Source organism: Balaenoptera musculus, chromosome 11 (assembly GCF_009873245.2).
Source record: "Balaenoptera musculus isolate JJ_BM4_2016_0621 chromosome 11, mBalMus1.pri.v3, whole genome shotgun sequence".
Lineage (NCBI taxonomy): Eukaryota > Metazoa > Chordata > Mammalia > Artiodactyla > Balaenopteridae > Balaenoptera > Balaenoptera musculus.
Genome location: NC_045795.1, coordinates 22,184,411 through 22,328,589, shown reverse-complemented (window position 1 = coordinate 22,328,589; position 144,179 = coordinate 22,184,411). Strand labels below are relative to the sequence as shown.

Here is a 144,179-nt window from a genome sequence, read left to right as displayed (position 1 = left end):
TTTAAACATTCATGGATAAATAGATCCCTATGTTGTTAAATAGTGATGGAAAAATCACTGGAAGTAGGTCAAAAATTGGATTAAAAAAAGTCATGGTATCCGCGAGTTAAAAGTAATGAAATATCATGAGAATCACATGGAAAAGATTAGAGATCTAGGATAGAATTACAGCGCTTAAATATACACCTGTGGAATCTTGAAACTACGAATTTATAGTCTCGCTATCTCATTACCTCATTGATTGCCTTTTGATATTTAGAACCTGCCTAGTTATTAGCCGACAATATGGATGAATGATTAACAGTATCTTGAAATATAGATACTAAAATTTCCTTTGTCATAGGGCTTGGAGATAGGTACTAAATGATTTAATGGGTGTAAATGCTTACTGTAGTATTTGGCACACAGGGCTCATTAAGGATGAGTTGAAATTATTATTTTATTATTGTATTGCACACATCTGACCTAGAGGTAGTGTGTAATCAAAGGGCCACATTCATACCTTTAGCCTTGAGTAGCTTTGTGTGATACCTCACAGGATGGCTTTGAGGATTTAATGAAATAGAGAATGTGAAAACTGTGCTTTGCAACCCTACCAATGTAATCTGTCCTTAAACCAATAATTAACTGGCAGAGTAACTAGGAATTTTGTCACTGGGGCACACTACCTTAAATTCCCATCTGAATATTCCTCACCTTACAAAAGATTACAGATTTCATGAAGCACGCTTTACCACTAAAGGAAAAGTATAAACAGATGGCCAACAGGCACATGAAAAGATGTTAAACATTGCTAATTATTAGAGAAATGCAAATCAAAACTACAATGAAGAATCACCTCACACCAGTCAGAATGGCCATCATTAAAAAGTCTACAAGTAATAAATGCTGGAGAGGGTGTCGACAAAAAGGAACCCTCCTACACTGTTAGTGGGAATGTAAATTGGTGTAGCCACTATGGAGAACAGTATGGAAGTTCCCTAAAAAACTAAAAGTAGAGTTACCATATAATCCTGCAATCCCACTCCTGGGCATATATCTGGAGAAAGCTCTAATTCAAAAAGACACTTGCACCCCAATGTTCATAGAAGCACTATTTACACTAGCCAAGACATGAAAGCAACCTAAATGTCTATCTACAGATGAATGGATAAAGAAAACATGAGATATATATATATATATATATATATATATATATATATATATATATATATATATATATATACACACACACACACACAATGGAATATTACTCAGGAATAAAAAAGAATGAAATAATGCCATTTGCAGCAACATGGATGGACCTAGAGATTATCACATTAAGTGAAGTAAGTCAGACAGGGTAAGACAAATACCATATGATATCACTTATATGTGGAATCTAAAAAATGATACAAATGAACTTATTTAAAAAATAGAAGTAGATTCACAGACATGGAAAACAAACTTATGGTTACCAAAGGGGTGAGTGGGGTGAAGAGGGGGAGAGATAAATTAGGAGTTTGTGATTAACATATACACAGGGCTACATATAAAATAAGTAAACAACAAGGACCTACTGTATAGCACAGAAAACTAAACTCAGTAGCTTGTGATAACCTATAATAGAAAAGAATCTGAAAAAGAATATTATATAGATATATAGATATAAAACTGAATCACTTTCTGTATACTTGAAACTAATACAACATTGTAAATTCTACTTCAATTTAAAATAAAGAAAAAAATTTAAGCATAAACAAAAAAAATCTCATTACATTATTAATTTTCTCAAAATATTGCTTTACTCAACTAGCTGATTTTATTGTTACAATATGCCTCTCAGCTGAAAAAAAATTTTTTAGAGTAATATAGCCCCAGTATGTAAAATGATTTGTGGCTATGAATAAGTCTCTGGTCCTGAATTGGAATAAAGACTTTCCTCCTGACACCAGTTCCCTGGACATAAAGGTTGTATTTGTAGTTACATACAATTAAGTAAATCATTGATAACTATCCAGAGTCTTCTATAAAAAGAGGATAAGCTCACTTGATAAAGAAAAATTCGTACAAGATAGATAATTAAAATTTAAAATGAAAAATCAAATGCCCAGTTTGAATGAAATAGTTATGTGAGAAAATTTACATCCAAAAACAAATTTTGAATATAGGAAAATATATATGTCATAGCTTAAGTCTCTCAGTTTATACTTCGGGAAACTGACATGAAAGTGTTTCAATTTCTTGCTCATTTCTAAACTACTAAAATGGGTTTGACTAAAAACAGCCTGATTTGACCCCATGAGAATGATGTAAGTATTCAACTATAATAATATATTGATACTTGGATCTAGACAAGGCTATCTTAATGATTCTTATAGTGCAGGGTTTTCTCCACCTCCTTCTTATGCTATGGTTCCTCAACACTTTTAGACTTCTTAACATTTCAATAATGCTTTGCAGAAGTGTTTTTGAAAACCAACCATCTAATTCCTAGGCCCCGTGCCACATCTTCTCTAACAGACACCCAAAGATAGGAACCAATAAACTTCATTTTAACAGACTTTTCAGCTGATATTTATGCAACCTGAATTATGAAAAGCATTACTTTGGAATATCCAAAACAGTCACTTCTTGGCATTCAATCCTCACCATAGCCCAAGGACATAGTTATTGTCATCTTTATTATACAGAGCAGGAAATTCAGTTTCAGTTTCAGAAAGGTTAGGTTACTTGTTAATTTGTAGTGTCATGAAAAGAAATTAAGTCACCTGGTGTCACATTTTTTAATTATCACCCCCCCTCCCAGTTACTGTACCCAATCTTCTATGACTGGATGCTTAACTGTGCACAATGCATACTTGTGTTTTGTCATTTCTCAAAACTATTTCTACCTTTCCTGCCACTTCTCTGATAAAGGTGAAAATTGAAGATAATGGATCTAAATAACAAGAGCCATCCCGAAGAGTTTATTCTACTAGGCTTTACTGACCGTCCTTGGCTAGAGCTTCCTCTATGCATTGTTCTGCTTTTAACACACCCCATGGCCATGGTGGGAAACATAGCCATCATTCTGGTGTCCAAGTTAGACCCCGATCTGCACAGCCCCATGTATTTCTTCCTCACCAACCTCTCCTTTTTGGACATGTGCTACACCACAAGCATTGCTCCTCAGATGCTGTTTAACCTGGGAACTTCTGAGAAGACAATCAGCCATACGGGGTGTGCCGTTCAGCTTTATTTCTTCCACATAATGGGGGGGCACAGAATGTCTGCTTTTGACCATTATGTCTTTTGATCACTATGCGGCCATCTGCAAGCCTCTACACTACACCCTCATCATGAATCAGCGTGTCTGCATCTTATTGGTGGCCACTGTGTGGCTGAGTGGAATGACCTATGCTGTCTCAGAGGCCACTAGTACATTACAGTTACCACTGTGTGGTCACAATACACTGGATCATTTATTGTGTGAAATTCCTGTTCTGATAAAGACTGCCTGTGGTGAAAAGGGTGCTAATGAGCTCACACTCTCTGTGGTATGCATTTTTTTTGTTAGTTGTGCCACTATGCTTAATTCTTGCTTCCTCTGCTTCTATTGGACACACTGCATTTAAGATTAAATCTTCTGAAGGACGAAAAAAAGCCTTTGGGACATATTCCTCCCATCTCATTGTAGTTTTCTTATTTTATGGCCCAGGCATTAATATGTACCTTCAGCCCTGCTCCTCTATCTCAAGGGACCAGCCCAAGCTCACAGCTCTCTTCTATGGAGTGGTGACTCCTACACTCAACCCTTTCATCTACAGTCTGAGAAGTAAGGATGTAAAGGGGGCACTGGGCAACCTGGTGAGGAGCATTTTCACTTCCAAGGGATAGTTGGCAGACATCAAATGAAATTATTTAACAATTAGAGTAGTTATATAGGGGTTTCTCTAACAACTCATTCTTATCTCATACTTCCTCAGATCATGTTAGATGTTCTTCTTGCAAAATGTGTCATGTTTCTCATATTCCTTCTAATGGTGTTAGGCAAGGGTAATACTTGGCCAATACGCACCAGTAAGGGCATCCTGTTTGTAGTAAATCTATTAAAAATAGTTCTATTTTGGTTGGTACATAGTGAAACACTGTGTTAAACAGTAAAAAAGAAAAAGAAAAAAGTACTATAAATTAGAAACTAATTAATTCAAGCTGTCATCATAAAATAGCATGGCAACCATTCATCAGTGGACTTCCTATGACAGTGTCATGGGGAGAAACATTTCATCACTCTGCGAGGTTGACCATGTCTAAGTTGGCAGCACAGTGCCACTGTGCGTTCAGTGTGAGGCACTCTACACCTTAGACCAACCATGAATCTCATAACTTTATCAACCTCAATTTATCTAGACGCTACTGCTTCTTTAAAAACATATTGTTGGGGCTTCCCTGGTGGCGCAGTGGTTAAGAATCTGCCTGCCAATGCAGGGGACACGGGTATGAGCCCTGGTCCGGGAAGAGCCCACATGCCGCGGAGCAACTAAGCCTGTGTGCCACAACTACTGAAGCTCGTGTGCCTAGAGCCCGTGCTCCACAACAAAAGAAGCCACCGCAATGAGAAGCCCGCGCACCGCAACGAAGAGTAGCCTCCACTCGCCGCAACTAGAGAAAGCCTGCGTGCAGCAACAAAGACCCAATGCAGCCAAAAATAAATAAATAATAAATAAATAAATAAAAAGAAAAAAAAACATACTGTTACACTTAGTGTTTTGTATTTTTAACTAAAGAATGTATCATTAAATATTCAAATAAATAAAATATATGGACAAAGTGTGTGGATAAGTTCTTAATGTTTCTTTTAAATATCATCAGCATGAGCCTTCTGAATCAATGAGAGAACAAGGTAGTGATATTAATAATGAACCACAACATGAAAACATTTTTGTGCATAATGGGAACAGCCAGGAATGTCTTTTGAAACTGTGCAAGAATCAATATAAGAAAAAACAATTCGTATTTCTAGAATGGAAAGCAGCTTGACTACTTCAGCAATATGAGTATATTTTTGATGCTTAGAATTTGTATCATTAAAAGTTGAGAATTCTAAACTTAGCTCTAGGATTCACATCCAGCTAAAAACTTTTTCATAAAATAAGTTACATTTTTGAAAGCATATTAAATGATTTTATAGTTACTTAATGTTGAATTAATATGGTGAGAAATCAGCATAACATTGTGTAGTGAAAAATTAACAGGTAAGAAAAACAAGAGTCACTTGGGCTTTCCTGGCATATCTTCTGGTACAATCAATATCTAAGTAAATTATTGGATGGAAAAATCACATGTTATCCTAGACAAGAAGCAACTGTAATTCAGACCTACTTTTTGAAATAGAACATATCATCTGGTGCTTGGTCCAGTTCTTGAGACAAATGGACTTTGGTATATTTATTTTGGAAAAAAAATTCTAAATAACTTTAAAATTTGGCTGATTGGTGGCTGATTGCCATAAAATGTTTAAAGTTTCACACATACACACACACACACATACACACCCATCACACAAAACAATGAAAATAAAAATTCTGTCATGTTAAATAATATCTCTGACCATTTTTACTAGTTAAGATATCCTTTGTCTAACTTAGTCTTACTTAGAGAAAATGGTAATTTTTAGTTTGGAGGGCAAAACCCAACAAGATTTGTGTTGTAAGCTTAGGTATAGAGACTATTTAGAGCTGTTCAGACAGCTTTCTTAAATTATCTACTTACTACCTTTTAGGACTGTTAAGACAATTCATTTCAGAATTGTGAGTGTGTCCAGGCAGAATGCAATAGTAATAAAATGTACCTTTAATACTGGGCTTCTGCCCTCTTAAGTTTTTAACTGCACAACTCATGACAAGTGCTCTTATCACAAAAAAAAGCAAGGAACATCATCTTTTGGAGATGATGGATATTTTAATATTGTTTGTGGTGATAGCATCATGGGTATAGACATGTGTTCAAACTCATCAAAATGTATGCATTAAATATATGCAACCTTTTGTATATTAAGTATATACCTCAATAAAGTTTTTAAAAACAATGTAAATCTGGACTAGAGGAAGAACACTAAATTCCAAAAAAAGAGGAAGAATTAAAGATTCTTTTCCAGGAACAAGTGGAAAGATTTTGAATATTTAGTAGGAATATATAGGAATATATCACTGACTGAGAGAACATCATAATCAAGTAAATGTTTAAGGACCCACAACTATTGAAAAGCTGCCATCAGTTAGTAAATGTGTTAGATACTTTGTATTAAAATTTTTATCTAATCATCAATAACCCTTCAAGGTAGGTATTTTGCACAGCTGATAGATATTGAAATTGTGCTCATTAACTCTTGAGTTTCAATAGTTTACATCAGAATTGGAATTTGAAAGCCTTTCAATTACCAAACATCCATTCTTTTTTCCACAATATAACAGTGTATTGCAAAGATGACAGACATTTAAGATTATGCATCGACATGAGGAATAGTTCAATTCTTCTCAAGCTGAAGATTTCATGGGGCGGTATGTATGTAAGATTGAAAGGGGGATATACATTGAACCAGAACCGGGGACCAGAAATGAAGGTAATTTTAAAGAATGTGTGTATCTATATGTGAACTAATGTTACAGGATTTTAATTCTTCTAGTTATACAAGACCTCTATTTAATAAGACTACATTTAATTAAGTGAACAATGGCTTAGAATAGGAAACACTGGAAACATGACTGGTTATGGTTACTGCAACAATCTATGCAACAGATGACAAGTTCCTTGACTAGGATAAGTTTGTTAAAATCTAAAAGAAGAAAAAAAGTGTGAAACGTTGATGTAGGAGGCTGACTTGGAAATTTATTGAATGTGGCTCATCTGGGAAAGACATAAGCAAAAGGTAACGGTGATGTTTTAAGTCTAGAGCACTGAGCAGGAGGTGTTGATCTGCTCAAGAAGTTAATATCAAAAAAGTAAAAACAGAACTTTAAAAGGACACTAGAAAAACTAAAGTCAAATTCCAAAATGTAAAAAAAGATTTTATCAATTATCTACAAGAAAAAAATGGCCTTCAATTGCTAAAAGAAAGAATAAACAGGTTTTTTGAAAGAGACCTTGACTAAAAGGATAAAATTTTTAATTTTGTAAGATTTCCTTTTTTGGATAAATTAATCTAATCCACCCTACTAAACATGATATTATGATATCTTAGGATAACAGGTTTAAGCATTGAATATATTAGTATATTATATGATAAATATTTTAACAAGAATTGGTACTGGGAAACTGAAGGTTGGACAACGGATTCTGCAGTCACAAACTCTTAAAGTTTGTAACTCTCTTCAAAGAGGGCTCTCCACAGTGAAACAGTATTACTAATGAAAAACACCTATGAGTCTCAGATTTACGGTTCTTTTTGTATATGTAATGTGTTGTCTGTATTGGAATAGTGAGGAGAGGGGAAGGCCAAGTGGGCAGTGGGAGGAGGGAGTATAAATGCTTTGGCAGGTAAGCATCTTTAAAAATTGTTTTCTGAAATTACTTGCTATTATCCCAACATCCCCCCATTGAACAAACAGTAGAGTTAAATGAACCATGGAGACCTCAGTTCCTTCTACTCTCAGGGGATTCATTATCTCAGATTGCAAATTCTTAAATGCTACAAATGATCTAGGCAAATTTCTCTGAATTCCATAGGAAATTATATGTCCTAAGTGACCCTTGGTAGAAAGGAAACAACTGAAATGTCACATTAACAGGGCTATTAATATTAATTTTAACTGCTGGTCAAAGTACATCAATATATCTGTTAATATCAAGTTTTGTGTTATTTGTTTACAAATTAGTAAATATGTTAATGTTAATTAATTTCTATCTAATACATTTCATTTGCACAATTATTCATATGAACATCATATATTACAATAAGGATGATAATTAAAAATCAGTGATGGACCTAAACAAAATACTAGCAAACTGAACCCAGCAATACATTAAAAGGATTATACACCATGATCAAGTGGGATTTATTCCAGGGATGGAAGGACTCTTCAATATCCACAAATCAATCAGTATGATACATCATATTAACATATTGAAAAATAAAAACCATATGATCATCTCAATAATGCAGAAACAGCTTTTGACAAAATTTAACACCCATTTATGATAAAAACTCTCCAGAAAGTGGGCATAGAGGGAACATATCCCAATGTAATAAGACCATATATGACAAACCTACAGCTATTCATCAGTGAAAAGCTGAAACCATTTCCACTAAGATCAGGAACAAGACAAGGTTGTCGACTCTCACCACTATTATTCAACATGGTTTTGGAAGTGTTAGCCACAGCAATCAGGGAAGAAAAAGAGATGAAAGGAATCCAAATCAGAAAAGAAGAAGTACAACTGTCACTGTTTGCAGATGACATGATACTATACATAGAGAATCCTAAAGATGCTACCAGAAAACTGCTAGAGCTAATCAATGAATTTGGTAAAGTTGCAGGATACAAAATTAATGCACAGAAATCTCTTGCATTCCTATACACTAATGATGAAAAATCTGAAAGAGAAATTAAGGAAACACTCCCATTTACCACTAAAACAAAAAGAATAAAATACCTAGGAATAAACCTACCCAAGGAGACAAAAGAACTGTATGCAGAAAACTATAAGACACTGATGAAAGAAATTAAAGATACAAACAGATGGAGAGATCTACCATGTTCTTGGATTGGAAGAATCAACATTGTGAAAATGACTATACTACCCAAAGCAATCTACAGATTCAATGCAATCCCTATCAAACTACCAATGGCATTTTTCACAGAACTAGAACAAAAAATTTCACAATTTGTATGGAAACACAAAAGACCCCGAATAGCCAAAGCAATCTTGAGAAAGAAAAACGGAGCTGGGGGCTTCCCTGGTGGCGCAGTGGTTGAGAATCTGCCTGCCAATGCAAGGGACACGGGTTCGAGCCCTGGTCTGGGAAGATCCCACATGCCGCGGAGCAACTAGGCCCGTGAGCCACAATTACTGAGCCTGTGCGTCTGAAGCCTGTGCTCCGCAACAAGAGAGGCCCATGCACCGCGATGAAGAGTGGCCCCCACTTGCCACAACTAGAGAAAGCCCTCGCACAGAAACGAAGACCCAACACAGCCATAAATTAAAAAATAAAAGTGTAAAAAAAAAAAAGAAAAACGGAGCTGGAGGAATCAGGCTCCCGGACTTCAGACTATACTACAAAGCTACAGTAATCAAGACAGTGTAGCATGTATGTGGAACCTAGAAAAATGGTATAGATGAACCGGTTTGCAGGGCAGAAGTTGAGACACAGATGTAGAGAACAAATGTATGGACACCAAGGGGGGCAAACCACGGTGGGGTGGGGATGGTAGTGTGCTGAATTGGGCGATTGGGATTGACATGTATACACTGATGTGTATAAAACTGATGACTAATAAGAACCTGCACTATAAAACAAACAAACAAACAAAAAACACTAATACTAAACTTTCTTTGGGTTATTTGTATGGAAATATGTTAATATAAATGTTTCAGACATTACATGAAATTTCTAAAATTCTTATATGTTCTGGTATAATGTTATAAGTCATAATTCTAGGTATTACTTTAAAATGTATACCTCAGAAATAACTAAATTTCCTTGTCAATTGCATTATTATGAACTTTCATCAAATCTTTAACCGTGGTCATTTTTAAGTCTTTTGTCATTTACAGACAGTTCTGGGTGTACTCTGATGCTTTTGCAAAAATGTTCCTATAAAAGGGTTTCATCTTCAAGGAATTCATGGAAAAGACTCTGACAAGTACAGGTTTCTGGTAACTGACTATACTGCTGAACTGAATGAATAAGCATTTTCAGAACTCTAATGGAAAACTGATGAATTCATAAAAGTGCTAACAAAAGATCAAGATGAAAAAAAATTAATTACATGGGACTGAGTGAACTGATGAGGATGATTATAATTTTTGTGACTTTCTGTTTGAATAAAAAAAAATCCCACAAGGACTCAGAGGCAAAAAATATATTTTTTGAAAATTGAAAAATCAATTTTCACTGCAAAGTAAAGGAGCTGTTACAGTGGAGGATTACTGGACTGAATGTCAATATTATGACATAGTATGAGTGTGTTTCGTGTTTGGTAATTGCAATCATTGTTGCTTTTGTTGTGGTCATCCATTTACAAAGCTTGGTGTCGGTTTATTTAGCTCTCGTAAAAATAAAATACAGTGTGTGTGTGTGTGTGTGTGTGTGTGTGTGTGTGAAATAAATAAATAAATAAATAAATAAATAAATAAATAAATAAAGACAGGGTGGGGGATGGAGGAAGGAAAGAAGGGAAGAGACTGTGAGAAGAAAGAGAGCCTGTGCCCAGATGTTTCCATTCCTCCTTACTCTGTCAAGAGAATGCAGTTTTCCACAAATTAAGCCACAAATGTCACATTACTCTTTCTTCAATAAACCGAATTTCAGGGCCTCAAAAAAAAAAAAAAAAGCTTTTGCCAGCTCAATAGTACCTCTCTCAGTCTGAAGCTTAATGGTGGATTTGCCCATTACAATAAGAGTTAGGTAATAACACTGTCTGACCTTGGAGTGACTCATGCCCTTCTCTGCTGACTGGCTCCAGCAGAAAGGGTGATACAAAATAAATGGATGGGTTAGTACATCGTAATAAGATGGGCATCACCAACTCTAGGGCTTCTGAATCTTACTAATTTTAAACATATACTCTGTTCTAATGGCAAGTGCCGCGAGTAGATTGGGATATAATAAAAAATTGATTACTAAAAAAAAAAAAAAAGGTGTTTTAAAAAATGAGTGGTAACAATTAATTCTTTGCTAGTAATTAGTCAAAACAAAGTGAAAAACAAACATTCTAATATATACATAACCAGTTTCAGAAATAATTATTTTAATATTAGAAAGTATGTGATTACAGTCTTCAACAAAGATAAGTCCCTACTTTGTGTCAACTACTAAAATAGATACTGGAGATACTGAAAGTATCATTAGATGGCTCAATAAACAATTTTTCTAACTAGTTGGAAGAAATTTTTTAAATTCCATGTTACAGAGTAGGTTATCAGTATGTAATTGCTGATCTACAATTAAATGTATAGCATCAATGGTTGAAAAATCAGGAAATTATAATCTGAGAATCTCCTTTACTCATGTGTAAGAGGCAAAGCTGCCTCTAAGGTGAAAACATTTTATCAGCTTAAATTCATTTCTCATAGCAAGATTTATTCTGATGTCATTTTTAAAAGACGATATATAATGGAATCATCTATAGGACTTGTTTAAACCACAGAGCTATACCACCTCCCAAAGCAATCAATTATATTTGCCAAAAGGCTAATGTTCAGCCGAGATTGAAAACAAGTGCCCTATAAAATTAGAAAATCTAGGAATAGGATGTTCAGAAATTGAGTCAGTCCATCACTTCATTTACTCTTTATTGCCAGGGCTAACATTTTGTAGTGTAGTGCCAAAATTGCAGACGAAAAGAAAGAAACAGATATAGTAACTTTGACGGAAGTAAAAATGTTGGAAATAAAAAAGACATTCCAAGTATGGGCCTTGAAATGCCCACTGAAATTTTGCAATGGAAAAACTCACTAGCAAATAATTGCATGTCCAAATAAATTGTCTTTTATATGTGAAAGAAGCAGAGAGAAGCTTTTCTGATATGGAATATCTCAGTTAGTAGACGATTCATGTAATTTCTTAAATTTTTCAGAATTAATGCAGCCAAGGAAAAGATCAATCAAAATGTAAAATAACCCAGAACCAACAGACTAAAGAATGTATTATTTGTTACCAGTGTGTGCAATATATTGTTGATTAGTACTCAGAATCCACTTTAGCACCCCTCTGGTTTGGTTTCTTGTACTATAAGGGCTAGAAAGTGAAAACAATTAGATGTATTTGTGTAAGAATCTGAAGGGGGAGGCAGGTAGAGACCATTCTCTGCAGTGTTTTCTTCTGGAAAGTGAAGGTGTAAAGATGCCAGTATTTCATCTCCAGCTTGATGGTTGTCAAGATGCTGACTTGGTGGTAGTGTCAGCCAGACTCTCTGCTTCAGTGTGTTTAATTAATCTAATAAAGATTAGCTACAAAAAAAAAGCTTGAGCTAACAGGATGTTTAATAATGAAGTAATGAACACTTTCCTCCTGAATTCAGGAACAAGATAAATATAAATTCAATTTAAAATTGTAGTAGAGACCTTAACAAGATTTAATAAGTGAAGTCAAAAGGTGGCTAGATACAAGATGAAAATTAAAAATTCAGTTACATTTCTATATAAGCAATAAACAATAGAAAATTGAAATTTAAAAATAAAACCAGTTAAAATAGCATTTTTAAATAGGCATAAATCTAAACAAATGATGTGCAAAAGCCCGCTTTGAAAACTATTAAACAACACTAAGAGAAATCAAAGAAGGCCTAAACAAATATGGAGCTAGACCATGTTCATGGATTGGAAGACATAATATTGTTATAATGTCAGTTTTCCCCAAACTGATCTCCAGATTCAAAACATCTCCAACTAAGTAGGCAGAATAATGGCTCCCCAAAAGATGTCCTCATCCTATCCCTCTGAACCTGTGAATATATTATGTGATGTGGTAAGAGAGAATTAAAGTTGCAGATGGAATTAACGCTGCTAATCAGAAACCTTAAAAGAGGGAGATTATTCTGAATTATCTGGATGGTCCCAATGTAATCACAAGCGTCCTTAAATGAAGGAAAATGGAGGCAGAAGAGTCAATGTCAGAGTGCTCAATGGAGAAAGACTAGACTGGCCATTCCTAGCTTGAAGATGGAAGGAGGCAATGAGCCAATGAATACGGCAGACCCTAGAAACTGGAAAAGGCAAGAAAATGAATTCTCCCTAGAGCCTCCAGAAAAGAATGCAACCCTACTAAAATCTTGCATTTATCTCAGAGACACCCATTTTGGACTTCCGATCTCCAAAAATGTAAGATAATAAATCTGTGTTATTTAAAGCCACTAAGTTTTTGGTAATTTGTAACAGCAGCAATAGGAAACTAATATACCAACCAAATTTTTTAAGAAATTGACCAGCTGATTGCAAAACTGACACGGAAATGCAAACACCTACAATATCCCCAAACCATCTTAAAAGAGAAGAACAAAGTTGAAGGAACTACATCACCTAATTCCTAGATTTACTATAAATCTACAGCAATCAGGACATTGCAGTATTGGCCTAAGCACAGACAAAGATGTCAATAGAGAGCCCAGAAATAGACGTATAAGGTCAACTGATTTTTGACAAAGGTGCCAAAACTTAATAAGGAAAAGATAAAACAAATGGTGCTGAAATTGCTGGATATCCTATGGAAAATATTGAAGTTCAACTTCTACCTCACACCATACATAAAAATTAACTTGAAATGAATCACAGACCTAAACATCAAAGCTAAAATTATAAAGCTTCTAGAAAAAATGTAGAACACTATCTTCATAACCTTAGAGTAGGTAAAGACTAATCACAAAACAAAAATTCATGTATTGAACTTTTTTAAATTAAAACTTTGTCTCTTCAAAAGACGCCACTAAGGAATTTAAAAGGCAGCCATAGTCTTAGGTTACTGCATGTTCAGGATGGTCTGTGTCTGAAATAGAAAAGTAGTTAAAATTCCCATAAATGAAGAAAAAATGACTGTCGGGACTTTTTGTCTACTCTTTTTGGGGAAAGAATGAAAACATTTTCAGTAGCCTGAAAAATAGCTATATCTTGTTAGGCAGAAGCATAAAGTTGTTACGCTAGCTCGTAAATCTTCATATACGTGTACAAGGGTATGTATGGATGCTAAGTAACTAAAGATGAGCTGGATATTAAACTCGATACACAGCTGGATTATGCTACATATTAAACTTTCTATTCTGAACCTACTTTTCTATATCTTGCTCTGCAGTTCTGGATTTGGTAATCTAAAACTACACTTCTTCATTGCAAGATGGCTTCTAGTTAGTTACATTCTATCAGAGAGCCATAAAAAGGTATTAAAATGCAGGACACGGCAAGAAGGAACTTCCTCATTACTCTTTTGTTTTTGTTCTTATATTACCCCAGTAACAGAACTTAACCCAGAAGCAACAATTGGTTCCAGTTTCCAACTATTTTAGTGATTCTAAAGCCAGTGTCCTTGTACCTCTTCAGAGTTACCAGAATCAACAAGGCAGCACCAAATCCTCAGTGCTCCAGAGGCATCAGCCACAGCCAAGTGGAGACCTCCGTTTGGTAGTCTGAGTCTCAGCTCTGCAAGTCCCTCCGCAAGCATTTGGATTCTCTTCCCTTTGTATTCCTAGCCCTAGGGTGGAAGCTAGTTCCTGAAGTTACTATGTCAGCCATTTCAGTGTTTCTTTTCCTTTTTTTTTTTAATAAATTTATTTATTTTTGGCTGCGTTGGGTCTTCGTTGCTGCGCGCAGGCTTTCTCTAGTTGCGGCGAGCAAGGGCTACTCTTCATTGCAGTGCGCAGGCTCCTCATCGCAGTGGCTTCTCTTGTTGCGGAGCAAGGGCTCTAGGCGCGCAGGCTTCAGTAGTTGTGGCACGTGGGCTTAGCTGCCCCGTGTCATGTGGGATATTCGCGGACCAGGGCTTGAACCCGCATCCCATGCATTGGCAGCCGGATTCTTAACCACTGTGCCACCAGGGAAGCTCCTCTTTTTCTTTTTAAGTCTTCCAAAATCTGTTTAACATATTTTTTTTTATTAAACTCTCTTCATTTAAATAATATATTTCTTACATGACTGGAATCAGACTGAAACTGTACTTTCAAGAAACCCTTTAAATATATTTTTTAAATTAATAGAATTATAAGGATCAATTGACAAATATACCATCATGGTATATAATTTCAATTCACTTCTCTTAGTTATTATAGATTAGACAAACCCGGTGAACAAAGATACAGAATATCAGAACAGCAATTAACAAGCTTGATATAAGGGTCATATATACATTCTTCTCAAGTACACGTAGTACATTTTAAATTTTTTATCATGTTCTACATGTTACAATGTATTTAAATAATTTTTTAAAACTGTATCCTCTGAGGAATTTTCCTGGAGTTCCAGTGGTTAGGACTTGGTGCTTTCACTGCTGTGGCCCTGGTTCAATCCCTGGTCAGGGAACTAAGATCTTGCAAGCCGTGCAGTGCGGCCAAAAAAGAAAAGTGTCCTCTGACCAAATTAAGCTAATTTTTAAAGATAATAAAGATAAAGTTTCACATATTTTGGGATTAAAACTCATGGCTGAAAGAATAAATTATAGTGGAAATTTTAAAAGCTTGGGACCATAAGAGTGACATCATTAAAATAGCAAAATACAATAGTCCACCCTTATCCATGAGGGTTACATTCCAAGACTCCCGGTGGATGCCTGAAACTGCAAATATTGTAGTACCAAATCCTGTATATATTATGTTTTTTCCTATACATACATACCTACAATAAAGCTTAATTTATAAATTAGGCATGATAAGAGATTGACAACAATCACTAATAATAATATAGAACAATTAAGTCAAGAACCTTCACCTTTTCACTTAAAGGAAGGACTTTACGGCTTCTTTTCTGGTATATTCTAATTGCCAGCATCACTACTCTTGTGCTTTGGAGCCGTTATTAACTAAAATAAGAACTACTTGAACACAAGCTCTGAGATACCACAACAGTTGATGTGATAACTGAGATGGCTACTAAGTGACTAACAGGTAGGTAGCATATACAGAGTGGATAAGCTGGACAAAGGGATAATTCATGTCCCAGGTGGGACAGAGCAGGACAGTGCAAGATTTCATCACACTACTCAAAATGGCACATAACTTTAAACTTATGAATTATTTCTGGAATTTTCCGTTTAATAGTTTTAGACCATTGTTGATTGCAGGTTACAGAAACCACAGAAAGCAAAACTGTGGGTAAGGGGAGACTACTGTAGGAGTTTTCTACCATCTTCCCCCCAAAGAACACTGACCTTGACAATCACCAACAGACAACAGTGCCTTTGTGAAACTCTGGGAGTCCATTGGAAAAGTACCAGCACATCGTTGGAGCAGAAACAAATCCAAGATTGGACACATTGGTGAGGGTAAGAAGAACAGTTTTACTTTACTACCTGCCACCTCTCCTCCAAGGTGTCACAGCTCAGTGCCAAGGGACACTTCCTTAGCCTGTGATTTCTCCTTCGTGAGAAAGTGAGAGCATCTGAGTGAGCACCCAGCTTCCCTAGCTGTGTAGGACACTGTCAAAGAAACCGACTTCTTTCTCACCCCATCCAGTATATGGAGTATGTGCTGCAAGACTCGGGAGGAATGGAGACCGTGGGGAAGGAAGGGCCTGAGAAAACAGCAGCCAGGACTCTTGGAGGGCAACAAAAGGATGCGGTTCCTACTAAATGCTTTGCAGACTCCACCAGGAAAAAAAGAGAGAGGACAAAAATAAATAAAATTATAAATGAGGGCTTCCCTGGTGGCGCAGTGGTTGAGAGTCCGCCTGCCAATGCAGGGGACACGGGTTCGAGCCGTGGTCTGGTAGGATCCTACATGCCGCGGAGCAGCTGGGCCCGTGAGCCACAATTACTGAGCCTGCGCGTCTGGAGCCTGTGCTCCGCAACAAGAGAGGCCGCGATAGTGAGAGGCCCGCGCACGGCGATGAAGAGTGGCCCCCGCTTGCCACAACTAGAGAAAGCCCTTGCACAGAAACGAAGACCCAACACGGCCATTAAAAAAAAAAAAATTATAAATGAAAAAGATATTACAACTGACACCACACAAAATACAAAAGATCATAAAAGACTATTATGAACAATTATACACCAATAAATTGGACAACTTAGAAGAAATGGTTAATTCCTAAAACCATACAACCTACCAAGATTGAATCATGAAGAAATAGAAAATCTAAACAGATCAATTACTAGTAAAGAGATTGAATCAGTAATCAAAACCTCCCAACAAAGAAAATTCTAGGACCAGATGGCCTCATTGGTGATTTCTCCCAACCATTTAAAGTAGAATTAATACCAGTTCTTCTCAAACTCTTCCAAAAAAACTGCAGAGGAAAAAAAACTCCCAACTCATTTGATGAGGACAGCATTACCCTGATACCAAAGCCAGATAAGGACACTACAAGAAAAGAAAACTACAGGCCAATATCCTTGATGAATATAGGTGAAAATTTCTCAAAAAAATACTATCAAACCAAATTCAGCAGGACATTAATAGGATCATACAACATGATCAAGTGGAATTTATCCCTAAGGTATAGGAATGGTTCAATATTCCTGAATGAATAAATGTGATATATCACATTAATAAAGTAAAAGAAAAAAGCATATGATCATCTCAATAGATGCAGAATAAACATTTGACAAGATTCAACATACATTCATGGTAAAAACTCTAAGCAAAAATTGGTACAGAAGGAACATACCGCAACATAAGAAAGGCCATATATGACAAGCCCACAGCAAATATCATACTCAACGGTGAAGGTTGAAAGCTTTTCCTCTAAGATCAGGAGCAAGACAAGGATGGCCACTCTTGTCACTTCTATTCAATATAGTAGTGGAAGTCCTAGCCAGAGTAATTAGGAAAGGAAAAGAAATGAAAGGCATCTAAATCAGAAAGGGAGAAGTAAAATTGTCTCTGCAGATGACATGATCTTCTATATAGAAAATCCTAAAGACCTAATCAAAAAACTGTTAGAACAGACAAATTCTGCAAAGTTGCACATAGAAAAAATACGTGCTATTTAGACATTCACATATGTATGTGAGTGTGTTAACGTATAAATTATATCCTAATGTAAGTATGTGATGAACACAAAATTCAATATCACGATTCCCCTGGGGGTCAGGCAGGAAGACGGGACAGTGTAAAGGCATACAGGTAGCTCTAAGCTATTAGTAAGTTTCCAGTTCTTGAACAGAGTGGCAGGCTGGAAGGTGTTCATGGTATTATTTTTAATTCATTGAAAACGGAACAATGATGATATGGCTCATGAACCTAGAATGATAATTGTTCCATAATTTTTTTAATCAAATAGTTTCTTTCCTGAGGATACAACATCTAGAAATTGCCTGTATTTCTCCAACTTGATTAATATGTTACCTGTTGAATAAACCAAATTCCAATTAAACGTGTTGATTTTTATAGATATAGTTTACATTATATTTATAATATTTAATAGTAAATTTAATATATACATAAAAAATTAATATCTCTGAAATTAATTTCCATGGAAGAAATCTAAATAGAAAATAGAACCTAATGTCTTAAGGGAACTTTTCATAAAGTTGTTGTTTGGATAAGCCTCTGACTGTAGTCAAAGATTTGTTAATCACCTCTGTGGGGCACCAGTCCCCAAGGTCTAAACCACATCAACATAGTAGCCTTTAAAGTTGTACATAAATACTTCCCTGTTACATCATTATGGTTCCTGTAGTACACACAGACCAACAGAGCACTCCGTTTAACTAGGCAGAAATCTATCTACAAATGTGTTTAACAAGAATATACACTAAAAGACTACAAATGTAAAGCAATTATACTCCAATAAAGATGTCAAAAAAATAAAAAAGACTACAAATATCTATCAAAAATACATTTAACAAAACCTAACTTTCAACTCTTCCACCAGTCCCACATCTAGTTTTTCTCCAACATCCACATTAGATAGAGACTTCTATTAAATCTCAGTTCAGCTGTTGCATTTAAATATGAATGTGATTGTGATGTTAGTATAAGAAACCGGTGGCTATTCCAATATTTCATACTCAGTAACTTGCCAAACAATTTTTCTGAATTATCAGTGAAATGAAGGATCATCATAATGGGCACATGGGTACTTCTGGACTACATAAGAGCATGACAGCTATGAATTCTTCCCTCAGGAAAGCATAAATACATTCTAATATTTTTGTCTTCTGGTAAGTATGCCCTGCTATCTCCAACAGAAGACATGGAGTAGAAAACAGATCCTAGATAGCTTAGATGTTAGACATCAGTCTAATATGAAAACAAAAATGTGAAAGGTATGTGAGATATAAATAAATACCAATATACTAATGCCCTCCCAGGAATGAAGACTATATTAAATTTCAACAAGAGCAGTTAGTGGATATTTTAAGTTACTAAATGCTCTCTATATGCCAAGCATCTTACTAAACATTTTATGTTTAATATATCATTTAATCCTCCTCACAAACCATTCTACAAGGCAGCTGCTACTAGAGTAACTATTTTATGGATGAGGAAACTCAGGCTTAAAGAAGGTAATTAGCTTGCTTCAGTTCACACAGTGAGAAAGTAGCTGAGGTCTGTTCTAATAATATCACTGATGGTCCGACTCTAGAGTCTGGGGTCTTAACTATTTTTATATTGTATTTTTCTGCTTTGGCTTTGTACAGCTACAGCAATATACTTCTCACTTCACAATTAATGAGATCCATTTAATATCTTTTCATTTTTTACAAAATTTTAGACAACTATGAAATGTTATGTTTCTGGTTTTCTCTCCATATCATTCTGTACACTCAAGTTATGGTTCATTTGTCTTTAACTTCACTGAAGAAAGTAAAATGTAAAATTATTCTAAATTATTAGAAACTGAAGTCCATACTACGAAAAATGAAAAAGTGAGTTTTAAGTAAAAAATAACATGCCTCTTTTTTTTTTTTTAATGGCGCCAGCTTCAAATGGATTCTTTAATTAATTTATTTACTTTTGGCTGCGCTGCGCGCGGGCTTTCTCTAGTTACCGCGAGCGGGGGCTACTCATTGGGGTGGCTTCTCTTGCTGTGGAGCACAGGCTCTAGGCGTGCAGGCTTCAGTAGTTGTGGCAAACGGGCTCAGTAGTTGTGGCACACAGGCTCTAGATCGCAGGCTCAGTAGTTGTGGCGCACGGGCTTAGTTGCTCCGCGGCATGTGAGATCTCCCCGGACCAGGGATCAAACACGTGCCCCCTGCATTGGTAGGTGGATTCCTAACCACTGCGCCACCAAGGAGGTCCACATGCCTCTTTTTTTAACATCTATTTCTTCAGCTTATGTTCTAAGTCTCTTTTTTATATCATATTGACTTTTAAATTTAAAATAATATCTAAAATTTGAGACTTAAAGGCTTAAATTAACATGGAAAATGTTAAAAAGCATAAAATGAAAAGTCCTATATTTGGGTTCACTAGATTAAATTATGCATAAAGTATAATTCCTGGCTTGACAGCACTTCTAACAAGGGGCCTTAAATAATCCAAAGCTTAAACTGAGCCAGTAATATTTTTCACCTGCTAAATCTAGCTAACACATATTTTGGGAAATGTATGTAGATCATAGATGTTCGCCGTTCTCTTCAATAGTGTAGCACATCTGGAGTACTGTGTTCACTTCTAAACTCCCTAATCTGAGGCATTTGATAAACCACGGTGCATCCAATGGATAGCAACCAGAAAAGCATAGTAATTAAAGACCATACAGTGATCTATGCAATTAGCCTGGGAAAATAAATCTAAATGTATATTTAACAATAGATTATAATATTAAAAGAGGCTTAAAAGACAAAAATTTTTAATGAGTCAAATTAATATTGTCTAGAGATGAATATTTGAGTAATTAAACTATTAAAATACAAGGAGGTGATTACTATAAACATCAGGACAGTGGATACTTTGGAGGACAGAGAAGGGTTATGATTGGGATGAGGCACAAAGAGAAGTTCCTCGGGTGGCTGGCAGCATTCTACTTCTTGACCTGGGTGTCAGTTACAAGAATATTCACCTTAGCTCATCAAGCTTTTATTTTTCTTTCTGTATCCATGTTTTATTTTATAATAAAACTGTTTTTTATAAAGCCATGTCAAATTGACTTATTCTGTATTTATTTCCAGAATAAAGAAAAACAGCCAGGGCTGCCCTCGTGGCTCAGTGGTTAAGAATCTGCCTGCCAATGCAAGGGACACGGGTTCGAGCCCTGGCCTGGTAAGATCCCACATGCCGCGGAGCAACTAAGCCTGTGCGCCACAACTACTGAGCCTGTGCTCTAGAGCCCGCGAGCCACAACTACCGAGCCCATTTGTCACAACTACTGAAGCCTGCACGCCTAGAGCCCAGGCTCTACAACAAAAGAAGCCACCGCAATGAGAAGCCTGCACACCGCAGGGAAGAGTAGCCCCCCAATCGCCGCAACTAGAGAAAGCCCACGCACAGCAATGAAGACCCAACGCAGCCAAAAATAAAATAAATGAAATAAATTAATTTTTAAAAAAAAGAGCCAATGCCTGGATGTTACAAAGAGGCATGTTTGAGCTCAACATAAGAAGTAAGTAAGAGACATTGATTAAAGGAAAGAGGCTGCTTCATGTGCAACTGACTTTCCTGTTACTGAATTTATGAAAATAGGAGTTGTGTAAATATTCTGTGGAAAGATTTCCTATGCAGGGCAGAAGCCTGGATTCATGGCTTCCAAGGTTCATATCAACTCTAAAATTCTATGGCCTTTTGATTCCCAACACTATCCCAACCTGAAGAGGTCAAAAAAAGCCAAGTGCATTTTGTAATCAAGGCATTTTGGAAGCTCAAGTCCTCTCCTCCTCTGAGGCTTATCGGTTCAATCTGTACGTTGAGTTTGAAAGTAATTTTGTGTATATAAGTATGCTTGTGCACTTAAAAAATCATGCCAAAAAAATGTTTAAGCATTCCAGTTTACCTCTAGACCATCACAGTGAATCACCAGTGAGAAAAATGAAGGGAATAAGGGATAGATAGAGTAATAATGATTTGTGGATAGGTGAATATAGTTTTTCATTTTTAGAATTAAATATAAACCGAGCACAGTTCCAAGTGTTTTCACAAATATTAACCCTCACAACCTCCCTTCACTGAATACATAGAGAACCTAGTATACAGACAGGTTAAATAAACTGCACAGGAACACATTGCTTCCAAGTGGTGAAGCTGGGATTTGATCCCAAGCACTCTGAGTCAGGAACCTGTGCTCTTAAGCACTATGCTTAACTTAGCTGACATCTACTCCATAAAAACTAGACACTCATTAATTAAATTAAATTTCCATTTTGTATTGAGAAAAACTACATCCTTATCTCATACTGCTTAGATACTACTTGGTAATAACAGTTCTTTCTTCATGATTATAACAGTATAATGTTCTAACTAAAATGCTTATTACAATGATATACTGTAGGTAATTTATCTTTACCTTATTTTACTACAACTGCAACAAATAGGTTATTATTCCTTGGCCCCAAAGACACTATAAATGTAAAGTACCCTAGGTCTGAAGTTCACAGTCAGTTACAAAATTCATAAACTAACTCAGTAAACATTCCATCTGTTTAATATGATACAGTATTCAGAAATAGTAAGACTGATGTAATTTTATCCCTTATCTGTATTCTTTTAGAGTTGAAATTAGGTGATAGTTTTACCTATAGAGTTCCAAAGCAACCAGAGGATAAACTCATGTAATTAGTAAACTCCATGGGGAAAAACAATTCATTGATTGTTTAATAAACTGCTTTTTGTTTGAATTAACTGCCTTGTTAATTTTGCTGAATGGCCAAGTGAATAGGAGCTAAAACAGATTGTTGCTATGTATATGTGGTGACCAAGTTTCTGGAATTAGTTCAATTTTTAACTCTGCATCAAATCAATAAGGCTACTTAGATGGTGTAATAGGATTCATAAAAGGTATTCAAAGAAATATACAGCCTCTGTACATGTAAATAAAGGTTGATAATAAGGAGGATTTTTTTCCTGGCATCAAAAACACATGCACAAAAAAAGGGCAGTATAGGAGAGAACATCAAAACTGATACAAGAAGGGGGGGGTGAGGGTGGGGTGGGATGAACTGGGAGATTGGGATTGACATGTATACACTAATATGTATAAAATAGATAACTAATAAGAACCTGCGGTATAAAAATAAAAAAATAAAATTCAAAAAAATAAAAAATAAAAATGATACAGGAACAACAGTGTCTGTAATGTTGAAGAGGAGGAAAAAGAGGAGGAGCCTGGTTGTGATGATGATTATGATTACAAAGGTTGAGATGTAGACATTTGGAAGTGAATATGGAAAGTGGCTGTTAGCAAATGGTGGAGCTTACCCCAGGAAAGTGTCATTTAACTTTTACCTCAAGCTCAACAGCTTTGTAAGAAAAATATTTGTGTGAGCAAGTGATGCTTATGTCATAGTTTCAAGGAGGAACAACTCCTCAAAATATAACCCACTCTTAAAGTTATATAATTAACTTTATGGATTTATTACTTAATCAAAATACATAAAACCATGAGTGACACAGAATATTAAGCCCTTTCAATGATTTACAATTCAGTGTGATTGGGTCTGACGTATTAACTTTTTTTTTTTTTTTTTAGATCTTTATTGGAGTATAATTGCTTTACAATGTTGTGTTAGTTTCTGCTATACAACAAAGCGAATCAAATATATGTATATTATCTTTAGAACCATTCTGGGGAATTCTTTGGCGGTCCAGTGGTGAGGATTCCCGGCTTTCACTGCTGGGGGCCCGGGCTCGATCCCTGGTTGGGGAACTAAGATTCTGCAAGCCTCATGGCGTGGCCAAAAAAAAAAAAAAACCACTCTGGATATGATTAAATATGTAGAGATTTTGGGAAATGAACACAAGAGATATGTTAAGAGGTGTTCCAAAATGGGAGAAAGCATGCAAATAAGTGAGCTTTGGATATTCATGACAAACTTTGCAGATTTTTAGTTCTACCTAAGGCTGACACTATTTTTTGTTTTTATGGTATTGTCTCCTAGCCTTTCATAAGGAACAATGGAAACCAGCAATGGAAGTTCCAGAACAGACTTCATCCTTCTGGGCTTTTCTGATCAGCCCCAACTAGAACACATCATCTCTGTGGTTGTCTTCATCTTCTATATTGTAACTCTGGTAGGAAACACAACTATCATTCTTGTATCTTACCTAGACATCCAGCTCCATACTCCCATGTATTTCTTCTTATCCAATTTGTCTTTTTTGGACCTCTGTTATACAACTAGCATTATCCCCCAGATGCTGGTAAATCTATGGGGTCCAAAAATGTCCATTACACATGGAGGGTGTGTGCTCCAATTCTTTGCCCTTGACTTGGGAGACACAGAATGTCTTCTCTTGGCTGTGATGGCTTGTGACCGCTATGCTGCTGTCTGTCAACCTCTTCACTACACAGTAATAATGCACCCTCAGCTTTGCCAGAAGATGGTGTTGACTGCCTGGTTAGGTGGTCTTGGCAGTGCCTTAATTGTTTGCTCTTTGACTTTGAAGTTGCCAAGATGTGGGCACAGGGAGGTGGATAATTTTTTCTGTGAGATGCCAGAGTTGATCGAGATGGCTTGTGTCTATTCAAAAGTAATTGAGATTGTTATCTTTGCTCTTGGAGTGGTATATTTCTTCTAGTACCTCTATCACTAATTCTGATCTCATATGGAGTTATCACTCAAGCTGTCACGAGGATCAAGTCAGCAGCAAGGTGGTGAAAGATCCTTAATACATGTGGTTCCTGTCTCACAGTAGTAACTCTGTTTTATGGAACAATCATTTATACGTACATGAAGCCGCAGACTAGCTCCCCGCAAGATGAGGGGAAGTTCCTTACTCTCTTTTACACAATTGTCACACCCAGCCTTAACCCTCTGATCTACACTTTAAGAAAGAAAGATGTGAAGAGTGCAATAAAGAGAATACTGTGGATAGAAAAAGGGCCAGCAAAGTCACGAATTAGATGGAAAAATCAGAATGTAGAGAGCTAAAGAAATAATATTGACCTTTTCCAACAGAAGATGAATCAATTCGTTTATTAGAAGAGCATTTCTTGGGTGTTTACCATGTACCAAGAATTGTACTAGGTACTGACCTTGTAAATAAATAGGAAGAAGAGAGAAATGATAAGGAGACAGAGATACAAATATATAAATAAAATGTAATTCATGCATTTAAAAAGCTTCAAGACTAATCAGGGACTATAGATAAATAAACATATAATTATGAAATGTTGTAAGTACAGTAATGTACAAAGAACTGAGGAAAGATTTCTCATAAGCATCTATTCTAATGTAAGATTGTACTGAACTTCTTTTCTCCCCCAACATACCACTTTTATTAGAAATAACACTCTCTTTCATTCACCTGTTACTGCCAGAGGAGCCTCTGGTGGAGACTAACAGCCCACCAATACCCATTCCACCTTCTGCCTCAAGTTTTAACTGAGCGTAGGGCTACCATGCTACAAATTACATTTCCTAGCCTGGCCTCCATCAACACAATTCCAGGGAAGTGATGTGTGCAACTTCTGGGTCATCTCAAATATGAAGCCACTTGCTCTCACCTTCCACCCTCTCCTTCCTCTTGGCTGGAATGTGAACGTGAAGGGTACCTACTCTGACAAAAACCCTAAGAGGGAATGGAACAGTAAGATGGGAACAGAACAACCCCATCAGCAGAGCAAAGCCTCTAGATTATTACGGGAGAAAAATGTTTCATATATTATTTAATATTAATTAAGCCACTGTATTTTGGGATCTGTTATAAGAGCTTAGCTTTTACCCTGATATGGCCTATTAAGGAGTTTAGGCTTTTCCCTGTAGGGCAGTGTGGTCCCTGGACCAGCAGCATCAGCATCACCTGGCCATTTACTACAAAAGCAAATTCTTGGGCCCCACCTCAGATCTACTGAATCAACAATGAGTTTGGACCGAGCGAACCATGTTTTTCAATAAGGCTAAAGTTTGAGAATCACTGTTGAAGAGAATAGGGAGACACTGAATGTCTCTAAACAGAAAATTAATGTGGTTTTATAGATTTTAATTTCCTTCCTGATAGATATGTGAAAGAAGGTGGATAAGGATTTCTCAAAGCTTTTAGAGAAGTACTTTCCAAATGTCTTAAGTGTCAGACTCCAGGTCATGACCAGTCCAACTTTTTTTTTCCCGCCAATCTGGAGAAAGGAGAAAAATAAGAAGTTTCGACTAAGGTTAAATGAAGTCAATATAAAAGGTTATTCCTTATTTAATACTATCTTCTTGCACTTTGGCTTTATAATGTTCTTTCTTTTGTTGAATTATGGTGGTAGTAGATGGTGATTTATTGGAAAGGGGCTTGATGCTCTTACTTGACAAAATAAAAATTTAGTAATCTCATGTTTGCTCCCTTTTTTTCACTTTATTTTACTGGTAAATACACTCAAAATCTGGGGATCTCTATGCTGGAGAATAAAATAAACTTCTCTACAAGTTGGTCATTTCAGAGATTGAAAATCTTCTCTGCAAGTGAAAGATTCCTCACATCTACAGTGCCATTGCTATGTCATTTCAAAGGCAAAGTAAGCCACTATCTGCCTGAAGTATCAAAATTTGGGCTAAACTGATGTTAGGCTATTTCTCATCTGTTCTTTCAGTTCTATTAAACAAAGGCAGACCTTTGTTAACAGAAAAAAAATTCCTTTGTGAGAGAGAATAATATTAGCTATTTGACATTTGTCAGAAAAAGCAGATACTTCTTAAAGAGGACACTAATTATTATCACTAGTCTATAAAAATATAGATTTTCTTTGGAGTTGAGGATTCAAGAGATTTTATAATTTTTTTTAAGATACAGTAGTATAAACAAAGGAAATACTGTCAAAGAATAACATAACTTTAACCTATTTTTATCTAAGATTTTAGGTGCCCATTTACAGTATCCACATGAAAATGATGGGTTTTAAGTTCTTGTGCGCCAACTGATATATCAAAAGAAAAGTTTCCATCCTTGCTATCATTGTATCCTGCTGGTAAGAAATGTTTCATGAACTCTGAGTACAAATATGGCCCATTGCTTTTCTTTATTGTCATTATTTTCCAATTTATTCATTAGCCCTCAACTGCAATATTAACAGAACGTCTCTCCATTTTGAGCTCCCTTTCCCCCAGAATGATCTCCAAATTTGAACAAAAATGAGTTTATATCAGTTCGCACACCCAACCAGGAAAGGACCCCTAAGTCCACTACTGCCATTTCGGCTTAGTGCCACAAGGTGGTGCTATTGAAAAAAATGGTCCTTCAAGGCATAAGCACTGACATGGTAACGAGAACTAAATACTTCAGATCTCCGCAGAGGTCACAATGGTCCTTACAGGGAAGTAGATTCCCTTCCCCGCTTTTTCATAACAATTGTGTCCCAATGAGCCCTGCCTTCCATCTCCCTGAGTGGTAGATCTTCATTTTCAGGTCTTCCAGTTTGAAATTCATCCATCTTCATCACAGAGCTTGCAGCCCAATAACTGGCCAAATTTGTTTGGGTGTGAGGTCCTTGAGACCCTGATCACTGTGCCCTCTTCTTCCTTGGGGATCCCCATCTCCGTAGTGTCAGACAATTTTTCCTTCATCAATCAATCCTCCAACCCACACCCCTCTCCCCAGACCCCAGACACACACACACATTTTATAATTCATTACACTCTTTCCCAGAAGATGGCGCTCTCCATCCACACCCTCTCCATACCCCCAGCATCTCTAACTCAAATTTGCTGCAAGAATGTGGTACAACAGGCCTTAGGATAAATTCTGCAACATCACACAGTGAGAACCAAAGAACAAGATTTATTGGGGAAACACAGAAACCAAGAGTCAGGCACGAGAGGCAAGGTGCCTCCGTCCTCTCATAATCCCATGGAGAGGTGAACTAGGGCCAAGGCCAAGCTGTTTGACATGCAGTGGGTCAGTGCTCTAGTCCTGACCCAACTGCCATACCTTCTCAAAAAGTAAACTTGAATGCTACTTCTTAGTGAGACATCAAGACTACTTGGTTGCCAATCTGGGTTTAGATGCCAGCTGTTTGAAGAGAGCCAGCTACCTGGCACCTGGAGACCATGGATACTGTGGAAAGTTGTAGCGCCTCCTGTTAGGGAGTGTAAGGCACTGGTCCTACGGTAAACTGAGTTTAGGTGCAGCCCCTCCTTCCAGGAGGAGGAGGAAACCCCAGTTCCAGCTAGCTCCTTTCCTAGGCAACCTAGAGTGAGATCCCAGGATCACTTTTGAATAATTCTGCTCATTGCCACACAGAAGATTAAGAAAAATACTGCACATAGTGTTCAGTATGCTCTGTAATTAAAGTGCTCAGTAAATATTAACTATTGTAATTAGTCCTATTTGACTATTGTTCCTTTTATATAACTCCCTTAGGAACCTCATATGGGAAGAGTATCAGAAGTAATTGACAAGGATGAACTTAGCCTTTTCTGAATCTGTTAGCAAAAAGGAAAAAAATCTAAAAGTAGCTCAACCCTCACACTCAACTCTCTATGTGTAAGTTGGACTTAAACTACACATTAAACCAGATGGACTTAACATTTACAGAACCTTTCATCCGAGAGCAGCAGAACACACATTCTTCTCAAACACACATGAATATTCTCAAGGATAGATCATAAGAATTAATATTGTTAAAATATCTATACTACCCAAGGTAATCTACAGATTCAATGCAATCCCTATCAAAATTCTAATGGTATTTTTCACAGAAATAGAACAAACAATCCTAACACTTGTGTGGAACCACAAAAGAACCTAAATATCCAAAGCAATCTTGGAAGAAGAAACTTCCAAGAAGCAGCACACTTCCTGATTTCAAACTATATTACAAAGCCATAATAATCAAAACTGTATGGTACTGGAATAAAAACAGACACATAGATCAATGGAACAAAACAGAGAGCGTAGACATAAACTCATACATATACGGGTAATTAATTTACAATCAAGGAGCCAAAAACATACAATGGCGAAAGGACAGTCTCTTCAATAAATGGTGCTGGGAAAACTGGGTAGCCACCTGCAAAAGAATGAAACTAGACCTCTATCTTACACCTCTCACAATAATTAACTGAAAAAGGATTAAAGACTCAAATGTTATGACCTGACCATAAAACTCTTAGAAGAAAACAAAGGGGGAAATAAATGATTTTTTGGGTATGACCCCAAACGCACAGTAAAAAAAAAAAATCAACAAAATGAAAAGACAACCTATGAAATATGAGAAAATACTTGCAAAACACATATCTGCTAAGAGGTTAACATCTGAAGTATATAAGGAACTCATACACTCAACAGCAAAAAAAAAAAAATCCAATTTAAAAATGGGCTGAGGACCTGAATAGACATTTTTCCAAAGAATATATACAAATGGCCAACATGTACATGAAAAGATGCTCAACATCACTAGTCATCAGGGAAATGCAAATTAAAACCACAATGAAATATCACCTCATACCTGTTAGAATGGCTATTATCAAAAATACAACAAATAACAAGTGTTAATGACAATATATAGAAAAGGAAACCCTGTGCATTGCTAGTAGGAATGTAAACTGGTATAAACCATTATGAAAAAAAGTATGGACATTCCTCAAAAAATTAAAAATAGAAGTACCATATGATCCAGCAATCCCACTTCTGGGTATATATCCAAAGGAATGAAAACAGAATCTCAAAGAAATATCTGCACCCCCATTTTCATTGCAGTATTATTCATAATAGCCATAATATGGAAACAACCTAAGTGCCAATCAGCAGATGAGTAGATAAAGAAGATGTGGTATATATGATGTGATATATATATATATATATGGTATATATGATGTTTTATATATATATATATATATACATATAAAATGGAATATTACTCAGCCATGAGAAAGAAGGACATCCTGCCATTTGTGACAACATGGATGGACCTTGAGTGAAATATGCCAGAGAAAAACAAGTACTGTATGATATCACTTATATGTGGAATTAAAAAGAAAAAAACAAGGTAGAAAAATGGTTGACAGGGGCTGGGATTGGAGAAATAGGGAGAGGTTTATAAAAGGTTACAAGGGGAATTCCCTGGCAGTCCACTGGTTATGACTCTGCACTCTCACTGCCATGGACCCGGGTTCCATCCCTGGTTGGGGAACTAAGATCCCACAAGCCATAAGGTCTGAGGATCTAATGTAAAACATGGTGACTGTAGTTGATAACACTGTATTTTATAACTGAAACTTGTTAAGACAGTGAAACTTAAATGTTCTCACCTCTCCCCCAAAAAAAGAATAAATATGTGAGGTGATGGTATATTAGTTAACTAGATGGGCAGGGGAGAGGGTGATATCCTTTCACAATGCATACACATATCAAATCACCACAGTGTACACTTTAAATATCCTACAATTTTATATCTCAATAAAAACTGAAATTTACAAAAGAAAGGCAAAACAGGGTAAGGGGAAACAATGATGGAAAGTGCTATTTAGAAAGGATGGTCAGGAAGGTCTCTCTGAGTAGGTGATATGTGAGCAGAGACCTGAATGAAGTAAGGGAGTCAGTCTTGTGAAAATTATGGGGAAGAGAATTCCCAGGAAATCGCAAAGGATATGTTTGACGTGTTTGCCTAACAGCAAGAAAGTCAGTGTGGAGCAAGTGGCAGAATTGTAGGAGATTCTTTCTATGGGAACAGCAGGGGGAAAAGCTAACCATGAGAGGCATTATATTTCACATACTATAATTCTTATTCTGAAAGTGATCATTCAGAATGTAGGATGTTCTATAAAACAAATTGCCTGGACTCTTTAAACAATCAATGCCATGAAAGAAAAAGGTGAGTGATTTGTTCTGGTTCCACAATATACAACAGAAATATCATGTAAGCAACAAATTCAAGTCACATATGTATTTTAAGTTTTCCTGTAGTCACATTTTTAAAACTTAAAATGAACAGCTGAAATTAATTTTAATCATTTGTATTTAATTCATATATCTAAAATACTGTCATTTCAACATGTGATCAATATAAAAACTGAGGTATCTTACATTTTTTCTGTACTAAATCAAAACTGGTGTGCATTTTAACTGAAAGCACATCTCAATCACCCTAACCACATTCAGCTCAGTAGCTACATGTGACTAGAGGCTACCGTATTAGAAAGCATAGTTCTAAATTAAAGTAAACTAAAGAAACATAACTATTACAATGTGTGTACCTTAACTGGATTCTGACTGATGGGGGAAAAAAACAGCTATAAAAGACTTTCAAGGATAATGGGGAAATTTGAATGTGGGCTGGATGTTAGATGTATTATTGAATCAATAATTTTCTTGGGTATGAGAATGGTATTGTGACTGTGAAAAAGAATGCCATTATTCTCAGGAAAGCATGCTGAAGTATTTAGGGATAAATATCATGATATCTTCAACGTATTTTCAAATGGTTCAGAGAGAGACGAAGTAAATATAGCAAAATGTTTTATAGAAGTGGGAAGTGAGTGATGGGAAGCCACTGGAGAATTTTAAGTGACATCACCTGATTTGCATTTTCAAATAATCTGGTTGGCTGCTCTGCAGAGTCCGTCTGGCGTCTATCCTGAAGGGAGACCAGTGGCATGACCTAAATGGAGATGGTGAGAAATGTATCCAGGATATATTTTAAATATAGCATTGACAGGACTTGCTGACGTTCTTGAGATTAAAAAAAGGAAGAAGACTTTCAGGCAAGAGAGTGGTATAAACACAGGTATTTATTTTTCCCATTCCATGATTTGCCTTGAAATGCCCCCAATGAATAGAGAAATAGCATGTGTGTGGTTTATGTAAACATATTGTTGACATAGAGTTGATAGCAGAGCATCACTGAGTTTAACAGGATTGGAGTGAAGGTCAGGAGAAGATACTGGCAATTAAGACCCCTTGCCTAAAGAATAGAACATGATACTCAGCCAGAACTTAGAATAAGGGAACCTAAAGGAGTCAGCAAAGGCAAGAGGAAAGGAACAGTTGGAGACACTGAAAGGCAACCCAGAAAAAAGCATAGCATGGAAACCAAGAATTCATTCCATTCAAAAGTTATCTATTGTGCCCCCCACTGCCACATTTACCAGGCAAGGTTCTAGTGGCCTAGAATATCTCAATAAACAAGGGCCCAAGTTCCTTGTCCTCATGGAGTTTATATTCAAGCAGAGGGACAAGATAATACACATAATAAATAAACATTATAAATAAAATATATATTAGAAGTTATTAAGAGGTATGGAAAAAAGTAGGGTAAGGTAAGAGCAATTGAGAATACCAGGAGGCAGGATACAATGTTAAATAGGGTTAAGTTCCCCAAAAAAGTAAGGGCTCCTTGGTGTCAAAGTAAGGGCAGGGAGGTAGATGTGGATGTGGCTGAGAAAAGAACATTGGACTTAATTTTTCACTTTCACACTCAAGGAGTTTCTCTTCAGTATGTGTTCTTCTTTTATGCCCATTGAGATCTGTGTTCACTCTGAAAGCTTTCTCTTACTTTTCACATTTACATGGTTTCTCTCCTATGTGGACTCTTTTGTGTACGTTAAGTGCTGAGTTCTGATGAAAGGTCTTCCCACACTCATTACATCCAAAAGGTTTCTCCTCAGTATGAACTCTTCTGTGGTGCCTAAGGTCCAAGCTATAACTGAAGGCCTTTCCACAGTCTTGACACTCATAAGGCTTCTCCCCATTGTGGATTCTTTTGTGTTCAGTAAGATCTGACGTCCCACAAAAGGTCTTCCCTCACTGGTTACAACCACTCGGTTTCTCCCCATTGTTAATTATTTTATGTTTGATAAGGTCAGATCTGCAACCGAAAGCCTTCCCACACTTGGCATACTGATAGGGTTTTTCTCCAGTGCAGATTCTTTTGTGTTTAGTAAGGTCTGAAGTCCCACTGAAGGCCTTCCACATTCTGCACACTCATAGGGCTTCTCTCCAGTGTGGATCCTCTGACGCAGCGCCTAAACTGGAAAGGCTTGCCACAGTCATTCATAAGGCTTCTCCCCGTTGTGGATTTTCTGGTGCATGGTAAGGCAGCTCCTGGTCTTAAAGGTTTTCCCACAGTCACTGCATTCATAGGATTTCCCCTCATTGTGAATCCCTTTATGCTGAGAGCAGGCTGACCTGCTACTAAAGGTCTTCCAACATTCTTTACATTCAAAGGGTTTCTCCCCATTATGGATTCAGCAGCATTCAGTTAGGGTCGATCTCTTCCTAAAGGATTTCCCACAGTCCCCACATTCATAGGGTTTTCCTCCAGTGTGAATTCTCTTGTGTTTACTAAGAGCTGAGCTCCCACTGAAGGCTTTGTGACACTGGTTGCACATACACAGTTTCTCCCCACTGTGGTTTCTTTTGTGTAGGGTTAGGGCAGAGCTCCGGCTGAAGGCCTTCCCCCATACTTTCACATCTGTAAGGTTTCTCCCCAGTGTGGATTCTTTTATGTAGAGTGAGGGCTGAAATCACCCTGAAAGCTTTTCCACATTCATCATATTCACAAGGCTTCTCTTCTCTTCTTATGTTATTTTCTCATGGAGAAAATGACTGCCGATAGATGTTTTTACAACCTGTGCTATATTCAAAGAAACAGTGCCCATTCAAAATTCTCTCATACCTGGTATACTCCAAGCTTATGTGCAAGCCTTCCTCTAAATCCTTATCTTTTGTTCTGAAATGAGGATTTTCTTAGCTTTGTCTTTTACCTTCCTAGAATTTCTATTCTTATCTTTCAATGCTTCTGTGGATTTTCCACACTGATTCTTCTATTTGTCAAGATGACCCAATGTGACTGCTCATTTTCAAAACATAGTTTTTCAGTTGATTCCCTACCTCCAGTCTTGGTCTTAACACTGGACACTAAAGAGAGAGAGAGGGAGAAAAGAAGAAAGGAAGGAAGGGAGGGAGGGAGAAAAAAGAAGAAAATGTCACTTGTTTATTGCACTCATGTGGGGGGGAAAAAATGGATGGTAATTATATGGAAGAAGAAGAATGGGCTATAGTGAGATATTTTCTAAGCCTAAACATTGTTTAAACATTATGGGCAAGACACAAGACAAAATTAAGAAATACTGGGATAGTGCTATCCAAGAAAGACAAAGGAAAAGGAAAAGGAAAATGAGTTGAAGTAGAAAATAAAAGGAAATAAAATATGTGGTAAAATAAAATGGAAAATCTAAGCACGTAAACATATGGATTTATAACCTCAGAGTGCCCTCCAAACTGAACAAAATGGAACTAAAAGATAGGTTATATCTGCAGTGATCCCACCAAAGAGGCTCAAGAACAAGATGCAACTCAAAGAATCTGTTTAGCCCTGGCCTAATGTCACACACCTCACTTTGAATACATTCTCTTCTGACTGCTAGATTATTTTCAGTATGTTCTTTCAAAATATAACTCTAAACTCCTCTTCTATATATATAAATCACTAAACACCCCTCCCGTAGAAAACCTCCCCTGATTAACTTTGATCCAACCCTTGTCAAACAAGGACTGAGTTGTCTTTGAGTTCTCTTAAAAATTACTGTTCACTGTATACTAATATGTGAGTTGTTACATATGCTATTTTGTTAAATCTTAGCTAATCAGGTCACATATTTATTTTGTCTCCCTAACAAGAATGCAAAGGCTCTTCTGGCATAGATTCTACCTATTCTAGGAATAATCTCTTCATCAAAATCCAAAATAAAGTTTACAGTAAGTCCCCTACATACAAACCTTCAAGTTGCGAACTTTCAAAGATGCGAACGTGCCCAGAGAAAGGACAAAGAGAGTCAAGAGGAAGAAGAAGTAACTGAAAAACCGAAGAGATTCATGAAGCAGGAAATGGCAAGGGAATTTTCTTTATTTGAGAAGGCACTGTTAGTTTTGAGGCACAAGACCCGAACGTAAAACGGTACATGAAGGTTGCAGCAGCCGTTCAGAATGCAATCCAGTGCTACTGTGTCATCTATGATGAGAAAAAAGGAGCTACTACCCAGACATCACTGGATCGTTTTTTCTCAAGAGGGTAGATAGAATTGAATCCAGCAAGGAACCAGAACCTGTGCCATCAACATCAGGCATTAGTGAAATCGCAGCTTGCCCTCCATCTCCTATTGTTGATGATCCTTCAGCTCTCCCATCTCCCATCTCCTCTCCCTCCTCCAGTCAGTAACTCTTCTTGCCTGTTCACTAGATGGCAGCCCCTGTATGCCAGCTGTTGGACTGTACTACTGTACTTTTCAAGGTACTATACTGTAATATTAAAAATGTTTTCTTTATTTTTTGTTTGTTTTTTATGTATTATTTGTGTGAAAAGTATTATAAACATATTACAGTACAGTACTATGTAGCCGATTGTGTTAGTTGGGTACCTAGGCTAGCTTTGTTGAACTTAAGAACAAATTGGACTTATGAACGCACTCTCAGAATAGTACTCGTTCATATGTAGAGGACTTACTGTATCCTCAATATAAACACAGTATAGTTGAACAACAAGGGGGTTAGGGATGCTGACCCTTTGCCCAGTCAAAATCCGCATGTAGGGACTTCCCTGGTGGTCCAGTGGTTAAGACTCCGAGCTCTCAATGCAGGGGGCACAGGTTCGATACCTGGTTGGGGAACTAAGATCCCACATGCTGCACAGCGTGGCCAAAACAAACAAACAAACAAAAAAAACTACAGTGAGGTACCACCTCACACCAGTCAGAATGGCCATCATTAAACAGTCTACAAATAACTAATGCTGGAGAGGCTGTGGAGAAAAGGGAATCTTCCTACACTGTTGGTGGAAAGCAGTATGGAGCTTCCTGAGAAAACTAAAAAAAAACCTGAATTACCATGTGATCCAACAATTACACTCCTGGGCATATATCTGGACAAAACTATAATCAAAAAGATACATGCATCCCATGTTCATAGCAGCACTATTCACAATAGCCAAGACATGGAAACAACCTAAATGGCCATCAACAGATGAATGGCTAAAGAAGATGTGGTACATATAAACAGCGGAAAACTACTCAGCCATAAAAAAAAAAAAAAAACTCCACACGTAACTTTACAGTCCGCCCTCCATATTCGCAGTTCTACATCCTCCTGCAGATCATGTACTATGTACCAATTGAAAAAAATCTGCATGTAAGTGGAACCACACATTTCAAACCTGTGTTGTTCAATGGTCAAGTGTATATTATTGCAATGATGCTATCTATAGACTGTAGACAAGCGGCGACACCTAAAATAAGAGACTGGTATACACATGGGTTTTTTCAGTGATCATACAACAGATATTTATTAAACATGAATCATATGTCACTGTGTTCTAGGGATAACTACAGTCCCTCGTTTCAAAAAGCTCACAGTCTAGCACAATGCTTCTCAAACCCTTTTCTCTTCTGTACCCTATACATTTACTCAAACATAAAGCCAAATATTTTATTCCCATTTTACCTCTGACCCTACTCTCACAACACCCTGTACCTGCTTCTATCATGGTATTCATCACACTGGAATGTTATCACAGATGTCCTAGTCTGTTTCCCCAACCAGACTGAAGTACCTTGAGCGCAGGAGCCAAACGTCCTTCAACTTTATATCTCTACTGCCCAGAATAATTATCTGGCACTTAAAATATATTCAACAAATGTTGTATGAATGAATGCATGAATTAAATGAATGAATAAATAAATGAACGAATTGTTTAGCATCTGCTCCAGATGTACAAGGGGCTGACAAGGAAAGCTGGCCTTATAATACTGAGGGCTGGCCTCTCCTCCCATAGATATATGAGGTATAATACAGACCAATGTTCACTTAGGTCTATTTTTTTTAATATTCATATGTATAACAACTAAAAATCAGTTCTTGGTACCATCATTTCAAAGATATGCTCTGGAACTCACCTCATAAGCAGGATGACTGCTAGCTCCCCACCTCTCTTTTGCAGGACCCAAGAAAAAGGAATGACGTTTTCAGGCTGGATGACTATGGGCCAATGTTGAATAACTGGTGAATCGAAAGCTGATGCCAAAATCTTCTCACATGCCAAGCTCTGCCCTTCCTGGGCACTGGATGGAACCTAGATGTAGGAATGTCATCAAAGGGAAAAGAAAAAGGGATTATTTACATGTTAAAATTAAAATCCTAGGAAAGATATGAAAGAAAAATCTCTCTGGACTACAGAGAAAGGGAAAATCCAATTCTCATTCCATTTTAGAAAAAGACAGAGGATACGCACAGTCTTTCCTACAAAAGCATGCAACTTTAAAGACTTATCAATACAGTCAATAACAAAGAGGTTAAGGAAGAAACTCAATTGAGGCACTTAGCCACTATTTTCTTTAGCCCTTAAGAAAACCACATCATTCATTGTTTCTCTTCCCTGGCCAGTAGAAACACTGCCTCCTCTTACGCATTCTTCTCCATCCAGATCTCGCTCTTCATCTCCCATCACTACTATGACCTTCTCTCTGCTAGGTGAATCATGTACCCACATCCTGTTCCGTCTCTCTCCAGGTAGGACTTCCAGGGCTTGCTGCCCAGGACAGGTCTCCTCAAGGAGGCCAAATCCCTGTGAACACTCATCAGAAGTAACTGCCTTCTCCCAGTGACTGACATTTTGAGCCAAGGGACAGGAGGTGCTCTGCATTTTTTTGTCCATTGGCAGTATGGCTTTAGATACCAGTGAAGTTCAGTGGCTCCACTCTGCATTTTAGGTTACTGGCCTGAAAGAAAAGGGCAGGAAAAAAAGAGAGAGGGAGGGAGGGAAAGTCATGAATGGGAGTAGTATCACATCAACAAAAATCACAAAAGAACCAAGCAGCCGGACGGGGAAAGAAACTGGCAAAGAGGAAGGAAGTTAAAGCTCTGATGAGAGTTTCAGAATTCGTGAGGAAAGACTAAGAGCACCATATCGTTTGGGTTTCCTCTCCTCACCTTACCACCTATGCGACTGTGGGTAAGCTTTTAGCATATCTAGGCGTCAAGTTGCCTATCTAAAAATTGGGGTAGTGATAGTACCTACCTCATTGGGTTGAGAATTAAACGAATGAATATCAATATGTATACTACACTTAGGACAAGGCCTGACCCAGAATAAGCGCTATATTCACCAGTTTGCCAAATAAAAAAACTTTAATTGTAATATTAAAGGATGGTCTGAAGAAGGAGGAGAAGGAGAGAAAAACAGACTAGAAGAGGTAAAGATAAAATATGCTTCAGCAGGCGGGCCCGCCTACATCCCAACCCATCCCATCCCACCTCCGACCGCAGGCCCCGCCCTTCCCCAGAAGGCCAGCGAGGGGCTCCCGCCAGAACCCCAGCGAGGGGCTCCCGCCAGAACCCCGGACAGGGCCTCACAGACCTGCCCCGCGACCTCACCTTCTCCGCCGACCTTGCGGGTCCTGCCTTCCACGCGGTGGGGCCGAAGGAGCGCAAAGGCCTCCTCAGGTGAGGTCCAAAAAACCCCACCCGCACCTCAGAGACGAGGTGCTTAACTCCGAAGTGCAGACAGAACCTTTCCATTCCACGGTCTCCATGGTAACGCGCGGCTCGCCCTTCTAGGACCCCCGGAGGACTCTTCTCTTTGGTCCAGCACTACAAACCCTGAGAAGCTGGACGGTTCCGGTCCCTGCTTGCTAGTTTGGACCTGTTGCCACATGGAGAACACATGAGCTTGAATATGAAATTGATCTTCAGCGTGTGAAGAGGGAAAACAACGAAAGAAAATGGAAGCACGAGTTAATCAGAATTACGTGAACGTAAGCCTCCACCACGCAGAGACCTTTAACTGTTTTGTTCATTCCTGTATCCCTAGCTCTTATAACAGTTGCTGAAGAAATTCTTGTTAAATGAATGAATTGAAACGATTCTGAAAAAATATTGCTGCATCATTGACTAATATCAGTATTTGCCTCTGATCAGTAGCTTTATTTAAAGAGAACTATGTGTCACATACATTTAAATATCTTATAATTTGGGGATTATGAAAACCCACAAGCATGCATTATAAGTAATGTATGCTGTATTTTCCAAAATATTATATTTCTAAAGTATTATATTTTTCTGTAATATATTTTCAGTATGTTATATTTCAGTATAACGATTAGCAGTAAAAACTTGAAGAGAAGTAATTAAGTAAGTTAATTACTTAAGTAATTAAGTTAAGCACAAAAGATATATTTAAAAATTTGAGGAAGTGGCAAATACTTTTTAGATTATTCTTTCTTACACTAGAATATGAACTGGCTAGCATAAAATTATGGGACATAATCTTTTTAGAAGGGAAAACTCCAAGAAAATTATTTCAAAAAGACAGCCAATATAAACAAAATGAAATCCATAAACTCAAAGACAAAAAACAAATACTTGCTAAAGTTCTGAGTTGAACTGAAAAAATAATCAGAATAATGAACAAGACTGTTGGAAGGAAAATGAAAAATACCTGTGACAGATAAGATGAATGAGCTAAGGATAAGAGCTAAGGACTTTTCATTAAGGATATATCTCAAAACCATGAAGTTGAGTATGTACAAAGTACATAATAACCTCTATGAAGCATTCTTGCCAAAAATATTGAACCTAAATCAAATCAAGCCTTTCAAACTTAAATATGTACAGAGTGAAACTATTTGTATAAAATTAGGGAAACGTAAATTATACTATAAAATGTTTATGGCTACCCACATATGTACTAAAAATATATAAACATGCATCGGAATAATAACATCAATATCAAGATAGTAGTTAACCTGAGAAGGAAGAGGAGAGGAATTGGAGAGGAGTAGACAAGGGGATATAATTATATCTGTAATATTTATATCTTAAGATAGATGTTAAGTGTTTCTTATATTATTGTTTTGTATGCCTGAAATGTTCGCTATTTTTTTTTAAAAAGCCCCTGGAAATGAATTTGGTAATTTCAACAGACAGCAGAGGGGCCATAGAATTACTTAACACCAATCAGGCTTCTGTTTCTCCATCAAGGATCATGACCTTCAAATTGGGAATGGTAGGACAAACATTAATATGAGGAAATTAAATTTCAGGTCATACAAGGAGATAGTAAAAGAGTAACTACTTGCCTTAAATGAGTGCAAGTCTTCGTACCCAGATAAAATTGCTTGAAGGATCCTGAATTTCAGGCGGATTAGCCACAGGGCCCCTGGAGGCCATTTTTAAGGAGTGAGACTCATGCCTAAGACTGGCAAATATCCAAATTTTCAAAAACTAAAAAAAGATGAACTGTGGAATTAGGCTGAAAAGCTTGACATGGATCCCTGGCAAAATTCCAGCATTAATTATTTTAGGAGATTATTTAGGAGATTTTATGAGATTGGGGTTAACCAAGAATAATGTAAATAAATTATATCTCAATTGGACTAGATTATTAAAGTCATATACTAAGGATCTGCTGTGGAAGTAAAGTATCTTCATATCAGCAAAGGTTATAGCAAAGTCTCTCATAAATATACCCTGTGAGTATATGTGTACTGGACGTTAGTACTGTTAAGTAGATTGATATCAGGAAGAAAGACTGTACCTACTCAGCCTGAAGAGTGGGTGACCATGCATAGCATCTTTCCTGCAGCCTCTTGCTCAGTGCCTTTGTGTGGTATTCACTGAACTCAGTTTCAGAATTAGGGACTTAGGGATCAGTCTAATCAAAACCCAATTTCCTTTAGAGGAGAAGGATACATTTGTATTAAATTGGAGGATTGAAGGAATTTTTTTAATATAATGATCATTATTTAGCAATTATTATGAGCCAGGCACTTTCATATACCGTATATTGTATTTTCACTCTCACAATGAGCTGAGATTAAAGGATTTATTGTTACTGTTTTACAGATGCAGCAATTGAGATGCAAAGGAATTAAATGACTTGACCAAAATATCAAGCTAGTGAGTGGCAGAGCCAGGAATCAGGTCTTCAGAACATAAGACTGATGAACTTTCCATAATAGCATTTTATAACTAATGTGCCAAGTACTTTCTAACCTCTTTTGTTTTTGAATAAATAAAAGCCCTGATCGGGCTGGAGAGACTGCTTTTTATCAAAATAGCCCAAGTATGAGATCCAAGACTCTGGAGTCATTAGTTTCTCTTCTAATTTTATCCTCCTTTGTAGTTTTAGACAAAATTTTAATCTCTTGGGCCTCAGGTTTCTCAAGTGTGAAATGAATGAATTGTACTTGGTCATCACTGCGGTATCTTTCAGTCTTGCAATTCTGTTATTCTAATGATGAAATTTGATGCCAGGTGATGTGTGTTAAATGATTTCTGTATATTGTCTCATTTAATCCTCATAATGACTCCGAAAATTAGGTATTTACCCTGGACCTATTTTACAGTTGGGGAAACTGGGGCATGATGTATACCTTGCTTTGGTTCTCATGCACACAGGTACCAAGTGGTTTAGCCTGGATTCAATCCCATAATTAATTTTATTTCATTTTGATAAGCTTTAAAAGAAGTTATGACCATTCACAAAGCTATGCAATCACTCTTCCCTCTGAAAGGAACCAAGACTCCTTGGAGAAATGGCTGATTCCAGGTCTGGAGCAGGAAATATACAAAATGAGCCTGAAATATCTTGTACTGCCAGAAGGCAAAAAAACCATCAAAGACTCTTAGAGTTAGATGAAAAGGACACAGGAAACAAAATAAAGGGACTCCCACTGGCCAAAGATGGAATCATTTGAATATCAAGAAGAAAAAGAAAAAAAAAATGCAATTGATTAAGATTCCTTGAATGTTTTTAAAAATTCCATGAGTTAATGATGCTCAAAAAGAGAAAACAACAAAAAATATTAGTTACCAATTGCTGCATAACAAATTACCCCCAAATTTAGAATCAAATATTGAATATTTACTCTCTCACACAGTCTCTACAGGTCAGGAATCTGAGAGCAGTTTAGGGGTTGGTTCTAGTTCTGTCTTAAGGTTGCAGCCAAGATGTTGACCCAGGATGCAGTCAACTGAAGGCTTGACAGGGAGCTGACGGATCCACTTCTAGACTCACTCACATGGCTGTTGGCAGGAGGCTTTAGTTCCTCACCACCTGGTCTCTCTTTTCAGTCTGGCAGCTGGCTTCCCCTAGAGCGAGTGATCTGAGAGAAAGGGAAAAAAAGAGAGACCAAGATAGAAACCACAGTTTTTCTTTTTTTTAAATTGGGGTACAGCTGCTTTACAATGTTGTGTTAATTTCTGCTGTACAGCAAAGCGAATCAGCTGTGTATATACATATATCCCCTCTTTTTTGGATTTCCTTCCCATTTAGGTCACCACAGAGCATTGAGTAGAGTTCCCTGTCCTGTACAGTAGGTTGTCATTAGTTATCTATTTTATACATAGTGTCAATAGTGTAGATATGTCAATCCCAATCTCCCAATTCATCCCACCCCTCCTTTCCCCCCTTGATGTCCATACGTCTGTGTCTCTATTTCTGCTTTGCACATAGGTTCATCTGTACCATTTTTCTAGATTCCACATATACGCATTAATATACAATATCTGTTTTTCTGACTTACTTCACTCTGTATGACAGTCTCTAGGTCTATCCATGTCTCTGCAAATGGCAAAATTTCGTTCTTTTTTATGGCTGAGTAATATTCCATTGTATATATGTACCACATCTTCTTTATCCATTCTTCTGTTGATGGACATTTCGGTTGCTTCCATGTCCTGGCTATTGTAAACAGTGCTGCAATGAACACTGGGGTGCCACAGTTTCTTTTATTACCTAATATTAGAAGTAACATAACATCATTTCTGCCATACTCAGTCACACAAACCAACGCTGGTAAAATGTAGGAAGGAGCTACACAAGAGTGTGAATACTCTAAGGCAGTGCTCATTGATGGCCATTTTGAAGAATGGCTAACGTATCAGTGGCCATGGCACCTAGGGCACAACTTTTTACCCTGAAAATTAGCAATTAAATAGAAAAGTAAACATTTATTCTGTCTTTCCTGTTTGAACTGACATTTCAGGATAACCAAATAACCCTGAATTGATAGGTTAATGAGATAAAATTCTTGTTTAAAAAGGAATTCCAACTCATAAATGTGAAAAAAATATTGAATTAGAAAATCCCAGTTCTGCAATAAAATGGTTGATTCAGGCAAAGATCATCAGTGGATGAAACCATCCGATGAAAGGTTGATGAGGAGCTTTACATGGAGGGATCCAACTAGCAAGTGCTGATTCATTGATCAATCTTAGTATCACAAAGAGTGAAATAATCAGACATTATATGCCTCCTGATATAAAGCAAAAAGAAGTACGTAGCACCACGTAAAATGCTTACCATAAAGGTAAACCAAACTCTAAACCGTTAGAGCTAACATCTAGTTAACAAATACAAGTCTAGAGAAACAAATTAAATGAGGATGCAAACAGACAAAGCCAGCATGTGGAACATTCAGGACAAATGACCCAATTTACTCAATGCGGGGAAAAGTGAAAGATGGAGGAACTATTCTAGATCTAAATTAAAAGAGGATTAAGAGAAATAACCAAATAAAGTATGTAGACTTTAGATCTTGATTCAAAAAACCAGCGTATTTTATATATTTGGGAGATTTTAATATGGACTCAGTATTAGATGGTACCCAGGAATTATTTTAATTTTGTTAGGTGGGGTTAATGACATTGTGGTTCTGTTTTAAGAGATGCATTCTGAAGAACATGAAATAACACGTTTGGAGTCTGCGAAGGCTTTTTAGGGAAATTCCTCGACCAGCGAGTTGAGGTTTCCTAGAAAGTCACCGGAAATGATTATTGAAGGACTAGGAAGTGGAGCTGGAATAGATTTCTCTACTTTCTCATTTTTAGAGGAGAATGTCGGCAGGAGGGTCTGTGTCTTCAGCCAGCGTGGGACGGGACTTTAGCCGAGGGGCTCCCAAGCTGCCATTGGGGTCTCCGAACCCGCCGAGGGGCGGCTGGGAGGATCCTGGCACCACCACCTGGTTCACTTAAATACACCCCCTCCCTGGGGCCCGGGACGACTGGCGGGGGACGGGGCGGGGCTTTGTAGCCTGGTCCGCCGGGAGCTGGGGTCCGCCGCGGGTTCCTGCCCCACACGGGCGTTTTCCTCCTGCATTCCTAACTCCCTCCCGTTCTTCTTGCTCTCAGCAGCCTCTTACCCTTTTTTTTTTTTTTTTCCTTTTTTTTTCCTCCCCAGCATCCATTCGTACATTCATTCATTAAGCCAATTTCTAGCTGAGCGCCTACTGGTGCAGGCACTGTTTTAGAAGTTGGGAATACAGCAGTGAGCAAAATAGACAAAAATCCCTGCCCTCAAAAGCCTGGGAGCCTACATTTTAGTGAAGGGGAAATCTACGATAAACAATAGAAAGAATATAAGTAACTTATGCACCATGTTGGAAAGTGATAAAGTGCTATATAGGAAGGTAAGTCATGTCAGGATTGGAAGGAGGGGGTAGGCTGTAATTTTAAATAGGGGACCTAGAGTAGGTTTCCTTGGGAGGATTACGTACAAGCAAACAGTTGAAGGAAGCAAAATTATTCATCGTGAGGGTAGCTTGAGGTGGAGGGGACAGCCAGTACAAAGGCCCTAAAATGGAAATGTGCCTAAAGAGGAAGAGAAAGGTCTGTGTGACTGAAGAGGGTTGAATGATGGGGAGAATAGTAGGAGAGGTAATAGCACACCCTGTAGTCTTGTATGCCATTGTAAGGACTTCAGCTTTTATTTTGAATGAACAAGAGAGATGTAATGGGCACATTCTTTAGGGCCTTTTATGCTACTCTTTATTTTGAGTAAGATGGACCCATTGAGGGGTTTTAAGCAGAGAGATGAAATAATCCAACTTAAGTTTTAAGTGGCCTACTCTGTTGTATTGAGAAGAGGCAGGCGGAAGTCAAGGATAGAAGCAGGAGACCAGCTGGACGGCTAACGTAATTCTGTAGGGCAATGCAGACAATGGTGGCTTGGGACAAGATAGTGGCAGTGGAGGTTGTATTCTGGATACATTATCATTTTCAGTTTGTCTTCCCCTGCTCCCTCATCTCCCATAGATACCTCAGATTCTCAGTGATTCCTTCTTTTTGCTTTGGTCACATTCCTCTCTTTTCTCCTCCCTTCATCGAATATGCAGGAAAACAAGGTATGGGATCACCACTAGCTTAGTACTGCTGATGAACCCCAAATCCAGGGCAGTATTTGACACATCAAGCCAAAAAGCAGCTGCCCTGTGGGTCAGGAGAGGCCCTTTGGCTGGCACCACCAAGGCTTAAATCCCTGAAAGGAGGCTGGTATCCACTGGAGCCACTTCAAAACTGGTTGTCCAGGCAAAGCCATGATTGACTTTGGGAGCTGGATCCAACCAGCAGAGAAGAAACCGGGACAGTGTTAGAAGACTGGAAAAGAAAGCTGGGTAAAAAGATGCAGCAGGTAAAAAGAGGAGTGTCTGCAGTGTATCACAAGGAGGATGAAGTAAGTCCAAGAAAGGAGGAAAGCAGTGGGAGTGTGGTGGGCCTGGATTGACCTTGTGGAAGTTTTCTCCTTCAAAATACTTTTTTTCCTGGATGGACTGGTGATCATTTTACGTTATAGAACAATTGGATGCCATTTCTGTTTTTCATAAGGTATATCAGGGACTGAGTCCCTGATTTTCTCACCCCTCTTGGTAGTTCTGGGAGTTGATTTCCATGAACAGAACTTCATAGTTGGTTGCAGCTTCCCATACATTTTCCATCCCTCCATAACCTCTCCAAATGTATTCTTTTCCTTGCAATAGGTGGTGGTATCAGATGAGACTCCAGGACCATCAAACCAGCTTTGTATCCGTGATACCAGGCTCCTGCAGGAAAGAGGTAATGCACACAGGGTATTGTGGCAGGAGTTATGGCAGCTGAAAATGGGGCAGGGACACAGACTAGGTGGGAGATGCTTCCTGGGGCCTGGAAATATGCTCATTGTTGAGTATTTATAGGAAATCTGTTATTTCTATACTAGGCTTGGCTCGGTATTGAGAGGAACTAAATTATTAGGTTTCTGCCCTCATCTTAAACCAAATTTGGAAAAAATAAAGATTCATAAAAAAAGATTCTTCAAAGCAATTTATGAAAGATATTGAATGTATTCATTCACTTATTATATGTACAACTTTATGTATGATAAGTAGCTTACATATGTGTACATGAATATTTGCACATATAAAACTTGTGGTATAATACAGTAACTCCTCCCAACCACAATTTTACCAACATGTAAAATTTGAGTGTAGGTAATTTTATTTCTGTACATGTGTTAACCCTGAGATTTTTAAATTATAGTATAGGTATACCTGAGAAATAGAAGATAAAGCCATGGCAAAAGAAAGAGCAAAGGTATTGTCATGAAGCTTTGAGAAGAATAAAGGAAGATGGGGAAATGTGGGGCTGGGCTTTAAAAATGCTCTTTGGTGGCATATATGAAGAGAAAAGTGGGTAAGATTTGTATAGAAGTGGCTGATGGTATTTAACAATTCTGGAGTCATAAAATCAGACCCTGAAAGGCACAGACTTTTAGAGGACTAGGCCCCTCGGCACCCCAAAACTAGGCTTTTAGTATATATTACCTACAAAGAAAAAAAACGTAAAATGAATTTCTAAGCATATTATTGGAACTTCCAGAAGAGAAATCTTGAAATTTCCACTGTATAAGTAATCATAAATGAAAATTAATAATATAGAACATATTTATCACAAATTTAGGAGAGGTAGAAAATAATGAATATTGCTTAACTTGGTTGTTCATTTTATTTCATTTTTTTAAATATATATAATTTTATGGTTCACATCTGACCTGAGTATCCAAATACTCTTTTTCTCAAAAGATCTTGAATTCTCTTCCTATAGGTGATTTTCAGGGCCATAAAGTTTACAATTACTTAACATAAAATGTAAATGAGTTAATCTCACCCTGGATAATATCTATACACTGCTTTAACAAATAGTTTTGTTAGGGGCTGAATGTTTGTGTCCCCTCAAAATTCGTATGTTGAAGCCCTAACCCACACCCCGCAGTGTGATGATATTTAGAGGTGAGGCCTTTGGGAAATAATCATGTTTAGATGATGTCATAAGGGTGGGGCTCCAGTGATGAGATTAGTGTCCTTAGAAAAGGAAGAGACTGGAGCTTTCACTCTCTTCCACATGTGAACTCCCGCCAGGGAATTCCCCCAAGTTCATTTTTAACTTGAGGGCAGAAACTGACCTTTCAAATTCTGAGGCTAAAAAATAAAGTTTAAGAATCACTACAAAAAAAAAAGAATCACTACAGTGGGGGGAATTCCCTGGCGGTCCAGTGGTTAGGACCATTGCTGCTGTGGCCAGGATTTGCTTGGGGAACTAAGATCCCACAAGCCTCCGCGAGGCTAGGAAAAAAAAAATCACTGCAGTGGTTACCAGGGGCTTGGGAGAGGGAAAAATAAGGCGTTGTTGTTTAATGGGTATAGAGTTTCAGTTTTGCAAGATGAAAAAGTTCTGGAGATCTATTATGCAACATTGCGAATATTTTTAACACTATTGAATGGTACACTTAAAAATGGTTAAAATGGTAAATTTCATATTATATGTTTTTTACCACAATTAAAAACAGTTTTTAATGTAATGAGCACTTAGGGGAAAAAAAGCCATGACAAGGTAACAAAACTTTCCTAATTTATGAAGAAGATATGGTAAAAATCCAACTGGGACGTATATGGAGAGTTTGGGTTAAATAGGGTATGCTTTGTCAAAAATTTAAGACTTGTACATTTTACTGTATGTAAATTTTACTTCAAAAGCAAGAATGTAAACAAATATTGAACTCTAGTTAATAATACGTATCATAAAGTGTTAGGGGTGAAGTATGCTGATGTCTTCAACTTACTTTGAAATGCAACAAAATATAAAATGAATTTATGGACAGAGACAGGGATAGTTAGATGGACAGATACATGATAAAGCAAATATTGCAAAATGTTAATTGTAGAATGTAAGTGGTGAATATATGGATGTTTCCTATACAGTTCTTTCAACTTTTCTGTATATTTGAAAATGTTCATTATAAAATGTTGATTGAAAAAAAACCCAATTTGGAGGTTTAAGTTTATTGATGTTATAAGGAAAAGAACTGTTATGGAACATTTCAGAGCAAAACATGTATCTGCTGTGAGCTCTGTGCCTTCCAGGTGGTTTGGGAACTTTTTGAGACAAAGAGTTATAAAGTAACAGGCTTTCAGAGGAGATAGTTGGAAAACTGTATGGAACCCACAATGATTGAACACAGGCCTGTTCTTGATCAAAAGCTAAGGGTGGCCTAGACCAAAGAAAAGTCTTCTTGGCCTATTTCTGTGGAAAGAAGCCAGTTTACTCCTAAATTGAGGTTTTGGTAAAATTGAAATGATAGTTTTAGGGTCCTGAGGCCAAGGGGTTATCCTAGAGACTTACCAGTAGATGACTTCAGACCAGAAAGGAATGGTCTTGGACTTGGGAATATGTTGATTACTATCAAGAAAGATAAACCACCATAAACACTGAAGCTACAGAAAGGCTGAGCTGGATTGCAAGGAATAAAACAGGGCCCCATTAATCAGTAATGTGAAACTGTACTTCTTGCCCAATCCATATGAATTATACCTAGTCATGTGTACACTCTGAGAAAGTTTCTTTTGCATTTTAAAAGCTGTGTGTGCTATACTATACTGGGAGAGCAGTTGGGGGGAAGCAGAATCACTTAATACTAGGGAATTAACAGGAAAGAGACTCAGAATCAAAGGGGGAAAGTGATTTTCTCTAAGAAGAACAAGGGAAAAATGTTTTCTAGTAAACTAACTTGAGTTTGACCAGCCATTAAGTTACCTAAAGAAAAAAGCTTTGGACCTATCCCTGGATATTTCTGATCCATACCTCTCCTTCATTCCTTTCCCTCCACCTCCACCCCAAGTCTTTTTGGGCAAGATGACTTCATCGTTCAAACACAGGAAGCCAGGTTATCGTATAAGCTGGGAGTCGGTGATCTGGGCCTTTTGGGGAGGGTGTAAGGTATTCTAGGATGAAGAGAGACCAGAGAAAAAGGTGTAGTAGGTGAGAGAGAAGAAGAACGCACTTACAGTTGGCTTGGCTGCTGGCCAGAGCCTGATACCCCAAACTGGAAACTGAGACTAGGGGAATGATGGAGAAGGAGGATACTGTAATGCAGTAGACTTAATCCCTAGGTTAGAGCTTCAGAAGCTTCTACATTTGGGGAGGAGAGGATGAAAGCGGAAGGTTTCAACACTGTGCTGAATTGACTCTTGGCTTATTTCTCTTCTCTCAGCTCTGCCATCTCCTCATTGTCCTGCCTTTGCCGAAGATGGACGCCAAGGAAACCTGCCAGGAGCAAAAATCACACTGATGAGCCAACTCCAAGTGAGCTAAGGCCCCTTCCTTCCCTCCTGGAAATATATCACTGCCTCCTAAATGTGGCCTTATTTTCACTGCCTTCCCTGTCTATGCACCTCCCAAGTCCAGGTGCTCCCTCTCATAAGGGATACTTTGTTGGGTGACAAACCATTTGTGGGTTGTTTCCTCTTTCGTTATTTTTTGCTACGGAAAGCTGATGCTACCTTTCACCTCATCCCCAAATATACACGAAACAGTAACAGCCTTTAGCTTCCATAAACCTCCCTACAAATTCCTTTCTTCTGCCTCTGTTTCCTGAGGGAACTTTGGAGTTTTCTCCAGGACAGCAGGGACATATTGTTTCAGGAGGCAGTGACATTTGAGGATGTAGCTGTGAACTTCAGTAATGAGGAGTGGCAGTGTCTGACCCATGCTCAAAGGGACCTCTATAAAGACGTGATGTTGGAAAATTATGGGAACGTGGTATCACTTGGTAAGGACTTTCCCTGCACTTGGCTTAGTACTTTCTCCCTTCCTTTTTCTTTTAATTGCTTTATTTATTGATGTGTATGGGGTCTCATATTGAAAATCAGAGCTCTCATTCCATATCATCAATATCTTCCCCCAAATTAGTTTTGAGTTGCCCCGGTTACATAGCAAGATAATTTTCTGGCTAACCTAGTTGTTGTTTTCTGATTCTTTGCAATGAAACTCTCCCTGGGTAAAAAGGAGACACTTAACCTCTGTTCTCCCTGGATTCTTGCCTCTTCAAGCCTCTCATTTTCCATTAAATGCTCTGTATTCAGCTCCTAGTCATGAACTCCTTCCTAGCGGCTGAAAACAGATTAACCTCCCTCTACAGACTCCCATCCTCCTAAAGAGAACAGGGAAAATACAACCAACTGACTATTTCCCAGAATCTCCTTCTTTGCCCTTCTGAGTATTGACTTTTCTGAGAAATTTCCTAGACCTGTTCATTTACATGTTACCAGACCCCTGAATAAACCCTTTTCTCTACCCAAATGAACATTTCTTTCCTGTTTCCATATGCAAACAGAGGGGTCAAGGTAAGCGTTAGGACAGTTCTCTGTTGCTCTACACACTGTCTTCTTCCTTCTCAACAACCAGGATTTCCATTTCCTAAACCTCCTTTGATCTCCCATCTGGAGCAAGAGGCAGAGCTCTGTGCTCAGGATCGACAGGCCAGGGAGTTCCTGAGCTGCTTCTACCCAGGTGAGTGCCAGAGAAGCTGTCAGTCCCCTTCTGTGTTCCATGTGACAAAATGGTTATAGAATGTTCTTAGTGGTGGGTCATCCATCCTGAAGGGCCCAGAAGGATATCTATTTAGGAAATCTTAAGGCAGAGGAAACAAACTGTTTGGATAATTATTCTGTCATTATCTAATTGGCTGTTTTCAACCTATCTAATATAGGCTTTTTGCAATTTAGTCCTCCAAAAAGGCTCAGACAATTCATCTCCTCTCTGTGTATCATTTACTCCAGTGCTCAGAGAGCATTGCCTTTCTGCCTCCAGTTGTTTTTTTTTTTTTTTAGGACCTTCCCCCATTTGGAGACCTGAGCCTTTGACCCTTGCCTTTTCTATTCTCTCTTACTGTGAAGTTAGTTAGTTTCTCTCATGGCTTCAGCTCTTAGCTCTGATGCAGATGCCTGCCACATTGATAATGCTAACCTTTACCTCTTTCCTGGGCAGCAGTCTCATGTTTCTAACTCCTGGTTTTTATTTGAATATCCCATTGTCATCTGGAAAGCAACCTATCTAAAGTCAAATTCATCTCTCCCTCCAAGGCTGTCTCTTCATTAAGCTCTCCCTATTTCTATATCTGGTTCTACCTCTTTCTTACCTTGTCTTTCCATTTCCTGAACCTCTTATCTAGTCAGTCATGAAATATTACCAGCTCTTCATTCAAACTATTTTCTGTATTTGTCATTCAAAAAAAAACTTGTCCTTTGTTTATAGGCCAACTCCAGCTGCTGTATCCACAATGCCTACTCTTCCTTCCTCCCTTCTTTCCATCTAAAAAACATTTCTTGAGCAACTATCATATGCCAGGTACTATACAAGGTTCTAGAGATATGCAGTCAGGTAAGATATGGGCGAGCCCTGAGTTACGGAAGCTTATTTTCTAGTGGGGAAGGCAGGTAAGTAAATAAGTAATTATATAGTACAGTATGGTGGGAGTTCTTGGGATATGTAGATAGGGATATGTACCTGGTATATACAAACATAGAGGAGAAGCATCTAAATCTGACCTGGGGGACTAAAAGACTGCAGAAGGAATGACAACTGAATTAAGTTATGTAGGATAAGTGAGGTCATTTAGCTGAAGGAAGAGCAGAGGGGAATAACAAGTAGGAAAGTACTGAGGAGTAAAAGAATGTGAACTGTGAATAGTTCAGTGTGACCAGAGCCAAGGACATGGAGTAGCCAGTGGGGACAGTACAGGAGCAGTAGTCAGGGACAAGATCATGATTGAATGAGTTTTTGATAAACTACAGACCTTTAACTTTATTCTTATAATAACAGCTAAGATTGATTAGGTACTTATTTTGGTGTTGGAAGTGCTTTGCATACATTGACTCATTTAATTATTGTGGATAGTCTAGATCCCATTTTATAGATAAAGCAACTGAGAGAGGTTACAACATCCTCCCAAATTTGCACAGGTATTAGGTGTCAGAACTAAGATTTGAACCCAGACAGTGAGCTGGGGCTCTTGACTGTACACTTTACTTCCTTTCTGTCTGGTTAACTATGGAGTGCCATTGAAGTGTTTAAAGCTAAAGAGTGATGTGATTAGATTTGATTTTTAGAAGGAATAATCTGGAAGCAGTGTAGAGGATGGATTAGAGGGGAGACAGACTAAAGGACGTTTGAGGGTTATTAAAGTTAGCTGGTGAGAATGCACTGGCAGTAGAAGTGAAGAAGATGGGATAGAGTTAAGAGATAATAAGAGATTGATTTGGACTCTGGTTACCAACTGTAAAAAGTAACTCCAGCTAGCTTAACCAAAAGAAAAATAATTTATTATTCAGGGTGTGTCATGGAACTTAAGGGCAGGTATACATGAGGCTCAAGAAGGGATTGGAATGCCATCAGGCCACACTCTCCAGCTGTCTTCTCTGCTACTCTGTGGGTCTGCTTCATTCTCCTTTCTTGGCAGATGGATCTTCTCTGCTTCTCAGTCCCGATGGCAGAGCATTCCCTCCCCTACACGACATACCATCCCACCACCACTGGTTCTCAAATTTAAGTGCTAAAGCTCTAGCTATCTTCAGAGCCTGGCCTTATCTGCTTTCACATCATGATTCCAAAGTTCATGAAGAGAGAATCTGGCCTGGTTTGGATCAGGTCTTGCCCAGATCTAATCTGCCCTACCCAGATGGGTGGAGTTACACCACAGAAATAAGGCTCTTCAGGGCCCACTCTCAGGAGCAAAGCAGACCGATCCCTAAAAAGGGGGCTGCACTGGCACTTCAGCACCCGCTTTGCAGCTCACTTCACAGGTAACATTTATACAATGTTAGTGAGTATATATGAGAAGTTGAGGATGATTTCCGGTTTCCTGTCTTAGGTGACTATGTGTATGAAGTTGTCATTCACTAAACTAGGAGATTCTAGAACATGAGTAGATTTGGAAGGATTTTTGTAAAGTTTACTCAGTTTTAAATATCTTAGTACTTTTCAGTAGTTCATCCTATTTTGACCTTTGCCATAACGTTAGCAATTTTTCAAGCATGGGAAAGTCAGTTACTCTTCCAACAGCTTAACCATTGCTTCACCTCTTCCAGCCCACTTATTTCCTTTCCTCTGAACATCTGACATTTTAATTTTCTTGTTTAAGTATCAGCTGCCAAGACACGGCCGGAGAATGAGAAGGCAAGTTCAGAACAGGAGGTTTTTGAAAATGGAGAAGTCTGCTGGGTGAAATTTAAAAGTCTCCTAAAAGTTGTTTCCCAGGATCCAGAAGTTGGAGAAGTTTGTGTACAAGATGTCAAATTAGAGAATCAATGGGAAATGCCTATGAGGAAGAAACTGAGAGAAGAGAAAGAACGCTGTGAGAAAGTGACCTTCAAGAAAGGAAAGAACCAGAAGGTACTTAGAATAAACTCAAAATGTATTCCGTATAGAGTTCTTACAGAAAAGAAACTCCATGAATGTGCCAGGTGTGGCAAAAACTTCAGCTGGCATTCTGACCTAATTCTCCATGAGCGAATTCACTCTTGTGAGAAACCCTATGTGTGTAATGAGTGTGGGAAAGCATTCAAGACCAAAAATCAGCTTTCTATGCACCAGATAATCCACACAGGGGAGAAACCCTTTAACTGTAGCCAGTGTGGGAAGGCCTTCAACAGTAGATCAGCTCTTTGCCGACATAAAAAAACGCACAGTGGGGAGAAGCCTTACCAGTGCAGCGACTGTGGGAAGGCCTTCAAGACCAGGAACCGTCTTAGGATGCATCAGATCATCCACACTGGGGAGAAGCCTTATGAGTGCAGTGGCTGTGGGAAGGCCTTTCAGTTTAAGCATTCCCTTATCATCCATGGCAGAAGCCACACTGGGGAGAAACCCTATGAGTGTGAGGAGTGCGGGAAGGCCTTCAGCGGGAGTTCAGACCTCATCAAACACACAAGAATCCACACTGGGGAGCGACCTTATGAGTGCAGTGAGTGTGGGAGGGCCTTCAGCCAGAGCTCAGACCTAAGCAAACACACAAGAATCCACACTCAGGAGAAACACTGTGGGTGCCCTCAGTGTGGAAAAGCCTTCAGCAGCAAGGCAGAGCTCACCAAGCACAGAAGAATCCACACTGAAGAGAAGCCTTACAAGTGTAAGGAGTGTGGGAAAGCCTTTCGTCATAACTGTAAACGCAGGACTCATGAACGAGAACACACAGGGGAGAAGCCCTATCGATGTGGGGATTGTGGGAAAACTTTCCAGGATCGACACTGCCTTACCATCCATCAAAGAATCCACACTGGAGAGAAACCTTATAAATGTTCAGAGTGTGGTAGAGCTTTCAGTGGGAAATCAAACTTGACCAATCATCAAAGAATCCACACCGGAGAGAAGCCTTACAGATGTGAGGTGTGTGGAAAGGCCTTTCATCATAGTTCAGTCCTGAGGCAGCACAAAAGAATCCACACTGGTGAGAAGCCATTTACCTGCAGTGAATGTGGCACATCTTTCCGTCAGAGCTCAGCTCTGATTGGACACAAGCGAGTTCATACTGGGGAGAAACCTTATGAATGTGAGGAGTGTGGAAAAGCTTTCAGAGTGAGCTCAAATCTTACTGGACATAAGAAAAGAAAACATAGAGTGTGGGGAACCCACAAACTTGATGAGAATGGGAAATCCCTCTCTCCAGTAACCAGTTCTCAGACCTTTTCATTCATCAATATTTTGACCACCAACATTTGAGGGTAGTGATTCTGGTGTTTACACTTTCTCATTTCTCCTTCTACTTCTTATACTGGTCCCTCTTGTCTCCTGTATTGGTTCTTCCTGGTTCCCTGACCCCCTAATTGTGAGACCCCACCAAGCCTTTGTCCTTGACCTTCCTATTCAGTGTCTCTTCAGTGAGCACATTCACTTCCAAGGCTTTGTCTATCAATAATAGTACTGTAATATTAGATACTAGTGCTTGACACATGCCAGGCACTATTCTTTACAATTTTTAATCATTTAATCCATACAACATCCCTATGGGATGAGGAAATTGAGGCATAAAAAGATGAAGAAACCTGATGTAGATCACTTAACTAGTAAATTCTGAACAAATGCCCACTGAATGCTTAGACTTACCTGAGCAATTTCCATAATCCTGCACCACATCTCTTGGATATGAAGCTATACCTCAGTTCAGCACAGAACATTTTTTTAATTGATAAACATTGATCATCTTTAGCAAGTTTTGCTTTAACTTAAAGCCTGAATGGTACTTCTGCTTAAAGGATCAGAATTGCTGAGATTCAGTGGGGGAAGGGAGGCAGGACAAGGGCAGATTTTAAAATTACAGATAAGTAGAAGTCAGGTATACACTGCTCAAGCAGCAGTGTACGTATGGAAAAAGCATGAAGCCTGACCCACTTTGTTATAAATACACTAAAAGTTCTTCAAGATGTTGATTTCTTAAATATTTGCTATATCTGTTTGCATGACATATGAAATGCTGTTTCAAATAGATTAGTAAATTTATATCTATCTTTTCAAGTCTTTCAGTATCTAACATCTATCCTTTCTCTTGCGAATGTTATAGGTCCTTACTGCAGACAGAATTAAATACCCACATGCAATAAGGCTGTTAAAATAGAAATTGAAAATCCTAGAAGAGGATGCAAATGTGTGTCAACTTAATTAACATAATGACCATAATTGAGAATTAAATTTACTTCTAAGTTCCCTGACTGGTAAAGAGATGAGCAATGGGTTCCCCAGCATTTGTCAAAAGTGTTTTACAAGCTAATGTTTTTTAAAAATAAGTTTGAGAAATGCTGGCTGGGTGGAGGTTTTTATTCCCTTAAAGACTTCTCAGTGTTTATACTATGCTAATGTCCTTTCTGAATCTTAAACAAAGGAACTGTAAGAAGCATTGCTTTCCCAAAGTGATGGACGAAGGAATTCTGTTTGGAGGAGCACCTTCATGGACTCTTGTTTCACAGAAAACATCTTGGGAAATGGTTACACATTATCTAATATGGACAAGGAGTCCAAGATACACAATTTTCTAGTAACAAATTCCAAAGGGAATTACATGGCTTATGATACAAAAGACAGATTAAACATTGTTTCTTAAGTTCAGTTTCTACAGGAAATTAGAGCATGTTCTTTATATGGCCATTTCTTATATAGTTTGTTGAAGAAAACCAAGATGAAAACATTTAGGATATAACTCTAAAATTGTTTCTGTGGAGGATGACACGCTGTATATGTGGCTTTTGGATGATATAACGTGACTTAAGGACAGAGTTTAGGCTATGTCTGGAGAATTGGCAGTGCTTTTCCAATCTCTTTTGACTGCAAGGACCCCTTATTTGATGATCAATAAATTTTACCAACACTCTCTCCCTCGTGCATACACACACTACAAGTAGTTGTACTTTAATGCTTGATGGCAAAATGTTGTCATGTTCTCCTAGAAAATCTGAGGTTTTGTTAATTACAACAGCATGTATATGCTTTTGGAAAATGTATACACATGTTCAGGATGGTTTTTTTACCCACAGGCCATGAGGTTCATTTGGATTTTGGACTCAAAGTCCTTAGCCCATCATGAGAACCCTCCAGTGTATCCTTTCAAGTCACTTCTTCAGTCAGTCTTTTAACAGAATCTGGCAAGGTTTCAATTCCAGTTTAAATTCTGGACAGTCCTGGAGTGTTGATGTTTTGTGTTATTGATCAGAGTCATGTTCTTCAGACACCAGTTAACTGGAGGGGGTGGCAGGCCTGACATCCCACTGTGAAAGTTGAGAAGCCTCTGTACTGAGCCCAAATAGAACACTTTTAGACTTCATCCTCACCAGTCCATCTTCAGCATGACCATTGTCTCCCTAAAATATTCCTATGATCTTGACACCTGCTTTTTTTTAAAGTTTTATTTATTTTTATTGAAGTATAGTTGATTTACAATATTTTGGTTGTTTTAGGTGTACAGCTGCTTTTAAAACTCCCAACTGACTCTCAGTCCTGCAGTAAGAAATCCCAAATTACTATCTTGAACTCCAGGAATCTTTTGATACTTCCTGGACACTTAAAATGAACATTATGAAAAAAAACACTGAAGGAGTTTCAGATATTTTACCTGTGGAAAAAGTCATTTAGAAGGGATCCTAAGGTGGAATAGACTCTGCTATACAGTTGTATGTTTGGTAGACAGGCATAATGTAGAAGGAATTCAAAGATCAGATGCATAGTTGAATAATCAAACATGTTAGTGTTTCTTGAAACCCTAAGATTCTTGTAGTTCTAATTGTGAAGTTACCAAAACAAGAGTTGTTGATTTAGTTATTTCTTAGAAAAATCACCAGATAAAACTCACTTTTTTAAACCTAATTAATTCTAAATGCGAAGACAGAAAAATTTCACCATGAACATTGATACCATGAGATTGTTTTCACTTTACCTGTACAGAAGAGGTAAAGAATGCCCATTTCACTCAGTTTTTAAAAGGGTGATAAAATACAGATTTCAGAATTAGAACCACAAATGTACAGAAATGTCTTTCTTAGCTCCTACCCATGGACTGTAGTTTTATGCCCTGGGATAATTGCAGAGTAAGATTAACCCATTGCTCACAAGGTAGTCCTTCAAAAATTTCAAGACAAAAGCTTCTCTTTCCACCAGGTAAAATATCTGAAATTTCTTCATTGCCTTTTCACAATGTTCATTTTAAATGTTCAGGAAATATAAGATTCCTGGAGTTCAATTTGGGGTTTCTTCCTATGGGATTGAGAGTTACTTGAGAGTTTTTAAAGCTGGTGTGAGGATCATAGCAATAGGAAGACAATGATCATATTGAAGATGGGTTGGTGAGAGTGGAGTCTAGACATCTTGGCCTTTGTTCCATTGGTCCGTTGTCTAGCCCTACACCAATGCAAAACTGCTTAATTACTATAGCTTTAAAGTATCTTGACATCTGGTAGGGTAAGTCCTACTGCTTTGTTATTATTTTTCAAGACTGACTTGGCTATTTTTGTCTAAGACTATACTTCTTCATGGATTGGAAGACTCAGTGTTATAAAGATGTCAGTTCTCCCCAAAATTGATCTATACATTCATTGCAACCTAAGTAAAAATCCCAAGGGTGCATTTTTATGGTAATTGACAAATTGATTCTAAAATTTATGTTGAAATGCAATATAATTCTTGGCCAAGGCGGGAAGAATGGGGGAAAGGGATAGTTAGGGAGTTTGGGATTGACATGTACACACTGCTATATTTAAAATGGATAATCAACAAGGACCTACTATGTAGCACAGGGAACTCTGCTCAATATTATGTAACAACCTAAATGGAAAAATGTATAACTGAATCACTTTGCTGTGCACCAGAAACCATCACAAGATTGTTCATCAACTATGCTCCAATATAAAATAAAAAGTTTAATTAAAAAAATATATATATGTAATTCTTGGCCAAGAATAGCCAAGACTATAAAAGGTAAAATTTTGTCTTTTACAAGTAAGTTTTGGAAAATATTTGTATGCCCTCAGCTCAAGAAAAGATTTCTCAAACAAGACACCTCAAAATTAACCTCAAAAAAGGTTAATTTTAAGGAAAGTAATTAATTTAATTTTCTGATAAATTCAACTAGATTAAAATGAAGAATTATTTTTTCAAAATCACCATAAGGAAAGTGAAAATACAATTTTTTCATGAAATGAAAAAAGATACTTGGAACAAATATACTTGGCAAATTATTATCTAAAATATTTTATGTTGAATCCCATGAATGGCCAAAGAGGTTGAATAGTGGCAATTTAACATGTTTCAATTTAATATAAACACTCCTATGAGTCAATAAGCAAAAGACAACCCAAAAATAGGCAAAAAGCATGAAGTATTTCACAGAAAACTGAAAAACAATGATGACCAAACACAGAAGAAGTGTCCAATCTCAGTAATTAAGGAGTTTTGACCATAATGATATGCTGTGAGATACCTACTAGGTTGACAAATTCTCTTAAATCGGGAACTTCCTTCAAAGTCCTCACGTAGAGGACTTTTTTTTTTTTGGTAGAGACTCAACCATATTTGGGCAATAACTTATCTATTACATGAACCCTACTACGCTTTAAGTTCCATGAAGGCAAGGAACTTGGAGCTGGCAGGAGGGAGAGAGGGAGATCGGGCGGAAACAATTTCCAAGCTAAGTCCTGGAGGATGAGAAAGGCACGAGGATCTGCTCAGAGCAAAGAGAGCGCCCACCCCAAGTCACAGAGGTGTTGGATGCAGCTGAACTGGAAAGCGCCCAGAGGGGCGAAGGCACCTAGCGCTGGTGCGATGTGTCCGGCAGTTGCGGGACGAGGCGCTGGCGCTTTCCAGAGCCTCTTCTCAGCTCTGAATAACTAGGGTTCCAAACACAAAGTGCGCTGCAGAGAGGCTGGAGGGAGAACAGTATTTTGAACATAAATTATTCCTTCGGAGGCACTGGCAGGATATGTATTGAATTACAAGGGCTTTCCCAAGAATCTGACATCTATTCATTTGTTTGTAATAAAGACTGTATGCATAAAAGCACTTTTTGGTCGTGTTACTTGATTGCTGCATCCGCAGGGCCTAGAATTGTGCCTAGAATATACTGGCCGCTCAAATAGATTATTTGAGCGGTTATTTTCGGTTGAGCATTGTTCTAGGGCAGTTATCTATGGCCCCTGGGTAAACAGAAGTCAAAAGAGGGGAAGATAGGGACCGACTTTGTAGTATGTTAGAACTGTCCACATTGGGCGTGAATAAAGGACGTCTAATACCAGGAAGTTTTAAGAAAGAAAAAGGTACTTGGCAGCGGTGGGATTCGAACCCACGCCCCCGAAGAGACTGGAGCCTTAATCCAGCGCCTTAGACCGCTCGGCCACGCTACCACTTCCGGCTTGGTTTTCTTTCCACGTTTTCCCTTAGAATGAAAGTCCTCCCCTTCCGACTCCCACACACGTTTCCCACCCGGGACTCTTTTCTGGCGTTCTTCCCACTAATACTACCCTAGAACTTCTGCCTGGTGTTCAGCCACCACCCATCCTGACCCCTGACACCCTGCTTCCCCACAGCTGGGAGTAGGGCGGGAGGAAACCAGGGCATCCGAGACTCCCGCCCCTTTGGGCCGCGGGGCCCGCGTGGGTTTCAGGTCCGCCGTGGCTGGGGATGTCCAGCCCGAGCCGCGACACAGCTGAGTGAGTCCGGGAGTGGTTTGGCCTCCTCCCGAGGGGATTCTAGGAAAGAAAGGCAACCCGACGAAAGGAGCAGAGAGCGCAGTCCTCAGGGGGACCACGGTCTCTGCGGAAGTGCCCCCAGGACCAAAGGCGTTGGGCGGTTCATTTTGAAACGCCAAGATTCGAATCATTTAAAAATATAGTTGCGGTCGGGCCGCGAAGGTGGCAAGAAGAAGCCCCTGAAGTAGCCCAAGAAGCAAGCTAAAGAGGTGGACGAGGAAGATAAGGCATTCAAGCAGAAACAAGACGAGGAGCAGAAGAAACTCGAGGAGCTAAAAGCGGAGGCCGCGGGGAAAGGCCCCCTGGCCACGGGTGAAATTAAGAAGTCTGGCAGAAAGTAAGCTGTTCCTTGTGTCTGAGGCTATGATGATCCTTAATTCCATTCCTGTTTAAACATCTGGATTCCCTGCCATAACATCTGTTGCCACCTATAGCTAGAATGAAGCGTTGTCTTGGAACCTACTGTACATTTAAGAATAAACTTTTGTAAAAAAAAAAAAAAAGAAATCATACAGTGGCTCATCTTGTCTTTAGTTCTTCTCAGCCATTTCTGCCTTAGCTATGAGACCTGCATAAACCCAGCCCAGAATCCTGCCAAAGTGTGTTCTTAAGTCTTTGTTCTATCCTGAATTGTTCCACCTGGAATTAAACCAACTCATTTGAAATGGCAAAATATATATACATAGTTGCTGTCACAATATAATGCAATACATTGATAAAGTTGCTGCCTGCATTCCTCTTCTTAGGGCAGACGGTGGGGCGTGGGTCTCCCTGACCTAAAAGTTTTGGCTCAGACAAGGGTGTCATAAAACAAGAACACATTGTGCAGATTATGTCAAAAATAATATCTAGATAGAGAAAGTTAGCTAACGCTGGAGTTTCTGTTTGTTTTGGCATTCATCTCCAAGAAAGTCAATGCTGACAGTGTATTTATCCATTATTCCAGTGAAAACTGGGCTTTCTTACAAATTCCTATACTAGAGTTGGTCATATGGAGTTTATTGCATAGTGCATGGGCGTTCATTTCCTGTGCCTACTGTAACAAATTAGCGCAAACTGTGTGACTTGAAACAACAGAAATGCATTCTCTCACAATTCTGGAGGCCAGAAGTCCAATCTGTATCACCTCCCAAATCAAGGTGTCCTCAGAGCCAACCTTCCTCTGGAGACTCTAGGGGAAAATCCGGTTCCTTGACTCTTTCAGCTTCAGGTGGCTGCTGGCATTCCTTGGTTTGTGGCCACATCTCTCTAATCTTCAAAGTAGGCATCTACAAATCTCTCTCTGCTTTGTCTTCAACGGCATTCTCTTTCTAAGAAAATAAAAAGTAAAAAACTGATTTAGTAGTATCTCATTATCCGTAGCTGCAATACTTTAGCAATTACCAGTGTTATTTCCTAAGGAGATTACCTTAGGAAAATCACTAAGAAAAAGGATTCTCAAGAGAGTAGAAGCAACATAGTTACCCCTACGCTTGCTAAAGCCTCACTTTCCCCAGGTTCTCCATGTATCCCAAGCTAGGAGCCTCTTTTCGCACCTGCTGTGTCATTCTGAGCCCTCTCCCTGGTCCTCTCTCTCAGTCCCTCACAACAGCAGTAGTCTCCTCCCCACTATGAGCACCATGTACTCCCACCAGTTCTGGATCTCTGAGGGCAAGATGGACAGACTTTGATGGAAACTGACCACTTTGTGACAACTTTAACCCTCAGAGACACAGAATGGTACCCTCCTGCTAGGCGCTAACTGGTTCAATGCTTCATCAGCGTCATCTTGATCCATCGAAGGCATCAATTCAGAGACCAATTTTCTCTTTCTAGTGCTCACATTCCTACATGGTAAACTAAGAGGGGGGAAACAGAAAAATGAAGAAATAAATTGAGATAAAGTGACTATATCAAGGAGTGGGCATCAGGAGTCCACTCATTCGTTCAACAAGTATTGACCAAGTGCCTACTGGGTACCTGGGCACTAAGCTGTGCACTGGGTATTCAGCAGAAACACTTGACCATTGCTGTCCTCACCCTCAGAGCTACCAGGGAAGGCAAACATTCATCTAGTTATTACAACTCAGTGCTGTGAATGAAGGAGGGCTGGGTTCACACTAGGTTGAAGGAGCTGACTTAGTGTAGATCTGGAAAGGCCTGCTTGGAGGAATTTACGAATGCGCGGAGGAATGCGGTGGGGCTGGGGGCTGGAGTGCGACAAGCCTGGCGAGAAGCGTAACAAGGCAAAGTTTGGGTGGAGGGGGGCCGGGGTCGGGATTGCACCTGCAACCCCTTCCCCACCCCACAGGCCCGCTCACGGAGGGAAGACACAGATTCCTGAAGGAGCCAGGGGTGAAAAGTGGAAGAAAGGAGAAAGAGGAGAAGGAGAATGAAAAGCAGAGGAGAGCTTCTCCCAAAGCCCCCACGGTCCAGTCCGGGGGATGGTGGGGAGGCCCCCGTCAGCTGCCGCTACCTGACCGTTTCCGGGTCTATGATTCTAACATTCCGAGAAATAATGAGCCCAACCGTGCTCCTCAGGAGGCAGTCCCTGCAAGGACTAAAGGCCTACGCCACACAGAACAAAGAATTTAAATGGTATACAAATATATCCCTCTTCCTGGTCCCTGGAGAGGCGCTTTCTAGTACCCTCTATCCAACTGCCACCTCAGTGTGTACTCTCTAGGAAGCGGGGAGGACTGCCTCTCTCGCTGGTTCTAGTTCAGTCTTGGGGAACCCACAGCTTCAGGCCGACAGTTGGGTAGGAGTAAGATTCGGAACCACCCTCACAGGTTCCTGGAAGTCGAACAGGGAACTCTGATGATCTTCTCTTTAGAGACTAAATTGATTGTAAAGCATTTAAAATTAGTTCCTCAGGACCGACCGACTTGAGAAAATTTCTGGGAAGCAACTATGCACTTTAGGAGTGGATTTGTCAGCAATTTGCCATCGGAACATATACAAGAAGTGTAATTCTAGCTTCACTGGGTATGGCCAGAAAGCTTGACATGAAAACTTATGCCATCCCATCAGTAGCAGAGATTTTCCAAATTTTAGTCAGAATTCAAAGAGTTCGGATTTCAAAGTCCTGAATGATCCAGGAGCTTCACAATTCCGCGCTTTGCTTCCCCTGATCCCTTGTCCTGGAATGCCGGTCTCCTCCTCATTCCCTCTCAGAAATCTTGCTCATTCTTCAAAGCCCACTTCAAATAAGTCAGTTCTCCACCCTGCCTCCGAATCTCTCTCCCTCTCTTTCTCTCTCTCTCTGTGTCTGTCTATCTCTGTCTCTCTCTCTCTCTCACACACACACACACACCACCGTGATTTTCCACACTTTTTTTTCTTAGCAGATTACTCTTTCTGCCCAATGGAAAACTTGTTCACAATATCTGTCTCCTCCACTCATCCTAAGCACCACAAATGTAATAAAAATAATAATAACAATAAAATCATATGGACTAGGATAATAGTATGGCTGAGCACTTTTTGTGCATTAGTCCCCATAGCAAATCTATGCAGTAGATTTTTTATTCCCTTTTTACAGATGGGAAAACTGGGGTTTAGGGATGTTAAGAGATAGGAGCGTGTCTTGCTCATTTTTCATCTTCCATAGGGACTAGTGTAGTGCAAACCTACCTTGGCCCTTAAGATTGATTTACTGACCCCCAACTGTTGTCCTTTTTCTTATAGTCATTCAACTTCTCCCTCCTTCCTCTTGTACTTATGTGGATTTTGGTTTTGTTACGTTTTTGCCATTTTCTCTCTGAGTTGACAAGTAATTAGGTAGCAGTCTCATGAGCACAGAACCTACTGTGCTAAAATACAGATTAGAGATTTCCCCCCCCCCCCATGGAGAATAAGTAATAGCTCATAACAGAAGAATAAAAAAAGAAGTCACATCACTTTCAAAGAAGAGTCCTTTGTCTCTAATCCAATTAGGTTTATGTAGGAAAGTTTTAAAATTTAGAAAACCATTAAACACATTCAGGGGTTCTACCCAGACTCCTCCCTAAAAACAGACATATAAAAAAAAATGAAGCAAAGGATTCTTGCTGCATACAGAGGAGACAAAATATGACATCACTAAAAGAGGATGTTGTTCAGGAGTGATTGCCATCAGCCCTATGGGGCTGATTTCCTGTGAAACACAAAGCAGAAAGAAACAGAACAGCTTCAGTATATACAGAAATTTGACAAACTATACTACTCTTATATTTACGGCAAAACAAAATTTCTTAGACAAATTGATCTTACATAGGCGTCAAAATGTATTAACTCAAGGAGAGTATTGGCAAGATGACAAAGGAGTGTCCCATCTCAAAGAGGTTTTGGAATTTGTGAATTTATATATGGGGGTTGGGGGAGAGCAGGGAATGTGCAATCAGTTAGAAAAAGAGTATTACTGCTTCATTTAACATGATCATAAAAACATCGTGTCCCCATCTGTTGGTAGAGTAAGATCAGGGTCACCATGATCTTTGTTTGGAAGCTTGTGGAGAGTTCATATGTGCATTGAACTTTTATAAGAAATGAGAAGGAAATAGTAAGCAATACTTCTGTGGCTGCTATTTAGACAAACTAAGTAACAAAGATTCGTGCCCCAATACTGTCAGACAGGAGCCAATTAGCACAAAGGCATCAAACCTTGTCAAAAGTCAGAAGGATAACAGAATCTGCTTTCTCTCAAGTAGCTGTCAGTAAATTTCTCAGGTGCCCATTCAGAGATGCTGAATACATCGTTTGCCTGTTTCTTAGTTTTTTGACAGCAGTTTTCCTTTAATAATATGGCCTTCCCCTATTTCCTCTCTTAGGAAACCCCAGACAAATTGTAAATTCATAGCGGAAAACAGGTGGAGGCGCTGGGGAGATGAGGCAGTCCGGAGACCGCCTTGATCCAAGGTTAAGTTACCGTGTCAGTATTTCTAGGCCGATCCCCCTTCTCCTAGCTGGATCAGTGAAACTAGAAAACCCGCCGGAGAGAGTGCGTTTCACAATTCCAGCCGCTCTCGGGAATTCAGAAACTCGCCGACAACCAGCCAAGGCAAACCTCCAGGAAAGAACTTCGCGATTTCTTCCCTTTCACCTTCATTCGTAACTCTCTTTACAAAGTGTTATGCTAATCTCAACCAACTCCTAAAGCTAATCAGTTGCCTCCAAAATTTCCTGCTCACTGAACCATCCAACTGAATAAATTAAAATTTTGAAGCATTCAGGATAGTGGCGAGCTTTTTGGTCAATGTCAGGTAGCATGCTCATCAACAAAACTTCGTAAATAACTGAAATTTACATCATTTGTCATTTTGCGGCTGGAATATCAAAAACGTTGCAGAGTTTCTAGGCAGAAAATGCCTCATATGAAAATTAAAAGTTAACTTGTATACACTTCAACTTTTAGTCTTATTTACAACTTTCCCCCTTGGTTTCGCGATAGCCGTGTAGGTGAAAGAAAAGAGCTTTTCCCTGACCGGGAATCGAACCCGGGCCGCGGCGGTGAGAGCGCCGAATCCTAACCACTAGACCACCAGGGAAGATGACAAACGCCTCTCAAAATAAACCTACAGAGCTAATGCTCCATACGTACGAATGCGGCACTCCCTTTCTGACTATTCAATGAGGCAATGCAAGATCACATTCATTTTATACATGAACCTCCTGTTCCGCACCAACCAATAAAATCTGGACAAGGGGAAGATGTGGCAACGCCCAAGAAGGAGTAACCGGGGCCACGTAGCTGCATAGAGTCTCCTTCCCTGCTCCAGACATGTGGATTTACTCAGGAATAAATTGTAGATTTAACTAAGTCGTTACGGCAGTTCTTATGACATTAATTTGTAACTGTCTTCTTATCGTTCTCCTCATAAATTGGTGAGTCATTCGAAGATGAAAACCGTTTTTAAATTTATCTTTGCTTTCCTCAAAGTGTTTATGATTCTGTTTATCAAATTTTTTATATTTAGTGAATAAAAAGACAGAGGATAAGTCATAAGACATTATTTGAAGGTGCTGTGGGCGGAGCCGAAATAGCTCAGTTGGGAGAGCGTTAGACTGAAGATCTAAAGGTCCCTGGTTCAATCCCGGGTTTCGGCATGTCTCTTTTCGGAGCTGCATTAAAATACTGAGAGAACAGAATGCAAACAAGAATATACCGGAACAGGAGGCAACTTTTTTCTCAAATTCATATAGGAAGACACAGAGGGTTGTGCAATAAAACGATTCTTCCAGTCAGAGTAGCCTAGGGATGGGCTTCTACATCTCACAAAATAAAAGAGGTAGATCCAAACGTGCAGAAGGAAAACCACTTTCCCTTCTTTGTAATATTTAGTGTGCATCTTCTTTCTTGGTTCGGGCTCTGTTCCACTTATGCTATGTTCCTCTTTCTTCAAACCTATCCCTTCTTCATTCCCATGGAATTATTCCAACAACCGTAAGCCAAAGTCAAGAGACCCCAAAGTACTCCTCTTTCTCGTGTTCATTTCTACTTCATGATCTCCCTTTCCCCCTAATCTTATTCTCTGCCAGCTTGTAATGCAAAGGAGACAGGTCATCCAGATAGATATGGAAAGGAGAAGTTTAATATGAGGAATATCAACTGCATTTTATTCTCGACGTCATGTTCTTTCAATAAATATTTATTAGGTGGACTCCTATGCAACTCTGAAGAGAAAGAGAGAGGCAAGGCAGGAGAACTGAAGGAAAGGTTTCTGGAAAATGAAGTCATCTGAGTTGAATTGAAGAGGTGGCTCCTGGCTGGAAGGGCGGTGGCGGGGCGGCGTGCGGGGTGCCTGGTAAACTGAGGCTGAGCCTTGAAGGAGAGAAGAGAGTCATGATATTCTTGTAGCTCCTTTTCCCCCTACCTCCTAATTTGGTAGTTCTTCACATATCCCAACCTCTTCCTTTCTACTCAGAGGAAAATTTCCCCTCATTTCCGAGGCTAATAGATATGCCATCTGAGCTTTTGACCTTTCTCCCAATTCCATTCTGCCCTCGTGTCTTTGATCTCTCTCCCTCTTACCTGCCTCTCTTCAAACTACAGAATGCCTGCATGTCCATCTTCAGACAACAAAAAAGAGAACACATGCCCTCCTGTCTGGCCCTCGTGCTTCTTCCCCAGAATCTTTCCTTCCAACCACCACCAAACTTGTTACAGGAACAGTATTTGCCTCCACTTCCTTGCCTCACCAGTTGCTTGTCAGCTGAGGTCTGCTTTCCAAACCCAGGAAACCATTACTATCAACTTCCCAAGTTTCTAATGCTTTGTCTCTTTTTTTGGCCCTAAATTTAATTCTGTGCAGGACACAAACTATTGACAACTCATCCTTCATGAATCAATCTTCCTTGGACCTTTTCTTCTCTGTACTCTCCAGCTGTTCTGTTTCCATCTTCCCTCTCCCCTAAGAGTCTAAGGACTCTTTAGAAATGGCTGCGTCTCAGTGTCCTGACCTCTGTCTTTTTTTAATTCAATTTTAAACTTATACATAATTGTAGATTCACCTGCAATTATAAGAAATAATATAGAAAGATCTCATGTACCCTTTACTGAGTTGCCCCCAATGGTGACATCTTGCAAAACTATAATGCAATATCAGGAGCAGGGTATTGATATTGATAAAGTCAAGATACAGAACATTTCCATCACGACTAGGATCCTCATGTTGCCCTGTTATAGCCACATCCACTTTCCTCCTGCCCCCCCCCAACATCTGGTCACCACTAACCTGTTGTCCATTTCTATAATTTTGTAATTTCAACAATGTTATATAAATGGAAACATATAATATGTAACCTGTTGGGATTGGCTTTTTGCACTCACTGTAATTCTTTGGAAATTCATCCAGGTTGTTGAGTGCTTCAATAGTTCATTCCTTTTTATTACTGAATACTATTCTGTGGTATGAATATACCACAGTTTGAACATTCCCCATTAAAGGACATTTGGGTTGTTTCCAGCTTTTTACTATTATGAATAAATCTGCTATAAATATTTGAGGATAGGTTTTTGTGTAAACATCAGTCTTCATTTCTCTGGGATAAATGTCCAGGAGTGCAACTTCTGGGTGGCATGGTACTTGCATGTTTAGTTTTTAAAGAAACTGCCAAAGTGTTTCCCAGAGTGGCTGCACCATTTTACATTCCCACCAGCAATGTATATAGCCTCATCAACACTTGGCATTGTTACTAGTTTTAGTTTAGCCATTCTGATAGGTATGCAGTGACATCTCATTGTGGTTGTAATTTGCATTTCCTCAGTGGCTAATGATGTTGAAAACCTTTTCATGTGCTTATTTGCCATCCATATATCTGCTTTGGTGAAATGTCTCTTTAGGTCTTTTGTCCAATCCAGGAAGAACAATTGTGTACAGGTTTTTGAGTGAGAAGTTCCTGAAAAATCTTGGAAGTTCAGACCTGTGGCAAATCTGTCTTGGATTATACAATTGTCATGCAATGCAATATAATGCAGCAGTATTTACAAAATGCAGTGCAGCCTTACTGTTTTGGGAAAGGCTGATTGCAGGGTGGAGAAATCCCCAGGATAATAAGTCACTAAGAAGAGCTTCTTCCAGTGTGGACTGACTACACCACCCTTCCCCTGTGTGCAAAACCTAAAGATAAAGTATACAGTAGTGTTAAAAAAAAAAAAAAAAAAAAAAGACAGGCCCCAAATGGAGTTATTTATGCTAAGCCTCATTGTCACCAAACCTAGATCTAACTACGACCTCTGCCCCCTAGAAATGTAATCTAAAACCATTCAATCAGGAATCACCTGATCAGCACTACTAGTTAGGTTATCCGCCTGATAGACTCCTGCCATCCCCTAAAGGAAAGTAACCTAGCAATAGCCAACCAGCTTTTTTGCCTAGTATAACTTCCTTGTTCCTGCTCCCTTCTGCCTACTAAAGTCTTTCATTTTGTACAGCTCCTCGGAGCTCCTTCCTACCTGCTAGATTGGATGCTGCTCGATTGGAATCGATTTTTGCTCAAGTAAAATCTTAAAAATTTTAATATGCCTCAGTTTATCTTTTAACAGTAGTATGTACGCCGCCCCGTGTACTCCGTGAAGTTAGGTGGTCTGCTGTGTGCAAAAATAATGCTGGGGAAAAACGATTCTTTAAAAAGAGAATCCAGGGAAGATTAAACAAAAGAGACCGGGTCTCGTCGGATGTCCGGGCAGAACTGCAGGCACTGCTCGCAGGCGCGGTCCCACCGCCGCCCAGCACGGGGAGTTTGACCTGCTCCGTGTCCGGCCTGGGCCGGGTCCCCCCTCCTTAGACAACCTGGTACCCCCGAGCTCCCCCGGGAGCCCCATGTTGGTGCCAGGCCCAGTGCGGACGCCCGCTCTACACAGCGCGGTAGTCCCGAACCCCCGGTCACCCACGATCCGCCGACCTCAGCCTCCCGGGAAGCTGGGATTACAGGCGCGCGCCACCGTGCCCGGCGCGGGGAGATGCGGCGCCGCGGGCCTGGAGGCTGCGGCCGGCGGCCCTGCCGTGCTGCGCGGCGCGACCCGCGCGGCGACTCCCCTGTGCCCAGCCCACTACCTACTCTAGATTGCTAGAAGGGGCTGATAGAACCGAGCTCAGGAGACGCAGAAAGCCCTGGCAGAGATGTGAATAAGCTCGGTTTATCGTGTTGTCCTCGGAATCTTTGCAAAAGGGTCTGTTAAACAAATGGCCGTAAATTTAATAAAGGAAAGGGTGAAAGACTGTATTGAGGGTTGTGTTCTTCGCAAACTTCAATGCGCACACAAAATCACGGCGTGGCGGGGGGGGGGGGTCTCGCTAAAATGCAGGTTCTAATGCTGTAAATCTGGGGTGAGGTCTGAGAGTCTGCATTTCTAAGAAACTCCCAGGTTAAGCCAATCAGCGGTCCGTGCTGCAGGTGACAAGGCTGTTGACGCTTTGGAACCAGATGTCTACACATTTTCATTTATTTTAACAGTGGCAGCGTTATGATATTAGAACATTAAAGAGAAAAATAAAAAGATACCCACAGTTCTTCCTTCCCAACTGATTATGGGCATTTCCCTTCTTCCTTTTTAGTTCCCGCCCTCATGCATACATAATTTTGTGCATGGTTGAAACCAGGACATTTGTACAATGTCATGTTGGGTGCATTTTCGTTTTGTGGTAAGTAATAAATATATGCAGAGAATTGTTCGATTACTACTCTGTTAGCCAACATTTACTGAGACCCTTCTTTGTGCCATCTATACTAGGTCCATCTGGGGAATCGGAGAGTACAAAATGCACTCTTCTGAGGAGCTTATGGCCTGATTTTTTAAAAATACAGACAGGTAAATCAGTGAGAATTAAGACACACTCGTATTCTTCCATAGATGTAAGGGCAGGATGTTGTGTAGAGAAAATCATCAGTACGGGCACCTAACCTAAGATGGGGATGGTTTACTGAAGGAGATGATAGCTGAAATGTGTCTTAAAGATGAGCTATAATTAGGCAGGTAAGAAAGATGTGATTGATCGTTGTGATTTATAATAAATATTAATTGGTCTTCCTCACATTTCTGGCACACAGTTCCTAAAACCCTTAGACTTTCCTAATTGATGAGAGCCCTAAAGGTGCCTTTTGTAATGTTAATGAGGAGACTTTGGGAAAGCCCCAGAGGTCTCCTAAGGATGGGCACAGGTTGCCAGGGGATCTAACCATGTGATTGGAGGGTTGAAATTTTCAGTCCCACCTCCTACCTCCTGGGAGGGGAGAGGAGCTGGAGATTAAGTTAAATTACCGATGGCCTACGTTTAATGAATGTGCGTATACAATGAAGCCTCCATAAAAACCAAAAAGGACAGGGTTTGAAGAGCTTCTGGGCTGATGAACACTTGGAGATGTGGCGACAGTGACCAGCTCAGAGAAGGCATGGAAATTCCATCCCCCCTTTACCCATACCTTGCTCTTTGCATCTCTTCCATCTAGCTGTTCCTGAGTGATAGACTCTTACAATAAACCAGTAATCTAGTACATAAAATGTTTCTCTGAGTTCTGAGCTGCTCTAGCAAATTAATTGAACCCAAGGAGGGGAGTCTGTGAAAATTCCCATCTCTAGTCACTCAATCAGATGCACAGCTGACAACCTGGACTCATGTTTGGCAACTGTGGGCAGTCTTGTGGAGCTGAGCCCTTAAGTGGTAAAATCTGATGCTACCTCTGGGTAGGTAGTGTCAGAACTGAGTTGAACTGTAGGACACCCAGCTAGTGTAAAGAATTGCTTGGTGGTGTGGGGGAAATCCCACATGTTGGAATTGTGTCAGTTTTATAGGGCATGGGAAGATTCTCTCCATGAAGCATCAACAGGTGCAAAGCTGAAAAGGTGTGAAAATCCCTAGTTCCTAGTTCCATTAGACCTGAGCAGAGCATCAACGGTGCATGGGCCAAGAGGAATAAGATTAAGATGAAGCTGCAAATGAAAAAAGAGTTACCTTGTGTGGTAGCTAGTCTCCCAAAACTGACCCCAGCATAGCAGGTCTCTCAGTAATCACACCTTTGTGTAGCACATTCCCACAGTGAATCTTGGCTGACCAAGCAGAACTTCATTGAAGTGACACTTTGCCAGTTCCAGGCCTGCCTGAGTCATAAGAACCCTGGCAGCTTCTGACTGGGTTTCTTGGAATGCTCAATCTGGGAAGCTCCCTCTCAGAACCCAGTCAGTATACTGTGAGAAGTCCAAGCCACATGGGAAGGTCACAGCTAGGCACTCTGGACAACAGCCTCAACAGAGCTCCTAGCAGGTCACAAACACTAACTGCCACCACCAGTCACGTGAGCGAGTCATCTTGGAGAGCTCAGCCCAATCAAGTCCTCAGAGGTCTGGAGTTCTTGCTGACACCACACGGAGCAAAATTGCCCAGGTGAGCCCAGTGAACCTACAGAATCAAGAGAGATAACAAAATAGTTTTCTATTGCTATCGTAGCAACCTTAGTGGCTTTAAAAAACACAAATTTATTATCTTAGAATTTTTCAGGTCAGAAGTGACGGGTATGGGCTCACCATGCTGAAAGCAAGGTATTCGCAGCCTGCATGCCTTTCTGGAGGCTCTAGGGGAGAATCTGTTTCCCGCTTCACACTGTTTATAGAGTTTGTTTCTTTCTAGTTGTATGACTGAACTCTCTGTTTTCTGCTGGCTTGAGCTAATGGCCACTCCTGGCTTCTAAAGACCGCTACATTCCTTGGTTCTTCAAAGCCATGAATGGTCGGTCAAGTCCTCAAATCACATCCCTTTCCCTACTCTTCTGCTTCTCTGCCACTTTTAAGGACTCTTGTGATTAGGATCATCTCCCCATCTCATGGTCCTCAATCTTAATCACATCTGTGAAGTCCCTTTTACCATGTAAGGTAACATTCACAGTTTCCAGGGATTAGAGAATCTTTTGGAATGTCCATTATTCTGCGTACCACAAGCCACTGTGTTTTGGAATTCTCTGTTACATATTAGTAGATAATGAGAACACATTGCGAGCTGTATCTTCAATGACTTTGACTTTACCTCAAAGGCTTTGGAAAGACAAAGAAGTGCCCTTCTGAACAGAAAGGACAGTGTAACTGGTATTTTTTGCAAGCTTGTCCTGACTGTACTGCAGAAGTGGGGCCTCAGCTAGCACACAGAATGCCTTTGTGCAAATTATGTAATAACGACTCATATTAGTGGATGAATAACAGAAAGGCAACCCTCGGGGCTGATAAAGTACAAAAAAAGGAAAATGCCACCTCTATCCAAGGGCTCATGGCTTGGCTCTCAGAACTCAGGTCAGACTTCAGCTCCTATTTACCTTCTCCACAAGTGTCTTTTATAGGGCGCCTGTGTATGACAGCCCTGTGTAGACAAACAATGGGAGACAAGCAAGGTTAGAAGCCCAGAAACCAGACTGGAGGCCACTGCAGTAGCAGAGGAAAGACACGGAGGGAGGATGAGGAGAAAGAAAAAGTAAAACAGTGGTAGTAATCTGGTATGGAATAAAGGAGACAGATTCAGGAAGTACCAAGGAGGTAGAATTCACAGGGCTTGGAAGCTGGTAGAATGTGAGTAAAAGAGAGGAAGGGATTAAAAAGGATGCAAATGTGATGATGCTATTCACCTGCTGTTGGAGGAGAAGCAGGTCTTCGCCAAGGTGATACTTTTCTTATGGAGAAGTGGGATTTGAAAACCAGGGAGAAAACAATGAGAATGACAGGCCTTGAGTCTGGTGCCTTAACACAGTTGTTCATGTAGATGAAGAAATGCTATTGCATGCTAAAATATTTTGAAGCCCTCAAGGTCAGCAAGACTGGATGGAGTTGAATGAAACGAAGGCTGCAGAGCTGATGAGGATATTTTAATGAGAATCTTCTCATACTTGAAGAGAATTGACTCAGAATTTAGAGATCTCAGAAACTGAGGAGGATGGGGATAGGGGAATGGGGAGAAAAACAAGAGAAAATGTATCCCCTTCCTCCTCACGTCTTTACTTCCCTCTTTCCACAGCTTAGATTTCATAATTAATTGCCAGCATTACTAGCTTGTATAACCTTCATCTCCTGTGACCCACTCCCCACCCTTGGTCAAATCAAACACACCACCACTTTCTCCAAACCTGAATCTGAATAGCTGAATGGGTAGAGCATACCCCCAACTGTGCTCCTCCATTTAACCCACTCTAAACCAAACCTTCATCTCCTCTAACTCCACTGAAACTCCCTTGTCGAGTCTCAGCAACCTCCGTCTTGCAAAATCCAATGGTCAATTCTCAGTCTTCAATTTGATCAGCTTCTCAATAACACTTGGCCCAGCTGATACTCCCTCTTTATGGAAACACATTCACTTGATATCTGGAACACCACTCTCTCTTGGTTTTTTTGTTTGTCTGTTTGTTTGGGGTTTTTTTTTTTTTTCCACTTAAATGTAGTTCCTTCTTTATTTCCTCCTCCTCCCAGTCTCTAAATTTTGGAGTTCTCTAGGGTCCTGACCTGAGTCCTCATGTATTCCCTACATACACCCTCTCCCTACCTGAGCTCACCTGATCACCTGACTTTAAATACCATCTATACCCTGAGAAGTCCCAGACTTAAACTTTCAACCCCATCTCTCCATTGAGCAGATCAAAGTACATGACTGACATCTCCACTGAATGTCTAAAAGGCATCGCAAACTTAACATGTTCAAAGATCTCTTGATTTCCTACCCATCCCCCAAACCTGCTCCTTGCCCAGTTCTCATCTTGATAAAAAGCACAGCAGTAATTTAAACTTGTGAAATAAAACTTGGATTCCAAATAAGTTATACTTTCAGCAAATAAGTTAAGAAAGTCCTGTTTAACTTGACTACTTGGCTGTCCCTTTCTGGTATTATTATTATTGTTGTTGTTATTATTATTATTTTGTTCTGAAGCAGTCATATTTTCCCCCAAATAAATCATTTTTTTAGTGTATGAGTTTTTGTCCCAATCTACATAACATCAAACAATATTGGAGAAAGAGCATACACCTTTCTGTTTTACCATAGTACTTTTCTCCATTCCCATCCTCGGAGTATTTCCAAATTAGATAAGGACATTCTTTTTACCCCACACTTTGAAAATAAAGATTTTACAGCAGACCAATATTTTAAAGTATTTTCTATGGCCAGCAACAGTGATAGCCACCTTGTAGGCACATGCCTAAAGAGGCTATCTCATTCCATTTCTGTGAAGTAAAAAATCTCAGTAAGTGCTTCTGCACATTTTGAAGAAAATAAAAACTGACCATAAACCTCAATAAACCATGAAAGCCTCAATATCATGAGTAAGCAAACTACAAACTTTTAAAGCAATGTGTGTGTACAAGGAGTGCAGGACATTTAGCAGATAAGATCTTTTTATTTTCTTTGGTAAGGCTAAATGGAATTTGCCAAAATTTACATTTGCACTGTTGCCAAATGTGCAGATAGATGAGCACGGCCTAGTTCGTATTTGAACAAAATATCAACAATCTTCTGTTTTATGTATCTAGTGGTTTTATTAAATCTACATACAAATCAAGAAGATGATTTTTCGACACCATGTTTCAAATTAAAGTCGTAGGAGCTAGGGGAAACATTTTTTGGTTGCCTAACTTGACACATCATTTGAAGTCGTTATATTGTAGAGAACAAGGTCATCCGACAGAATGGGCTTCACAGTACAAGAGGCCAATACATGGTATCGAAATTTCCCTTTTTGTTTGCCCTCGGAATGCAACCTTTGAATCAGGAAATAGAGAATGCAAGTTCTTTTCAAGTATTATACCCAACACTATTTTTGACTGAGCATTGGTGTCATTTAGAGACGAAGAAAACCCTCTGATTCGAAAGTTCTCCCCCGTCTTAACCCAGACTTTGGAGATTCAGTCGCCCCTTGTACTGTCACACCTCCTTCTTTACTATGCCCAAATCCAAATCCTTTTCTACATATTGTGCAGTACTCTGTTTTGGTAATTTACCTCCCTAATCCAGTTATATGTGTTCTTCCATCTGCCATTTAGACTTTTTCGGTGAGGTCTGGGTCATGCTGGCATTCACATGGTAGTCGTTCGTTCTCATTTTCATTATCTAGACTCAGGAAATATGGTCGAAATATCCACAATGTTAAAAATTAAGCTAACATTATTTCGATAAAAAGCACAACAGTTAATCTACAGGCAGAGCCAAACTGTTAACGCTCACAACTACAAAACACCTATTTCGCATATGTAAGTTACAGGACTCAGAGGGATGCAACACTGGACTGCCCATTATTGGGAACCAAAAATTCCCTTTGCCCTCATCAGCGGCCAGGAGAAAAACAGAGATTGCAACTACAGAAGTCGAATAATATGTGCCGCCTCCATTTGGCAATAAAATCAGTGTTCCTCTCAGCCCTCCAGGGGCGGAGGGGTCAGCGGAGGTAAAGCTGTCATAGGGTTTTTTTTTTTGGTACTTTGCCCAGCCGTCCGCAACCCATCTCTGAAACCTTGACTTTTCTCACCCCAGGAAGAGGTTTTCCAGGAGGTGGGGCTTTCCCGAGACATTCCCGGGGCAAACCAAGAGTCTGGGTAAACCAAGGTTTTCACCTGTTCCTGTTTCTGTAACTACAGCTCTCTCATACCAGCAGATCCCCAAGAGTTTGCACCAAGGACACCTTATTCTTTAAAGCATCAAGTCCCATATGTCCAGGAACCCCCTTTGGACTTCTTCGGGACGGAGCAGTGGTCGGGGAAGATTGTAGTCTGTTGAGAAACTGATGGGACTTGGGGAGGTGTTTTCTTAAAATGAGGACAGACCGCTGTATGGGAGATTTGCCTGCGAAGGGGGATAAACGAAACAGAGCGACAACCTGAGACAGAGGCGCCGAGTCAAAGGAAGTGTTTTGCTATTTAAGATAGTAAACACTTTAACGTGTTTAAAGTACTGATGAGAAGAATCGGGTATGGAAGGTGAGAGGGAGAGTGAGAGAGGAATCGGGCCGTTTTCCTTTTCCATAGAGACCACAGGGATGGACGCCGGTGTAGGTTAAGTGCTGGTATCTGGGCAAGAAGTTCAGGAAATTCTCCTTCTGTTGTGAGAGGTGAGGGTCATCAGTTCAGAATGAGGGGAGCAAAGGCAGCGGCATCGACAACGACTTTCCTCATCTGATTCAGGTTATAGAAGTTGTTGCACTTTTAAGAAGTTACAGGAGAGCATTTCATTTTCAGACTTTAAAGTAAAGGGACTATAGAACAGGACCGAAGTTTAAGCAAAGAAAATTCCAGTGTTAAAGATATTTGATGAGGAAAGCCAACCGTCTGCCTCCTTAGCGCAGTAGGCAGCGCGTCAGTCTCATAATCTGAAGGTCCTGAGTTCGAACCTCAGAGGGGGCAGGTCTACCTTTTGCCCTCGCCCTCCGTCAAACGGTTACCGCCTTCGTCTGGCAAAAGTCTACCTCCTGGAGACTGGGCCAGTTGTGTGCTAGTCAAAGAGCTTAAGGCTAAGCTTTCTTCCTCCTGATTGGTAGGTGCAAAAATATAGAAACATGTTGTTTATGTATAATGACTTGTTATCTTCATCTCCTTCCAGTGGACAACCTCTTGTCCAAGTTCTTCTGATTGCTATTTCTTCTTGGAACAGTATCCTATTGGTGCAATCTAATTTATTGGGGAAAAAAAATGAATGGACAGATATATGAAAATCTGACATTCAGTTTTCTCAGTAAGTCTTCTTGTTTCCTCTTCATATATACATGCCATCTCCTTGCCCTGGCCTCCCTATCTAATCTGGTCCTAACTGGTTTCTCATCTGTACTACACTGAATATTGTTCCACAAAAATGTATGCCCACCCAGAACCTCAGAATGCGACCTTATTTGGAAATAGAGTCTTTGCAGATGTAATTAGTTAAATTAACATGAGATCATACTGGATGGGAGTGGGGGTGGGGCTTAAATTCAGTGGCTAGTGTCCTAAGAAGTATGTCTGTTTTATCCACTCCTGTATTTCCAGTGCCTAGCACAGTATCTGACAAACAATAAACACTTGTCAAATAAGTCAATGAATTAATTAGCATATTAAATGTTACTTTGTTTTTGTTTTGGGGTTTATTTGCCATATTCCCTACCACTATATTACTCCAGGCGATCAACATCTCAAATTTGGATTTTTGCAGTAATCCCCACAGGAGTCACACTTACTGAAGTTCATCCTGCAGGCATACTTCTCTGGCCCAGTCCGCGCTGGAAAAAGAGAGGGCAATACTTAGGTTGCTCCTGCTAAATATCTGGACCTGTATTTCAGGATAGTTCTTTCAACAGTTCATTCTGGTGCAGAATGAAAAAGGCATATACTAGGGAACAACTTAACAGTGTCTTCTAGACCCTCAGCCTCTGATTCCAGGAGCCTACATCTGCTACAGTTTAAGAGATGCAGTTAAGGATTGTAGAGAGGCCAAAGAGGTGGAGTGTCTGGCTGTTCAGGCAGTTCCTTAGAGAATCTTGATTCTTGTTGGAGCCACTATTCTGAATCTGTTCCTCCTCTTTGTAGAATCAGAAACTATTTTTTAATTCACTCAGATTTTTTCAGGCTTACAGGACTGACTCGCAATAACCAAATGTCAGAGACATTCCAAGCCAGAGTATGAACATATTATAGCCATACTGATGGTTGATCAGCATATTCTTTCCCTTGTAAAATAAACTCTATAGTGGAAAGCAAAGAACATTAGAAGATTGCTCTGTGAACCTATAATTAGAGTAAGGAAGTAATAAAATATTAATGACTATGACATTAGGCAATGATGGTCTGGTGCATTCACCACCAAAAAGCCAAGCCAAGCCAAGCTGTGGGTTGGCTGCCCCTGGGAAGAGATGGAATTCTGATCATAGTATATTTCTAAATAAGTTTACATTATCATTGGTTAGATATTCTTGTTACCTTTATGGAAATTTGATGTCCAGAAAAGCCTCCTCAGCCACTCATTTACCAACTCTTACTTCACTCTTAGAAAATTATTTGGTTCTGGTACAAAGCCATGTACTCTAAGGCTCTCCTTAATGCTAGCTCCCTTCATCTTTCAGTAAAGGTCCCATCTATTCACCTCGGCGTTTGCCTGAGTCACTTACACATACCGTGTAAAGAGATGCATGCTTTGCAAGGGTGCAGTCAGAACTGGATGGTAAAAGTCAAAAGCTACGCCCGCACAGGGACTTGAACCCTGGACCCTCAGATTAAAAGTCTGATGCTCTACCGACTGAGCTACCCGGGCCTCTTTAGCTGTGCTGTACTTCCTGTACATCCTAATGTGAAGAAAAGTACATGGTCGAAGTTCCAATTCTGTTAATGTTCCTTTTCTTTATTCCTAATTCCATTCTAGCCTCTTTGAATATGGCTCACAACTACTTCTGCCCCCAGGTCATAAGAAAAAGATAACGCTCATATTTGAGTAATATAAACAATTACTTCTAAAAGTTGTATGTTACTAGAGATGTAATCACCTGGACCGTCTTGTCCTTCATCTTCACAATTTGTGTTCCAGTCTCCCCCCAGACCTTAAGAATGCCTAGCACAAAAAGCTCTTAACAACTAGGTTTTGAGAACTTATTTTGAGCAAGGAACTCTGCTTTGCCCCTGGTTTACAGCAGTGGGAAGCCCCCACCTCAGCCTTCATGGAGTTTACCCTTTAGAAGGGAGAGTCAGCCTTTTAAACAATGAATTACACCATAAATGTTTAAACAGCCATTGTGATAAATGCTCTTAGGAAAAAGTACAGGTTACTGAGGTGTGTAGAGAAACAAACAAGTATAATCTCATGACCAGAGTTTCCAAATTAAATGAGATAATACAAGTAAACTTTTGGAATAGTGTCTGGGACATGCTAACAGTTCAATGAAAGTTAGGTGTTATCATCATTATTATTTTTATTATAAAATAGATGAATTAGAACATCATATTTAATTGGTTGGTTGTGCCACCTTAGACAAATTACTTAATCTCTCATCCACTTTCCTCCCTTAAATCCTGCAACAGAAATTTCTTCCTCAAAGGTTGGGTTTACCACAATGGTACATAGTACATTTCTAATTATGTATTTAGTCATGCCACTATTCAAAATAGATTTGAGGTGGTCTACACAACTTCACTGTAATAAGATAAAATGGAAAATGTTAATAGACTTAAGTAGGGATAAAGGGAGCATAGAGGTAGAAAATTAAGATAAACGTATGCAAGCTATAGGTGTTCCCCACCCCATATCTCCAAGACAGTGGATTATAAAGGGAGGTGACCTCTTCCAGGGGGTAAGAGAAGACTTTTCCCAGGACATGATGTTTAAACTGAGAACCAACAGCTTCATAGTAATAGATTAGACAAAAACATGGCTCCAGCGTTCTAGGAAGAGCAAAAAAGCAGAATACTTTCAGAGAACTTAAAGAAGGCCTGAGGTGCTTGAGTGCAGATATCTTGGGACAATACTGATGGAGGTGGGGGGGCAAGGTAAACAGAAAGGCAGGGACAGACAGGCTCAGAGGTTATGGCTAGGAGTGCAGAGTACGGACTTCATCCTTGCAGCAATATAAAGTCACTGGGGATTTTAAGCAGAGAGGAACAACATGGTCAGAGATGATTTCAAAAAGATTATGCTGGTTTCATGTAAAGAATGTGTCAGCGTGGGGCAAGAGGTGATAGGAAAACACAAATTAGGTTACTGTGTAGCCATGTAGACTTGGCCTACTGACTATGTGGCAGTGTTGGGGAATGGTGCAGAGACTGGGAACATTTGGAAAGAAGCAGAAGACTTGGGCCCAGACTCTTCCTGGGGACCTAGAGAGGAAGAGGTGTCAAAATAATTCATTTCTCTCAGTAGGGCATTGCCTTAATAAGCCCTTTACTTGGAAAGACAGCAGTAAAGCAGAATAGGAAAGGGCACTTTGAATCTTTTGAGAATTCTTTGGAAAGCATGGAGTGTTTGCTCTGTTCTTGATCTGCCTTGTGGATACCTGAGGGTACTGCCGCCTGTTCTGATCAGCAGGCAAGCCGTGAGTGATCAGACAAAAAAGGAGAATCTTGGGAGGAAGACCTTCCCCACAATAGTCAACATGAGATAACTGGATATGTTCAGAGGGATTCCAAAAACTTGTTCAGCTGCTTGCATTCAGATCTGATCTCCTGAGGTTGCTGTTAAAAATTCAGACTTGCAGTCTGCCAGGTCCCACTCAAACATAGTAAACTCCATGAGATCAGGAGCAATTTCTGTTGTGTACAGTGTGGTATCCCTAGCCCCTACGTATCAGTCAAGTTCTAGTTCAGAAACAACACCAGGTATTTCAACTGAGAACACTGTGGTAACCCAGAGATAATAACTATGGAAAGTAGTTACCACCTTCTAGGGCGGAGGGGAAAAAAGCGTAGGGGTTGGGCCTCTGAGGAAGAGCACAAAGAGAATGATGGTTGGAATCAACTACCATTGTTGGAGCAACCCTGACTGGAATAGCAAAATTCAGAAAACAGTTCCTTTTCTCTCCTCCTGCCTTCCCGTCTCCTTCTGGTTCCTCTTATTGACAGAACCTAAGAGAAAGCCAACTGGCAAAGTTTTAGATATGTAATTTGCAGATGGCCAGAGCCAACATCAGAGAAGAGGGTGAATTTGAAGCTGAGAGAGAATGGATTAATAGTAAGGGACACAGCTTTGAACAGTGCTTGGCACATAGTAGGTGCTCAATAAATATCTGTTCAATACCTCCCACTCAAAAAGCTGAGATGTTAAGAGCTGGATATTAAATATCAATTTGCTTTTTTTTAAATTAATTTTTATTGGAGTATAGTTGCTTTAAAATGTTATGTTAGTTTCTGCTGTACAGCAAGGTGAATCAGCTATACATATACATATATTCTCTCTTTTTTGGATTTCCTTCCCATTTAGGTCACCACAGAGCAGTGAGTAGAGTTCCCTGTGCTATACAGTAGGTTCTCATTAGTTACCTATTTTATACATAGTAGTGTATATATGCCAATCCCAAGCTCCCAGTTCATCCCACCCTCCCTTCCCCACTTGGTATCTATACATTTGTTCTCTGTGTCTTTATTTCTGCTTTGATTCTTGCTTGTTTTTATTTGAGTCAGGTGCTTATCCTGTCTCTCTAAATATCACTTCTTCTTTCTTCGTTTCCTGTTTCTCTTGTTACTCTTTCCTGTATTTTGCAGTTTGGATGACCTAGAGACCCAGTCAAGAACACTGGAAGCAGGAAAAGAAGTCCAGTGCAAAGAGACTGAGGGGGGGAAATGTTTTTTCTTTTTCATGTAGGATGGCGTTTGTGATCTGGTGGTAATTCCAGAAGAATGGCAAAAGATAATCAATAATTAATAGAAATGTTTTGCACATCATACTACACCTTCCACATCCCCAGTATAACCCTCCATCCCCTTCTCCCTCTCAACCAGTAAGTTTCTTGATCTTAATGTTTTTGTAACAAAGACAATTGCCAAGCATATCTGAAAGTCAGCCTAAAAATCTCCTAGCTCTATCTACAATCGGTATAAAGACTTTTGGAGTATTTAATCTTACTGAAAATTACTATTTTGTATCTGAACATTACATGGTTCTGTTAAACAAAAAAATTTCCGTTTAGTTTCATCAAAGCAATTTCCTCCGAATTTTTTTTTTTTTTTAAACACAAACGGAAGTAAAGAATTTGCGTTGCCCCCTCTGAGGTTCGAACTCAGGACCTTCAGATTATGAGACTGACGCGCTGCCTACTGCGCTAAGGAGGCAACTGTCCTCAGCGCTTGCACAACACATCTACCAACTTTATTAAAAGAATCATTTTAGAATTCTCTGAATCACAGTGCTTCAAAGGAAGGCGGAACCATGGTTTAATTCGCGTCTAAAATATTAGAAGTTTGGATGGCAAAGCCACACAGAACAAGGTAAGGGCCAGACTACCGGCCCAGCCCCGTTTCCCCTGCAAACTTTCCTGCGAAGACTTTAGGGGCGGTGAGGTCAACTGAGTGCGGACTTTGCAGTCTGTTCGGTATGACCGGGGGCTGTGGAGATGGGCTACTTTCTGAAAGGCAAACAAGACTCAAATAACAAGGACCGCACTCTTTGCCTCCCTCGTGAGGTTCCATGGAGGAGCTTGGTCTCCTGAGATGGATGAAGGAGGGCGAGGAAGGGAGGGGGCCTCAAGATTCTTTCCTCATTTCTCCTTGGCAGCTCCCGGGCTCAAACCAAACGTCCAGACTTGCTCACTCCTGAAGTCCGGGGGCTTACTCCCTGAAATCCAAGTGGAGCTGGAGCCCACAGCATCCACTGGAACTCTCAGTCTGCGTGACTCCTTTTTCCTATGCTGATGACAGACGGGGCAGGAGCCTCCTGCGCGCCACCTGCGCCGTCGCCGTTCACGGTGAACCTGGGAGCCATGAGAAAGCGAAGTGTCAGGGGTCAGGGGGTTCTCGGGTTGTGCTGGGAGTGGAGAGGGGAACGCTGGAGGAAGGGCCCGCGGAGACAGCTCAGAGTGGCGGGGGCAGGGGTGGGGAGGGGGGGAGAGAAAAAGGACCTGAAACGGGCGCAGTTTGGGTCAGATGACATGCATGTAAAATCCCCGGTCGCCGCAGGTAGCGTGGCCGAGCGGTCTAAGGCGCTGGATTAAGGCTCCAGTCTCTTCGGGGGCGTGGGTTCGAATCCCACCGCTGCCAGTGTGCTTTTGCACCTCACCCTTGTCTGAGTAGGTACTCTTTCATGTCCAATATACACAGTTCTCACAGGCTCCAAGTTCAGGTAGGTTCCTCTCCTACCACTGCTGCCTTTCCCAGAGGCCAGAGATAACACCCATATGCACCGTCCCCCAAAACAGTGTTCATCACATGATAGGCCTTCAACTGATTATTTCAATTAACAAAATGTTAATGAGCATCCACTGTGCGTGGTACTTACTCCGTTATTGTAGTTTCATCACCCAATAGTATCGAACGTAAAACAGACCTTCATTTAATTCATTCTTTTATGTAAAAAAAAAGGAAAAGAAAAGAAATCAGCGCCTACTATGTGTTACCTACTAGGTACTTAGGCCCCGTAGATACAGCAGTTCTTACTTACTACCTTATTCAATAAGTGGTGGACCAGTGAGTAGGTGTCAGTCTCCCTGAATCCACTTGCAACTGGAGACAGGTCCTGCCCGGCCGCGGTTCTCAACATCCCCAAAGCCTTCTCATTTCACATTTTGAATCCTAATTATGCTGATCTGAGCTGTGGCCACTCTACGCAAGGCGCCTCGCCTAGCCACTCAACTGCCTCTCAGGTCACACGGTCTAGAGGCGCTTCCCCCCTCACGGCGCGCGTCTCTGCGTCTTCCGTTGGGCGCCCTCAGCCTCTGCTCCAAGCAATTCTCTCTGCCCTCAAAGTTTCTTATCCTCTACACCTCAGCAAAGTAGTTGCTCTCTGCTGGAAGCCTCCCTTGATCTCTCCCTCCAGAATTACAATTAGGCACTCAGGATCTGGAAGGCAACAAAGGAGAGGGTCCCTGCCCTGGTGCAGTGTAGAGAAGACAAGCATTAGACGCATAATGGCCCCAAGATGATACAATTTCTACGGTAAAGAATGCAACTGAACTATGAATGACATTGTAGATATATAGTTACCAAAATAAAGAACAGTACAACAGTACAATGTATGGAAGAACACACTTCAATGTTTCCAGTGATAACAGTGTCAGAGGATAGGGAAGGGGGAGATTATAAAGTCTACTTTAGGCACTTTTGTTTGAGTTGTTAGGATGAGTAGATATCTATTTCATAAGTCGAATAAGTGAATTCCCGAGTCCACAAATGAATCGTTTAAAAAAATCCCCGTCTGATAAATACCACGAAAGAGAAATGGAACGTGCTGGGGAGCCTGTAGCAGGCCTCAGCTCAGCTGCCCCTTCTTTGGCAGGCTTTCCTCATTGCTACCTGCCCTTAATTGGGTATTCCTGTTGGTATGCATTGGCCATGCTCTGTTATCACTTGATCCATCACTTATTTTAGCGTTTACCATAACTTTTGGAAATGTTTGTGTAATCATCTGCTTTTCCCCATACGTCATAAGCTTTGTCAGATATAGAACCATATTTCTCTCACTTCCCCACATCATGAAAACTAAATAGATATTTGTAGTAAGTATCAGTGAATAAATATATAAATACATGAAAGAATATCTTTCTAATTGTGAAATGAGCAAGGTACACAGAGCTGAGGATCCAGGAGGACCTTGAGGTCTTCAGTTTGAGGTAGGGTCATGTGTTCTGAAGCCCCATTTCTACGGGACACTCCAGCTAAACTTGGTTTTTGACTCTGATTACGCCACACTGACTTGCTCTTTCTGGATTCAGCTCTGCTACCAGGTTACAGCAAATCATTCTTGCGCAGATTGCCAGGGATCAGATTGCTTCTGGATCGTGGGTACCAGTCATCTCTTCCCCCAATCGTCCCCCTCAGCAGTCTTTGTTTGCATTCACCTTGCAATATTTATGAACCAAACATGAGCGATTCCAAGGGAAAAGTGTAGTCTTCTGAACTCCAAACTCACAAATAAATAAACCAACCCACGGCCATCTGTACTATCTTCCAGCTCTATATTCCCTACCCTTTCCTGGGATATAAATGTGCTAAGACTGAAAAACATTCATTTATACCCCTTCTGCCTTGCCTATCCTCAGAGAGCAGTTTAAAGCTTATAATTGAATAGTGGGCTTTTGAGGTTCTGGTGTAATTTTAAAACCAATGGACATTTTTCTTTAAGAAATAAGCTTGTGGCTCATGGAATAAAAAGTGTGCCACCTGTACTGGGGAAGAAAGACTTGGTCCATTATTCAGCTGTATCTGAGATAACTTAGACTGTCTTTTAAGGCTAGGAGACTCAAGAAGATAGAATGGAGAGTTTATGTGCATGGAGGGAAGGAATAGACACTTAGGAGAACTCTATAGTGACCTGGCCAAAAGTCTTTGAATTTCACTGCTTCCCTCTCCACCTTCCACAAGATATATTCACTTCAACCCATATTTATTGAGTAGCTATTTCTTGACAGGCACCTTGCTTGGATGGAGTTACAACAAAAGGATGAAAGCCAGAAAATGATTCAGGGATTCCTAAGCAATTCAGCCTTGGGAGACTACCAGAGGCACATGAAGAATGACTGGCCAGTAATTAATATTTAGACTGACTAAAGTAGTAATTTATACCTGAGTATTTCTTCAGTGATGCTACGTGTATGATCTCTTTATTATATGTTGTTCTTAACAGTTACTAGGTAAATAATCATGCTATGTTAGTAAAGTTAAAGTTTACAGAAATAAATGACTATACACAGCACTATGACGTCCTCTCTTGGCCATCCACACTCGAGGATACATTTGTGTGGCCATGTGAACACTGGAATGTCCATCTGGGAGCTAGGACCTGGAAAGGAACCCCTCACCCCCAAAAAAGCAACAATCATGTCCTTTAGACTTGTCAGATTTAGCCTATGGGGAGAAGGAAAAAGAAACATTCAAAAAAGTCCAGCGCTTGGCTACCTGGTTATTTATTCACTCGTTCGTTCATTCATGCATGCATTCATTCATTCAACCTTTCATCTAGGCGTTCATACAACTAGCCATTGATTAAGCTTCTACTATGTACCAGACCTTAGGGTGTCAAAGAGGAATGAGAACCGGTCCTGCACTTAAGGCATCTCGGAGAGGGAGGACAGATTTTGAAATGGCAAGCCCATGATTACAGCTAAGCAGGAAGCACCAAGAAACTCCAAGTTGCTCTGGAGGCGTCTGCAAGTATCCTAGAATGAATAAGCGAAGCTGTAGAAAAAAGATGTTAATGTTTTTCTCCCTTTTGAACAGCAAGATTAAAATCCAATTTGCCTTTGCGTGGGTCGGAAATGAAGGCAAAATCAAAACCTCCAGAGGTATCCATCTTCTTGGATCAGGATCCTGCCCTGACCCTGACATCAAGGGAAAGAAATCTGGGAAGCAGGCTCAGTGGAAACAATCAGTGAAAGTCCCCTCCCACCCACCTCCCATCCTTGCTTTTGGCTTCTCCATCGCCCTTCGGCTGAAAGAGCAGAGATTTTCCATCCCTCCAAAAAACGCCCCCGTAAATGAAAACAAACAAATCAATTAGGGAGAAGAGGCAGAGCTTTTGGTTAAAGTGGCACGTTTCATTTTAAATTGTTTTCTATACATCTCTCTCATAAAAAAATTTTTTTAAATTAAAAAGCACAAGGATAAAATAATTTTAAATGAAGTACAATCTATAAAAAATTTGAATCACTATGTTGTATACCTGAAGCGAATGTAGTATTGTAAATCAACTATACCTCAATTGAAAAAAAAAAAAAATAGAAAGCACAAGGAAATGAGATGGACAGTGTAGAAATGTTTGCGCAAAGGAGGTTCCATGGTGTAATGGTTAGCACTCTGGACTCTGAATCCAGCGATCCGAGTTCAAATCTCGGTGGAACCTTTGCTATTCTTCTCACATCCCGATTCTGTAACAGAGTGAACCACGCTGCTTTCAATTTCCGCACTTTTAGTTTTTGATGGGTTCGGGCAGTGAGAAAGGGCATGAGACTACGGTCCCAATGGCCCGTGAGCTCAGGACCAGCCTATAATCACCGAGTCTGTGTACATGTCTTTCTGTTCCCACCAGACTCATTTTTCTCCCAGGACTCCCCAGGGTTAACGAGCGTTTAGTAAAAGCGCCCTTAATGAACAAACCAGAGTGCAGAGCAAAACGTGATCCGTGATAAGTAGCAACCAAAACGGAAGAGAAAGAGTCTTTCTTTTCCTAATTGAGGGTCCGTCGTTAGGGTTGTAAAAGGGAAAGTAGAGAGAAGAATGAATGGAAACAAAAAATGGCTGAGAAAGTGGTTGCGATGAGAGCCGGAGGAAAAATAGTCTGTCAGAAGTGGGATTCGAACCCACGCCCCCATTCGGGGACCAGAAACCTCTCTGTGAAAGAAGCTTTTAGACTTACAGCTTGAGTCTGGCGCCTTAGACCACTCGGCCATCCTGACAGCCCGACAGGAGCTTTCCAAATGAGTAAAATCTGCAATTGTGCTGAAAGTGCACTCACCATGAGCTGTGAAATTCTTTTGCAGTCTAGGGTTTATGCGAAAAAATGGGAATGTAAATCCGTAAAAATTAACTTAACCTTCTTTCTCAGTAGAGCCAGCAACTTTGACTGAACTCGCGAGGCTTTCCTCTCAATCCGGGGTATAATTTGGCATTTCTCTCCTCTCCCTTCTTTCTGCCTTTCCCTGCAAGCCCCGGGGCACCGAGGCTCAAGGATCCTAACAACCCGGAACCGACCCCCGACTGGACAAGAGAGAACTCCCTTTATTCATTCCCAGAAAGGACACAGAGCGCGGGCTCTGTTCCCGAGGAGGTGCCTGGCAAACCAACAGAATTGGCGGGAGCTCAGCGGGGAAGAAGTGAGCGAGCCAGTGTAGACCTGGGGAGAAAACCGGCGAGTTAGTATAGACCAGAAAGAGGCATGGTGAGTGGGGTTTAGGGGCCTAGAGCATGAAGACTGGATGTGGATGTGAGTTGCAGAAAGTAGTAACCAAAAAGAAAAAAAGTTGATGAAATGGAATTCATCAAAACTAAAATCTTCTGTTCATCAAAAAACGCCGTTAAAGCTCTTTCTTCACGACTCCGTCTTCGCGGTAGCGGCAGTGGTGCCCACGGTTCAGTGGGCGACGTGTAGTTCTGTGTCTTCGCCCAAGAGCTACACACCCTCGAAGTGACGGGCCAGGAGACGGTCGCCCAAATCAAGGCTCATGTAGCTTCCCTGGAGGGCATCGCTCAAGTCGTGCTCCTGGCAGGAGCATCCTCAGCCTAGAGGGTGAGGCTACCGCGGGTCAGTGTGGGGGCGGGAGGGCTCTGAGCACTCTGGAGGTAGCCAGCCACGTGCTTAGAGGTGAAGTCCATGGTTCCCTGGCCGGTGCTGGGAAAGTAAGAGGTCAGACTCCCAAGGTGGCCAAACAGGAGAAAAAGAAGATGGACCGGGCCAAGAGGTGTATGCAGTACAACTAGGGCTTTGTAAATATTGTGTTCACCTTTGGCATGAAGAAGGGCCCCAATACCAACCCTCAAGTCCTTTGTAATCCTGGCTTTCTCTAGTAAAGTCACTTAGCCCGATCAAACAACTACAACAACAACAACAAACACCATTAAAAACGTGTACGGGAAAGGCCCTGTGAGAACAGAGAGAAGGTGGCTGTCTGCACGTCAAGGAGAGAGGCTTCAGGAGAAACCACCCCAGCTGACACCTTGACCTTGGACTTCCAGTCTCTAGAAAATATACTGAAAAAATTAATTTGTGTTGTTTGAGCCACACAGCCTGGTGTTTTGTTATGGCAGCCAGAGCAGACTAATACAAACGTCTTCCATGGTGGCTGAGGACTCTTAAGAGTCCAAGGCAGAAGATGTCAGTCCTCTTGTAGGCCAGGCCCAGCATCAGTGTAGAATCATTCTGCCATACTCTCTTGGTCAGAGCATTCTAGGCAAGTCCAGATTCAAGGCAAGAATAGGTTGCACCTCTCAATGATGCATGTCACGTGCATATGGAGAGGAAAGAAACTGATGGTGACCCTCCTGGAAGTAGCTACCATCCCTGCCCCCACCTAGCCCCAGTGGCCTGTAAACTTCATAAGGGCAGGAAGCAGAGGGTATTTACCAGGCACCCTCCGCTCATATCAAAGTGCTGGCATTCAGCGAAATCCCCCAAACCCTTGTTGTTTGAAAGAATGGGTCAGATTAGCTTTCCCCCCCACTGTTTCCAAAGATTTTATCCTCAGGAAATGGAAGACAGTTAAATGTCGGTAAGCTAATTGCCAATTCAAAAAGAAGTAATATTCAGGGAATTCCCTGGCAGTCCAGTGGTTAGGACTTGGTGCTTTCACTGCTGGGACCCAGTTTGATTCCTGGTCTTGGAATTAAGATCCTGCGAGTCGCACGGTGCAGCCAAGAAAAAAAATTTTTAACGACTAAAGATAATCACATTTTTCAGCGACAGCATTACCTGAGTATGCCTTGAATTCTTCTATCCTGTATCATGTCTTAGATTGTTCTTTAATCTAGGACTCTTTACACTGGTCACTAAAGTAATAACCTACACCAGGGAATGTTGTTATGAGAATTAAATGAACTCAGCAATACTGGTATCTGATTAAAATAAAAAAGTTGTCTAGCAGAGACCTGGGTCAGATAGAGAGGCCACTTACTGTAGTGGTTAGAACTTAGACTCTGGAGCCAGTCTACCTGGATTCTAGTCTTGGCTCTGTCATTCACTGACTCTGTGACCTTAGACAATTTAGTTAACAATTTCCCCAGCCATAAAATAGAGATCATGATACTAGCACTACCTTGTAGAATCTAGAAGGATTTTGTGCTTTAATAAATAGAGCCCAGTATATACTAGCTTCTAAATAGGTACTTATTAAATGAAACACCCATCTCTCCTTCTCCATCAACCTGAAAGAATAAGAGGAAGAATAGGTGCAAATCAATTATTCTTAAAAGTTTCCTGATTTTTTCCCCCTCGTCTTTATTCTCAGTCCTCCTTTAGATCCATAGTAGTCCATTCTGAGAGTTTGCCCTATGAGTTCTGTTTCAGTGGGGTTGCTGGGAGATGATCAGAAAACTACAAAGCCACACCTGTTCAGAAGGAGCTCTCTTCCCAAAGTGCAAGCAAATTCCTCTCCTTTATCAGACGTCTTACTCTCTCTCTCTGCTTCCTGCTCACTTCATGACTGCACACCTCTTAATTTCTCTGTTTTAAGATGACTCTCTCCTCCTTGCTGTTTCAGCTTCATTCTCGATAGAAATAGCTGAGAATGGCAATGAGTCCTGATTCTTTTCCTGCTTACCTGCCCATTCCTGCGTTTCTATTAGCTCTTACCCCACTAATGTCCTCTTGTGTCATTATTGCAATAGCCCCCAAATCGGTCCTCCTGATTGGTATTGCCTTTACTATGGCTTGCACCATCAATATGCCACTCCTATGCTCACAAAGCTTCAATGGAACCTCCCTCCTATAAGGGTTCAGGATGCAGAGTCTGTCCTCCACAAGCAATTTTATCGCCATTGCTTTGTTTTCATGAATTTATCTAGCCAAATTTATCAGTACTGCCTGTCCAAATTTTCTTCCACGTAGTCACTCCTAAACTTATTCCAAAACAGATTCTCTCACAGCTTGTCAATATCCTCCCAATAGTTTAATTATTAATGTTCTTATAGGTGCCACAAAGGATTTGAGGTAGTTGAAAAGAGTATTAACCATACAATAAAGTATTAGAGTTTTAAACTTTGAAAGAAAAAAAATGTCAGAGAGCATATGCCTTGAGTTCTTTGCTTGTAACCCTTTGTAGTCTCTTGCCTAGCTCTCTATAACTACCCCTCCTTTTTTGTAACTTTTAAATTATCTGTACTGTATTTTCTGCTAACAAAATAATATGTGCTTTTAGTAAAAATAAAATATGTATTGCAGAAATGTATAACCTAAAAAGTAGGGAATTCCCTGGTGGTCCATTGGTTAGGACTCCCTAATATTCCACAAGCCGCATGGCACAGCCAAAAAAAAAAAACCTAGACAGTAAAAAAGTCACTCATAATCTATCCTCTCCTCCCAGTCTTTCTAGCACACCACGCACTTATTAGTTTTGTTTATATTCCTCTGGTATTGTTTCAGTATTTACATTAGTATATTATAATTTTACAAAAAAATTAATTTATTCTACATAATGTACCGCAACTTGTTTTAACATGACAACATAAGTTGGATATCTTTTCACATCAGTATACACATTTGTTAAAAGGACAAATAATGACAATAACATTGTAGCATGTACCATACTTTTTAAATTAATTTTTTTGACAATTTTTTTCTTTATAACAACTTTGCATCTCACTCCTTGTTTTTCTCACATAGTCTCAACTAGACCAAAACCTAGATTTGAATAGTAAATATATTTTAAAATAGCAAGATAAATGCTGTCTTAGAATGGAAAATTTCAGAGGATGTGGAATGAACAGACCACTATCTCAAAATGAGATACCTCATGATTTTTTACTGTTAAAAGAAATTTCAGACCTTATTTATAAATGAGCCAATATTCTTCAAAATCAAAAAGTAAATTTCTGAAACAAAAGTCATTCTTCTGATCAAGCAAAACCATTTTAAAAGTTTAAAATTTAAAACAGAATATCCATTTCTCTGTGCAGAAAGAAGTGATTTAAATACTTGAGACTTCATTTGTGTCCTTATTTTTAAATTTAGTTTGTTTTGCATAATTAAGGCATGCACACGGTATAAACTTCAAAAGGTGGAAAAGATCCACCCACTTTTCACCCCAAAGCAGAAAGGCCTCCATATTACTGGGCGTCCTTTGATCACTTCTCTCCAGGGTTCTTTAATTGTGGATGTAGTGATACCCTCCATTTTGCTTTCTGCATCCCCCTCCCCAGCCATCCATCATCTCCAAGTCAATGAGAGAGCAAAAACAGCAAGACGCTGAAAAGGAAGGGAATATGGTATTTCCTACTTTGTCTCCTTTCACAAGCTACCCTGAAATGCTCTTCCAAGCTGGGATAAAATGAATGACGAAGAGCAGGCTTTTACTTATACTAATGATGAAATAAAATTCATATTTTATGGCAAGACAAGAAAAATTTAAACATAAAACTTTCCTCTGCCTGTTTGGGCCTCCTCCCTCCCCTTTAGTGTATATAGTGCATCTGCATTAACCAGACCTCCTCAGGAGATGACATTCCTTCTTAATCTTGTAAAGGCTCAAGATGACCCTCTACTCACTTTGTACATGTAGATCTGGATTATGTAAACTGTCAGTATGTCATTTGATGTATAACCCTTTGTCTCAAAAATGTATATAACTGTACTTTGACCTCTAACCAGTGGTCCTCAGAGCTTTCTGAGAGACTCTGGGGTTATAATCTTCAGGTTGGCTCAAATAAAATTTTCTATTTCTTTCTTAGATTGACTATTAATTTTTTGTCAACACTAAGTTTGAGACAGTTCTCATATTTTTATGAAGGTTTTATCATCCTGTGTTCTTGGTATTTGTGTAGTCAGTAATTTGGCATCATCTAAAGAGACGTCTGGCCTTTGTCTTCTTCTGGGAGGTAACCTCTAAACACTAGGAATTTCCCTAGTGATAGGAGTATTATTCCTGGTGGTCCCCTCAGAACACAGCTGAGAGTTTAGCTCATGAGATGACTCAGCATGGGGCATACACATACTTCTCAGGTCTGTTTCATAGGGACTTCTGGCTTTTGACTGAGGGAAGATGTTGGAAAATGAAGGAGAGAGGGAAAGGATGAGGGCCAAGGAGGGTTTGGCCCTGGCCATGTTTCACATGATGTCTAGGACAGCATCGTTCCCTCTCACCATATTTGAATCAAAGTGCTGGGCTAGGAGAAACATAGCCCTGACCAAGTGGGACTATTTTTAAGTTACGCTCATAAATGAAAAGCTATTGTGGAGTAGAAGAATCTTCTGAATAGGACAGCCTTCAAAGACACAGTGATGATTTGCCTTGATTTATCTGGGATACTTCCTATTTCCACCTGCTGTTTTTGTATAATTATTAAGAGCACCCACTGTCTATCTCAAAGGTGTTCAAGTTTGGACAATGAATTAAATGGCCACCATTTTTAAAAAGAGGGTTCAGTTATTTGGGACAAGTGACATTTTGTCCTTTCTCCATCCTGTCTGGATTATGAAACTCCAGCAGCCATCTTGGACTATGACATGATCTTGAGGGTTAGGTACCATGCCCAAGAATGATGGAGCAGAAAAACAGAAAGTGACTAAACCACTAAGGATGACGAATCTGCCATACTAGCCCTGAATTGCCTTCTTCTGGTCTTCTTTTACATGAGGGAGATAAAAACCCTTTCTTGGGCTTTCCTATCATATGCAGGAGAACCTAACTGTAAAGGATATAGGGCCCAAGTGACTAAACAGTCAGAGTAGGGGAAGGTGATGTAGCAGATCTTGTGGATGTTTCACTAGCATCCAGTCTAGTCCACTGCATAGTACCCAGGAGGTCTGCAGAGTTTTGACTTCAAGGATGGGTCTTGGCTGGCATTGACCTGTTGAGTATCACCTTAGCCCCCTTGCCACATTAACTGGTTCAGGGATGGGTAGTAAAAGCCAAATGTAAGCCAAGCAGCACATAGTGTTCCTTTGTCACTGGTGATTAGTCCCTTAAGTGTAAAACACAGGGCTTTGTTTGACTGGAAAAAGACAAGACATGGAAGTTGTGATGTGCAGACAATTTTTAAAACTTTTTATTCTGAGATTATTGTAGATTCACATATAGTTGTAAGAATAATAGAAACCCAGTATACTCTTCACCTAATCTCCTCCAATGTTACTATCTTACATAAGCATAGTACACTATCACAATCAGGAAATTGACATTGATATCATCCACCAACCTTATTCAGATTTCACTTGTTTTTATATGCACTTGTGTGTGTGTGTGTGTGTGTGTGTGTGTATTTAGTTCTATGAAGTTTCATCATGTGTAGATATCACATGTGATTAACACCACAGTTAAGATACAGAACTGTTCCATCACAAGGATCCCTTTTATAGTCACAGACACCTCCTTTCCCCCTTCTCAATAAACCATACACCACTACTCTGTTCTCTATATCTATCATTTTGTCACTTCAAGAATGCTATGAATGGGATCATACAGAATATAACATTTCGAGACAGACCATCTTGACTCAGTATAATTCCCTTGAGATCCATCCAAGTTGTGTATTTCAATTGTTCATTCCTTTTCATTGCTGAAAAGTATTCCATGATATGGATGTGCCACAATTTGTTTAACCACTCATTACTGAAGACTGTTTCCAAGTTTGGCTATTATGAATAATGCTTTATGCAAACTTTTGGTGTGAACGTTAAGTTTTCACTTCTCTGGGATAAATGCCCAATGACATATAGATTTGAGACTCAAAACTGCAGCAGCCATTTGGCTACCTCATCAGAGAAACCTCCTCTGACCACCCAATATAAAATAATGCCCCAATCACTCTCCATCCTCCATATCGTGATTAATTTTTCTTCATGGATCTTTCATACTACATATTTATTTCTTGGCTTGTCTATTGTCCATATTTCTCCCTAGAAAGCAAATCCATGAGCCCAGGAACTTTGTTTTGTTCCCTGCTGTATCCTGGAGCCTAAAAGAGAGCCATGGTACACCCTCAACAAACACTTAAATGAATGAATGAATGGATGGATGAATGAATGAATGAATAAATCTCAGACATCTTTCCATATTAGTATATATAGATCTAACTCATTCTTTTTGGTCCCTGCATAATATTCCATTGTATGCCTGAATAGTATTTTCATTAACTTGTCCCCTATTGAAGCATATTTATATTGGTTCCAGCATTTTACAAATGCAAGCAATGCTATAATGACAATCCTTATACAATCAATCATCTTTTTTTTTTTATAAATTTATTTATGTATTTTTGGCTGCGTTGGGTCTTTGTTGCTGCACACAGGCTTTCTCTAGTTGCAGCAAATGGGGGCTACTCTTCCTTGCGGTGCGCAGGCTTCTCATTGCAGTGACTTCTCTTGTTGTGGAGCACGGGCTCTAGGCACGCGGGCTTCAGTAGCTGTGGCATGTGGGCTCAGTAGTTGTGGCTCGCGGGCTCTAGAGCACAGGCTCAGTAGTTGTGGCGCGCGGGCTTAGTTGCTCTGCGGCATGTGGGATCTTCCCGGACCAGGGCTGGAACCCATGTCCCCTGCGTTGGCAGGCAGATTCTTAACCACTGTGCCACCAGGGAAGTCCAATCAATCATCTTTGTACAGATGGGAGAGAAGAGGTGTAGATGGTTCAAAGAGTATGTGCATTAAAATTGTTTTTTTTAAGCTATTACTAAGTTGCTCTCAACAATGTTCTCCAAATTTACCCTCTCATGGTATACTGGAATGCCTATTTCCTCATGTTCTCACCAATACTGAGTATTGTTGAGCTTTTTAGTCTTTACTCATTTCATAAATTAAAAGCAACATCACATTAATTTATTAATCGTGAGTTAAACTTCTTTCCACATGTTTATTAACAACTTGTTCTTTTCCCCTGTGAAATGAGGCAGGACCTGTGGGGCCCTCCCTGGTACAAACCCTTCCTGTGTCCATAGACTTCATTCAGCCTCCTTGAGCCTCCCTGAGTTTTAAAGAGCAGATTCAAAAAGTTGCTAATCAGGGAAGGGAGGGAATGAAGAAGGAAAGGAAGAGCAGTCACGAAACAATAGTGCATCCTTGGAGCAGGGTCCTGGTTCCTCCTCAAGGAATATACATGACAACATCTTTGAGTTCTTCTGCCAGAACTAAGGTCCTCACCCAGGTGGAGGATGGTAACTTCAAGCTGAACACAAGATTTCTGGAGCACTGCCTGCCCTGTTACCTCGCCACCAACCAATCAGAAGAAAGTCACACACCCTGCAGGCCTCACCCCAAATTTTGCCTATTAAAAACTTCTCCTCCAAAACCATTGGGGAGTTTAGGGGTTTTGAGCACGAGCCACCCGTTCTCCTTGCTTGGTCCTGCAATATAAACATTTCTCTGCTCCAAATTCTGACATTTTGGTTTGTTTAAACTCACTGTTCGTCGGGCACAGGAACTTGGGTTTGAGAACAAGATTTGGGTTTACTTCTCGGTTCCCAGTCTATTCTATTGATCTATCAGCTTATTCTTACTTTAATTATTGTAGCCTTGTGTTTTTCCTATTTTTTATTTTTATATTTCCAGACTAACTTTAGCATCACTTGGTAAAGACAGATAAAAGAGGAGAGAGTGGAAGCAGAAATATCTTAGGCCTTATCAGGTTCTCCTCAGTTTGGTGCCTGGAAGAAGAATGGTCCAAGAAGAAAGGGGTCAACAGTGTCAAATGCCTCAGGAACATTAAGATAAAGGCTGAAGAGTATCCTCTGGAGTTAGCCAATACTAACAGAAATTACTGGCACCCTGAGGGCAGATAGGTTGTGTTGATAGGGAATTTATTTTTAAATAGGTGGGAATTTATTTTAAAATAAAACACTTTATTAATAAAAATTGTATTTATTAGTTAGGTTTAGTTTCCATTGCATATGCAGACAATCCAAATAAGTGGCTTAAACAGGACAGTTGCTTTAGTCTCTCTTACATATATAATTAGATGCAGGCACTCTGCAGTGAATAAGGACCCAGGCTTCTTTACCTTTTACTATATCATCTTAGTGCAGGCTTCCATCCTCAAGATTGTCTCATGGTCCAGGACAGCTGGGCAACCTCCCACCATCATGTGCACATTCCAGGCTGGAAGAATTAGGAAGGGGGAATGTTAAAAGGGTATACTTTCCAGCTGAGTAGTCTTCCTTTAAGAAGCTTTCTCAGAATGACCACCCAAAACCTTCCACATAGATATCACGAGCCACCCACAATCTCAGGGCCATGTTGAAGTGTGAAAGAAGCGCTAGGTGAGTTAGTGTTCCTGAGCACATCCATAACCAGCTGGACAAGATTTCATACAGCAGAGCTGCCTTCATGAATATACCACAGTATTGGCAGTAAAGGCACCTGGGAAGTATCTTTCAGCTGGGCATATTGCTACCTGGAATAAAACTTTAAGGAAGGAGTGGAGATTGGCTATAAAGTAGTCAATGACAGTTCCTACCATGTTGTGTTAAGGTTGAAAAGCACTTATTAAAACAAATAGCTGTACCAGAAGTCCCAAACTGGAGGTGAGGAGGTCAATTTCATCTTGCAGAGATGATTTTTACAATTTTTAGTTAGTTTCCAACACTTGAAAGTCAATCAATTTCACATAAATCTCTAGATTTCTGCCTTCTCTTGAAAATCAAAAATTTGGCAATATGCTGGGCTCACATTCTCCATGAGAAGTAGCTGCCTCATCTGTCCTCCAGTTATTCGCTGTCCCCATCTTTCTCTATTGTGACCCTGGACTGGCCTGCTCATTTAAATTACCTTCTTGTCTCCAGTAGGCATTTGTGTTTGCACCCTTTACAAATGAATAACTGTGATAAAGATAAGAAGTATGCATAAAATGTGACAGTAGAATCATTAAGTTAATTGATTATTAGTCTAATAATTCAACAAGTGTTGAAGTCCTTTCATATGATTAAATCTATGTGCAAGGCGTAATGGAGATCATAGAAGGTCTGGAGAGAAGTCTCTGTCCTCAAGGAGTTACTAAAGTATCTGATCTCAGTTTATTTATGTATACTTTATACTTGACATATAAAGTATGCTGGACTATGTGAGAGCACACATCACTTCCTATTCTAAAAGTGTGCCCTGAATTAGAACCTTGACAGACATGTAAGAGTTATTGAAGTGTTATGTAAATAGGTTAGAGAAAAAGACTAGAAACAGGGAAACTGGTGGAATTGGTCACATTCAACCAGTTACTAACTCATTTAAAACACATTTGCAAACTGACATTGCTGAAATCATTTAGGTCAAGGTATAGTAATGGAAATTAAATTAACACAGGCAAGCCTGCCCAAATTCAATTAAATCTAGAGGAAGGACAATACTGAGAAAATAGCAAAGGAAATTAGGAAAAACCAAGGTAGGGATGAGGGAACAACGCAAAATTTTTTTAAGTTTACTGGATAATGAAAAGAGCCTGTGTCACCCACAGGATTACCAATCTCCCTATACTTCAGGAAGGAGCAAGCATGTTTAGGTTCTATTCAACACAGCTCTATGCAGTGGGTACTTTATTATTTTAATGGATAAACATACTTAGGGTTTAAAAATAAAAGTTGTAAGGAAGTCTCCCTCCTTGCTGGGGTATAATTATTCCCATTTCACCAGAGAGGAAACTGAAGCTCAGAATGGTAAACCACTTTGCTTAGGCACAATAGGAAGCAGCAGAACTGGGCTTGTCTGTTTCTGTCACAGAAATGTTGCCGCCTGATAATTAAGTCTTTCTTTTTCGAAACAGAATTGCGAGCGCCTGTAAATAGGGTTTGTTTGATAAAGCTCCTCACAGGCTGGGTGGGGCTCAGTCTGCAACCCTCATCCCTCCGGCCTCCCGGGGAGGCCAGATATCTCTTCTTACCACACCAACACAAAGCTAGCTTTCTCTCGCCTTTGCTGAGGCCTGGGCACCAGACAGGAAACCCAACAAAAGACCAGGGATCCAGCCCCAGGGCCGCGGAAGCTCGGCGGCGGGCCCGGAGCGTGCAGGCAGGGGATACCCTGTCCCCTCCGCACCCCGCGGACACCGCCTGCCTCTGTGACCGGTATCCAAGGCTCCCGCGCCCCCGCGTTCCGCCCCAGGGCGGGCGGCGAGGCCTCCCCGGTCCTCTGCGGAGGAAATCATCCAGGCCTGAGTCCAGGAAATCTTGCCGTGCGCAGGAGGCCTTGGCCAAGCCCCGCCCCCGAGCCGCCCCTTCCGCTCGCGCCGGGGTGAGGTCTGCTGGGCTGCCGGGATCCGCTCGGACGCGGCCACGTTGTCCTGCGCTTTCTGAGCGCCTGGCTCTGCGAGTCCAACCGGCGGCGCCCGACCAGCTGCCCCCTCGCATAGCCGCTGGGCTAGGTGGGGTCGCAATACCCCCACGTTCCCTCAGCCGGGCGCAGCGGCGCCGGGTTCCAGCGCGCGGGCGCGTCTGGGATCAGGGCCGGGGAGGAGCCGCCCTCCGTCAGCCGGGCTCGCCTCCCGGCGCCGCCCAGAAGCAGCGAACGGGAGGGAGCGCGGTACAGCTGGGCTCCGCGCAGGGCTGGGCGCCGGGGCCCATGCCCGTGCGCCCCCGCGGGCCCGCGCCATGGCCTCCGGGAGCGTGGCCGAGTGCTTACAGCAGGAGACCACCTGCCCCGTGTGCCTGCAGTACTTTGTCGAGCCCATGATGCTCGACTGCGGCCACAACATCTGTTGCGCCTGCCTCGCCCGCTGCTGGGGCGCGGCGGAGACCAATGTGTCGTGCCCCCAGTGCCGGGAGACCTTCCCGCAGCGGCACATGCGGCCCAACCGGCACCTGGCCAACGTGACCCAGCTGGTGAAGCAGTTGCGCACCGAGCGGCCGTCGGGGCCCGGAGGCGAGATGGGCGTGTGCGAGAAACACCGCGAGCCCCTGAAGCTATACTGCGAGGAGGACCAGATGCCCATCTGCGTGGTGTGCGACCGCTCCCGCGAGCACCGCGGCCACAGCGTGCTGCCGCTCGAGGAGGCGGTGGAGGGCTTCAAGGTGAGGGCCGGGCGTGCGGGGCGGGGAGGGGCCGGAGCGCGAGTCGGACAAAGGGAGGAGAGAGCCAAAGGGGCTTCCTTTTTTCCGCCTAGAAAATGGCTGAGCCGGACGTGTGGTTCACAGCCGTCATTTCCTCTCTGTCCGCTCCAGAGCCTCGGCACTCAGATTTGGGAGGAAAACCTGTAGCTGGTGAGGAAGCCAGAAGTCTCCCCACCCCCACTCTCATTTCCTTATGTGCCTCTATGTTTACCCGCTCACGGGCACGTTATACATAAAGACGGCCCATGGAGACCCCTCTTGACGGTATAAAAGATATGCGTAAAACCACGTCCACAACGACAAGCTTCAGAGACGCTCGCACTCCTGTCGGCTCCTAGATGATCTGAAACAAAACACAGTCGGACGTTAACTGGCTGTATACACATCAAGCAGAGGCCCATCACCTCTCCATTCCCCAGCACTTCCCTGTGCTCCGTCCTCTTCTAGAAGCTCACGGAAAAGAACGAGCTCCTTACTACCTAAGTCATTTAACCACCGTGAGACTCATAGGAGATAACACAGTTATGAAGATTGAGTGAAATAAAATGATGTGTGGATCCCTTTGTGAACTCTTGAACCAACAGACTGGCACAGCTAAACAATAACGTGGAAACAAAGTATTAAATATAAAACAGTTGTAAGGCAACATTCAAGGAGTGCATGATCTGTGTGTTTGAGGACTGCAGGAATATGTACACAATTATGTACATGTTTAAATGTGAGTACATTCATGCAAAATTATTCACTTAACATTTATGGTGCTTTCAAAAATATTCTTTTACTCACACTGGTGATAACCCTCTAGTAGGTTGAGAAGGTGGTGTTTGCCCATGTCACACCAGAGGAAAATAAGAGAAGTTAACTCATTTTCTCAGTACGCGTCTGTGAAAGAGCGACAACTTAAAGCCTCCTAGTCCATTCACCTTTCCACTAAGCCATGCAGTATCCTTCCAAGGGCAGGTAGGTGACCCACCATTTAAGATACAAACTACCAAAGGAGAGGTCTGGTGACCCCTGTGCCCTGGTGATGGCAGTGTGGTCCAAGGATAGGCTCTAACCAGGAACTTGGCATCAGGAATGTGGGTTGCACGTGTGATAAGCAGAATAGCCATATTGATGCTATGGTCTGCCTAATCTTGAACTGCCCACCTGTTTTTGCTTTTCTTAGGAGCAAATCCAGAACCAGCTGGACCACCTAAAAAGAGTGAAAGACTTAAAGAAGAGGCGTCGGGCACAGGGGGAACAGGCACGAGCTGAGCTCTTGGTAAGGTTCTTTGGAATTCACAGGTAATATCAGTTCTGCCGGTCACTCTCTTTTTTTTGTAAGGCTGTTAAACTCCCCTTAACCTTGTGCAGTCAGGTCGCCCAGAACTTCTAGGTGTGGGTGGAACAACCTTATATGGCAGTTGGGAATTCACCTGGAGAACCAAGGGATTCCCACATTTTGGGGGAAAGGATGGAATAGCTGAGTTTAGAACCCCTAGAGATCTGACCTATCAAAAGTGTCATCTGCTAGCTTTGTGCAGATCAAGGTTGATCCCTGACAAAGCTAATGCAGGTGAAATTCTTGGGCACAGTTAGCCTCCTTTTGTACCATTCTGCAGACAGTTGCTGACAGTGGCTTTCTGTAAGCCCGACTGTTGCTTCTTGCTGGAATGTTCCTTTTCTTGACAGTTCAGTTCTGAACTTTTCAGTTTGTTCCCTTCCCCTAGTCTCCCAAAGCCTTAGCAAGTGACTCATGTGCTAATTTGTGATAGGGATATTTGGGGGGGTTTGTTCTGGAAAAAAAAATAGAGACTTTTATAATATATACTTACATGTCTACCATCTAAGTGTTTAAGCATCTTTTGAACAATAAATAAAATATTACAAATTCCCATCCATTAGAGGTATTTGCATCTGAAAAGCAAACTCTTATTAGACTAGTAGTGCCTAGCACCATCTTGTGAGAAATTCTGTCGGTCCTGGCCAGGGTGTAGTAAAGAACTTTTGGACTGGGAACTTATTCCCGTGATGCCGTAAGATCCCACCACTTGTTCTGCTCACAAAATCCACTGAGACCTCAGCTCCCTTTGCTTGAAAATAGGTCTGATGGAAGGAGAATCTTCTAGTGAGCCTGAGTGGACTTAAATCATTTAAGCACACCACTGTGTCCTCTGTGGGGGGATTGTCAAAGGGGGGAAACAGCCCTTCTTTGAGAATCAGGGCACCTGGACATACTTCTGGGCTCTGTCAGTAGCCAATTGAATAGATGGAGAGAGTAATACAACCTCTCTAGGCCTCAGTTTCCTCATCTGTGAAATAGGTAGATTGGACTAGACTTTTGGTTCTTCAGCGAGGTGAGTACTGCCCTCTCCTCCTCTCCAGTGGTGTGTGGGTGTTTGGTTGGAGTGATTGGGGAGGGTTGGGCAAGGATGCTAAATGTCCTGCAATGCAAAGAACAGTCCCATGCAGGCAGAATTGTCCCCCCACCAGGGTGCCAATGGCGTTCTCTTTGCAAAGCACTGAATTAGTTGAGCTTTAAGGACTCTTTCATTTCTAAGATTATATTGTATTGTTTATGCATTGAAAGACTTGTCCCGCTCAGGAGAAGTATAAGCTTATGAAAAGGATTTATAAACAAGGTGCGTGTGCATCACTGTTGCACAGTAAATAGTATACCTGAATGAAATGATGAGGTCTTGGGGTGGATAGCTGGGGGAGAAATAGGAAGGGCTCTAGAAGTAGCCTTTCCTCTCTTCACTGCCCTTCCCTGTCATCCACACAGAGCCTGACCCAGATGGAGAGGGAGAAGATCGTTTGGGAGTTTGAGCAGCTGTATCATTCCTTGAAGGAGCATGAGTATCGCCTCCTGGCCCGTCTCGAGGAGCTAGACTTGGCCATCTACAACAGTATCAATGGTGCCATCACTCAGTTCTCTTGCAACATCTCCCACCTCAGCAACCTGATCGCCCAGCTGGAAGAGAAGCAGCAGCAGCCCACCAGGGAGCTCCTGCAGGTAAGGCTTAGCGCGCCCTGCCAAGACAGCTCCTGCTAAAAGGTCTCCCTTCTCTCTTTGCCAAGCAGTATCCAGGACCCCCTACTGCCTTGCCAACTCTGTGGGAGTAGCAGGGGCTTGCCAAGCTCTCTCTTGGGCACGTTGGAGGGGAAATGTACAATAGAGGACCTGGTTGACACAGCTTGGGTTAGTCAGTTGCACTGTCTCATGGAAAGGGCAAAAGGGAGGCCTAATGCCCAGGCTTGTCCTGCACTGATAAGTAGTCTGAACACAGGCTCTCGACCTCTCTGGGCCTCAGTGACCTCATCTACTCATTATGTAATGAGGGGTTTGGCCCACATGCCATTTAAAGACCTTCCTCACTCCAGTTATCCTGTAATTTTAACATGTATGTGTGCATTACCACAGCCACAAAACAAAGAAACGCTTGAGCGGGAGTGGTCAGCCCAAGCCGTCTTGTGATTTAGTCTTGGTAGTGCAGGTGATAAAACTGCAATACGCCCAACCCAGGAAGACCACTGGAAATGAGCTGATGCCTGACTGTCATTTGTTCATTCAATGCATATGAATTGTCTATTCTGGGTCAGGCACTAGTCTAGGCACCTGAATTAAGTGGTGAATAAGCTCTCCTGAAATTTAAATTCTAATGTTGAGATCATATGATAAAGAAGTGAGCAAACAAGTATCATTGGTGTTGATAAATGCCATTAAAAAGGGGCTGATAGGATAGGGTTAGGGTCAGCAAATTATGGCCCACCACCTGTTTTTGTATGTCCTGCAAGCTAAGTATGCTTTTTACAGTTTTGAATGGTTGGGAAAAAATCAGAAGGATGTTATTTCATGATATGTGAAATTATATAAAATTTGAATTTCATTATCCATACTTTTTATTGGAACATAGCCACGCCCATTTATTTACGTATTGTCTGTTGCAGCAGAGTTGAAAAGTTGTGACAGAGACTGTATGGCCTTTTCCTTAGAAGAAGTTCACTGACTCCTGGCTTTAGATTAAAACGAGAAGTCTTAATCTTGAGCCTTAACTAACACCAATATTTAATTGCCAGGGAGAGAAGGAAGAGCTTGCAAAGGGAACAATTGACCAGAGAATGTGGCCAGGGAGGAAGAATGTTTCAGGAAGGAGGGAGTGGACAACAGAATCTAATGCAGTTGAGGTGAAATAATATAAGGGCTGAGATCCATTTGGTTTAAAAACATGGGCATCATTGATAATCTTGATAATAATCATTATCATCTCAATGATTTTCATCTCAGATAATCATTGATAATCTACCACAGTGGAATAATTTGGTCAGGAGCTGCATGAGGGAGAGTTGTGGTGACAGAGGGTGAATGGAAACTGGAAGAGTAAATGACTATTTCAAGAAGTAAGACTGTGAAGGAGATATTAAAAAAAATACTTGGAGATGAGGTAGGATTGTGGGGCTTTATGGGGAGGGGATGCTTAAAGAAACTAGCTAAACATATTTTAAAAGAAAATGTGGAAAGGAGCACCTATGTTGTAAGGATTCAGGTGAAGAAAATTACTGAAGCTATAAGGATGAACTAATCACTAATGTGCTGTTTCTGAGAAGGCAGAAGGGAAAGATAACTAAAGCATATGTGTGGGACTTAGTTTTGGAAGATCCTCTGTTGTATGGGAAGAAAGGACCGTGGGGGCAGGTAGATGCAGGCAGGTTGTGCACTTTGGTAGCTAAAACCAGTTGGCTTTTTTTTTTTTAATAAATTTATTTTATTTATTTATTTATTTATTTTGGCTGCGTTGTGTCTTCATTGCTGCACCTGGGCTTTCTCTAGTTGCAGTGAGCGGGGGCTACTCTTCGTTGCGGTGCGCGGGCTTCTCGTTGTGGTGACTTCTCTTTGTTGCAGAGCACGGGCTCTAGGTACACGGCTTCAGTAGCTGTGGCCCGCGGGCTGTAGAGCGCAGGCTCAGTAGTTGTGGCGCACGGGCTTAGCTGCAGTTGCTCCGCGGCATGTGGGATCTTCCCGGACCAGGGCTTGAACCCGAGTCCCCACCTTTGGAAGGCGGATTAACCCCTGCGCCACCAGGGAAGTCCCCCGTTGGCTCTTATTCTCTTTTGAAGTTAGAAAGCAGGACCATCTGCTCCCATTGAGCAGGCGTTAGAGAAAATATGAGCTTTGAAGAATGTGGGAAAGTTCTGAAATTATTGTTTCAGAGTATGGGAAAGCCATCTGGTTTGTGAGATGTATTAGAATTACTTGGTCAGTGAACGTCAGTTTATACTGGGACTTGTCTGCCCAGTTGTGTGACCTTTTTCTTGTCCCTGCTTTTTCTGACTGTGACTGCTCTGGTGCCAGGCATACGGAGAGCAGGTAGTTGGGCTCATCCAGGATTAGGGCTTTGCAAAATTTGGGGTTTTTGTTTTGTTGTTTTTTGGTTTTTTGTTTTCTGATTGTGATAAAATATACATAACCTAAATTCACCATTTTAATCATTTCAAAGTGTACAACTTAGTACATTTAGTAAACTCAGTGTTGTGCAACCATCACAGCTGTGTAATTCCAGAACACTTTCATTACCTCGAAAGGAGACCTCGTACCCATTAAACAGTCACTCTTCATTCCTTTCTACCCAGTGGCAACCACTAATTTGCTATGTATCTTTATAGGTTTGCCCATTTTTTTAAGGTAGAAGGTATTTGTGAGAATATTTTTGAACACATGGACCGTGAAATCAAAACTGGATGATAGGGACTTCCCTGGTGGCGCAGTGGTTAAGAATCCGCCTGCAGGGCACACGGGTTCGAGCCCTGGTCCGGGAAGATCCCACATGCCGCGGAGCAACTGCAACGAAACCCGTGCGCCACAACTACTGAGCCTGTGCTCTAGAGCCCGTGAGCCACAACTACTGAGCCCGCATGCCACAACTGCTGAAGCCTGTGCGCCTAGAGCCTGTGCTCCGCAGCAATGAGAAGCCCGCGCACCACAATAAAGAGTAGACGCCACTTGCCAAAACTAGAGAAAGCCCACGTGCAGCAACGAAAACCCAACACAGCCAAAAATAAATAAATAAATATATTTATTTAAAAAACAAAACTGGATGATAAGGAAAAGTAGAGAAAAAAGAGGGGTTGTGGACTCTATGGGGAAGAGGGGTCATGGTAGTAGTCATTTGAAAAGTAAGCTGAATCTTACTTAATGGGGGAAAATTAGAGCATTCCCACTGAGGTCAGGAAGAGGGCAACATGTTCACTATTGTCTACCTGTATTTAACATTGTACGTAGGTACACACACATACACACAGGAATATTAGGCAACTGTAAAAAAAGAAAAAGCAATATACCTATGAACTGATACAGAGTGGTTTCTATAATATATTGGTAAGTGAAAAAAATCAAAGTGCAAAATATAGAGTGTGCTACTTTTTGTGTAAGAAAGATGAGATAATTGGAAAATACATGTATCTGTTTATTTTTGCAAAGGAAAGACTGGAAGGATAAATCAGAAAATAATGGGAATGGGGAGAATGTGATGAGAGGAGATACGAGAAAGAGTGACAGACACTCTCTGGCCAAATTTCGGATATTTTGAGCACCAATATAAATAAGAACAGTGATGGATTATAACCCATTGAATAAAGTACGAATTGATGGGTCCATACTAATAATAAATAAGGGAAAATTCTTCCTTCCAGTAGAATGTTGACTAAGTAATGTAGAAGGAATTTTTTAAATTTATTTATTTATTTTTGGCTGCGTTGGGTCTTCGTTGTTGCACGTGGGCTCTCTCTAGTTGCTGCGAGCAGGGGCTACTCTTTGTTGCGGTGTGCGGGCTTCTAATTGCAGTGGCTTGTTACAGCACATGGGCTCTAGGCGCGTGGGCTTCGGTAGTTGTGGCAGTAGTTGCGGCGCACGGGCTTAGTTGCTCCGTGGCATGTGGGATCTTGTCAGACCAGGGATCGAACGGTGACCCCTGCATTGGGAAGCGGATTCTTAACCACTGCACCACCAGGGAAGCGCTAGAAGGAATTTTGCAGGTAGAAAATGATCATTTCGCAACTATCATATTAAAAGTTAATTTAGACAATAATTGTCGACAGATGCTAAATCTAAGGGGAGGGGGAGTTCGATAGGGACTGGCATATTAACATAATTTCAAAGTATCACTTTTAGATTACTTGTTAATTACAAAAGGAAAAATAGTAGCTATAAAATATCACCAATAAGGGACAAGTGAATATCATGTTTATTTAGAAGCAAACAGCGTACACTAGTTGAAGATGATACAGCTTGAGGACTTGCTTGGTGGCGCAGAGGTTAAGAATCCGCCTGCCAATGCAGGGGACACGCGTTCGAGCCCTGGTCTGGGAAGATCCCACGTGCCGCGGAGCAACTAAGCCCGTGCGCCACAACTACTGAGCCCGCTCGCCTAGAGCCTGTGCTCCGCAACAAGAGAAGCCCGCGCACCACAACAAAGAGTAACCTCCACTCGCTGCAACTAAAGAAAGCCTGCGCGCAGCAAAGACCCAACACAGCCAAAAATAAATAATAAATAAATAAATGAAGTAAAAAAAAAAAAAAAAGATAGTGCACTTTAGTTTAATCGTGACGGCAATATCTGGGAAACCCAAATGGAGAGATATTCTACAAAATAATTAGCTAGTGTTAAGGCAATGTGTCAACAAAAGACAAGAGCCACTCCAGATTATAGACACATGTCATCATAAAAATGCAATGAACGATCCTGGATTACCTGAGTGGGGAGGGGAGTAGCTGTAAAGAATATTAATAAGACAGTTAAATTAGGTTATGGATTGTCGATTATACAAATGTATCAATATTCAGCTTCCTGAGTTTGATAACTGTACTATAGTTATAAAAGAAAATGTACTTGCTCTTAGGAGGTGCAGAATCATAAAGGGGTACAGGGATATAATATAAACAATGACCTCTCAAATGATCCTAAAGATAAATATGTCTGGGAAAAAGAGTATACAGGAGCTCTTTGTACTAGCAGCTTTTCTATGTATTTGAAATGATTTCACAGTAATAAGTCAAAGAAATCAAGCTAGACAGGCAGGCAGTTGTGGTCCAAGCGTGGGATGCTTGAGTCAGTAAATTTGAAATCTTGAGATCCTTGACCAGTGTGCAGGAGGAGAGCTCAGGAAGTGCTAGGATAGCAAATAGTGTGCATCCCAGTTTCCTCTGCCCGGTTTTTAGCTCCTGGACTGTGCGTTGTACTCCTTGTCTCCCTGGTTTCTCCCAAGAGAGCCACCCCATAGTTGGGTTTTCAGCAAACATCTGTGAGAGAAAATGAAAGTTAGGAATGATTTCTCATGCTTATCCTTTTCCTTTCTCTTATAGGACATCGGAGACACGTTGAACAGGTACAGTTTTCTCTCTCCCCCGTGCTAAATCAAGCCTGAAAAGATTTTCCCTCATACTTAGAAATTCTGGAAGGAGCCCAGAGCCTGAGGACATCTTACCAAATTGACACATGTCCTGCCTGTCCCTGAACCAAGTCACTAGTGTGCAAATAACTAGATGAAGTGCAGCTCTTCTCAGTAAAACTCAGGAATTATTGACAAATTATGAGGGTAAGGGGTGGAGTAGGGGGTCCATTTGGGAGGGTGCTGGCGGTTTATGAGGACACTTCTATGGAGAGGGTAGAGACTTACAGGGACTTGGGCAAAGTGCAAGGGTATTTTATAGTTTTTGTTTCCTAAACATTTCAGAATCCTTTTCTTTTTGTTATCTCTTTCTCTCTGTGTCTGTTTCTGACTCTCTCTTTTTTCTGTAATGGGGAAAATATGGTCTAAGAAAAGTGAGACCAGCTCAGTTATATAATGAGTTATGAGTTACCTGGATTCTGGCTCTTGTTCTCATTATTTCTGTACTGTATCGTCAGATGGAAAGTGAGGAAGAGCTACCTGGGAGTTGGGACATGACCGAGCAGGAGAAGCCCAGAATGTGCAAGAAGCCAAGATTAAATTATGTTTTCAGGGTTGGATGGCAAGGACAAATGGGTTAGCCCTTGGGGGCATAATGTTTGGTGCCTACTGGGGCGGAGCCTGACTTTGAGGGAAGTGAACTTTGAAGCTAATTAAAACCCTGAAGGGTGAAAACCCTCTAGAGGAAATGCAGCTTGATTATGCAGGAGCATTGGAGGAGATACGGGGGCGGGGGTGGCACATAGATGGGGTAGGATGGCTGGGAGGGCTATGTGGACAGAACTGTTGATAGAACTGAGCTTTTTGAGAGCTGCTGAGATGGGATGGTGATGAGCTGGAACTTGTACTAGTCCCTGCCAAGTGACCCCAACAAATATTCCCTTCACTTTTACTGCTACTTTTACTTTTTGGTACCAGTCTAGCTCTGAACTAACAGGGAGATAGATCCTTTAGATTCTAGCATTTGGGGACATTAAGGTTTGGGTTTGGCTCTCTGAGTTAGGAAACCCAAAATGTCATTGGCTTAAGGCTTAAACATAATTTTAAAATTTTGTCACCATTAAAAAATGTGCAAGTAGGTAGCCCAGGGCTGGTTTGGTGGCTCCAGTGATCATCAGACTCTGAGGTTTCTTTCCATCTACCCTTCTGCCATCTGTAAGATACAGTCCTCATTCTTACAGTCCAAGATAGTTCCTAGAATGCTAACCAGTAGGAAGAAGATAAGTCACATCACATACCTTTTTATTTTATTTTATTATTTTATTTTTTTATATAACCAGAAACCTTTTTTAAAAAAAAATAAATTTATTTATTTATTTTTGGCTGCATTGGGTCTTTGTTGCTGCGCGCGGGCTTTCTCTAGTTACGGCGAGCAGGGGCTACTCTTCGTTGCAGTGCACGGGCTTCTCATTGCGGTGGCTTCTCTTGTTGTGGAGCACGGGCTCTAGGCACGCGGGCTTCAGTTGTTGTGGCTCGCGGGCTCTAGAGCGCAGGCTCAGTAGTTGTGGCGCATGGGCTTAGTTGCTCCGTGGCATGTGGGATCTTCCCGGACCAGGACTCGAACCCGTGTCCCCTAGCATTGGCAGGCGGATTCTTAACTGCTGAGCCGCCAGGGAAGCCCCACATTCCTTTTTAAGCAGACTTCTCAAATTACCACAAGATACTTCTTACCTCTCATTGGCCAGAACTCAGTCACAAGGTCAAATTTAGACCAGTCAGGCATGAACCCAGTAAAATTTGGAAGATGGGAGAAGGCATATTGGGTGGGCAACTAGCAGCCAGTCTTTGCCATAGACCCCTTGAGGGGGGTGGTGGGTAACTGGGTATTGTCCAGAGAGTACCTGTCTGTCTGAAGATGTCATTCTCGCCATATTTGGGAACCTGAGGATTATGGGTCATTGCCCACCACAAATATCAAGGACTTTATCATGGAATCTAGTGCTTTCTGGCAAGGTCAGGCTTATATTCAGTTTAATTCAGTAAATCTTTGAGGACATGCCATGTGAAAAGCGAGGAGCTAGTACTGTGGGGGAATAAGAAGGTGAATAAGATGTCTCTCCTATTCTGGTCCAGAGGATCATAGTCTAGAAGGAGAATAGGAAAAAGGCTAGAGTGGCTGCTTTTAAAGACTGTCCACCTGTGTTGGCCAGTTTAGCCCAGGTTTGTCCTGGACCCTGAAAGGTTGTGGAGTTGGGGGAGGGATTCACTTGTTTTTTTGTTGTTTTTTTTTTTAAACTTAGGGCTGAAAGAATCAGGATCCCTGAACCCTGGATCACACCTCCAGATCTGCAAGAGAAAATCCACATTTTTGCCCAGAAGTGTCTGTTCTTGACTGAGAGTCTAAAGCAGTTCACAGGTAATGTGAGAAGAGGGATCCATGAGGGTTTATGCTCTCAATAACTATATTGCCTGAGAGGATGTATTTTCCAGCCAGATAATGGGATGCAAGCTAAACATCTTCTTTTCTCCCCTTAGAAAAAATGCAGTCAGATATGGAGAAAATCCAAGGTAAATTTTTCTACTTAATGGGCTTTTGACATTGAAGTTTCCTGGGAAGATGAACATCTGCACTAAAGTGTGGGAAAATGGGAATGCGCGATACCCACTGGCCGGCCTCCCCTGATATTTTACATCTTCCTTTTTGCTTTGTTAATTTTTTCAATTAATAGCCTCTTGTTTCAATTTGAAGCCTTTTAACTATATGCACTCATTTCTTAATCTACATTAACGGAGGAGAAAAATATGCAATCCAATAATTAATCCAGAATTAGTTTGGTTATTTAAAATTATTTTTAATTGAGAAAGAGAATCAACAGAAACTATCCTAGCTACATTTCATTTGAGCTAGTATTTGCAGTTATAATTTATAGAGTTTCTGCTGCGTGTGGGCACTGGTGCTGACCAGGACAGGAGGAATCAAGCAGCACTGATTGAGGCAGCACCTCGAGGGAAATGGTTAGGAACAGGGATTCAGGAGTCCGGCTGCCTGGGTCCTGGGCCCAGCTCTGCCACTTGGTAAGGATTCTACACTATAATTTCCTCATCTGTAAAATAAGGAGGATAGTAGCTCTTACCTCACAAGGTTGTAAGGATTAAGTTAAATTAGTTACCATTTCTAAAGCCTTTTAGAATGGAGCCTGACATGTAATGAACCCTACATTTATGTTTATTAAATAAAATGTTCAAGGTATTTAAGGGATGCTCTTCCTAATACAAAATTTTCTGCTCATGATCACATATGAGCATATAGCACATATGGCTGTATACTAAATGCTAAAATTCTAGGCAGCCTGGTAGAATCTGAAATCCTTATATGTAGGTAATCCCTTTTCTCATTTAGTACAAATTACAAATCCCCATAATTCTGATAATTTCCTGTATTTGCTAAAACTTTATTTGCATTGTATCTTTTCAGATACATACTTTTTTCACATCTAGCAATGTAGACTTAGGGAATGCTCACAAGCAAAACAGGGAGAAACTCCACTTAATACCAGAAGCTCAGGCATGACGTTCCTTGATGTGACTCTCATTTATTTTTCCTACTCTTCTCCTGCCACTTAAAAGGCTCACTGAGAACGTATCTGTGAAAATGCTTTTTCAACTGTAAATGCATTTTACTGCAAATGCTCTTGTTTGCTCCAGCTTGGTAGTGGATGTCACTTGAACCACTCATCCCCTAGAACAGGTTGCTTATGAAAGCCAAGAGTTATGTATGATGCGGACTTAGAACCTCCATCTCCCCCTGCAGAGCCAGCTGGCCCACTGGAGGGTGGAATCCTTAATCTTGGCTCAGTTTGGCCCCATATGCTACCAATCTCGGGCGTGTGGTTATCCTTCTGCCCAAAGTTTCCAATCCCTCTTCCCTTTGAGCTCTAGGCTGGAAGATGGAGTCATACACTGTATGAAGAAATCAGTGCATGACTGACAACAGGGGTTCTGGGGTGTCTAATGGAAACCATTGCTTTATGATGACTCTAACCAAAGCTCCGTCTCTTAGGTATTTCCTGGAAATATTCAGATGACTTCTGTAACTTCTTTTCTCTTTTGTTTTTTAGAATTGAGAGAGGCCCAGTTATACTCAGGTGGGTGATAGGAGACAAAACCATTTGGAAAAAGGAGTAAAAATCCTTATCAACGTAACTACTGTTGTGAATGATTTTGTAAAGTGCCTAAATTAGGATCCTTTAGGTTACATGTATGAAAAATGATAATAATCACAAAAATACATCAGTTGTTTCTATGTGTTTATAATATCTTTGCCTCCTAAAATGCCTCAGAGCTGAAACCATGGACCTTTGAATAGGAGGAAATCAAACTCAGATGCTGTGAAGGATTATAGAGGTGAAACTACAGTTTCCAAAAAGTAGAGCACTGCCACTGCTGGTACACTGGTATGCTGCTCTACCCACTTAGCCTTGGGCATTGTGTGGTTTACAGAAGGCAGTCATCCTTCCAAAACTACTGAGCTCACCTCTTACTCTGAGTGCTAGGGACAGTCTAAGAGGAATCTGCTGTCATCCCTTCTCTGTGCCTCAGAGCAAGTGTTGAAACTCTCCCTCTCCTTGACCATCACCTTCACCTCAGGTTCAGAGACACTGGGTAAATCTATGACCCCATAGGTACTCAGAACTGAGGTTTGTACTTTCCATAGTCACAGGACCGCCTTCTGTTTCATGAGATTCTCCTCATGAACAGAGGGACTCTACATACAACGGGTCTTCTTTCATTGATATCCCCTGGCTGTAATCCATATTTAATTCTTTCAACAAGTATTAATTGAATACTTTGCTTATGTCTTACATTTCCTAATGTTGCGCAGGATACTGTAGAGGGAACAAAAGAGCATAAGACACTGACCTATCCTTGGAGTTAAATGTCTGGTTGGAGGTATGAGGTATACCCATGACATGAGGGAAAAAATGGACAACTGTTGTGAACAGATATTTGAACCAAAAACCAAGCCTCTGGGGTTCTTGGTCACCTCCACCAGTTGCCTGTCATCAGCCTTTTGTGGGAATCAGTCAACCTAGCTGAGCTTTGGTTCAGAGAGAGAATGTTTGGGAATCTTCCTCCTGAACCAGGTATGAAGAGCAAATGAGAGAATATATGCCAGTGATTTTAAAACAGGAAACCACCACATGATTGTAAGATGCATGTGGGACTAGTATCTTTATCCGACGTAATGTGAACATTCATATGTTTCACAGCAGATCTGTTGATATTTGGTTGTAGAGTGCTATACCACACCCTGTCTTATCTAAATTCTGTATTCTGTGAAACTTCTGGTCCCCAAGACTTAGATTAAGGGATTGGACATACATGTAAGAAAACCTCAAATTCAGCTTAATAATGGATATTGTGGTTTAAGATGTGAAAAAGCAAATGGAGGTAAAAATTTCAGTACTTTCAATATATCCTAGCTAAAAGAAGTAACTGGCTAATCCAAGCAGTAATTTTTGGAATGTCAATTTCAGGATGTAATTGAGTGTAAGATGAATGTACCTTTGTTGGAGGGCTCTTATTCTCTTCTTAGGGGTAGGAGAAAAGCTGGGTGTTCAGAGTGGGCTTTCCAGGTGCTCGGCTGACCTTCCTCTGCCCTTCTGTTCCTCTGCAGTGGATGTGACTCTGGATCCAGACACGGCCTACCCCAGCTTGATCCTCTCTGATAACCTGCGGCAAGTGCGGTACAGTTACCTCCAGCAGGACCTGCCTGACAACCCTGAGCGGTTCAATCTGTTTCCCTGTGTCTTGGGCTCTCCATGCTTCATCGCTGGGAGACATTATTGGGAGGTAGAGGTGGGAGATAAAGCCAAGTGGACCATAGGTGTCTGTGAAGACTCAGTGTGCAGAAAAGGCGGAGTAACCTCGGCCCCCCAGAATGGATTCTGGGCAGTGTCCTTGTGGTATGGGAAAGAGTACTGGGCTCTTACCTCCCCAATGACTGCCCTCCCCCTGCGGACCCCTCTCCAACGGGTGGGGATTTTCTTGGACTATGATGCTGGCGAGGTCTCCTTCTACAACGTGACAGAGAGGTGTCACACCTTTACTTTCTCTCATGCTACCTTCTGTGGGCCTGTCCGGCCCTACTTCAGTCTGAGTTACTCGGGAGGGAAGAGTGCAGCTCCTCTGATCATCTGCCCCATGAGTGGGATCGATGGGTTTTCTGGCCATGTTGGGAATCATGGTCATTCCATGGAGACCTCCCCTTGAGGAGGTGAACTCAGGCCAAAAGGGCCATTGACCATACTCCTACCCCAGGCATAAGGCATCCTGTTGCCTTGACACTTCCTGCCCATCACAGCTGGATGTCCTTACCACTTTCCGAGCCCTGCAGTGCAAGACAGGATGTCCATGTTCTCTGCCATCCCCTCCCTTCCCACGAAAATTGTGAGATGTAATGAGAAGTATTAAGATTGCCCAGAAATAAAAACCACATGTCCACCTCCAGTGTTCCACACTTCTTGGTCTTACACATTACTGGAGGGGATAAAGAATATGGATAATCTTGGGTTCGGAGAGCCATTCAAGATGTTTAACACCTTGGCTCAGCCCCACATAGTGATCATGGGTATTTGCTGTCATTTCTGAACTAGGGCTTCTTTCTAAGAACCTAGAGCTGGACTAGAAAGTCCTGTCAGCATGGCTCCCTTTGTCCCAGTTTTTCCTCCTGGGAATAGTACCTCTACCCCTGATTCCCAATTGGCCGTAGTTTTATTAACTCCATTAAAGAGGTCTATATGTGTTTTGATTAGTTACTGTTATTTTACAATAATGGTGGGAAATGGTCCCACCTCTGTTATGAGATAATGTTCTAATCAATGTGCTCTTTTCTGTCTTTTTGAGGGCTTTGTCAGCTCCCTTCATTCTAATGAAAAGCGTATCCTGGTGCTGGATGCACGTCATCCAGGATAATTTTCTGCCCAGCACCATCCTTTGTTCCTACATCCCTTCCCACTCACATTTGTGGACTGATGGTCAGTCATACACTATCCCTGGAAGGATTCCGGGGCAGTATGCCAGGGATTCATTGACTTTTGTCTCCTTTTCTCCCATCTCCTTTGAGGGATGGGGGGGATTTACCTTTCTAATATGTGTACCATCAAGGGGCACTTCCATCCCCATGGCCATTGGATCACGAGGTGTTCTGAGGTCAGAAGACCAAGGCAGATCACTTTGAGAAAGCTCCCACAGTGGCTCTTAGTCCTGCTTCTCTTTGGGTACATGCGCCTCTGTTTGAAAATAAAGTGAGTATGGATGTTGTTTACACTGTTGTTGTCTTCTGGGTCTTGGTAGGACTGGGTTCATATGGGTCCAGAATCCCATTCTGGCCAATATTTTACTTCCGACTGGATGATAAAAACAGTACCATGTTACTACTTTCTAATGGTGCTGGGGAAGTAGTGTTGGACATCCACAGCCTACAGCTTTGTTAATCCTGTCACTTCACTGGGAAAGTGTTCTTTCAAGTCCTTTTTTATAACAGTGGGGTAATGCAGCAATGCTTGGTGTAGATCAGAGAGCCCAGAACTTGCTTCCCAACTCAGAAGCAGCAGCCTAAGCCCTTGGGGGCATGGAGGTCACCAAGTGCTAAGGAGGAAAGATAGGCTGAGAGAACAGCTCCTTTCCAGGGTATTTGGATCTTTCCTGCTTCTGGACATGGCCTCAGAAGACAAGATTTTGTGGTCTTACTTAGTCCTGTACCCAGCATTGTGGTTCATGGCTGAAGATCATGAATTGGTGGTATGTCCTAATTCATTCATTTATTCATCAGGTTTTAAGAGAAATAACCAGGAGGTAAAGAGAGGGGCTTCCATGAGGCTAGGTTAGCTTTTGCTGAATGCTCTCAATAGATATAAATACATATGATAACATATATTATGTATGTATATAAAATACTACACAGATACAGAGCAGTGCTTAGCACATAATATGAAGTGCTTTATGCACCAGGGCTTATTTAATGCCCATAACAACCCTGCAAAATGGGTACTATTGCCATTATTTTACACAAGGAAACTGAAGCACAGGGAGGGTAGTAATTTATCCAAGGTGCACAGCTAGGAAGCAGCAGGGCCAGAATTCATACTGAGGTGGAACACATGACCATATACATCATATCCTACCTCACAATATCTATGGATTATGCTTTTCCACATGGGAAGGCAGAGCAGAGACTGAAGGCTTGGAGTGCCAGTCTGTTGTCCTGGGACTTTAACAATAACTCTGTCTACTCTAGACTCAGGATCTGCGACTGGAAAAGTAGGTGAAGAGACCCAGTCAGAATTGCATTCCAGTTTCACTTAATGTAGTACATTGGGGCAGGGAGGAAAAATAGAGCCCACAAAGAGGGCACTTTGCTTGTACCAGTCCAAGAAAATGTGCCCCTAGGATATACTCCCTGGTCCTTGCTACTGGACTGATGGAGTTGTCTCCAGGCTAACTTAAAGGGTCTCACATTGGGTCTGCTTTATCTCAAGTAGACCCAGTGCTTTAGGAGCAGCATCTTGAATTTTTATTAACAGCAGCACCTGGAGCAGTGATAAGCAGCCTTGTTGGATTCAGCAAAGCTACTTCCAGTCTGAACTGGGATCTACTACAATAGTGAATCTTAACAATGCTGAGTGAAAAAGTCTTAAAAAACTATACCTTACGATACCCTTTTTATAATATGGATAAAAGGACTGTGGTTACCAATGGGGTGTGTGGGAGGATAGGATAGAGGAGGATGTGTGTGGACGTGTTTCGTACTGTTTATCATCTGATTCTTTTGGGTGGTGGGTTTTGAGTTATTAAAAACAATTTTTTTTTAACCTGCCATTTTGAATGAAGTTAAATGAACCTTGTAAATGATTCTAAATTTACTCATCTGCAGAAAGGTAAGTATTTGAATTCGTTGAGTCACAATATGGACCCCTTTAGGCAAACATGAGCCCAGTAGCATTCTTTGGCTCCTCTCTGGTTCTTTCCTTAGAAAATTTGAAGTTGTTAATTACACATTAGGCCTTCAACACCTCATTCTTTTGTTCTTTTGCGGCCCTGGGAAAACTGTGTTTGTCTTCAGCTGCCCTAGTTTTTTCTCATACTGACCCAGCAGGTACAGAAGAGCATCTTCCCCAGGAGCAGACAAGGCCTAGAAGGGACAGGTTCAGAGAATGAAAGGGAACTGGGCATGGCCCCTGCCATCCAGGATATGCAGTTGAGATGAGAGAATACACATGACAATTAAAGGCAACACTTAAAAGCACTAAGAAATTAAGAGCAAAGCTAGCATATAGTAAATAGATCCATTTGTTAATACCTTCATTTATCTGTGATCCTGACCGAAGTATGGATGGAAATCACACATCTCTCAGCAAAATAAAAAACAAAACTTGAAAGCTTAGTGTACCAATGGTGGGTGGATTGCTTCTTCACAAATGCGAGACAATGATTCTTTGATTCAAATAAACAACCAGTGCTAATTGTGCCCCGGCTGAACTTGACTATTGAGAATACAAGAGAACATGACCCTGTCCTTGGAAAAGTTAATAAAGTCAATTAAGAGGAGAAAAAATAACATGAAAAAGTGGAGATCGACAAAAGACCATTTGCGGATAAGTAAAACATTGTGTGCTGTAGGAGACCTCATTGTGGACCACGGTAGTCAGAAGAAGCTGAACACTTAGGTCTACATTTCTTCTTCAGTGCGCTTTTTTTTTGAGGCTGAGAGGCTGGTACCTAGTAACTTTGTCCTGCAATAACTTTTGACTTGATCATGTAATTAAATCACTACACTCCTGAACCTCCTTTAACCCAGTAATTTTTTTTTTTGACAATCCATTTGTTTAATTTTTTAAAACATCTTTATTGGAGTATAACTGCTTTACAATGGTGTGTTAGTCTCTGCTGTATAACAAAGTGAATCAGCTATATGTATACATACATCCGCATATCCCCTCCCTCTTGCGTCTCTCTCCCACCCTCCCTATCCCACCCCTCTAGGTCACAAAGCACCGAGCTGATCTCCCTGTGCTATGTGGCTGCTTCCCACTAGCTATCTATTTTACATTTGGTAGTGTATATATGTCCATGCCACCCTCTCACTTCGTCCCAGCTTACCCTTTCCTCTCCCCGTGTCCTCAAGTCCATTCTCTACGTCTGCGTCTTTATTCCTGTCCTGCCCCTAGGTTCTTCAGAACCATTTTTTTGTTTTTTTCTCAGATTCCATATATATGTGTTAGCATATGGTATTTGTTTTTCTGACTCACTTCACGCTGTATGACAGACTCTAGGTCCATCCACCTCACTACAAATAACTCAATTTCGTTTCTTTTTATGGCTAATATTCCATTTTATGGCTGAGTAATTTCTATGTGAGGTCTTTGTGAAGAATAATGAGAACGCTCAATCAAACCAGTGTAGATTATTCTAGGGGAACTGACTTTGCTAGGGTATTAATAAAGTAGCTTAGATTTCATATTGTGCAAACAATACATGAAAATGACAGTATTGCCCCAGGTACATTTCCACATAAAACAGTCAAGAGATTCATTTCAAGGTTGGAAATTAAAGCTCGTTTTTTGGGACTTCCCTGGTTGCGCAGTGGTTAAGAATCCGTCTGCTAATACAGCGATGCCCGGGTTCGAGCCCCAGCTTGGGAAGATCCCACATTCCCACCACAAGTACTGAGCTTGCACTCTAGATAGAGCCCATGAGCTACAACTAGCGACTACTGAAGCCGGAGTGCTTAAAGCCCGTGCTCCGCAACAAGAAGAAACACCGCAATAAGAAGTCTGCGCACCGCCAAGAAGAGTAGTCCCCCGCACGCAGCAACAACCCAGTGCAGCCAAAAATAAATAAATAAACTGCACCTACCAAAATTTAAAAAACAATTTTTATAAACTGGATAAACTTTGATCTAGTGATTCCACTAATAGAAATAATTATGGATATTTGAAAATATTTATGCAAGGATGTTCTTTAGAGTATGTCTCATCAAAATGAAAAAAAAATCCTATGTTCAACAATATCCATTCGATATGGGATAATTGCAGTACTTTGCAATTTAAAAAATTATAAATTTTTAAGAAGTTACAGTCGCCTCGTCGGGAATCACTTCTGGGACAATTATAGCTTATGAAAGAAAATAGAGCAAATCTCAAATCTTGAGGGGAGGGAAATTAGGAAACTATTTTCCCCTATAGTTCTCACTCTCCATTTTCTCTATCAAAAATAGCATATGAAACCAAGGGAGTCTAGAAATCTCAGGTTCTACCGAAATTAAAACTATTTCTCTTTATGCAGAAAACAGAACTAACCTTAGCCATACATAAAGGAAAAGGAAAACCTTTGTGTATCAATAAATACAAAAGGTAACCTATCGGGACAAAATCTACTTAAAATTCCCAAATCTATGTTTCTACTGTCTGAACTTCACAGCCCAAACACAGCAGTTGAAACAAGTGAGTCAAATATACTTGTTGAGTTCCTACCATGTATGCCAGGCACGGTCCTGGGCAGGCACTGGGCCTACAAAGGTTATTTTCGCAGTTTCCCTGACCCCTAAGGACTCTCAATCCAGTTGGAGGAATGATTTCTTATTTTTTAGTCTCAGGATTTCATTAAAATATGTGACCTTCCAGACTCAGAGCTCAGATTACTTTGCACAAAGCTGAGACAGCTGGAAAAGTCTGAGTCAGGAGATGTGGCACGTCCCTCATTTCCCCCCCGCTATCCCCCTTAAAAATCGCCATTTTATCCACGACCTGGCAATGGACGCCATGGAGACTTTCACTCCGGAATATCTGTGAGTGACCAGGAAGGTCAGGAAGCAAGCGTGTCGCTCCCAGAGTTTCTCTGGACCTGGGACAGGTCAATCCCTTGGGGCAGAAACTGGCCTTGTCAAGTCTACACCGGCGGGAGCTGTCGCGCCCTACAAGGATTTTCTCGGGCTGTTCGTCGGCTGTCACTTTCGGAGCCCAAAACAAACACTTCTCGAGTGGCAAGGCAGATCTGGGGACGAAAAGGAACCTAATAGAGAAGATAAAATGGTTCATGCCATAGAATCGGGGTCTTTTGCTACATTTTTGGTGATGTTCCTCACTGTCTTCAAAAGAAAGAAAGCCTAGGGCGAGGCTAACTACGCTCAAGATTTTGGTAAAGATTAGAGGCTGGAAAACCCACCAAGCGACCTGAGCTAAATGATGTTCTTTTTTCCCTTCCCTCCCGAAATATGAGCGGTCTTCCTTTTCAGTCCACAGGCGGCCTTTTATTCTCGGACCGTTACCCCGCGACCCGGACGTAAACCCCTCTCTGGAGTATACGTCACAGAGACACTGCTCTTTGTGTCTATTTCAATAGAAAATCTCGCTGTTTTCGTAGGGTGTCAGGATGGCCGAGTGGTCTAAGGCGCCAGACTCAAGCGAAGCTTCTCTAAATTGGGGATTCTGGTCTCCGTATGGAGGCGTGGGTTCGAATCCCACTTCTGACACACCGTTTTTTTCCCTTCCCCTAATTTCCAAAACAAAAGTATTGATAAGCGCAATATGCATAAGCAATTTATCAACTCACTGTGTTAAAAACTGACTTTTAAAAATTTCTCACAGGGACTGTTAACACCAAAAATATTGAAAGCTGAAGCATCGCGATATTTTTTGGAAGCCACGATATTTTGGAGCGAAAACGCTTAATAAAGACAGGAGAGTACTGCAAGTGTCGGTTTTTCTGAGGCATCGCGAGATAATCTAGAAACAGCGAGTTTTGGGAACCCAGATAGTTCCGTTCGCTTTGGTGCTGGAGGAGAAAGGGGGCGATGGTCCGGTACCCTGCCTGCTTATCTATCCGGCTTATCCACTTTGTTGCAGACCCAGGCCCTGCCCTGAATACTTCCTGTAGCACTTTCCTACCAACCCCACTCCCCTCTGGCTCATGGCAGTGCTGTCTGCAAAGAAATCTTATATAGATCCTCCGGTCTCTTCTCCATTTTCAAAAGTCATGTACTAGTTCTGAAACATTTCCTTTGTAAGTTATGCACATTCACACTCACGTTGGCATCTGATAATTATTTTGTTTCCTCAGTCAAAACTGAGTGCCGTTGTAACTCCTGAATTAAATGTGGAAGTTATACTTTCCTCCTCCAAATCTAACCACCATCAGTATTTTACTATATTTCTTACACTCCTGTTTTCTCTGCATTCGTGTATATATATTCATAAATATTTTGTTCGTTTTTACAGAAATGCAGTCATACGAAACATACCATTCTCTTACACACTATTTCGCTTAATAGATCTTGAGCTCTTTCCATGTGAACACTTAATCTTTTTTCTTACAAAGGAAATGTTGCAAATCATTCCACAGGATAGGTAGATCCTATTTCATTTATCTACTTTTTTTTCCTGAACATTCACTGTATTTATAATTACCATTCTTTCAACAAATATTTAATGAGTGCTTATTATGTACCAGGGGATGCAACCCTGGTGCTGTGGCAGTAGAATAGAATAGGGTAGGATAGGATAGAATTAAATTTAAATTTAATTTTAAAAACAGTAAAATAAGTTTATACTCTGTGTTGCTTATATTCCTGTCAAATGACTGATTCTGCCTCAGGAACACGACATTCCAAGATTCCCTTATCTCTCAGGAGAAGACTATACACATCCCGGATCTTGAGACAAATTATTTAATGCCAGCTATTGAAGATTCATATATACTGACCCTGTATTTCTCTGTCATTATGACCACTCATGACTACTCATTTGATCTTTGCTTTTTATCCTAATAGTCAAAATGCAAGAGACTAGGCAGGTGAAAAGAAAACCTGGTTTATTTGACAATTAAATTCTCCAGAGACATTCATCAGAGACAGATCCAATTGTTTGATTTGAGAGGTCACATTCTGAGCTCAGATGGCTGGAACCAAATGGTTTCAAGTACTACCAAACATGCTCAGCTCCCTGCAGTTCTTAAATTAACTGTGGTTAACTGAAATATGAAATGAAATATAAAAGCTTACGGAGAGGAAATCGATTCTCACAAGACTTCTATTATTTTTATTAAACACATAACTGTACAGGGCATATTATATCATATACATGTATATCCACTGCCTAATAAAATCATTTTCAGAGGAGCAGACAAGTGTATCTATGAATACTCTGGAAGAATGTGTATTTTCTTTGGAGAACTGGGTGAATTGAAAAAAGTCAGGAAGATAGTTGAAGTGAAGAGATAGCAGCTGTTTCTCTTGGAGAGTTCTAGAAGAAAAAAAGAAGCACGGATGCTATCATAAATGACTTTTCATATGACTGTGATATTGGATTTTCAAAAGGTTAATTTTAGTTTAAAAAAACCCACACAATTACAGAATCTTAACAAAACTACTTTTTAAGAGGAAATTTCCCGTTTCACTTGCAAGCGCCTCTCGGAATTATTGAGAAGATACTCCACCACTTCATTCATCCTCTTCTTTGCCCTCCCCATGGGAAGAGAAAACTGAGTAAGAGTCAATAAGGGCTTTTACCTTCTTTGACCCACATTTCTCTTTTGGGTGGCATTAATGTTCAGCTGTCCTTTTGTGGTCTCCCTTAGCCCTTTGCTTTGGTGGTTTCTAGGGGTACCTGTGTCTTCACGAGCTGCCGGGTGAGTGTGTCTACTGGGTTCCAGGTGTAGTTCCAGTGTGTCTACTGGGTTCCAGGTGGGTTCCAAACCATGTTTTTCAATCTACATTTACCCCCCACAAAGTTGATATTTTATTTCTGCCACTAGTGAATATGCCTCAATTGTTTCCGAATTGTTAAATGATACTTTTTAAAAAACGGTAAAATTATGACTTTCACACTAATAAAAACATATATATGTCAAAGACTACTTAATTCATGAAAAATGTAACAAGCAGTAAGATGTTACAACTGGTTCAAAAGAAAATTCAAAGTACCACATATTTATAGACAGTCTGTAATGTTGGAATAAATTTACAAATGGATTTTTTTAACCTGTCAATTTCAGGGCAATGATCAATTGCATTCCACTAAACACAGTTCACCTGCATTTCTGTGGATGAAAATCATTTGCACTATTATCAGTTTTCTACAACTTAGAGTTGTAAGACACCTCAAATCTATGAAAGTTGTTCTTATGGACTGAATATGTTCCCTCCTCCCTCCCCCCAATTCGTTTGTTGAAACCCTACCCGCTAATGTGATGGTATTTGGACTTGGGGTCTTTGGAAAGTAATGAGGATTAGATGAGGTCTACCCTCATGAAAGGGATTAGTGTCCTGAGAGAGCTTACTTCCTCACTCTGCTCTAAGAAGACAGCCTTCTACAACCAGGAAGAGGTTCCTCACTGGAACCCTGACCTCTCGGACCACCCTGATCTCAGACTTTCTACCTTCTAGAACAGTAAGAAAGAAATTTCTGTTATTTAAGCCATCCAGTTTATGATATTTTGTTATAGCAGCCCAATCTGACTAAGACAGTTGCCCTAGACAAAATATTGAGTATAGTTGCCTGTGCTATACAGTAGGTCCTTGTTGGTTATATATTTTATATATGGTAGAACATGCAAGTGCTTTATATGTATGTTTTTCAAGTATTTTTATTTTCATTAACATCAGGGTAGTGATGACAAGAGAGAAAAGGAAAAATAGGAGAGGGGAAAATGACTAAAATTTCTATCTAATTCAATCACTTATGGTTTGAAGTATTAGCCTTTGAACTTTGACCCTTGACCTATTAGTCTCTTCTGTGAAAGCTTCCTCTTTCTTACTTCCTTTCCTCCTTTTCTCATTTTCTCTCCTCCCCTTTTCCTGGTCACCTCTGTATAACTGACCTCCCCCACACCTTGAGTCTTTTATCTTTAGCTGAAGATGGTAGTTAAGCCTGAATTCTAAGCCACCTCTTAGAGTTACTCATTTTCCCTTGGGTATCTCCCATGTATATATACATTTGTTAATAAACTTCTGTTTGTTTTTCTCTTGTTTATCTGACTTTCATTACAGGGGATCCAGTCAAGAACTTAGAAGAATAGAGGGAAAATTATTTTTTCCTCCACTACAAATTTTAAAATTCTACAAGCCTTTTCTGGGAGAGTCTCAACCATTGTTTCATCCATAAAAGAAGTAGGAAAGCAAAGCTAGACTGGGACCTGGTTACAGATTGTGCTGAAGAGGAAAGCAATGAACATTTGTTACAGGTTTTAGAGCCCAAGTTAATCTAGAGAGGTTGTAGGATATGAGTTAAATACAATCAAGTGATGACTTTTCAAAAGCGTCAAACTGTTGAATTCTCCTATCATAGAAGTCGAGCAAGAAACACAGTGACTGAGTAGAACTGTGAATACTTGTGGCAAAAGGCCAAGTTTGTTTCAAGTTCTTTGGAGCTTTGTTCCAAAGAACATATCATGAGACCATCTACTTCATGCTTTACTTCCAGGATTAAATGAGACAATGTGTGCAAAGTGCATAACTCTTTCTAGCACAAAGAAAGGGGTCTATAAATGCTATGAGTAGTGTTGGTACAGAGGCAAACAGCCAGTTAACTCTGGTGGTGTTGGGGAGTAAGTTTGAAAGTTTTAGCTGCTTCTCTGCTTTCGATGCAGGAAACTGAAGCTGGAGGAACCACTGAGAAGGCGAGACAGCCAACGTCCTAGAGAGGAGCGGGAAGTGACCTTGGTTTTTGTAGGCTAGGCTCGCTCTAGGAGTGGCCTCTTTAGGATCAGTTAATTTTTACCATCCCCATCTGGAGCTGCGGGGAGGAGGTCGGATTCACTGGCCGGAAGGGTGGGGTGAGTCAGGGGTGAGGTGGTTCCCGGCTGTGTGGACAGCTTGGAACTGCAGTTGGGGCCCACTTTTCTGCTCTGGCGCTCTCGGACGTTTCAAACTTGGGACTTCTTTGTGGTCCTCCGCATAGGTCAGACTCGGGTCCAGGGACCACCTGCTTTAAGGCTGGGCTGCACACTTTCTGCAGATCCTCAGCCCCTCTTCCCCTTCTCATCGGTGGGTGGGTGGGACTGAAAGTGCCAAGCTTCTAATCTCTTGGTGTTTCTGGTGACCAGCCTTATTCTGAGGCTATCTAAGGGCACCACCCTAAATTACCTCATTAGGATAAGAGCAAGGAAAAGGATAAGATAAGGATGTGACTGACAAACCACACTCCTATCATCACTATGAAATCCCAAGAGTTTGAGTAGCTTTGTGCCAGGAACCAGGGACAAAGACCACATATATTTATTATACCACACTCACTTAACATTAGCAAATCCATCAGGGCATGCACAGGCATGAGTTGGCTGGAGCTTGGTTTAGCAGAGATAAAAGTTTTCAGTCATACTCCTTCAGGAAAGAGTCTCAGCCAGTGACCAGTTCCAAAGTCCAGCCTGACTCTTAGGCAAGAATGAAGAATATTTCATTTGAGCCTGTAGATACTTGAAAACTTTGAAACTCAGAAGGTAGGTGAAATATTCATTCACTCTGAGACTTCCCTTGTAAAAATAGTGTTTTGTAATATTCATGATTCCCTGCTTTCTGTCTCAGGAAAAGATGCTCATTATATCCAGAAAGGTTTATAAAACACATGATTGTGTACTAGCTAAAAATTGATTGGAGGGTAATAGGGAATGAGTACCTGACTTGTTTGGCTTTTAAAGTGTGAGTAAATAATGCAGAATCATGCTCGCTTCAACAGCACATACACTAAAGTTGGAAATGATACAGAGATTAGCATGGCCCTTGCTCAAGGATGACACGCAAATTTGTGAAGCGTTGCGTAATTTTAAAAGAAATTAAAAATGAAAATATCAGTAAATGAGAGTTTGACTAAGCTATCCTCAGAATGATAAATTTCATCCTAGCCACTGAGTTCATATGATGCACCTAACCAATACTATCCAGTGTAAAGCATGTCTAAGATTTAAAAGGTGAAGTTAAAATTCAACTAAATTGTGCATAGCTCCAGCTCAAATTAAAAAAGATACTTTAAAAAAATGTGGAATACCCAGCATAGAAATTAGGTTCAGAAGGGGACCAAACTATAACCACTACAACACAGGCCTAATATCTCCACTGATGAGTAGATATACAGTTGTCCCCTGCTATCCATGGAGGATTGGTTGGTTCCAGGACCCCAGTGGATACCAAAATCGATTGACACTCAAGTTCCTTATATAAAATGCCATAATTATTTGCTTATAACATATACACATTCTCTTGTATACTTTAAATCATCTCTAGATTACTCATAATACCTAATAGAGAGTAAATGCTATGTAAATAGTTGCTGGTGCATGGCAAATTCAAGTTTTGCTGTTTGGAACTTTCTGGAATTTTTTTCTGAATATTTTTGATATGGAGTTGGTTTAATCCATGGTTGCAGAACCTGCAGATATGGAGGTCTGACTGTAAATGAGATGAGTGTGGTCCACCATCAGAGTGTTCCTAGGAAAGCAATAGTACAAGTCGCCAAATCTGATTTCTCTTTGAAATCTAGTAGAGAATTCAGTTAACTCATCAGCTCTAGTATTCAATTTCTTATAAATTTGTTGTAGAACGGTAGCACTTTATTGAAATGACACATTGAAAATTCCTATTTTAACCCCATTTCATCCATTTTTATTACAGATATCTCCCTTTCATGGAACATGAGGTGAGAAAGAGACTGTACTTCACCACTTAAAATGTCATGCCTGTACTTCTCTGGTGGCGCAGTGATTAAGGATCCTCCTGCCAATGCAGGGGACACAGGTTTGAGCCCTGGTCTGAGAAGATCCCGCATGCCATGGTGCAACTAAGGCATGTAGATCTGGACTATGTATCTTTGGTGAACTTTATGTAACTTGTCATTGTGTCATTTTGATGAATGATCCTTTGTCTTGAAAATGTATATAACTGTATCACAGACCTCTAACAAGCAGAACAGTCCTCAGAGTTTTCTGAAAAACTGTCTCCCAGGTTATAATCCTTATGTTGGCCTGAATAAAATTCTCTTTTTCTTCTTTAGATGGACTGTTGATTAATTTTTCATCTACATTTGTATAAGTGGAATCATACAGTATTTGTCTTTTTGTGACTGGCTGATTTCACTTAGCATAATGTCCTCAAGGTCTATCCATGTAGTAGCATGTGACAGAATTTCCTTACCTTTTAAGACAATAATATTCCATGGTATATACCATATTTTGTTTATCCATTTATCCTTCTAAGGCTGTTTGGGTTTAATTCCACCTCTTGGCTATTGCGAATAATGCTGCTATGAACATGGGTGCAAATATCTCTTTGAGACTCTGCTTTTGATTCTTTTGGATATAATACCCAGAAGTGGAGTTGCTTGCTGGATCATACCATAGTTCTATTTTTAAATTATTTGAGGAACCTCCCTGCAGTTCAGATCCATTTATGGCATTTGCACTCTTGCTAAAACTAAACCTATCATGGCTACGTAGAAGTTGCTCCAGAGGACAGTTCAGTTGGAACAAAAGCCTTTGGTGGCTTCTGCCTTTAGGCTTCTCTCTGAGATTGCTATTTGGGAAGTAGAGGCCGTTATATTTATGGTAGCTAATGAAAATCTGGAGAACACCTATTTCAAACCATTCAGAGCCACAGTAGTAGAGAATCCTAGTAGACACCTTGTTTCCAGAAATTTAACTCACCATTACCCCATTTAATTGATTTTTTTAGTGACACCTTCCCTCCACCCCACCACGAAAAAAGTTCAGTATTTTAACTTTGAAAAGACCAAGTGCCTTCATATTCTCAGCGAGTTAGCACTATTATTCCTTATGCCAGGAATAATAAAACTCTGTTTAAAGGAGCCCCCATCCCTTATTTTTGATCTCAGCCCTTGGCTTATTTCTTTGATAGGACGTGAAACAAATTTTAGTTATTTTGTTTCTGTTTACTTGATTTCATTTGTTGGGTCCGGTAGAAAGTAAGCTCCTTGAGGACACGTGGTATTTCCTCCTTGTTCATTTGTACAGTACTCGTCACACACCAGGCCTCCAATATCTAAATGTTAAATAAGAGTTTATTTATTGAACTCACATCATCAACAAGAAGGGAAAGGAAGCAAATCAGATTTTAAATATCTTCCAAGCTTTATCCAACCCGGCAGTGAATGAGACCAGCGAAGGGAAAAAAAAAAAAAAAGGACGACCACGAAGGGACTCGAACCCTCAATCTTCTGATCCGGAATCAGACGCCTTATCCATTAGGCCACGCGGCCAGCTGATGGGAAACCTTTTTCACGTAGCGTACAAAAGGTATGTAAACAGGAGGGGGAGGGGGCTTTTCTACCGCGGATTCTGAAGATCTAGCTAAACAAGACTTCTCAAAAATTCACCAACAGTTAAACTATTTCCAACACTGTCTAAAAGTTGTAAAAACTAATACATAAATGTCAGGAACTGTTAGACGGTTCATCGTTGTGGACCTGTTGAAGTCTTTTGATTAATGACTTCGAGAGGTGGGGTAGAGAGGAAGACTTTGAGTCGAGAGCTGATGTCGCATCCATTATGGAAAACAGCAAAGAGGAAGGAGTGAGCACAGATGGTGCATTCGGAGGGTGGGAGTCTGAAGGGAATAATGGAGGTGCTGGAGGAAGGGCAGAGATAGCCTGGAAGCTTCATAGAAGGTTCTCCTGTAAGTGCAAGGTTAGCTTAAGCCTAGAAAAGAATAGTTTATTCAGTATATATATATATATATATATATATATACACACACACACACACATATATGCTTGTAGGTTTAAAAAGAACGGAGTGAATGGACGCTGTCAAGGAACTTGGTGATTTCCATGCTTGACTTGGATACTTCCCAAATTTGACTTGTTTTTGACAAGAAGATGTCCACTGGTTCCTTTATGGGTTAAGCCACAGAGCAATAGGGTTTTTTGAAAGAACCATGCTCATCAAAAGTGTGGGTGGAATAGGAAAGATGTGAAACGTCCAACCCTAGAAGTAAAGCAGTAACACTCATGTATCCATTTACTCAATGGTTTTGGTTTCTCGAAAATGGCCAGCTATTTGAAACAAAACCAAATCAAAGAGAAATTTCTCCCCTCCTTTATCTTACACTCTTTCACAAAAAGACTTTTCCCCACCAACGTCTCCCATCCTTCCCACTGTTTTCTCCTACGGTATCTTCTCTTGGGGGTAACACAAAACTCAAATTATCGCCTAACCTGTCAATCAAGATTTTTGGAGTACCTACTGTAGACTTTGACATCTAGCTCAGGGCTGGAATCTAGGGACACTGATGAGGGAGAGACTACTGGGGGTGGGGTGGAGGGTGTCCCAGAATGAGCACGAGATTTGGAGTAATAACAAGTGCGCTTCCCTGTCTTTCCAACATAAGATTATATAAACTGTTGCAGAGCAAAAAAAGTGACAAATATTTGCACTGCTGTAAAAGTTACTTTAGGATTAAAAACCTTAGAATTTACATTTCAGAGAGGAAAAAAGAAATGAGGGAAGATATAAAGCTCAACAAACTACAGACCTGCCGTTTTCAGTTCTATTATGGATCATATTGCAGAAATGAAACCATTTGGGCACATAATTTTAAGAAAAGAACATTCTAGAGTTAGTGATTTTATTAATAATCCTTTGGCCAAGAGTGAAAATACAGACTGAAGGAATCTTAATACCCTCTACTAAACAAATTTAGAAAATTGAAGGCGGACTAGGGATACTAGCTGGGAATGAGTTTTGCATAGCAATTAAGTTGCGCTCTTTGGAAACTGGTGGTTACATTCCAGAGGAGAAAACAAACTTTTGAAGTCTAAACTCTTTAGTGGATTCTCTTGGATTTTCATCTTAGCAGCCATACCATTTGCAAATAAAAATTGGTCTCCCCTAACCCGGTTTTGTACTTTTTATTTCTTTTGCCTCTTCTTTGCCTCTTGTTCAAGTCTTTAATCCATTTTTTAATATTAAAAAAATGGAAGTATAGTTGATTTACAATTTAATCTATTTGAGTTAATTTCTGTGTATGGTGTAAAATAGTGCTCCAGTTTCATTCTTTTGCATGTGGCTGTCCAGTTTTCCCAACACCATTTATTGAAGAGACTATCCTTTCCCCCTTATATATTCTTGGCTCCTTTGTGTGGGTTTACTTCTGGGCTTTCTAGTCTGTTCCACTGATCTAGGTGTCTTTTTTTTAATACCATACTGTTTTGGTTACCATAGCTTTGTAATATAGTTTGAAGGCAGGAAATGGATGCATCTAGCTTTGTTCTTCTTTCTCAAGATTGCTTTGGCTATTCACAATCTTTTGTGGTTCCATAAAAATTTTAGGATTGTTTGTTCTTTTTCTGTGAAAAGCACCATTGGAATTTTGATAGGGATTGCTTTGGGTAGTATGGACATTTTAACAATATTCATTCTTCCAAACCATAAGCATGGCATATCTTTCCATTTATTTGTGTCTTCTTCAATTTCTTTCATCAGGGTCTTATAGTTTTCAGTGTACAGGTCTTTCACCTCCTAGGTTAAATTTATTCTGAGGTATTTTCTTGATTGTTTTTTTAAAGAGTGAGTAAAAGTGAAGGTCCAAAAATAATAATATAACTTCAAATATTTTGCTTTAACTGAAACATCACCAATCTTTTGAAAAGAGAGAGGAGAAATTCCTTATAAGTTTCTTTCATTAGACACACTTAAAATGTGTCTGGTACAGATTCCAGTTTCTATTCATTTCAAGGGAGTGAGAACTTCAAGACATTTTGAATCTCAGTGGAGAATCCTCTTAGATTTTTATATTTCCTCCCTTCTTTGTTCATGGTGATATTGCATTTTATTAATAATTGCTGCCTTTTATGCAATCTTTGCAGCTTTAAAAATTAAGGTTAAGCTACTAATGGGGTTCAGGACATGCTACTTCAAAATGTGGTACCTTGGTATACTGAATATTTAAGCTGAAGGAGTTTGAGAAAACAGGTTATAAAACTCTCAGGTGGAGGTGCCTTCCCTATACCTGGAGGGAAAGAGCATCCTTACCTCACATCCCCTTCAGATAGAACAGTGATTTCTCTGCTCTTTCTCTGTAATTCTGATCTTTCACCTGTTTGTTCCATTTAATCTAAAATCTCTTTCCCTTTCAAGAGCAGTTACATTTTTATTCTTCCAAATACATATCTTTTATGTCACTTCTATGGTTCCTTGGAAGGACAAGAGATAGTACCTAACTGCCAATCTCCTTCCCCTCGCCCATGCCTTCCCTGCTCTCTTTTACTTTTTCTCCATCCTTCTTATCCCCCAGTTTTAATTTCTTCAAAAATTGAAGACATTTTAAGGGGTTATTGTAATAGTTCTTTGGCTGATGAATTCATAAGCAACAATTGTTGGGTGGAGTATCGGTTGTGAAAGCATGTGCTGGCATGGGACGTTGACATGGTGGGGGTGTCCTATTTTCAGCACTCTGGAAGATTGATTTTCCCAGCATGGGCTGGCAGCATGGAGCGGTTGATTTTTTACCCAAAATGATTCTAAGCAGGGAAATCATTTTAATTTTATCACTTTAAGCTCTGTCCAGCAGCTCTACATAAGAATCATCACTAGAGATTACTTGAGGGTGGAAGATATGACTTCTGTTTCTGTGAGCTGCATACCCCTTGTTTCATGGTGGAGGTGTTTCCATGCATTCCACCACATCTACAGTTACTTCCTCCACTGAAGTCTTGAATTCCTCAAAGTCATCCATGAGGGTTGCATCAACTTCTTCCAAACTCCTGTTAATGTTGATCTTCTGACCTCCTCCTATGAACCATGAATTTTCTTAATGGCATTTAGACTGGTGAATCCTTTCCAGAAGATTTTCAATTTACTTTGCCCAGATCCATCAGAGAAATCACTATCTATGGAGTGGAATCTTAAACCAGTCAATCTGGAATTACCTAGTCAGCACTAGTGAGATAATCTGCCTGATAGACTCCTGCCATCCTCCAAAGGAAGGTGACCTTGCCACAAACAATCCACTCTTTGCTAGTAACATCTTTGTCCTGCCCCCTCCTGTCTGTAAAAGTCTTTCACTTTGTACAGCACTTTGGAGCTTCTTTCTATCTGCTAGATGGGATGCTGCCTGATTCATTAATTTTTGAACAAAGCCAATAAGATCTTTTAAATTTATGCAGTTGAATTTTGATTTTTAACAATGTCTAAATTCAGAAATTTTGTTTTTTTCTGAAAACCTTGTAAAGCATAAGCATTTTTCTACAGTCTGTCTTCTCACCCTCTGCCTGGGAATCCCAATCAAACATAAAAACAAGCAAGCAAACAAAGTCAGTGTTTCCCACTGATGTCCCAGCAACCCAGGTCTAAGCAGACAGCATCCTTCTTTAACACTCAACACTGTTCCCTGACAACCACATAGATTGGTTTCCCTGCTGCACTTTAGAAAGACACCTATATTCGGTTACATAACTTCCAACTGTAGGGGATGAAAAATAACTTTTCCTCTACCTTCTAAGGTCTCAGCTGAGCCCCTGTAACAAAAGACAGATTAAGGAAAGAGCAGACATGTTTATTAACGTGTATATCTCATATACACATGGGAGACACCCAGGGAAGTGAACAACTCTCAAAGAAGTAGCTTAGAATACATGCTTAACTATGATCTTCAGCCAAAAACAAAGAAAGAAGTACGTGAGGAGTTGACCTAGAAAAGCACGGTAAAAGAGGGTACGGTTTGTTATGCAGATTTAAGTCAGGGCCTTCTCCACTGATGAGATTCTCTTATGATTTAGATTCTACAGAGGTTGTGAATTTTGGTCCCAGGAACCATCAGCAAAATCTGAAGACCTGTTAGAACTGCAAATTCTCGGGCCCTACCCCAGACCCACTGAATCAAATTCTGGGGATGATGTCTTCAATTTATATTTCAACGAGCCCTCCAGATGATTCTGATGCACCTAAAGTCTGTGAATGACTGGACTAGTAGGACCAATGCCTTCTGCTCTCTCACCTTAGAGCAAGGGGCCTTTTTTCTCTCCTACCTAGAGAAAGCGCAGGAGCGATAGGGATCTGGGACACTTCTACTGTTCTGCGCATCCAAATCCCCAGCGTCTTGAGGAACCCCCTCTGCTGCACTCTTCCTCCCACCTTTCTGCCTCCTCCTCCTCACTTCCCTTCTTGTCTTTCTCCTCCTTCTGTGTTAACTTTCCCAGGATCCTAGTTCATTCCAGTTTCTGTCCCTAGATTTTCAGGCCCAGTTGTTCCCAAACTGGTCTATCTGATTCAACTGAGGGATAATTATTATTTTTTAACATTTATTTTGTTGAAGTATAGTTGATTTACAATGTTGTGTTAATTTCTCCTGTACAGCAAAGTGATTCAGTTATACATAGATATACATTCTTTTTTCATATTCTTTTACATTATGGTTTATTACAGAATATTGAATGTAGTTCTCTGTGCTATACAGTAGGACCTTGTTGTTTATCCATTCTATATATAATAGTCTGCATCTGCAAATCCCAAACTCCCAGTCCTTCCCTCCCCCCCTCCCACAAGTCTGTGAGTCTGTTTCTGTTTCACAGATAAGTTCATTTGTGTCATACTTTAGATTCGACATATAAGTGATATCATATGATATTGTCTTTCTCTTTCTGACTTACCTCACTTAGTATGATAACCTCTAGGTCCATCCATGTAGCTGCAAATGGCATTATTTCATGTCTTTTTTTATGGCTGAGTAGTATTCCATTGTATATATGTACCACATCTTTATCCATTCCTTTGTCGATGGACATTTAGATGGCTCCCATGTCTTGGCTATTGTAAATAGTGCTGCAATGAACATAGGGGTGCATGTATCTTTTCCAATTACAGTTTTGTCCGGATATATGCCCAGGAGTGGGATTGCTGGATCATATAGCAACTCTTATTTTTAGTTTTTTGAGGAACAAACGTTCTGTTTTCCATAGTGGCTGCACCAATTTACATTCCCACCAACAGTGTAGGAGGTTCCCTTTTCCAATTGAGGGACATTTAAATAACATAAGATTCCCGAGCAGAGCCGGAGATTCTGAGCGCACTCAGCGTCTAGGGAGTGGGGGACGGAAGTCCGTAGTTTTATTAAGGTCCTCCAGGTGATGTTCCATCTTTAGGGACCGCAGAGGTGTTGTATAAAAAACACTTATATATCCCTTTAACCTCTGGGTCTGAGGGTCGCCTGTGGCCCATGCTTTGTATACCCCATTTCCCCTTGTCTATCCGACACCCCCCGCCCCACGTGCAAATCCCCTGGGTCTCGACAGGGTCTGATCCGCCGGGATGGCCAGGTCCGGAGCTGGGGAGGAGGCGAAAGGGAGATCGTGATTTCAGGTCTCCAAGAGTCCCACAGGGGTGAGAGAGAATCAGAAGAAAACTTAGGAAAAGGATTTAGGATTTGCCCCAAATACTCATTTCTGGGTTGACCCTCGTACCCAAAGCCAGAGAACGGCGGGAAGCGCCTAATGGTTGAACCTCGGAGAGTAAGGGGTCTAACGACTGCAGGCGCACGGACAAGCCTACTCCTTAAAACGCCTTCCTTCTGCGTGCTTTTCACTCCGTGGAGGATTCGGCCCGAAAGGGGGCGCTATAAGGCTGCTCGGTTTCTTTCGCTCCTCTTCCCGGTGCGCGCTTCTCGGTGGTGCTCGCGATCCGAGGCTCAGAACCCGGGAGACGCAGGCGCCATGCGGTTTCCCGACTCCGAGGCTGGACGCGGGAACGTACCGGAGTCGGGGGCTGCGACCGACGCGGGCCTGTCTACAATGCCCCTTCAGTCTTCTCTCCTACCTGGACCTGAATCCCCATGACACCGTTTAGACTTTCTTCTTTTTATCCTCCTGCATTGTACTCAGTTTTCTGGCAACCTTTTTAAGCAGAGGTCTTATCCCAGACCTTTCCCTGGGGGCGGCCAGTCAGGACTGCTCCCTTCTCCACCGGCAGGTGGCCGTCGAGGTGGCGTCCGAGAGGGTGACCAGTAGTGGGAGAGCTCAGGACCAGACGGGACATTCGGTAAAATGTTTAGTTTGCCTTCTCACAGCCTAGCTACAAGACAGTATCCAGTATAGAAAATTCAAAGATTGAATTTGATGAAGTAAAATTTCGTCGAAAATGTAGTAACGGGTCATAGGAATATTTCTGAGCTCCTTCTAGAAGGTGGGGGTGTAGCTCAGTGGTAGAGCGCGTGCTTAGCATGCACGAGGCCCCGGGTTCCATCCCCGGCACCTCCAGGGTTTTTCTCTCTCTTTAAAATTACTTTTCGTTCTGAATCATTCCCGGACACATTCTCGTTTGCTGAGAATGTCCGCCGTCTGGCCTCTTTTCTGATTCTTTTGTTCCTTTCAGGTCTTTTAAGTCACAGAAAAAACAAGGAAAACAAACCGACTCTATTTTGTTTTTAATATGGGCGCATTTTTGCTCTAGGGCCGTGGCACCACCCTGGGTAGCTGAGTCAACTAGCGAAAGACACGATTAAAGAGGCTGGGGGAGCACCAAACCGCTCTGGACTCCAGAAACCGAAAAACAAGCGAGGTACCAAATTAACAAGCACAATTACATAGTTACGTTTCGCAGTATCATCTAAGGGCAAGAAACACAGAAAGGAGAAAAAACGAACAAATGTGAAGTCCATCTGAACTTTTGAAAATGTGAAGGAAATTTTCTTTAGATTCCTTCGTTTTCTGAGCTGTTCCTGGGTCAAGGAATAGATCCTAGGAGAGGAAAGCTTTCCTATGGGTTTCCCTACCACTCTCTTCCCATTACAGCCTCCCTTTCTTCTTTTCTCCATCTCTCCGTTTTTATACATTATATGCATTTCTTTGACTTATTGTTCCTGACTTTTTTTTTCATTGTTCCTGACTTTAGAGTAACTTTTAAAGTATAATGTAAGCTTTAGATCTAGATAGAAGTTCTTTATTGCGTTAAATAAGTTCTCCCCTTTTTACCTGACTTGAAGTAGCATGTGATTGGCTAATTGTAAAAGATGAGTTAAGGAGGGGAATCAATCAGAAAATAAAGATACACACTCCTACCCCATATTCTTACCACTCCTGTCTCCATCCCACATTTTGAAGGGCCTCACCGCATACACGTGTGAACATCTCACACACACTTCCAAGATTCATACATACCCTTGGCAAAGAGCCATTCCAGGGCCACCTCCTAGGCCTAGGACCATGCACATTAATGTCATGGTCTGCCCCCAGGAGGATAGATTCAGAAGGAGGCCTGTGCAGGGCCTGGAAGAAGGGAGGATCAGAGCTGTTTGAGCAGAGAATTCTAGGAACCCTGGTATCATTAGGGAGATACTTGGCCAGGAGAGGCCCCAGGGCATAAGCACTTTTTGCCCAGGCTAAACCTGCCACTGAGTGTTTGCTCCAGAGTTTAAGGGTATATTTGTGTTTAACAATACCTGAGGGACTTCCCTGGCTGTCCAGTGACCCAGGCTCCGTGCCTCCACTGCCAGGGGCACGGGTTCGATCCCTGGTCGGAGAACTAAGACCCCGCATGCTGCAAGACCTGGACAAAACAAACAAAAACAATACCTGAAACAGTCCTTTCCCAATGTAGTTCTAAGATTAACCTTTCATGCTGTCTTTTCCAAAATTCTCAGTTTCCTGACCCGTGTATGTGTGGGTCTGGTAGTATCTCTTGCAACTTGTACCTGCTGGGCTGTATACTTGACAATACTTGCAAAATTGGAGTGTAATGTAGGGGAGGAAAACATTTTCCTCGACCCTTTTAGGGTCCCTGACTAGGTCTGAAAATTGAAACAATAAAGACAGATTAACAGGAGAAAAGCATGCAAATTTATTTAGTATAAGTTTTATTATGACATGGGAACCCTCATAAGAAAATGAAGACCCAAAGAAGTAGTTAAACCTGTGTATTTTATGCTAGGTTTGAGGCATAGTGGAGAGTCATGGAGGAATATGATAGTTGATGAAATAAAATTCATATTTTATGATAAGACAAGAAAAATTTAAACATGAATTTTTTCTCTGCCCTTTTGGGTGTCCTCTCTCCCCTTTAGTGTGTATCGTGCATCTGCATTAACCAGACCTCCTTAGGAGATAACATTCCTCCTTAAACTTGTAAGGGGTCAAGATGACCCACTACTTGCTTTGTACCTGCAGATCTGGATTGTGTAAACCATCACTATGTCATTTGACGTATTTATCAATGACATATTGTCTCTAAAACTTATACAACTGTACTTTGACCTCTAATGGGTAGAACAGTACTCAGAGTTTTCTTTTTTTAAATTTTATACATTTATTTATTTTATTTATTTATTATTTTTGGCTGCGTTGGGTCTTCGTTGCCGCGTGCGGGCTTTCTCAAGTTGCAGAGAGCGGGGGCTACTCTTCCTTGTGGTGCGCGGGCTTCTCATTGTGGTGACTTCTTTTGTTGTGGAGCACAGGCTCTAGGTGCACAGGCTTCAGTAGTTGCGGCATGCGGGCTCAGTAGTTGTGGCTTGCGGGCTCTAGAGCGAAGGCTCAGCAGTTGTGGTGCAGGGGCTTAATTGCTCCATGGCATGTGGGATCTTACTGGACCAGGGCTCAAACCTGTGTCCCCTGCATTGGCAGGCGGATTCTTAACCACTGTGCCACCAGGGAAGTCCCTCCTCAGAGCTTTCTGAAAGACTGTCTCTCAGGTTATAATCCTCAGGTTGGCTCAAATAATATTTTCCATTTCTTTCTTAGATCATCTATAGATTAATTTTTCATCGACATAGGTTAAGGACATTGTGATAAATGGGGGAAATTTAGCAAGGCTTGTCTTTTAGGGATCTTCTTTCTTCTTGGCATCCCTTTGTCTTTGGAGATAAGGGTGTTTCTTTCCTGCATACGGAGAGTACCTGTCACAGGTCACCTTTTATGACCTGTTTCAGGAAAGAAAGGTAATGGAGGGAAGTCAGAGTGAACTTTCTGCTTCTGCTGTTTTCTCAAATTCCTTCAGCTTAAAATATTCAATATGCTAAAGTGTCATATTTAGGGGTTGTATGTCCGGAACCCTGTCAGTAACAAGATAGAATCTGTCAAAGGAAGAATTGATCTAAACTTTATAGATTTCTCTAACAATGTTATATGTTAAAAGTTTATGGGAATTTTGTGGCATAGATCATATTATCTTAGTGTTACCTGAAAACTGAGTTCACCTCTTGGTGAGTGTTGAGCCAAAAGACACAACCAAGCCAAAGAGCGGGAGAAGGAAGGATTTACTACTTGCAGTAAGTAGGGAGAACACTGGGGATATTTCTCAGAGCTGTGTCTCCCTGAACGGCAAAGTTTTAAGCTAAGGGTACATGCATATTCACGAAGGGGCTCGAGCAGAGGAGAATTCAGCATAGAATTGGGGCAAAGGTTGACAGAGTCCAGGCTCTAGTTGATTGAAGTCGCAAGGGTCAGCAAAGGTCAGCATTATCGTTCCTTAGGTTCCAGTTAGTCTGGTGGTTGAGCGCTCGAGAAGGTTTGGATCTGCACAACAGTTCAAGAATGTGTTTCAGGCTAATCTTTACCTTTGAAACAAAACTGGGAGTCTTTACAACTGATATATTGCCTTTGATATGGTTATTTCCCTGTCCTAATAATAGCTGTTTGTTCTTATATTCTTTTGTTCCCCTTAAAATCATTAACTACTGAGACTTCTTCTTCTGCAAGGGCAAGCACTGTGGCCAGGCTTAGGTCACAAAATGGCTTAGGCCTAAAATGGCTTCTCTTATGTCAAGAAAGCCATGCCTGGTTCTCTTTCTCCGTGGACCCCCTACCGAATCTGACTATGTTAGGGCTGTTAAATTAATTGAACAAGGAGGCCAATAGACTGAGGTGGCTCTAATGTCCACATAAGCAAACTAAAACTAAGGCTGTAAATGCTTCAAGGTTACAAAATAGAAACAATAAGGACAACCAGTCACAAACAGCCAACTAGGCTTTGAGCTATAGCCAATCAAATAATTTTCTTTCTCTGCTTCTGTACCTTCTTTATATAAGTCTTTCCCCTAGCTCTTGTCAGAAGGTATGTTAAAGAAAGCTCTTCTGAAAACTTGAAAATGTTGATTAAAAAAAAAACATGAATTTATACTACTTTCTCAAAGTTTTGAGAATGATAAGAACAATGAAATGTATGTCTTAATGGGAGAATCTTAAGAATCTCACCTCTAACGTGAGTTTCTCTGTCAATTAAGAGTGCTAAAGGTATTTCCCAAGTAGAGAAATAAACTCTGTAAACTGTAGAAGATACTATATATTGGTAACAGAGCTGTTGCCCTAGTCACACTTCAAGTGCTCAATAGCCACATGTGGCTAATAGCTACCATTTGGACAGCACAGATACAACATTTCCATTGTTGTAAAAAGTTCTGTTGGACAACACTAAGTTAAAATATTAGTCTTTTGGAAGAGAAAGCTTCACTCCAACCAAAAATTATACAATTTTACTTTTGAAGATAGTTATTGAAACATATTAAAGTTTTAAAAAATTTGGACAACTGAATGAAATCTATTTGTAAATACCCAGATGGTCTTTGAGATAAAGGACTGAAGCCTTGCCATAACTTTAGTTCTTTTCTTTTTTGGAAAGGGAGGTATGATAAATACAGATAGAAAAGATTCAGCTACCCAGAGAGCTTCTTGGGTAAAGTTTTCCTAACCATAACTTTGGAAAGTTTGGAGGAATTTGTCCTCACCATTATAAGTGCTTTTATGTATTGGTAATTTAAGCATCAAAGTTCTGGAGAATCACTTAGGCGCCACCAGATGGTCATCTTGGGAACACCAAAATCCTTTGCTATGTATGAGAGTTTTGAGATGGCCAATATCTTTCTGTAATGGTAGATTGTTGTTTTTGAATATGTCCTTCTGGATTCTTAAAATCATATTGAGAAGCTGTTTTTACAATACATTTTTATTTAGCTTCAAAGTTCTACCTTTAGAATAGTATTCACTACTCATAATTGAGCTATTTTTCAGATGCTATTTTTCTCTAATAAATCATTAACATTTTCCAATTTTTAATTGAGGTTCCCAAGGCAGATAAAAATCTCTGTGTTTCCATATTATAGCATTCCAAAATCACAAAAACCCGAAGTCATATGTGCTCTCAGTATAGCACATATAGTATATGCTATAGTATACTATATGTGCATCAGTATAAATCTTTAGCAAAGATGCTCACATTAGAACTATTAGTCCAGTCATCTGAGTAGATGTTGGCAAAGGGGTAGCTTCCTTTACAGTGTTAAGAAGTTGCAGTGTCTCCAGCACAAAGTATACCTTGAAATTTTAAAGATATGAACCATTGACAATGAGTTGTCTGGGGGAATATCAATCAGCACATGGAAGTCAGGATATACTCCCCCTTTCTCTATCTGACAAAAGGATCAAAGGAGGATCATTAATATAGTCATATCAATAGATAATTCTGGTCACCTCCGTCTTCTTCATCAGCTTTTAAATACACTCATATCTGACCTCACCAGACCTCTTGCCTCTGAAGAGCTTGGCAGTCAGCACAGTAAACAGCCTCTTCCAGCCTGCATCTTAATAGGATTCTGTTTTAGAATTTCCACTTTTGAATATCCTTGCTCATATGATCCATGTCTTTTCATAGCCTACAAAAACTGGTGAATCAGAGGAAGCTTTTTTCTCTGCTTGGGTGTTTCTCCTGTCGTTTCCTCTGGACTATGTTTAAACACTAAGCTTTCCTTAGGGAGAACCACCATGTACACCATCCTTGCCATGAAGGAGAATGAGGTGCTGCCTGCAGCACAGAGGGACAACTGCTGAGACTAACAAATGTGCCAACGTGAGAAGAACCATCAGTTCTAAGTGAATATGACTGCTTGGTCTCAGGGCCAGTGAAATGAGAGGTACCTAGTGTATTAAAGCAGTTCCCCACTTACTTTAAATCATGCTTCAGGTCAAAAGCCTAAAGAGGACCAACTGGGATTGAAATCAGAATCTTCTATCAGTCTTTTAACCAGAAAATAAAAAGGCAACCAAACTCTTGTCATCTATGAATACATTTTTCTTCCATTTTTTGATTGAAAACAGCTGTATAGAACCAAATACAGTATATGGAATCAATGGCTTTTCTCTCCTCAACCAAATTATTTTACCTTCTACTCTCATTCCTGATTTTCAGTACAGGTCCAGAGACATGGAGGCTCAGACTCAGAGGAAAAAGACCCTTGAATTTCGGGCTCCCATATTATCAAACTCTCTTATCTGTTCCATGCCATTATTTTGTTTCTGATAACTTTAGAGTCCCCTGAAGCCAACAGATTCAATGTAAAGTGGAATGAAAGAGGCTTATTTTTTTTTAAATTTATTTTATTTTTGGCTGTGTTGGGTCCTTGTTGCTGCGCGCGGGCTTTCTCTAGTTGCAGCGAGCGGGGGCTGCTCTTCATTGCAGTAAGTGGGCTTCTCATTGCAATGGCTTCTCTTGTTGCGGAGCATGGGCTCTAAGTGCACGGGCTCAGTAGTTGTGGCGCACGGGCTTAGTTGCTCTGCGGCATGTGGGATCTTCCCGAACTAGGGCTCGAACCCATGTGCCCTGCATTGGCAGGCGGATTCTTAACCACTGCGCCACCAGGGAAGCCCCCTACTTTGTTATTGATGACACAAATAATCTTTTTATATGGTGTAACCATTAACTTAGAGTTATAATTTTTATGCTTTTGTTTTTTAAATTCTATGCCAGATTTAAAAGTGACTTGTACACCTACATCATAAATTTTACAGGATTCTATATTTATCTATATGTTTACCTTTACCAGGGAGTTGTATATTTTCATTCAGTTTTGTATTCTGTTTATCATCTTGCTCCAACTTGAAGGATTCCCTTCAGCATTTCAGCTGGGGGCAGGGACAGTGGCATACTTCTTTATGACTGGCACTCCTGTTATAGTAGCTGGATGCTGGGCAAGGAGCAATAGCCTCAGGTCTTCTTGGCATCTCTCTCCTGGCCTGGAACCTCTGTCTCATGCTGGGCATAAAGGGGCCCCAGTATTTTCAGGCCTCCAATAAAATAGAACCTCTTTTCCATGAGTGGGGACTCGGTGAAAGACAGGAGCCCTCACCTCTTGGCTGCACTTGTCCAGAACTTAACCTCTGCAAGAAGGACCTGAGGGCAGGATTAGAAATGGAGGGAAGATATTATAGTTCTCCAAGTGGAAACCGGGTGGGGGGTAGGGGGCATGGAGCCCTGTTTTCTTGGCTGTATAGTTTGGAGTACAGGTTCCATCAGGCTGGCCTGGGGAGAGAGTAGGTTGTGACTCATATGCCACAGATCCTCATTGTTATAACTGAATTTTAATATATTTTCTTTCTTTTTTGTTTCTGAATTTTAGAATTTTATTTATTTTTTTTATACAGCAGGTTCTTATTAGTTATCCATTTTATACATATCAGTGTATACATGTCAATCCCAATCTCCCAATTCATCCCACCACCACCACCCCCCTGCCACTTTCGCCCCTTGGTGTCCATAAGTTTGTTCTCTACATCTGTGTCTCTATTTCTGCCCTGCAAACCGGTTCATCTGTACCATTTTTCTAGATTCCACATATATGCGTTAATATACGATATTTGTTTTTCTCTTTCTGACTTACTTCACTCTGTAGGACAGTCTCTAGATACGTCCACATCTCTACAAATGACCCAATTTCGTTCCTTTTTATGGCTGAGCAATATTTCATTGTCTACATGTACCACATCTTCTTTGTCCATTCGTCTGTTGATGGGCATTTAGGTTGCTTCCATGACCTGGCTATTGTAAATAGTGCTGCAATGAACATTGGGGTGCATATGTCTTTTTGAATTATGGTTTTCTCTGGGTATATGCCCACTAGTGGGATTGCTGGGTCATATGGTAATTCTATTTTTAGTTTTTTTTTTTAACATCTTTATTGGAGTATAATTGCTTTACAATGGTGTGTTAGTTTCTGCTTTATAACAAAGTGAATCAGTTATACATATGTCCCCATATGTCTTCCCTCTTGCGTCTCCCTCCCTCCCACCCTCCCTATCCCACCCCTCTAGGTGGTCACAAAGCACCGAGCTGATCTCCATGTGCTATGCGGCTGCTTCCCACTAGCTATTTATTTTACGTTTGGTAGTGTATATATGTCCATGCCACTCTCACTTTGTCCCAGCTTACCCTTCCCCCTCCCCATATCCTCAAGTCCATTCTCTAGTAGGTCTGTGTCTTTATTCCCGTCTTGCCCCTAGGTTCTTCATGACCTTTTTTTTTCTCCAGCGTTTGTTGTTTGTAGATTTTCTGATGATGCCCATTCTAACTGGTGTGAGGTGATACCTCATTGTAGTTTTGCTTTGCATTTCTCTAATAATTAGTGATGTTGAGCAGCTTTTCATGTGCTTCTTGGCCATCTGCATGTCTTCTTTGGAAAAATGTCTATTTAGGTCTTCTGCCCATTTTTTGACTGGGTTGTTTGTTTTTTTAATATTGAGCTGCATGGGCTGTTTATGCATTTTGGAGATTAATCCTTTGTCTGTTGATTCATTTGCAAATATTTTCTCCCATTCTGAGGGCTGTCTTTTCGTCTTGTTTGTAGTTTCCTTTGCTGTACAGCAGCTTTTAAGTTTCATTAGGTCCCATTTGTTTATTTTTGCTTTTATTTCCATTACTGTAGGAGGTGGATCAAAAAAGATCTCTCTGTGATTTATGTCAGAGTGTTCTTCCTATGTTTTCCTCTAAGAGTTTTATAGTGTCCAGTCTTACATTTAGGTCTTTAATCCATTTTGAGTTTATTTTTGTGGATGGTGTTAGGGAGTATTCTAATTTCATTCTTTTACATGTAGCTGTCCAGTTTTCCCAGCACCACTTATTGAAGAG

General features: G+C 40.6%; 2 protein-coding genes, 1 long non-coding RNA gene, 13 other non-coding genes and 2 pseudogenes across 16 annotated transcripts; 11 read left to right on the top strand and 7 right to left on the bottom strand.

Moving 5' to 3' along the window:
- Positions 1 to 23,873: 23,873 nt before the first annotated feature.
- LOC118903535 lies at positions 23,874 to 24,850 on the top strand (annotated as a pseudogene).
- A 19,683-nt stretch (positions 24,851 to 44,533) lies between these two features.
- ZNF311 (zinc finger protein 311) lies at positions 44,534 to 56,455 on the top strand. Its single transcript, XM_036869518.1, has 6 exons — positions 44,534 to 45,339; positions 45,644 to 45,719; positions 49,189 to 49,280; positions 49,620 to 49,746; positions 50,382 to 50,486; positions 53,116 to 56,455. Exons 1-6 carry the CDS (start codon positions 45,289 to 45,291, stop codon positions 54,690 to 54,692), a joined length of 2,028 nt encoding a protein of 675 aa, XP_036725413.1. The 5' UTR covers positions 44,534 to 45,288; the 3' UTR covers positions 54,693 to 56,455.
- Positions 56,456 to 57,508: 1,053 nt separating this feature from the next.
- On the top strand, positions 57,509 to 60,941 carry LOC118903534 (annotated as a pseudogene).
- Positions 59,770 to 59,851, bottom strand: TRNAL-AAG. The gene has a single exon. It is a non-coding gene; the product is annotated as a tRNA-Leu (tRNA).
- Positions 60,942 to 61,257: 316 nt separating the features above from the next.
- Positions 61,258 to 62,764, bottom strand: LOC118904010. Its single transcript, XR_005021914.1, has 2 exons — positions 62,652 to 62,764; positions 61,258 to 61,506 (listed from the first exon to the last, which is right to left on the bottom strand). It is a non-coding gene; the product is annotated as an uncharacterized LOC118904010 (long non-coding RNA).
- A 2,867-nt stretch (positions 62,765 to 65,631) lies between these two features.
- On the bottom strand, positions 65,632 to 65,703 carry TRNAE-CUC. Its single transcript has one exon. It is a non-coding gene; the product is annotated as a tRNA-Glu (tRNA).
- Positions 65,704 to 66,189: 486 nt separating this feature from the next.
- On the top strand, positions 66,190 to 66,262 carry TRNAF-GAA. Its single transcript has one exon. It is a non-coding gene; the product is annotated as a tRNA-Phe (tRNA).
- Positions 66,263 to 76,939: 10,677 nt separating this feature from the next.
- Positions 76,940 to 77,012, top strand: TRNAM-CAU. Its single transcript has one exon. It is a non-coding gene; the product is annotated as a tRNA-Met (tRNA).
- A 1,803-nt stretch (positions 77,013 to 78,815) lies between these two features.
- TRNAK-UUU lies at positions 78,816 to 78,888 on the bottom strand. The gene has a single exon. It is a non-coding gene; the product is annotated as a tRNA-Lys (tRNA).
- A 3,427-nt stretch (positions 78,889 to 82,315) lies between these two features.
- TRNAM-CAU lies at positions 82,316 to 82,388 on the bottom strand. Its single transcript has one exon. It is a non-coding gene; the product is annotated as a tRNA-Met (tRNA).
- Positions 82,389 to 83,230: 842 nt separating this feature from the next.
- On the top strand, positions 83,231 to 83,312 carry TRNAL-AAG. Its single transcript has one exon. It is a non-coding gene; the product is annotated as a tRNA-Leu (tRNA).
- A 3,724-nt stretch (positions 83,313 to 87,036) lies between these two features.
- TRNAQ-CUG lies at positions 87,037 to 87,108 on the top strand. The gene has a single exon. It is a non-coding gene; the product is annotated as a tRNA-Gln (tRNA).
- Positions 87,109 to 87,544: 436 nt separating this feature from the next.
- TRNAL-CAA lies at positions 87,545 to 87,661 on the bottom strand. The gene is made up of 2 exons: positions 87,624 to 87,661; positions 87,545 to 87,590 (listed from the first exon to the last, which is right to left on the bottom strand). It is a non-coding gene; the product is annotated as a tRNA-Leu (tRNA).
- An 11,741-nt stretch (positions 87,662 to 99,402) lies between these two features.
- TRIM27 (tripartite motif containing 27) lies at positions 99,403 to 115,629 on the top strand. Its single transcript, XM_036869544.1, has 8 exons — positions 99,403 to 99,896; positions 101,104 to 101,199; positions 102,703 to 102,933; positions 108,277 to 108,299; positions 110,603 to 110,718; positions 110,838 to 110,870; positions 112,421 to 112,447; positions 113,980 to 115,629. The coding sequence occupies exons 1-8, from the start codon at positions 99,477 to 99,479 to the stop codon at positions 114,573 to 114,575; spliced, it is 1,542 nt and encodes a 513-aa protein (XP_036725439.1). The 5' UTR covers positions 99,403 to 99,476; the 3' UTR covers positions 114,576 to 115,629.
- Positions 115,630 to 120,728: 5,099 nt separating this feature from the next.
- On the top strand, positions 120,729 to 120,834 carry TRNAL-CAA. Its single transcript has 2 exons — positions 120,729 to 120,766; positions 120,789 to 120,834. It is a non-coding gene; the product is annotated as a tRNA-Leu (tRNA).
- A 5,181-nt stretch (positions 120,835 to 126,015) lies between these two features.
- Positions 126,016 to 126,120, top strand: LOC118904565. Its single transcript, XR_005022019.1, has one exon. It is a non-coding gene; the product is annotated as a U6 spliceosomal RNA (small nuclear RNA).
- A 2,370-nt stretch (positions 126,121 to 128,490) lies between these two features.
- On the bottom strand, positions 128,491 to 128,563 carry TRNAR-CCG. Its single transcript has one exon. It is a non-coding gene; the product is annotated as a tRNA-Arg (tRNA).
- Positions 128,564 to 135,481: 6,918 nt separating this feature from the next.
- On the top strand, positions 135,482 to 135,553 carry TRNAA-AGC. Its single transcript has one exon. It is a non-coding gene; the product is annotated as a tRNA-Ala (tRNA).
- The last annotated feature ends 8,626 nt before the right edge of the window (positions 135,554 to 144,179 follow it).

Excerpts from the sequence above, each read along its gene's own strand:
- ZNF311 (XM_036869518.1), top strand. The coding sequence starts at position 45,289 with ATGCAGCAGGTAAAAAGAGGAGTGTCTGCAGTGTATCACAAGGAGGAT. Across the intron at positions 49,747-50,381 it reads TGGGAACGTGGTATCACTTG|GATTTCCATTTCCTAAACCT; the intron begins GTAAGGACTTTC and ends CTCAACAACCAG. Across the intron at positions 50,487-53,115 it reads CCTGAGCTGCTTCTACCCAG|TATCAGCTGCCAAGACACGG; the intron begins GTGAGTGCCAGA and ends TTCTTGTTTAAG.
- TRIM27 (XM_036869544.1), top strand. The coding sequence starts at position 99,477 with ATGGCCTCCGGGAGCGTGGCCGAGTGCTTACAGCAGGAGACCACCTGC. Across the intron at positions 108,300-110,602 it reads ATCGGAGACACGTTGAACAG|GGCTGAAAGAATCAGGATCC; the intron begins GTACAGTTTTCT and ends TTTTAAACTTAG. Across the intron at positions 112,448-113,979 it reads AGAGGCCCAGTTATACTCAG|TGGATGTGACTCTGGATCCA; the intron begins GTGGGTGATAGG and ends GTTCCTCTGCAG.